Consider the following 144,179-nt stretch of genomic DNA (forward strand, 5'->3'; position numbering starts at 1 on the left):
CAATCAGCCACCCGTGCTCTAGGACTTTTGATTTCGAAATTTAAGGCTATTGGAGGAATGCATTATGACGTTTTTACAAAACTCTATGATACAACGGTCTGACCTATCAGCAGTTATGGCTCGGCAATATGGGGAACCAAGGAATTCTCGTCGATAAATGCTGTTCATAATCGTGCTTGCTCATTCTTTCTTGGTGTCGGAAAATACACGCCTAATGCTGCGGTTAATGGCGACATGGGCTGGACCCCTCCAATTGTTCGCCAATGGAAGAGTGTATTAAACCACTGGTTTCGATTGAATCAAATGGATGAAAAAAGACTGAATCACCGTGTATTTAAAGTAGCTGAAAAACTGAAATTTAGATATAAAAGCCATTACTATACTGTTTTTACAAAATTGATAAATCAAGTGATAAATATGGATGTATCAATTGTGTATGATAAAAGTACTCAAAAGCAAATTATCGAAAATGTTCAAGGAAAGGTTTTCTGTGACTACGTTACACATTGGAAAGAGACTATTACCTCAGTACATGGAACCAGGAGAACAAATGGAAACAAACTTAGAACATATAAAAAATTCAAGCATGACTATGATACTGAAACATACGTTCAATGTAAAAGTATAAACAGATCTTGTCGAAGCGCCTTAGCTAAATTTAGAAGCGGGGTAGCTCCACTTAAGATAGAAACAAGTCGTTATCAGGGACTAGCTCTTAATGAACGTGTATGTTTCAATTGTCGAGAGAATGTTGAAGATGAATTCCATGTTTTGATGAAGTGCCCTTTATATGATGACATAAGAAAACATTTATTTGAAAATGCTAAGCATATTGACAGTAAATTTAGTACGTATAATGATGATGTAAAATTTGTGTTTTTACTTTCGAATGCTGAATCTGTTAAACATTGTGCCAAAGATTGTCATGATATTTTAATTCATAGGCGAAATATTTTGTACAAATGATTTTAATATACTATTTTAGTGTAAATATACTTTGAGGTTATTAATTGAAATTTACTTGTATGTTTAATATGTCTTAATTTTGAATATCTTATAGTCTTAATGTTAACAGTTGTTTTAAAATGTTTTATACTTGTCTCTCATAACTCGAGACGTTAATAAAATATCTGTCTGTCTGTCTGTCTGTATGTGTAATAAATTGGCTCTACTCTTCCTTGAAATTCTCACAGTTACTTAATCTATTATATTGTTACTTATTTTTTACACTGCCAATGACTATTTGACTTACAAATTGAACTATTTGTGATCCCGTTGCGTTATGACAGCAAAAACTAAGACAATTAAAGCCCTGCTCCCCGGCTATTCAAATTCTTTTGTGTGTATGCAACACATGATTACAATAGGTAACAGTAAACGGCCACGCGCCTCACTTAAGCATGCAAAACCACGGGTGTTTCATATAGAATTTTGTGTAAGATAGACTCTAATTTGACAGGATTTTTATGCTTTTTGAGTGACAATTCAAGGTTAAAATGTAGAATGGGAGCAGGGCTTTAAGATAGGCCTCTTTTCCGGGAGCACAGAATCGCATGACCGATTAAAACACCACCTCTCGTGTTTTTCTGTATTTTATAACTTAAATTTCCATGTAAATTTCATTAAATTCGGTTCAGTAATAAAGAAATTGATATTTTCTTAACTTCGGCAATTTATGTTCTTATCCTAAAAAAACACAATAACGGGCCTTAAATTGTCCACTTATACATACGCGCCAAAAAAGCATGAGCTCACGGCTATGTCGTTATTCCCGTGAAGATCCTATATTTGGCGTGACATAAGCATACAAATTGACTGGACTAGATATGCCTTGTGCACAACGTTTTTACAGCCTGACGAAATTGTGTCACTCTTATAGGAGGGAATAAAATTTCGCTCGATCGAGGTAAAAAAAATTATTTGTTAAATTTTTGTACTTTTTTTTTTTTTTTTTTTTGACTTACGATTTTATTTAGTAAATGTTTGTTCATTCTACAGAATTTTGTAAAACGTTTACTTTTCGGCAAGAGATTAGCTCGTTTCGATAGGTCAGACTTATTTATCATTTTTTTCTGACTTCTTTAAATTATTTATTTCGAAAGAGGAATCTAAAATCATTAATCTGTATCAGTTGTATTTTTTTTTTTTTTTTTTTTTTGAAATCGTGTAACTTGATAATTAGCTAGTACTTTTCGTACTTTCCGTATCCGCCGTATAAAACGTAGCATAATTGTCACGCACGCTTAAATTCTTTTCCATATACATGGCTAGACCCACTTCAGAGAACAATTAGATCAGCTGACATTAAATGAAGGGAAAAGAAGGGGTCATGTACCTTCTAGGAGATTTTCTCTTGTCATATTTGCTTAACTATACAATTACATCAAAATCACACTGCTGTAGCCTGGTTGTACTATAACTGACTTTCGCTTCACCGAATACAACCGTTTCTTCAAGTTTTCAACGAAAATATCAACAATACATCTACAAAAAATTTAAACACATTAGATACCTAATAGAAATGTTTAAAAATGGCATTTGCTTGATATATCCTTAAAGCTGATATTGTTTCTCACTGTGTTGGAATTTTTAAACAACTTTTAACGTGTTTATTTTTTTTATTTTATTTATTTATTTATTTATTTATTTTGTGATGGCCATTGTCCAAATTGTTTGTAGAGAATTCATTATACCATTAAGGAGGTAGGTTGCCTTAAATTTTATGTTTGCGCATGTCAAACCGGAAGTCAACGTGACGATTTACAACGACATTTACGACAAACTAATTGTGTTTGTATATCTATTGTTCTGAAAAAAAATCAGAGACCTGTCTTTGATCTGATTCTTAATGGTTTAATAATGCAGAAACAATGAATAAATTGCCACAGAAATGCTTCGAAACATTGTTGCCTTAAAATGACGTCATTTACGTCATGGCGTTACGTGTCAGTTACCGTGCAAAATTAATAGCTTTTATTTTAAAAGTACGTAATTTTGCACATTTTCTTTATTTGAACTATTTTTAAACAGCTTTTATTTGTTGAAACTTTTTTATGAGTCTTTTGCTCTGAACAATTACAAATATTTTGCATCTTTTATGAACTTATATTGAAATCTTATGCGGAATGAATGAAAAAAGGTTGATGGTAACTGATGTTATCGGGAATATAGTTGGGTGAAAGGTTACTTATTACAGCCATTTTCAAAAATAATTAGCAGTGTGATTTGTTATACCTGTGTTTTAGTTTCCGTTGATAATTTTTACTTATATACTAAAACTCAGCTCTAGAATTGTCCAAATTTCAGTAAAAAAATCGCGGTTTCTTGACTTAAAGTGTTGTTACCATGGAAACGAAGCCTGTGACCTATAGATCTAAATGTAAAATTGAAAAGCGTTCATACCGGTCTGTTTAAAGAACACAGCTTCGGCTTTTTATTTGCATTTCACTAATATCCGTGAAAATAATAACAGCATGCAGAACGATTTTTTCCATAAAAATGTCAATTATGCTGCATTCTACGGATAACAATGAAACAAAAATACAATGAAAAGTGTTAAATACTAGTATCCGTATTACGAATTTCGTACAATAAGTTAATAATAAGTCTTAAAATAAGTAATTTCTTGCCAGAAAAAAGAAATAGAAGGAAAAGCAATATGGCCCAAGTTTGGCTTGAGCCTATTCACGGTGCACAATCACGTGACTTGTGACGTTTCAACTGGGGTATCACGCCAAGCAGAATTCTTAAACAAAACGGAGTTTTTAAAGGTAGACTTTTTAAAGATATATTTTTGTAAAATGGCACCTAGCTGGTGCAAGTCCTTATATCAATGCTTTCCCTCCGGTGATATAAATATGTCCGTACCTTCTTTATTTTGCTGATAACCTGGACAAACCGCCAATGCTTCCCACAGCGTATTTTCAATGGCTTGAAACCAACTCAAGCAAACTGTTCCTTGTAAACGACCAACTAGTTGTGATATTTTTTAGGATTTTCGCTCAGAAAATGGCGTATTTCTTGATAGATTACTAAACTAAAAAAATGTCCGTTCTAAAATCCAAAAGCTCTCACATAAAGCACTATTTTAAATCGCGATTTTCTCGTTCCTCTCGTCGAATGAAATGCCGCAATTAACGCAGATTACGTTATTTCCCTACATACGCAATACTTTGTTATGTTTTCTGCACATGGATAGTGATATTTTCAAGAAAATGTGGGTAAATCAAAAACATACTTTCATATCAAGCACAAATCTTTAGATAAAGTTTAACCATTTTCTACTGTTAAGTTTGCCAAGAAGATATAGTAAAATGATTCTTAAGGAATCTGCCACCGATTATTTACTGTATCTCGCACTTGTGTAAGATGTCAATAAAATCCGTTGAGACACACTGATTCTTCAATTTTCCCACCATGTATTCAGCTGGCGCGTGGCGTTTATAATGCCGTTATAAATTTTCGGTGTGCGAACCTAAATGAAGATAATCCTTGAAAAAAACAATAAAATACATATTAACTATAGATCCATCTCGTAGATGTAGTATAGAGTCCTCTGTGTTCCCATATCATTTTGTTTCTTACATTCAACATTCATCTTCTAGCATAGTAATTTCGAAAAACCGTTTTATGAAATGCCTCTTTTCATTTAAACTAGTCAAATTTTTTTCTTTGCAAATACAAATACAATGTAGTAAACATTTTGTACAGAATCCTCGTGATTCGCATTTTTTCAAAATCACAATACCAATTTTATCATTACGGTGGCGACGTAGTGCCTTTGTGTGATTAAAAACCCGAAGCAGTAACGTAATCATCATCGTCATCCATAGACATGAATTTCTAAATTTTTGTGAAAGCACCAGCCTTTCCGAAACGTTTTTATAAGAGAATAATTATATAAGTCGCTGGGAAAACCCGTATCATAATGACCCCCCGACAGTCCTCGTTTATAAAACAGCTAACTTTGTGACTGGAGTTTTTCCCACTCTTTTTTCTGTGAAAAGGGTGGCACGAAATTGCTAGCCCAGCATGTATTTAAGCTGTTTCCGCACGTGATTTGTCAGTCGAATTGTTTGCTTAGATTGCCAAAATCAATAAGGATTAATACGGATATGTATCAGTGCAATGTTAAACTCTAAAATTCGAAACCATTTTTTCTCTCATGATTGATTATTTGCAGAGTGAATTTACCTTCTGTTAGCTTCAAATCATACTATGTAGCCCTGCATGTTTTTGCTTAAACTATTATTGACAAAGTCAGCTGTTTTACTATGTAGTAAAAATTGGGACTTGCGAATTATTTGATATAGTTCCTGAAACATTATACGTCTTATTAATTTCTGTTATTCGTTATGTAGTACAATGATCACAATGTGTAAATTTCGCATCTTTGCCATTAAATGAAAACATATTTACTTAAACATGTACCTCGTGATATCATTATTCTAAACACTCGTGGCTAATTTTCGATAAATCATGTCCAATGAAATGACAAGCCTTGTCTACGTCGGGACATAATACATGTATGCTTTAAAATAATGCCGTTGACTCAACAGGACTTTTGCAAAACCATATTTTCTGTTGAAATTATGCTAAATCAATAAAGATCTTCTATATATTTTTGTCAACTAACCAGCAGATTTTATACTTAGTTGAACGTGGGCGTTAATTGTAAGGAGCCAGCCTAAATGAATGAATGAATAAATTTAAATATGCGTAAATATCGGAGAATCTTATACGACTAAAGGATTTCCAAGTGGAACGAAAAGCAGACTTTCTTCAATTATTTTGGCGGGAAAACAGCACGTGCCTTCTATGATGCTCCTGTGGTATTGACCGCGTGTTTACAGCAGATTTAGTATTTGCGTTATATCTTTTTATTATTTAAGTGTTGTCTCGATAAAAATAAATTCATATCAATCCAACTTGGTTTTAGGCTCTATGTCAAATCATAATCAGTTTGCTTTTTCTTGGCAAAATAAACAGTAGAAATGGGTTAAACTGTCAGCTAAAGATTTTTGCTTGATGTGAAAACATTGGTCTAAAGTAACTGGCTGTGAAAGTATGTTTTTAGGTTACCCACATTTTCTTGAAAGTATCACTATCCACGTGCATTAAACTTTAACAAGGTATTGCGTTGTTAGGGATAAAAAGTAATCTGCGTTAATTGCGGCATTTCATTCAAAGTGAGGAACAAGAAAATCGCGATTTAAAATAGAGCTTTCTGTGAGAGCTTTTGAACTTTAGAGTTCGGTGATCTATCAAGAAATGCACCATTTTTGGAGCAACAATCCTACTAAAATTATCTTAGATATCAGATAGAACGCAGCGGTGACAACTAGTTGGTCGTTTATCAAGAAACAGTCGCTTGGGTTTGGTTTTCAAGCCATTTGAAAATACGCTTGCTGTGGAAGCATTGCGGTTTGTCCAGATTGCCAGCAAAACTAAAGTAGACACGGACATATGTTATATCACCGGAAGTACGCATTGATATAAGGACTTGCACCAGCTAGGTGTCATTTTACAAAAATATATCTTTAAAGAATTTACCTTTAAAAACTTTCTTTTGTTTACGAATTCTGCTTGGCGTGATACCCTAGTTGAAACGTCACAAGTCACGTAATTGTGCACCGTGCTATTCCTCCCTTACAAGATTTAAGTCTAAAGTAGGCTTATGGTAGGAATTACATACTCTTCAAAATGAAGTACACTACTAGGTGTCTGATACCTTAATTTAAACCTCTGTGATTGTGCAAAGAGAAACACTCGTGCTCAAAAACTTGTCCGGCATTACGCAACCAGACGGTTTCCACGCTGGTTCCTTTTTTATGTTGTTGTGAATAAAAACTCTTTTCAATGAGATCATTTTACTGGTTAGTGGACAACTTTCTACCTCGGTGTGTTTTTATATGAATTCCTTATTAAATGTTTCAGGCGTCGTAAATTAATCCAGTTTAATTTAGCAAACTGTGTATACACAGTGAGAACACAACCATATATTCGAAAATATCGTGTTCGGAGGTACTACAGTTTTCAGGTTATGGCCCTTTTAATAAAAACTTTTTACTGTATTTGTGGGTATCCGTGCCTTATGGACACAATTCTAGTTATTTTCTTAATTTAGCAATTTTGTAAGATAGTCTAGAAATAAAACAAAATTTATGTTCTCATGTTCTAATGTTCATAATATTAACTTCAATTTTAAAGGAAGTCCAGATTAAGGTAAAATGTGGAGTCAAGTCCCTTTAAAATAAAGCAATACCATACATGGTCTACTCTTCTAGTGACACATACTGATGCCAGTACCTAAAAGTCTAAAATTGTAATTGTGAAATTACATTGCATTTACTTTATACTTGCAACAATATGTTTGTCGATAAAGAGAAAAAGAGAATACTATTTCTATCATATAAATGCATCCTATTACATTACTTAACCACGTTACATTTCCCCGGTTAAAATTTCCATTCCGCAACAGTAAATAAGTTTCAAATGTTTGACATGTAACATCAAGATAACAGTTTTTTTAATTTTAGCCATAGAACGTCATAACGTTAGATATTGCAATAAAATTGCTCTTTTCGTGTTGTTGGTTGTCTATTTTTCTGTGTAATAGAATATCACAGACGTTTGATCATATAAGAAGATACTGTGAAGCAATGAATGTCAACCTGGGAAATTTTAGTTAAAGTGATATCTATAAAATGTCGCCCGTCGCAAACAAATTAAATTGAATCGTTCAAGCAACCAGTATGTACATATACAACAAACAAAAGTCTATTTTAACAACGTTTCAGGTCTACTATTATACCTGAAAGGGAAGTTAAGAGAAAGAGAGAGAGAGAGAGGTGAGGTGGGGGGGGGGAGAGAGAGAGATTGTATTACTATTTATGTTAAAAATGCATGAATTTACACGAAATTTCTAATACCGATATTTTATAGATACCGCAAAATTATTGATTTTTTTGACAATCCCCGCAAAGTAACCTTTAGCGTTTTGGCCCATTTTCATATTTTGCACGTGCATGGCATGCACGGCTGTGGATTATACACAGATTTCAAAATCGGGGCCATTTAATGAATTATACTTTGGTTAAATTTTGAAAAAAACGCGATGGTAGATAACAACGTGAAGGTTTTGTAAACGAAAAAGGTTACAAATGGAAAAAACCCATCCAGTAAAGTTAAACCAAAAAAAGTAAAAAATCCATGTCGAATAACCAAGCAAATTACAGTCAACCCAAAAATATACGGATCAAATTTCCTATTGAAATTGGTAAAAAAAAGAAAACAATTTTTAAACCCCAAAATTTTTTGCGTAATAAAAATTTGCAGTGAAATTTTGGGAAACCTCGTATTCGTGTCAATTCACCATAAATTGTCCTGGTTGATTACTTTAGAATTCCTTGAAAGCCCCATTTTGACCGATTTCAAAATTTTTCCATTAAAAATAAGAAAATCTTCTTTTTATTACAAAAAAATTAATTAAATGGTATATTAAACTTGGATGTTTCGTTTAATATCGTTTTTTTTAAAAAATTTAAAAATTTTTTTTTTTTATTTTTTTTAAAAAAAAATTTTTTATTTTTTTTTTTTTTATGTAACGGGGGGGTTAAAATGGTCAAATTGGGGGGGTTTGGGGGGATCATGTAGGGACAGCTGTGAGGAGGTTTCGAATCGTTGCGAAAATGTTCAATCCAAGACCTTCTTTTTTGGGGAAATATTGTGATGGAAGTCCGGAACAGGTGAAACCGTGCAATAAACAAACGTGTCCAGGTATGATACACAACACATTTCAGGTTGATTGACAAAGGAATTCATTTTTAAATGCCTGTTTGAAAAACGGACTTAGTATGTGATAACGCGTGGGCCTGTCCGTCTGTCTGTCTGACCGTCAGTCATACTTCATGTCCGGAGCATAACTCAATAATTATTAAATGCATTAACTTTAAATGTGGCATATTGGTAGATAGCGATACTTAAGGCGGTGTGCAAAGCACATATACTAGGTCTGTTTGTAAAAGGTTTAGGTTACACACGGAACTCAAAGTTCATATTTGACACTCATATTTCGTATCTGGAGCATAACTTAATATCAATTCAAGGTATTGACTTCAATCTTGGCATACAGGTAGGTGGCAATGAGACGATATGCAGAATGCATGAAACAGGTCTAAGGTCAATGTCAGAGCAATGTCAAATCTGTCTGTCAGATTTTGTGACAAGAGAATAATACTTTGACTACCATTCAGGTATTGACTTCACCTGCAAACCCCCGCTATTTCACAACCCCACCCCCACTGCCAAAATACATTCCACATATCCCACACATGCCCTATATCTTTTTTCTTTAAATTTTTCTTCTCCCCGCCCCCCTCCCCCCCCCCCCCCCCCCCCCCCCCCCACGGCCGCTATTTCACAACCCCACTCCCCACTGCCAAAATACATTCCACATATCCCACACATGCCCTATATCTTTTTTCTTTTTCCTCTGATCTAGATTTTCGCGCTTTGCAGAGCTCTTGTTTTACATAAATCACTATTTATTTATAGGCTAAACAAATTAAAAATACAATTTAAAAGATGACCAGAAGTCTGTTTTACTAACGCTTGATTGTAAGTTCTGAAAGAACAAATACCTCAACATTTTAGTACATTCTTGAGTTAAAAGAATAGGTTTTTTTTTAGAAATCAGGTTCCAAGACTGATTGTAAACTGATATTATCTTGTGTAGAAATCGTGATTGTAATGACTTAATATTCGTCTGCAACTGCCACTTTAGGTAAATGAATTATCGTTTTGTGTACATAATGTACATTGAAGAGGTGTCTAGAAGATATTTTGAATTTATCTCGTTATATGTTATATTCCAAAAGCGATTACACGTTTTTGATGAAATTATTAAACCATTATTTTGTATATATTTAACATAAAGGTGAGGTCATTTTCTCTGGTAAGACTTCCTTATTATGGCAGATATTTTTGTCAGTGAAACAAACTTATCGTGTTATTCTGTTTTTACTTTTTCTATGCATAATTGTAAACACATCTGGTTATAACATGTGAATCTTAATGATGAAAAGGAACATTACTGATTTAATATAATAATTTCATACAATTTTAAGTGTATCATGTGTCTTTTTTGCAAATAACCTAGAGCAAATTCAGTATTATTTTTATGATGTAAATGTAAATCCTTTGTACATGAAGCGTTGATCTGTAGGTATTCTCTAGTTATGATTCATGTTTTACAGAACACAATGTGGCATTCACAGCGTACAATATATACAAAAATTCGTCAAGCTACGCTACCCTCCTGTTCCAGTACACCCACATCAACAATGGAAACGCATATGACAGAACCACAGGAAAATTTACATGTAAAGTTCCTGGTGTGTACCATTTTGTTGTGACGTTAACAAAGTATTATCAAGATATTAACTTTTTGGATGCATATTTGAGAATCAATGGTAGCAATAAGCTTTATCTGCGCTTTTACCCTAAAAACGATAACAGCAATGAAGTTGGTACCTACATGTTGACTGGTGCTGGTACCTTCCATCTGAACCGGAATGATGTCGTAAATGTCCATGGCGTTCCTAACTATTTCGTTGGTAGTGGATATTCTTACTTCACTGGGTTCTTGATAACCCCTGACCAATAACGTCAGTTTATTAATTATTGAATAAACTAAATCATACAAAAATCAGAAATATAATGTAAAAAAAAAGGACGATAGAATAAATCATTTTAATAATAGTCAAAGATGATAATGGGAAATACGCCCATTTTTTGGTGACAAATGTATTTTTAGTTGGAGAAGTATCATTTATTTCACAGAAAATTGGGGGAATTCATAATAATTGATGGCTATTCTGTCTCAAATGTAACAGGAAGAAAGGTTTTAAAAGCAAATGAAAGTCAGTATCCATTTTAATTTTTTTGTTAGTGTTTAATTAAGCAAGATTTCAAATGGTAAATCTATTCACATTTCAATTTTGGTGAGACCTCCTCGCGTACAGAAAAATTCTGAAATCCTGCACTGTTTTTTTTTTTTTTTTTGTTTTTTTTTTTCATGAAAACTTACACATTGCACATTCACTATTCTATCAAAAGGTTTTAATAAAAATTGCATGCAAGGTAATAAAAGTTGCGTAAAAACTTTCATTTTAAAAATCAGCTAAAAGGTGATATATGAAGCTGTCCAGAAGTGTGCATCCATGTGTAAATAATCCCACAAAACGTTTTTGTTTAACAAATAGACGAAAAGAAAAAGACAGTTTACTTAGGAAAGTGGAAAAACCGCTGGACAGTCAAGACCAAACGCTATGGTTAGCCCGTTGGACTTTAGGTCTGGTTCAAATTTCCCGTCCGGCTGACATCCCGACATGTCTGCGTGTGTTTACTTAAATTAAATCCCGTCTACAGCAGTATCGCCTAACTGGATGGCTGGGAGGTATTAATCCTGCCATGGGTCGGTTGAAATAAGTGTTCCATCTATTCACGGTGGGACCTTTGCCAACTCCCTTAAGCAAGAAACTTTACTGTTTTTTATAACTTTAGCAAAGGAATGCCATGTTTATTCTATGATTTTATACAGCTTTATAGGTACAAAAAAACAAACAAGCAGGTGAAAGTTTACCCCAATTTGGTTTCTATATATATATTTCTACTCTAGCGGACCTATCCGCAGCAAATGATTTCGTTCATTGTAGTGATAGTGTTTCACCTGAGTTCAAATGAAGAAAATATATTTTCCTATAAAATAAAATATGCATTTGTATCACTGTTCGAATATTTTTCATTTATGTGCAATGAAATTTTTTCATTATATAAAATAGATGAGACCCACACATCGTGAACTGTCTCTTGTCTGTTCTGTAAAGAAATGCGCATGGTGAATGCATAAGATAGCTTGCCTGGGAAGCGTTGATATATTGGCTTTTTAGAAGAAATCTCCTAAAACCTATGCATTCCGATCACTTAATTTGCCTAATGGTTAATGGCATTCATCGAGTTTTGATATTAAACTTGTCATTGCAGGATTATAAAAGTTAGAAAATTGTCAGACTGGATTCCGGCTAAAGATAGCTCTCAAGTGTTTGCATATCTATTCTAAATTATTATGTTTAATTTAAAAGTTTAGGTGCTTTTCTTTTCGTAAGATGTTTTCCTAGTGGTTATCGAGTATGTATAGTGCCATTGACACTGTGTGTTGTCATAAAGCTCATTTCTAACATTTGCATAGTTGCATACCAAAAGAAAAACTTGCATTATTTGTGTATATAAAAAAATTTTGAGTGAATTAGTCTGAAGCTTGACATTAGTTATAATGCTCTTGTTTTTCGTTCGTAAAATCTTGTCGTATATTCATTTAAACATTTAATAATGAGCTATTTCCTTTAACTATTTGTGCATGTTTAGTTAATTATTAATTACTTCATATATATGTTATCTGTATATGTTATATTTTGTATATTCTTGTAAATGTAATGAATTCGCTCATGTATATCTATATTATCCTTTGTAATATGTTTTGCTCTCGAGGAGGAAAAAAAGTATCTACTATCTTTCTGTTACCCTTGACCCATGTTAAAGACCTTAAGGACAGTAAGTTCTGAAATAAGGGTATTTTTCCTAATTCACGTCCCGATTTGGCAAATACATACATTGATAATCATTGCGCAGTGTTATGAATTAAATCATTTTTAAAAGTGATCTAATTCAAATTGTCCGTAGTCATGTGTTAATTTCAAAAACGGACCTTCCCAAAAAGGTCATTCCTGTTGTAAGGATTTCTATTACAAATCTTAGGGGTGCATGATTTTCCTTTATGTGATCTTAAACGGTTATTCTATAATCACATGCGTTTACCTATGATAAATTATATCAATCTAAAATATGTGAACACTTTGTCACAGGCATTAAATGTAACAAACACTGTTTTAAATTTATAGTAGACAAAAAAAAGTGAACGCTAGTTGCTTTTTTACAAAATATTCGATATAAGTGCGTAAAAACTGGGGATCGCCCATGTTTATTTGGTCTAAAAACAATTGTATTAAAAAAATAAATACTCATTGCGGAATGAATTCTACGAGTACTGTTTTTATGTCCTACCACCCCCGTCTAATTATCAAACCGATTGTATTTTGGTAGGGTTGCAGGATTAGAAGTAAGTAGGTGGCGATATGAGTTAGTGAGGTTAGGATGGAGATAGCGATAGAGAATATTATAGGGTGTATACGGTAGAAGATAGGTAGGGTATGTATGCCATCCTACTATGTTCTACCATCCTACTATCTACCATCTTGTCACTACCGCCTTATTCTTTTCTAACGCACATGCATAGTGTCGCATCCCTTTTCTTACTGTGCACCAGCAAAAGTGTGCCCGTCATGATTGCAAGACACGCAATTGGGCATACCCCTAAGTATATAACGTTGGAGAAAATGAAAATGACAGATGTGGTAATAGGATAGGAATGACATTTTACCATCGTATCCTTCCATCTAATATCATATCCTTTATCATGCCATCGCCACACCCTACCATCCTATATTACAATCTACCATCGCGCTTGAAGTAGGCATGGCGAGTTAAGGTTGTGAACACATTTTTTCCCCGAATTGTGCTTTCGTCTTTATATTTACATGTCCATTCTTTATCTACGATGTTGTTAGGGCATCGCGACTATTTGTACACATGTGAAAGTGGATTAAGAAACCAATATTTAAAGTTCTAAAGTACGAATGTGAAGTAAATAGTTCGCTTTTCCAATTAAGTCGTTGCTTCAACTTTTCAACATAGAAGGCCTAGTTTCTAGATTTTATCATCGTGTTTTCGATTTTTAACCATCGTAGTTTCGTTATTTCGATTTTTCAACATCGTTGTGTTTCGAACTCACAGTATCCGGCGAGGGTTTTAACGGGACACCGTAGTTATCACGTTATTTTACATTTATTTTACATTCTAAGTATGATTTCCAGATAATTTGTACTTTACAGTACTTTGGTTATGGTTAATGTAAATATTTGTCTTGTACTTTATATTATGTTGACACTAAATAATATGCTTTTACATTATGCAGATGCTATATTATGAATTAATGTGACGTTTTATTATGTAGAATGTATATGACTTGAACTTATTATACGGATTGATATGCTAGTGTGACTTGTACATACTTAATAATATACGTACGTGACTTGCACTTTAATTAATAATGATGTTCAGCTATTTTATGATGTTTCTAATTACAAATAAATGTAGTAACCAAAATATACGCCGTCTAATTCTTCTGATAAGTTCTATGAGTTAAAATGCTTCTTTGGCCTACTTTCGCTAGGAAGACATATTCAGTTTGATAGCTGTAGATATACACGAGTCGTCATCATTATATGGTTTCCATTTGAATTTTGGCAAAGGCGGTAGTTGACCGCTCAATTAGAATAATGGTGAGAGTGGTATATGAAAGATCAATTAGAATCCTGATGAGCGTAGTAAGTAAAGGATCAATTGGGATCCGGGTAAGAGAGAAATGTGAAAGATCAATTAGACTCCTGATAAGAGCGTATGTTTAAGGTTAATTAGAATTTCCTGATAAGAGCGGTAAATGCATTAATTAGATTAATAAGATTAATTAGAGTTCTGATGACAGCGGAATATGAAAGATCAGTTAGAATCCTAATAAGAGCAGTATGTGAAGACCAATCAAAATCTTAATGAGAGCAGTATGTGAAAGATTAATCAGAATCATTATGAGAACGGATTGTGAAAGATCAATCAGAATCCTTATGAGAACAGTACTGGAAAGATCTATTAGAATCAGATGTTTGTTTGTTTGTTTGTTTTGGGTTTAACGCCGTTTCTCAACAGTATTTCAGTCATTTAACGGCGGACAGTTAACCTAACCAGTGTTCCTGGATTCTGTACCAATACAAACCTGTTCTCTGCAAGTAACTGCCAACTTCCCCACATGAATCAGAGGTGGAGTACTAATGATATCAGACACAATGTCGTTCATCAAATAGTCACGGAGAACATACGCCCCGCCCGAGGATCGAACTCGCGACCCCGAGATCCGTAGACCAACGCTCTTACCTATTGAGCTAAGCGGGCGGGCTTAGAATCAGATGACAGGGTTTTATATGTAACAGACCAGTTAGAATGAGAACACTATGTGACAGATCAGTTTGAATTCTGGGTGGAAATTCGGGGTAACTAACTAGGCCACAGTTCATTCCAAAGTTACAGTAGCTGAAGCCTCCTGAGACGAACTTTGTAGTTAACCTTTACCATATTAATTAAATGCCTTGATCGTATAGAAATAAAGCTTTCAAAACTAGACTCGGTAAATCTACCGTTAGAGATAAACAGTGTTGACCGATACGACCTTTTAATCAAAAGTGCAGACGAACATTCTCATCCATCAAGGGTGTGTTATAGTCCCGAGACTTCTGGCATGCGAATATATATACTCTAATGGCCAGTTTTTCAACTCTAGCACTAAGAAAGGCTCAAACCAGTATTAGTTAAGCCATCGCTCAACCTTGTTTTCTAACGGATTTTTACTAATACTCGGCGGGTATATTTGCGATGTATTAGCTAAGCCTTGGTCACACACTGTAAACATATAGATACAGTCATCGGACCGTTTCGCTGTATTTTTCATATATAAAACGTGTTACTTTGGTGATTTACTACTTTCGAAAGAGAAATTCTCATAGAAATCATAGAAAAATAAAAAGACACAGAAGCACTAGCGCCCGTCTAATGAATGAAAAAAACATTTGCTCGGAAAAAAGGTGAATTTATTTCAATGTAAGACTACAAGCATTCCTATGTTTGCTCATTGTCTTATTGTTTTCATTATTCTTAAATATTCCACCTTTCATGTACAAAACACGTGCAATATGCACTTGTAATTAGGAATGAATTTGTAAATTTAAATTAATAGTATAGGTACTCAAATTGCACTTGCAAATGCATGAATTTCAAAATCCACACGTCATTGAAAGGAGACGTATATACACAGACGTGCGTATCCATATATAAATATGTTCACCTACTTATTTGTGCGTTACATGTACTTATAATTAAATACATGCACTTACTATGCCCCAACGATAACTTGATATTTACAAACATGACTATAAATAGATTATAATGGAACATAGGGAATTCAGCATTTTTCTAGCATGTTACAATCTATATATTTCTAGATTTTGTACCAGTTACAAATTTGCTCAGTGGTAAAGCATACTGTCCATGGTCAACAGATCTTTTGCCGTGTGGGTTCGAAACTCAGCATTGAGAATTAATTTTTATTTCACTTTTGTATAAAAATTAAGTTTCCTTCATGAGCTCTGTGACAATACGACAGAGACTGAGATACCTAAAGCCGATTTGGCAGATCAGAATAGTTTATTATATATCAAAGATGATATTGATTAAATACATGTACTTAAGCCATGCAAATAATGAACATACTGTTGTGTTATATAAAGACATATATACAAATTCAAACCATCAAAGAAAGAAACAAAAATAATGAAACAAAAATGAAAACGAATAGAAAAAATATCTGAAAAAAAAAAAAAGAAACATGAAGATTCGAACCCACAAAACGATTTGTTTATACCCAATTGTTGTCTGCAGTTTACCCAACTGAGCTATTTTTCCATGTACATAGCGGATATTTAAAATGAAAGAAATACTAATATTTAATTGTCAAGTAATGGGTAACCATTATGAATTATTATTTCATAAGTTATCACGAAATAAACTCGTCCTCGCGTTTCGGCGGGAATCACGTTATCATTGGGGATAAGTATATATTTATGCTTGCATGTATATTTTGAAACGTGTACAAATGTAGCGAATTTAGTAAAGTTAAAACTGAAGAGTTGAATCTGTTACATTTTCAGCTCGACTTTTCGAATAAAAATGAGCTTTTGCACTCGCCTCAGCGTCGGCGTCGCTGTTGGTTTAAGTTTTTTTTATAAAGCAAAACATCTGTAATACTAGCTTTACTGAGACGAAATCTATCCAAAGCCCGCCGTTACATGACTGAAATACTGTTGAAAAACGGCGTTAAACCCAAAACAAACAAAAAATCTATCCAAAAGTCCAAATCATCGTACATAACGAAAGGGTTTGCTCAGTCCCGTATCATTCCCTCCCTCCTCAACATTTCCGCTTTAACTTCATACTGGAAATTTAAATCCATGTCTAAATATTCCGCTTCCCTCTTTTCTTAAACCACCTATGCCCCAGGTTTAAAATAACAATAGAAAGATAAGCCATTGCTGACACCGCTCAAAGTTATTCACGTGCTGACTTAATCGTTGTAAATATATCCGACACGGCTTAAGTCAGAGCTTAAGTCTTTACTTAATAGTTGAAAAACTGGCAATAAGTATGGCTTGGGAGACAAAATAGACAAATAAACCGTTAGATTAATAAAACTAGTTCGGTTTAAGGACTTGTCCCACCTTTCTTTTGAAGAAAGACATAATCAAGTTAACACAAATTGTATCAAATAAGTGAGATGACCACAAACAAGCTGACAGTTTTTATGTTATATGGCCAGTTTTTCAACTCTAGCACTAACAAAGGCTTAAACTAGTATTAGTTAAGCCATTGCTCAACCTTGTTTTCTAACGGATTTTTACTAATACTCGGCGGGTATATTTGCGATGTATTAGCTAAGCCTTGGACACACACTTTGAACATGTAGATACAGTCATCGGACCGTTTCGCTGTATTTTTACATATATAAAACGTGTTACTTTGGTGATTTACTACTTTCGAAAAAGAAATTCTCATAGAAATAATAGAAAAATACAAAGACACATTAAAACACAAAAGCACTAGCGCCCGGATATTGAATGAAAAAAAAAATGTGCTGGGAAAAGGTGAATTCAATTCAAGGTAAGACTACAAGCATTCCTATGTTTGCTCATTGTCTTATTGTTTTCATTATTCCTAAATGTTCCACCTTTCATGTACAAAACACGTGCAATATGCACTTGTAATTAGGAATGCATTTGTAAATTTAAATTAATAGTATAGGTACTCAAACTGCACTTGCAAATGCATGAATTTCAAAATCCAAACGTCATTGAAAGGAGACGTATATATGTAGACGTGCTTATCCATATATATATACATGTATATGTTCAACTACATATTTTTGCGTTACATGTACGTTATAATTAATTACATGCACTTATATATTTATGCTTGCACGTATATTTTGAAACGTGTACAAACGTAGCGAATTTAGTAAAGTTAAAATTGAAGAGTTGAATCTGTTACATTTTAAGCTCGACTTTTCGAATAAAAAATAGAGCTTTTGCATTCGCCCCAACGTCAGCGTCGGCGTCGCCGTTGGTTTAAGTTCTTTTATAAAGTAAAACATCTCTAATACTAGCTTTACTGAGACGAAATCTACCCAAAAGTCCAAATCGTCATACATAACGAAAGGGTTTGCTCAGTCCCGTATCATTCCCTCTCTTCTCAACATTTCTGCTTTAACTTTATGCTGGAAATTTAAATCCATGTCTAAATATTCCGCCTCCATCTTTTCTTAAACCACCTATGCTCCAGGTTTAAAATAACAATAGAAAGATAAGTCATTGCTGACACCGCTCAAAGTAGAAAAATCCAATCGATGGTTTAACTTTTGTCGAGCCCCGTTATTCACGTGCTGACTTAAGCGTTGTAAATATATCCGACACGGCTTAAGTCGGAGCTTAAGTCTTTACTTAATAGTTGAAAAACTGGCCAATAGATGTACATTTTTATAATATAAACCCAACGATTGTGCTATTTTCCGACGGGAAATTCGGATCCCGATTCATCGTTACAGCAATAGAAGATGTCGTCATTCAATCCAGTATCGTCACCTTCTCCTTGTTGTGACAATCTTCGTATTTAGACGACAAATAGCGCTTCCTTTGTCACAGCTGTTGCTCCACTCACCCCAGTTTCCACAATAACCATGACCAGGCGGACTGTTCAGTTCTTTATCAGCATTGTTACCGTCGAAGTCACGACATAAAAATTTCACGTAGTTTGCGGAAGTGTCGTCAACTGCCCCTGTTGTAATCAAAGAATGTTCGTGCTAGTTTTCTATCACGTGTGACATTTGCTGGAATTGGTCCCCATTAAAAGCAAAAAAAAATGAAATTTCAAAACCGGTAAAAACAAGTTTACGCAATATTCAATCATATCTATAATTGTCCATAAATAACAAAATACATGCATTTAGAATCCTTAATTGTCCTTCAAACGATCCCTGAATTACCACTACGGTGTATTTTTGGCTGAAATAGCTCACAATAAAAACAATAAAAAGTCTTTAACATGTGAAGATTTTCGACCCTTCTGTGCCGGTATAAAATATAAAAAAAATCAATGAAAAATGACAAATTTAGGATCAAAAGCTTTTGTTGCTATTATTATGTTGACTATATTTTGCTATGATTTGCAAAACTGGCTACAGTTAGTTTTATACGGGAATATGGGGTAATCGGGGATAATTTCTCTTTTTGTCATTCAACGGGGACCAATTTTGGCCAAAGTCACACGGACTTTTTATCTATACTATAAATGATGAAATGTATTCAGTGATTTCCGGCTCAAGTTTATACTAATTTGTTTTAGCTCGATTGTGATGAAAGCTTCAAGCTTATTGGAACCACTCTCGAGTTTTACTTCCACTGTTCGGTTGAAATGGCTTGGTCAATGACAATTAAACAAAATATGTGAAATTTGATGATCATGTTTTCGTCAGAAAACCTCAACAGTTGAACAAGTCTTGGTTTCTTTTTCGTTTTCACACTATTGCAGCTGCTGCTCAGTACTGGCCTGTTTTCAAAATACTAACCCGACTCAGAGGTTGGTGGCAAATTACTGCATAATATCGTCACGAAACCATACGCCCTGCCCAGGGCTCGAACTCAAAGCTGCAGAGCTGGTTAACTTGTGTAGCGAGTACAGATAGATATATATAAAGCACGGGTTTTTCCGCGGTACAGGTTGCGTCTTATTGTAAATTATATTTTAGGCGATATCTTTTGTTTCCGGTGCTTCAACTTGCAGGTCGAAACCAACCAGGAACTTTGACGCATAAAATTGTTGATTGCACGTCTGTCTTTGACCAGCTGCCAAATGGACTCTCACCAGAAGTGATTTGGTAACCTAACTGCGCATGTCCAGAGTCATCACTACACGTTAGTCGAGTAGCATTAAAGGCTGTATCATCTTCAGTGAACTGGTTACTTTCAAGATGTTTCAAATTCAAAGAGGCTCACTAATTTATCTAATTAATGTCCCAGAGGGCAAAACTGGGGATTTGACCAATATCCGTTCCGTCCTGCATTTGTTACTTTCAATATTTTAGTTACGTTCCGGTTACTAGTTTCTAAAAGAAACCCACTGGCTACGCTAATAGACAAAATAAACAGTACAACACAATGTCGCATTGTTCTTGCTTGTTTCGGAACGAATATTGTAGTATACGTGTCCGCTCTAGAAAGACCTTTAGTGGGCTGATAAGATATCTTTTGTTACTACAATTTAGCCAGAGTTAATTTCGAAATGTCTCAACATTTCAAAATAAAGGAACCAACGCAGCATAATTGTAAATAAAATACACTTTTAAGTGTCACTTAAAATTTCAAAAGTGTTTCGAATACATACGAGTACAAAGGATAAACGATGCTACATAGAATAACCGTATTTGCATGAGGATGGCGACCTTCGCAGTGGTTTCCAACGCTTGTTGTTCCGCTAGAGACATGTTATATCTCTGGATGTTGGAATGTGTTTTTATTCATTTAATCTAGCTGACTGTCTGAAACACTGTCGGTTTCCATGCAGCCAGGTCACATTACAGAAGAAATATATACTAATACAGATTTAACTTAATGAAAAACGTACAGAATGTTCAACAAATCTTCTATGTGAATTGGGTACCATGACCTCTTTTATTTTCGGGTGAATGAGCAGGGATGCCTATTATAGTATACTTTGTAAATATAATGAATTATTTCACATACGTATCATAGTTTTGCCTGACGTCAGTGTTATACATGTAGCAATGAAGTGACATTGCCAATTTATACTAGATGCCCACGGGCAACATGTCGAGCCCGCCAGCTGTCAAAAGGACTGGGAGTTGCACGTGACACTCCTTGTCTCATTGAGGCAAACATTTATGCCAAATAAAAAAGAGATTGCAAAAATGTACAATATAAGTTATTTAAAGTAACAACAAAGGGACGTAAATCTTAAAAAAATTTCTAAGTTCACAAAAAAATCCTCACCAGTAGAGATAGGTCAAAAAACACCTGAAAATTGGATGTAACATGCATGTTGTACTACAGAAAAGTGGTCTAGATTTTTCCCTACGACCAGTAATAAAAAAGTTACGAATATAAGCTATTTATAGTAACAACAAAGGGAAGTAATTCTAGGATCTTGCGCATGACACTCCGTCTCATGATGATGAACAATTGTGCCATGTTACATCAAAATCCCTCTATGCCTCATAAAGAAATGCTCCAGACAAAGTCATTCTTGTATCTGACTTTTGACCTCAAAGTGTGACCTCGACCTTAGACCTAGGGACCTGGTTCTTGCGCACTTCGTCTCATGGTGGTGAACATTTGTGCCAAGTTACATCAAAACCCCTCCATGCATGAAGAAGAAATGCTCCGGACAAAGTTGTCATTATTGTATCATTTGACCTCTAAGTGTGACCTTGACCTTAGACCTAGAGACCTGGTTCTTGCGCATGACACTTCGTCTCATGATGGTGAACAATTGTGGCATGTTACATCAAAATCCCTCCATGCATGAAGAAGAAATGCTCCGGACAAAGTCATTTTTGATTTTGACATTTGACCTGTAAGTGTGACCTTGACCTTTGAGATAGGAACCTGCGGTTTGCGCATGACACTCCGTCTCACTGAGGTTAACATTCACGCCAAATATGAACAAGATTGCTCCATGCATGTCAAAGTTATGGTTCGGACAAACAAATCCGGACGGACGCACACACACACGGACGGACGCACGCACGCACATACACCGAACAGCCATTTGAACAACTATGTCTTCGCTTCGCTTCCGCAAGCGGGCTCGACAAAAATAGTTAGTAACAGTACATTTATGGTTTAACGCATTTTTAGCTTTGATGTATTTACGGCTGGTGTGCCGTGCTAATAGGCAAAAGCTGAATGTCGTTTCAAATTGCAAAATGCTAACTGCATAATGCTAAATCAAGTATCGACTGTCAAATGGATACTGTCAAATGATAAATGCTAAATGTTAATTACAAAATTCAGAACGATACATGCAAAAAGATTATTGTCAAATGTTTATTTATGCCTTTTTATAACGTAGGTTTATCTCTTTTATCTTTCTGATCTTTCTTTCTAATCATATAAGAGTTGACAATTTAAGTCCCACATTTGCTTTACCGCTAGAACCTGATGGTTTCTTTTAATCAGACTGGAGAAACATTATATGTTTTCAAATAATTGAAATGACATTCATCAGTTTATGAAGTACGATCCTTAACTCTTAATATAAATAATTCGACAATAAGCATTTATCAGTAGATACTCTACATTTAGTATTTGGCATTTAGCATTACGTTTAATGCTAATGCAATTTGACATTAAATATCTATCATTTGTCATTAAGCATTTAGCAGTTAGCATGGCGAACCGTCCTTCCATAAATTTATAAATTTTACAATATATATTTTCTTTTTTCTTTTTTTTTTTTTTTTGATAATGTGTAGATGTCGGCACAGTTCAGAATAAAAAAAAAGCAGTGTTACACCACAAAGTGGTACTTATGCACTTAGGTACTCAGTGCTCAGTACCAAAATGTGCCCGAAGTTTGGTCATATCAAAAAAAGTGCATATGATTTGTCAAGGAATATGCAATAAAGGGAAATCAATTAGCGCATTAAATGAATAACTTTGACCAGTTAACGAATAAATAAGACTATTTCTTTTCAGCCCATTTACATGACCCCTGGCACACCTAGGCACGTGATGTTTTCTTGCCGCTAGAGTTAGTGGCTGTCTTGTGTTTGTCTTACTTACTAGCTAGAACATATATGCTAAGGAACTGCAAGTCACTTTCCATCTTGGTCTTGGTCATATATGATAAGCTTTACCCCTCCGCCTAATATTAAAAGCCACGCTTTACCAAATGGCAAAAACTGATCATGACGACGACGGCGACGCTGATGATAATAATTATGGTGATGATGATATTATGTGTAGGGGAGTGACTTTGATGCTGTGTTTGTTGGTCTGCCGAACTGCTCATTTATCACATTATTGTGCTAACTGGGCGAAAACATACAATTACGCAATTATGTGGCAATTATGAGCCGCCAACACGTCAAATTTAAATCTGCGGATGCGGCAAGATATTCTGTCGCATTTTTTGCGCTCGAAATGTCTTGTTCTTCCATTTTAGCCCTGTCAAAACGCCAACAAAAGTCCTAGGACACATGCGCTGGACAAATGACATGATGAAGCAGTTTGATTGAATGTTCAAGGGAACAATTCCTGTGTTTAAAATGTGAACAAACATTTTGCACAAACAGATTTTTCCAGAGGATGCATTTAGAAGAAAAATGTAACATACGGTAAAACAGCCAGTGGTCGCAAAAGCTCATGGCAACCATTGCTTGATCAGATAATCTAGTAACAAACTGAGAATGTTTAAACACTTATGGTTTATTAAGCGTCTGGCAGAGCAACACATAAGCTTGGTATCTTGCGGGTGTGTTTTAAATGTTTTAAAATTCAGTAATCATTTAGACGGAAAAGTCGTCGGATAAGAAAAGTTATTTACAACTACCCCTTAACAGAAATTTCAGCTTGATATCATACCGCTCTCGCTTTCTACAATTTATTGACATTGATAGGTTTTACGGCGCACCAACACAGTATAGGTTATATGGCGCCAAACAGTACTACAAATTTTGGTTCCACATCTCATTTACATCGAAATAAAAACATGAGGTATGGAATCAAAATTTGCACACCTGCTGGAATCACAGAGTTACTGCAAAACTAAGTGTTAAAACACGAAAGTAAGATACAGGGCCCCTCTTGCAAGCCTACAGATCGCACAGACGTAAACAATTTAAAAGTAGAAATCGACGTAATCGTCAAGGCCATTTTTTGGCACAAACACAAAATGTGTCTTAACTGGTGTTAAATAAATGTGTTGATATAAGGATTTTAGTGCAAATAATTCAGTAAGTGAATAAGTGAAAGAGTGATCATATACACTATACCGTCGCATCAAAATGTAACGTGTCTTATCGTTCGTGTCATATCGTTACATGACGCAGAAGCCAGAGCACGTCGAAAATATCGCAAATTTAACAAATATGTTAGAACATACAAAGCGTATGATGGCTTTCTGTCCTGTTGTAAGCTAATATGGTTACAAAATCATTGAAAATTGTGATTACATCGACTGTTGTTCCTTACACGTTTTATAGCAGGCATTGTATTTGCATAGAAATGTACTGTAGCATAGCTATATATACCCTACGTATGCTTCCTTTACGTATTTTGAGAAACTCTCTGATTATTTGTCTGTTGTTTTAAAAAATATAATAAAAATTACGCACATTCATTAATGGTTAATAGTGACGGTAGGTTTTAAACACACACACACATCAATAATTTTACAAAAATAAGTTGGTGTGATTGGGCAGAAAAGTTAACTGCCAATATTCCAACCACTTGTTGTAATATTTATATGTACAAATGTGTCGTAGCTTTGGAGTATGTGTAAATAGCGTGCGTTTCTTCACGTATAGAAAAACGGCAGATTATCAAAAGATAAGACATACATGTATTTTAAAAGCAAACATTTATTTTCCATTGAACACACTATATCGCCATGCAAATTATATATATAATATGATATGAAAGAAAATCTATCTCATTGTACATAATTCAAGCATAATAGCTGACACTGAACAGTAAAAGCTGCCTTACACCTACATTCATACTAAATGTTAACTAACCAGAGTTTCCCTCAGGCCGATTTTAGGATCGCGAGGGTTGCCGCACATTTCCTCTCTTAAGCAAACTCAGTTAAACTGAGTCTACTTTCCAATGATATCATTACAGATTTTTTTTTCATTTGAAAATAAGATACTGTAGAAATATCTGTACGTTTATAATTATTAAGATTATATTAAAGACTTTCAGGTTCAGCCGGGGTCCGGGATTATTGAACAGTCTCAGAAAGCAACTTTACCATTGGTCAATTTTAAGAAAATATTTAGAACCAACCAATCAGACTGGCCTCCAAACATGGATTATTGAACAGTCTCAGAAAGCAACTTTACCATTGGTCAATTTTAAGAAAATATTTAGAACCAACCAATCAGACTGGCCTCCAAACATGGCATTATAACCTTGATTTTTTTAGAGAATAAACAATAGATGTTTTATAATAAAATTTATATGGAGATCCTATATATTGGAAACATTGAATACAACCAAGCAAAGTTATAGCAGACTCGGTTCATGAAAGGTATTGGAATATGCAACACCTCCTACGCCCCCTAGCACCGGCTTAAGTGGAACTCTATTACAGTGATACTGATCCCAAAGGACCAAAAAATATAACAACACAGATAATTAAAAAAAAAAAAGAGGATAATTTGAAATTCATCAATTTCTTTCATCATACCAACATAACCTCTTTAATGAAAAAATACTCATTCGGTTTCTTAAAGTCACTATAAAGGTCCGGAATAAGATCCACCCCTAACCAATACATGCCAATTGTTGTCAAACGAATGATACGATAGTTTTAATAATCATTGCGATAATGGTTTGAGAGTAAATATCTAGGGATCGACCAAGTTTTTATTGTTGATTTTTTTTCTTTCTTTCTTCTTTTTATTGTGGGGGGTGGGGGGGTGGGGGGAGTGGTCGTCTAAATTGACAGATATATACCTTATTTTTTAAATTACCTTAAAACACTTCAGTTGTGGCTTTAATTCATGAAGTGATAAAACAAGTGGACAAGTAAAAGCCACTGCTTAAAGTACTTTAAACAAGACAATTATTGTAAAGTCGGACAAAATGTCTGTTTGAATACAATATACGTCAAAATATAAGGTCCCTACTTGCATTAAAAGGAAACGGACAATGCTCACATAGGAAAATGAATCACGTTAAACATCGATAGCAACTGCAAAGGCTCCCCAAATAGAAAAGTTATGAAAAAGCGAACACCCGCTGACCCAATTAGTGAATTTTTAAAACAAAATATGTTAAACCATTTGTGTATATGAGATCTTAGCAAAGACAAGTTAATGTTAATTAAGATTTACGCCTACAAGATGGAAAGCAAAACGAATTACACATTTCTGTTATGCGACACGTTTAAGATTAATATTTTAAACATAGTATTGTTCTTTTTAACATATTGTCATCAAAAAGCAATAAACTATTTTACCACAAAATTACCACACTTACTTAATGCGCTACACTTAAAATTTAAAAATCAATTTTTACTAAAGAGCATACAAAACCTTTGTTGTTGGTATCTTTAAGTTATTTAAATATATTATGATGATACTTTATTGTAATTTATTCCTTTTGTATGGGTTAGTACGCATTTATTATATGATAGATCATTCTAATGGTATATCCTGTATTTAAGAATACCAAATATAGTACATAATATGGGCAGGACAAATGGGTTTAACTTATTTAGAAAACATTGAAAAAAACCAGAATATTGAAAGAAAATATGTTTGTTTCCTTCGTGAATGCTAGATCATACTTTTTTACCAATTCATGGCTATACAACTCATGAGAGTAGTGCCTCTGGTATTCACTTGGTGAAATATATTTCGACATTACGCTGAAACAGACAAATATTCTCCTTATGTTTTTAAGATATATGTGTTTATAATATTAACTTAGAAACGAAATACGTTTTGCAAGGGCAGATTTTTCACCAAGCCTCTAAATAGACTTTCTTTTAATAAGTGAAGAAACCTATTCTGTACAGCTTCCCTTGGAATTTCAACACAGACACAACCCTATCCACAACACATAATGCTAAAACATATTGCTAAACCTTCTTGTCATATAAGATGAAATTTAAATAATAACTCTTAATACAGACAATACAAGCCTGACATTGCATTATTTCGTTATTCTATGTCGGTGCAATAACATTTTTGAGCATCTAACACATATGTTATAAAACAGACATCACGAAATGTAATTGTTTTCGATGTGCTCCTTGTAAACATAAATTCCTGTTTTCACACAAAACCTTTGCAGCGCGTTTGAATTTGGAAGAAAATATTTTTTCTTTAATGTTTTATTTTTCAAGTGTACTTCTCTGAGTAAGACAAAAGCGAACATTTGAACTATACTAATTTTATGAATGAATTGCTAAAACATGGCGCTTTAGACAAGCTTTATAACTAAACGTCCTCTTACATATATGACATTTGAAACGCTTTTTGGAATGAACAATTCCCATATGTATTCTAAGTTGCATACTTCTTTTAAACGGAGTCCACAAAAATCCACAGTGATATTTTGACTTTACCACACTTCTATTATCTTCAAAGTACGACCTCTTGTTTTCATGGTTTTCTCGCTTATGACGTTCAAAATTCTCTTCCATTGTAAACGTTTTCCTGCACATGTTGCATTTGAAAAGTTCCCCATAATGAATCGTGTGAACATGAACTTTTAAGCTGTTTTTGGATGAGAATTTTTTCTCGCATAAATCGCATTCACATGATTCACCAATTCCGGTGTTGTAACTTCCACCTCCATCTTTCTCCGACTCATTTTTCATAGATGTGTGTCTTTCAATTGGCACTTGCTGGTTATCATTTTCAGCTCGTGAATCTGTTTCAGATTGTAACAAATATTTACATTTTTCACATACAGTGGCATACTTTTTAGATTTACTTTGGGACTTACTACCGTTAAGTCCTTTAGAATAGTCGCTATCGTTACGAATGGCGGGAAGACTATTATCAGTACGTAAAGTGGGATATTCGCCAATGTTATGTTCACAAGATGTGCTACAGTCGTTAAGTACGATGGAATTGTTACTATCGTGAAGTAAAGCGGGATGTCCACAATAACTGGGTAAAGCGGAAAGTTTTCCATTGTCGGGTATGTTGGTACGGATACTGCCCTTGATGCCAATATCCGTATTATTTTTTTCAACACTTGAACCACATACTTGGCATTTAGAGTAGATTTCTCTTACATGGTCGTATTTGATATGTTTCTCTAAACTTGACTTCAAAAGTATTTCCTCCCGCAGTATGTGCAAGTGAAACGTCTTGGTTTCTTTGAACGGAATATAGAGCGATTTTCCATTAAATATTTTCTCTGACTTTTCTTCTTCTTTGAAGTGTAATGCTCTGCATGGACTACTGGCCGAGCGGGCTTCTTTCTTCTACTTTTGCAAAGAGTTCTTCTCCTGCATGAACTCCCATATGTTTATTTTTCCCTGTATGAGTTCCCATGTATTCAGTCAATGTGGATTTAAATTGAAACATCATTCCACACGTGTCACATGTGTATTTCGAATTTACCACTGGAAATAAAACCATTTACATTAAACGTATTCCATAGTTGACAAGAAAATAACACACATCATTAGAAAATCAAGAAAATTTTCAAGATTCAACGGTTTTCATAACAGAAGTTTTGTTTTTCTTCCGGCGCGACTTTCTTTAAAAGTATTTTGTTACGTTCTATAAATGTAAATAAAATAAATGAGAACATAACAAATTATCTTTGTAATAAGCTGTATTGTGTTCATTAAAGCTTTTTGACTGTATCAATATTCACTTTCAAGTTTTGCGTTAAAGATATTAAAACCATTTACATAACGATTAAGCGAATTTATGAACAACCTTTTAAACGAAAATCAGTTATATTAAAAGCTTGTAGCTATGAATTGATACACTGACACTAGACGGCAAAAGCAAATTAAATATAATATTCTCGACACTCTGAAAACTAGTCAGTTATACAAAATGAAAATGTAGAAAATGAGAATTTACGAAACTTGACATAAGGTAAATTAATGAAACTTAGATCAAATGACTTTAATCTATTTTAAAAGACCCTATGGAGCAACGACAATCTAAAGCCGAAAGAACCGGACATCACATGTGCTTCCTTGAACAAATGTCAATTCCAATTGTTTCATATATAAACAGTCGACAACAAATTGCAATTTCGTTCCTTTTATTAGTTTGAATAAGAGGGCCCATTTCTGAACGTGCCTTTGTTTGTCAGATGGAATCTATTCACAACTGGTTTCTTAGTTTTAACTTTATACCCAAAAGGCGTTATGGTCCTCTATAACTAGGAAAGCTACGCCACAAAGAAGCGCTAACATTTGTAACATTTTACTGCAGGATGTTACCTTACCAGTATTGCATGCTACATAGACTACAGTCGACATTGTATTAAGAGACCGCGCAAGAGACTGCTAAAAAGTGGTAAAAGTATTTATTCAAATTATTTATTCAATATAAAACATTGTTGTTTTCAAAATCGGGCGTACATGTATCTGATGAAATATAAGATGGTATGTAAACTACTCACATTTCAAACAACGATCTGTTAGCATGGTTATTTTATAAGGAGTGGAAGTCTGAATGTGTAAGCAAAGAATGATTTTGGAAATTGACAATTTTATATTTCTCAAATTTATTATTGCGTCAAAACTGTTGAAATATTTAAATATATCAAACAGGTCTGTTACAAAACATCGGCAGACACTGCATTTCATCGACACGACGGAACATCGACCCTACACGTAAGCTACAGGACTGAACACCAACACGGCCAAACAGAAAAAACATCGACTTAATATCGACAAAAACACCGACAATGTAATTTTGTAAAAGATATCGAGAGTTCAAGGGAAGTAACTCTCATATACTCTTAATATAAGTTATATGTGTGATATTGATATTAAAAGTTAAACGCGACGGCCCTTAATGTGTCTTTCACGTTACTTGTAGTAGTAGTAATAGTAGTAGTGTAGTGGTGGAAGTGGTAGTAGTGGTAGTAGTAGTAGTAGTAGTATACCAGATTTATATAGCGCCCTTTTCATGATAAACACGTTCAAAGCTGCTTTACATAGCGCAAACGCAGCCACACAGTGCGCGAAACTCATGCTCTACTAGTACAGATACAGAGCGATCTGACCAGAGGGACAGAGTGAGATAAAGCCCCTCCTGAACAGATATAGAGAAATCTTTTTTTAGATACAGGCAATTCTGGCTAACTTAGCCTAGAGAATAGACGTCTTTATCTTTAATTTTAACGTTATCTCAACGTGCCCGGTGTATAGCACCGATACACCGAGGCCTTAGAATGGACCATTTAAAGTTACATTCTGTAGTATATGATACGTGCACTTACTCCTTTGCTGCTTTGCTAAGTGTATTCCTTTCTTTGATGCAACGTCATGGAAATGTAATTTCTTCAGTTCAGTTCAGATCTTAATCTCTTCAATTTAGCATAAACATTCGAGCCCATTACTAACAGGGTTCTGCTCTGTTTGGGGGGTAGGGTAGGGAGGGGACCTCCATCTATCTATCTATCTGTTAAATTTCTTTTCCATTTGTTTGCTTTAGCGTAAGAAAGATTAGATCTATCCGGCTCATCTACCTCGAATATTTCGATTTCACGAGCTTTAATACAATTTATATTCTGTATGGATGAGATTTCTGTCTATATACATTTTACCTTTATTTGTGCTAGCTGCGGAAGAGATTTCTATACCAGAATTGCAGCTTATCAACTTTGAAAAAGGCAATCTATCAATATCTTCCTGACCTGGACACTCCAAATGATTGAAAAATTAAATAACATGGTTGAACTTTTAAAATTTCGCAACGGGCTGGAAGCTTTAAAAATCCTTGCTCTTTGTTCCAACAGGTAGTTTTCTTTTTCCTGTTAATTCCATAATTATGTAATATAGTTTTTTTAATATCAAGAAAGTGAGTTTTGTTTTATGAGAATTTACGAAACTTGACATAAGGTAAATTAATGAAACTTAGATCAAATGACTTTAATCTATTTTAGAAGACCCTATGGAGCAACGACAATCTAAAGCTGAAAGAACCGGACATCACATGTGCTTCCTTGAACAAATGTCAGTTCCAATTGTTTCATATATAAACAGTCGACAACAAATTGCAATTTCGTTCTTTTTATTAGTTTGAATAATAGGGCCCATTTCTGAACGTGCCTTTGTTTGTCAGATGGAATCCATTCACAACTGGTTTCTTAGTTTTAACTTTATACCCAAAAGGTGTTATGGTCCTCTATAACTAGGAAAGCTACGCCACAAAGAAGAGCTAACATTTGTAACATTTTACTGCAGGATGTTACCTTACCAGTATTGCATGCTACATAGACTACAGTCGACATTGTATTAAGAGACCGCGCAAGAGACTGCTAAAAAGTGGTCTCTTAATGGAATGGTTTCTAAATGAATTTCTGTCAGATGAAGAGAAAAGTTATTTTTAACTATTAATGTAAATGTATTTATTATGAACATACATATATGTGTATATATTTCACAAACTGTCAAAATTATAGCTGAATTGATCGTCAGTTTGACTGTTTCCAAGGTTAATTGCATTCAGGCAGGTGCCAAACGTACACGCTAATTACACAAGTGAAGAAATGGCCGGCGGGAATTTGGTACCCTGTTGCTTAATAGATACTTTTGTCGAATATTTTAACTGTCTGACTACATTAATATGGTCATTAGTCGTTTAATAAAAAAAGCCGTTTCATGGTATGAATTTATGTATTGAAAACATTCGGGAGGGATTTTGACCGGTCGTTAAATACAAAAATCGCTTAATAGAGGTGGTCGCACTTTTGAACTGAAATATAATTCATAAATGATTGTTTTTTACCATGCAGACATCTTTGTAAGAGTCCAAGAAATGGTCTGGATGTAACGGGGAGATGTACATACTATTTTCTACCACTTATATGGAAAGCTTGCTGTTGAGACTTTGTAAAATTATATGTGAGACGCCGTCATGTATTTTTGTTATCGTTGCGAGATTATGACATTTGTGTAGAGATTATCAATTTATTTGTGAGTTCGTTCGATTTTTCGAATTGCTAATAATAGTTAATAAAGCTCTCAAACTTCCAACTCACATTTTTACTTACGAAAACGTAGCGTCAATGTTTTATTGCACATAATAATTGAATCAACAAGGTTCCATGGAGCTACACCGTAACAATTGTCGGTGAGATGCTGTCACATTTTATCGTTAAAACTTGACTTAAATTGGAACATACGTCTCCAGGAGTGGAACAATATTTTAACCTGTTAACTTATATATTAGAATCATCACAACTAGATATATTAACAATCAAAATGTGTGTAGCATGTATTTATTCAAATTATTTATTCAATATAAAACATTGTTGTTTTCAAAATCGGGCGTACATGTATCTGATGAAATATAAGATGGTATGTAAACTACTCACATTTAAAACAACGATCTGTTAGCATGGTTATTTTATAAGGAGTGGAAGTCTGAATGTGTAAGCAAAGAATGATTTTGGAAATTGACAATTTTATATTTCTCAAATTTATTATTGCGTCAAAACTGTTGAAATATTTAAATATATCAAACAGGTCTGTGACAAAACATCGGCAGACACTGCATTTCATCGACCCGACGTAACATCGACCCTACACGTAAGCTACAGGACTGAACACCAACACGACCAAACAGAAAAAACATCGACTTAATATCAACAAAAACACCGACAATGTAATTTTGTAAAAGATACCGAGAGTTCAAGGGAAGTAACTCTCATATACTCTTAATATAAGTTACATGTGTGATATTGATATTAAAAGTTAAACGCGACGGCCCTTAATGTGTCTTTCACGTTACTTGTAGTAGTAGTAATAGTAGTAGTGTAGTGGTGGAAGTGGTAGTAGTGGTAGAAGTAGTAGTAGTAGTATACCAGATTTATATAGCGCCCTTTTCATGATAAACAAGTTCAAAGCTGCTTTACATAGCGCAAACGCAGCCACACAGTGCGCGAAACTCATGCTCTACTAGTACAGATACAGAGCGATCTGACCAGAGGGACAGAGTGAGATAAAGCCCCTCCTGAACAGATATAGAGAAATCTTTTTTTAGATACAGGCAATTCTGGCTAACTTAGCCTAGAGAATAGACGTCTTTATCTTTAATTTTAACGTTATCTTCAACGTGCCCGGTGTATAGCACCGATACACGCGAGGCCGTCGTTTCTCAGTACATATCTCTTAGTTAGGTGGAAGATACTCAAGAGCATCTCAGAAATTTCCAGTAACAGGACCGGGATTCAAAGCCCGGTCCTCTGGATTGACAGTCAAGTGTGTTACCACTAAAACAACGGACCATAATTGCTCCTTTTTATTTTGATTTTCCCAAGTATCCCCACGAGGAAGAGATAGCGTTGGACTGTTCCCAAAGTAGAACTCTGATAAATCTATAGATATTTTGATGAGACTCCTCGACAACTACAGAAAATCTGCGATGCTAGCCTTCCAAAACAAATGTTGTTCTAGCGTCATCATTGATTACTCGGCTGTAAACGGACCATTTTGCTGGTGTGTACAATGGTCCCTTCCAAATTAACCGCATCTGTTGAGGAAAGAGAACACAAATTATGTTGACTGAAAGAAACGAGACATTTAATTGTAGCAATAAAATAAGAATTGATGAAAAATAATAATTATGTTTTATTCTTTATTTAGTTATTTAATGATGTGTTTTTAGCTGGTTACTTCAATCTTGGTATGCTTTTTATTCAAGTGACACTTGAAAATCATTTAGGTAATTATCACTTTAAAGGCACTGACTTCCAGATTTTGACTTTAAATGATCTGAAGTTAAAGTGCAAGGAATGTCTGTAAATAAGTTAATTTTATATGACAGCTATCCTCAAGCCTTTCGTAACGATGAAGGATTTTTAAAATCGCACCACTATTGAAAAAGATATGGCAGTCAAAGTCGAAATTACAGAAAACAGCTGATCATGGAGGCAGCCGTTTGAGTGTGTTTGTGACGTTATTTACCCACTGCTGAATTCTTCTTTTAGAAAATAACCTTAAGAATAGATTAGTTTCATCTGTTTCTTGAGTGTAAAATGTAAAACATGGTATTTCTCTCATTATTGCTGGAAAAGCAGAGAAAGTATTTACCAGGAATAAGTAAATACAGTTCAAATATGTATCTATTTAGAACTTTAATGTACCTGCCATTTTCTTTTACCATGGAAACAAAATAGCTGCCATTATGATAAAATATTTAAATACTCTTAACTTTCTCGTTTCAGGCCGATTTTGAAAATTCCTTCACTTCTTTAAATGATTAAACAACATTACCTTTCTATGTTATAAACATTAGAATATGAGTGTTTGTTTCTAAACTATTTTTAAAATGCCAAATCAAGAAAAACGCACGCCTAAGTCGGGAATCAAACCCGAGTCGCCGCGGCAATAAACATAATCATGCGGTCTTGACCTATACACCACGGAAGAAAATATCTAAAGTACTTAACAGTCGTTAAACATAAAGTTTCAATGAGTTTCAATGTCTGTTTAAGAAATATAGTAATGACTTTTTATATTAAATAAAATCCTTTCTTTTTGTAGTCCGATCTGGAGGTTAGTGCTAATTTTAATTATCTCATAAATATACCGTCGCTTATTATTATATTATGGTGGAAGGAGGAATAAATCTATTCGCATATAAATATAAAATACATATTGCCTTTCATAGGTTTTAATCACAAAAATTAAACATGGAAAAAGAAAGCTTGCTTTAAACCAGCAGTATTAAGAATGAATGATGATACTTATTTTATTGTGTAAAAAACTAGAACGTGATAAACCCTCACTCTTAACCCAGGCAGTTTATAAATGTGCTTTTAACTGTAAAAAAAATAGAAAAAGAAGGGTAACTGAAGTTCAGTTTGCGTTTTTATAAAATAAGAAAAAAGAGGTAGGCAGATAAGGTGTTTTAAACAAGCATTAAAAAGAAGAAATATAAACGTTTAGTTATATCAGTTATAGCATAAATATTGAAGTGGCTTCAGAAAGTCGTTCCAATAATAAAATTATTTTAAAGTAAAAATGTAAAAACGGAATTGATATGTTTTGGCATTGAATCAATTAAACACACAAATGCCCATCGCAAATTGATATTGAACATTGAAATGTTATATAAATATAGCTCTTTTGCCTAGATATTTACTAACGTTTTCCTTCCACAAGTAGCATTTCATTGTAAAAGCAAAATTGTCCATTGAGCCATTAATTGAATATAGCTGAAGGCAATTTAAATACAGATTTTATTGAAAACATGGTATATGGTGAGACTAAGCTAATGGAATCCGGTTGAGAAAAGTATGTCGCCGATTTATTTGAACCCTCTTGAAAACGGTATGTGACCGATCTATTTGAATCCTGTTGAGAACGGTATGTGACCACATAATTTGGATCCTGGTGAGAGCGGTATGTAACCGCTCCTCCTAATCCTGGCGAGAGCGGTGTGGGACCGATCCATTCGAATATTGGTGAGAGCGGTATGCGACTACACCATTCAAATCCTAATGACAGTGGTATGCAATCGTTCTTTCTAATCCTGATTATAGTGGCGTGTGACCAACTCATTCGAATCTTGGAGATAGTGGTATGTGACCGTTCTATTCGAATCATAATGAGAGCGGTATGTGACGACTCTATTCGAATCCTTTTGAGAGCTGTACATGACTGTTTCATTCAAGTCGAGGCGAGAGTTGAATGCACACCCTCTTTGTAATCCTGATGAGAGCGGTATGTGACCAGTGCGTTTGAATCTTGTTGAGCGTGGTGTGAATGTGAATCTTGTTCAGACCAGTGTGTGAGAGATCCATTCAAATCCTGGTGAGAGTGCATAGAAATGACATCAATTTTAATCTGATGAGAGCGCTATGTGACAGACACATTCTTATCCTGATGAGAGCGCTATGTGACAGACACATTCTTATCCTGATGAGAGCGCTATGTGACGGATCAATTCTTATCCTGATAATAGAGAGGTATGTGACAGATCAATTCTTATCTTGCTGAGAGCGCTATATGACAGATCCATTTGCAACATGATGAGAGCGCTATATGACAGATCCATTCTATGTTGATGAAATAGTTATGCGATAGATTCATTCGTATCCTCATGAGAACGCTGTATGACAGATTCATTTGTATCCTGATGAGACAGGTATGTGACAGATTCATTCTTATCCTGATGACACAGGTATGTGACAGATTCAATTTTATCCTGATGAGAGCGTTAAATGACAGATAAATTCGTAATCTGATGAGCGAGGTTTGTGACAGATCCATTTGTATCCTAATGAATTCGGTATATGACATATCCATTCTTATCCTGATAAGAGCACTATGTGACAGTTCCATTCTTATCTTAATGAGAGCGCTGAATGGCATATCAATTCATATCCTGATGAGAGCGCTATATGACATATTCATTCATATCCTGATGAGAGCGCTATATGACATATTCATTCGTATCCTGATGAGAGCGCTATATGACATATTCATTCATATCCTGATGAGAGCGCTATATGACATATTCATTCATATCCTGATGAGAGCGCTATATGACATATTGATTCGTATCCTGATGAGAGCGCTATATGACATATTCATTCGTATCCTGATGAGAGCGCTATATGACATATTCATTCGTATCCTGATGAGAGCGCTATATGACATATTTATTCGTATCCTGATGAGAGCGCTATATGACATATTCATTCGTATCCTGATGAGAGCGCTATATGACATATTCATTCGTATCCTGATCATTCGTATCCTGATGAGAGCGCTATATGACATATTCATTCGTATCCTGATGAGAGCGCTATATGACATATTCATTCATATCCTGATGAGAGCGCTATATGACATATTCATTCATATCCTGATGAGAGCGCTATATGACATATTCATTCATATCCTGATGAGAGCGCTATATGACATATTCATTCGTATCCTGATGAGAGAGGTATGTGACAGATCCATGTGTATTCTGATGAAAGCGCTACATCACAGATCCATTCATATGCTGATTAGAGTGCTAAGTGATGGATCCATTCGTGTCTTGGTGAGAGAGGTATGTGACAGATCCAATCATATTCTGATGACAGCAGTATGTGACAGACCCATTCGTATCCATTCATATTCTGTTCTCCAACATTGCACAAGGCGTTTAATTGTTTAGCTCTGTGAGAAAACCATCATCAAAAGTCGAGCTTCCAGCAGTAGTATTCTTACATTTTATCTTTTCCATTCTCAGAATGGACCGCAAAATATCCTTTAAACCTAATGTTTCAATTTTCTTTCAGTATCTATGCCTTTTTGATGATATAGTCAATTGTACTTAAAGTCAAGGTAACCCTTCTGTACAATAGACCATCCCGAATAAAAACTGCAAGTTTGTAGCCTACATTTTAAGGTCACCATTTTTCCTCAAACATTCTACCACTTGTAAGATATCACTTTTTAACAAAGACCAACTGATTGTGACATAACATTGCAACAACTGTAACACTGAACTGTTTAACTTGGTGAAACATGCAACAACGTAGAACTGGTGGAAAAAATATTACTTACTGTAATGATTTTATGCTCATCGTAATGAGTTTTTTCTCCATGAATGCTTAAACAAAAGGATATGTCTGAAAGTGACTTTTCAAATTTAAGATTTATTTCATAAAGGATACGTAATAACATGAAAATTAAAAGTATATATAAAAAGGTAATATAAGATTAAACGAATTTTGTCCGTGGTTACGTTAACTGCCCGCAGTTACATAACTGAAATACTGCTTGAAACAGTGCTAAATAAAAAAAAAAAATAAAAATAATAATAATAATAATAAACAGACAAAAAAAATAATTATATCGGTGTCGCCCTGACGCACCGCAGTTATAAATGTTTTAGCAGTTTAATGGAGCCATGATCCGCTCTGACTTGGGTACTACAAGACATTAGTTTTAATGAATAACTGAATGATCAATTTTGCCTATGTCGTACTGTATTTTGCCAGCTGAGATAGCATATGAGATATTTAGCTTTAAATCAGAGATGATCGCCTCAGATTCGCACTCGTTATCAATGATAATATGTTTTCAATAGAAAAAAATCTTAATCGTACGATTTATCGTGCAGCGACCTAACTATTATTTTTGGAAAAGGTTTAAAACTTATCAAAACATACTCTTAGCAATGTTTGCCCTACTATACAGAGGTTAGTTGTGTGCATTGCATGAAGAACCAGATATGTGCCCATAGGACTCTGTTGCCCTCACTTCCTGACACTGTAAATGGTTTCAAAGGACCATATCTCTATTCTGGCTGAGTGAACCCCAAATAGAACACTAGGTGTATAACTTCACATGCTATATAACAATCCTTTTCTGTTTGAGATACATGCAACACAAACTTTTATGCCGTTTTATAAAATGTTTTCTAAGCAAGGGCTATAACTTTGGTCTTGCTGTATGAAATCGCAAACAAAAAGCCGAGGTGCACAACTTCATGTGCTGTATAATATTCCTGTAATGTTTCATAATCAAAGTTCAATTATTTTTAGGTATATATGTGACACACACATAAGGTCCTTTCTGCATAATATTTTTACCAAGTCAAGTACAATAACAACAACTTCACATGCTGAATAACAATTATGTGAGGTTAGATGAGTCTATGTCAAATTGTTTTTGAGAAATGTACGGCAGACGGACAGACATTGTATAAACAATGGCGAATTTAAACACTCCCCCCCCCCCCCCCCCCCACCCCCTATCCCGCCCCAAAGAAAAAATGCACGAAAAAAGGATACGACGAATAGCAAGTGAAAATAAAAAATAATATTAGTTTCATTAGATAAAATTGCGATTTTTAATATGCACATATTCTGTGCTATAACTTTAATAAGATGTTTATATTTTTCTCCTTTTTCCGAGAATTCTCATTGACTCGAGCCTTTGAAAAAATAGTTCTCCCTCTTGTGTCACTTGAGTACAAATGTTAATGTCTTCATTTTTAAGTAAATCATTCATAAAAAAAGATGTAAATAAGTACGTGCAAACACAGGTGCTAAAAGATGATCAATCACATTTAAGCAACAATTTATAACATTTTTCTCTTTACATATATTCTGCCAAAGGTATATTATAGTCGATGAGCAAGACCCAGTAATTTTGGCCAGCGGTACCATCCGAGGGGATTAAAGCTCAATGCTATTTTTGGATAGGTAAACATCTGACAATTCAGAAACTATATGATAGCATTGCAGTGGTGGTAGCTTTTTGTGAGTTATTAGCCGTGCAGTAACCCCATCCCAAAATTTCATCAAACTTCTGTTATACATAAGAAGAGAAGACTTTCTATTTCAAACTAATTGTTCTCTCTTATTTTTGACTATATTAGCTTGGAATTTGGAAGACAAACAGCTCAGTTTATTTATTTTATGTATTTTATAGAACTGTTGTTGAACTATTGCCTCTTTAGCGTTTAGTGATTGCAATTACAGACACACATAGACCAGTGCTTAAACATAATGAAAGAACACAAATATTTTTTCATAATATGCAGTTAGAAAGGTATTTTGCTCATTCTTGAACTAATAAGACATGTTTAAATACATAAAGTATAGGGCAGTAGAATTCTACAGATCACAAAATCAAGTTCTGCCATTGCATGTTGGGGCGCTTGTAATTTACGGCCTATTAATGTGCGTTACCTACATGTTTGAAATTAATTAATACTTCTATAAATGATATGGAACAGAAAAAATTGAATGTCGTTATATCAAAGCAATTTTGGAACTAGTTTTGATATGTTAAATCTACAATTAGACAGTTATTCGCAGGCCATTAGTTTTTAGTATCAAAGTCACCTTATTGTTATTGTAATTTACGTGACAATACACGTGTAGACGCAAAATACAAACTATGTTGTTTAAACATGATGTTTTACTATCTGATCCGTCTAAAAGGTGCATACTCATGCCTTCTTCTGTATCAATGTTCTTATGCTTAAACAGTAAATATTTTTATGCTGAATAATACCAGATGGTAGTTTTATACAGTATAATACGTTACCATACAATCAAGATTTTCATAATATTTAATATAAACATGATAAAGTGGTTGTTATTTAGTACTATGTTTACAAAGAAAAACATTTTAACTAATCAATAAAATCATTCTACAATTAGATATCAAATGTCATGTTACTAGTAATTAATTGAATGGAAAAGTATAATTTATTTTACAATATGTTACCGTAATCGGTAATATGCTGCTGTTATTATTTTCAGTCATTGTCTTTGTATATTATGTCAAGGTTATTCTTTGTTTACAATAAACCACATTTTCTATGTATTCAACATACCAGAACATTCTTAGTTATGACTCTTCATCACTGTCTGAATCTTATAAGATACCTTCAATATTGGTTAGCTCATAATCTTCATCATTTTCACTGGTTTATGTCAGTGTTGCACAATATGTCAACAAGTTTATCAGGAACAATCTTTTTGTCACTCAAGTTGTACACTAAATGTTGTTCGTCATCAAAGTCCCAGCAAATTTTATCAACATCAGGAAGATAAAGGCTATTCTCCTGGGCATGTAACCAAATATAAACCTTAAAGAAAAGATCAAGGTCGTTTAATTTTATATGAATAAAGCTACAAAAGTATTATTTTAATGTAGAACAACATTAAGGGATTGTCTATTATAATAAGTTTTCCTATTTTTCTACAATAGCTACGCAAATATGTATATTAAAATTTTGTAGATTAATATAAATAAATGAATAAGTAACTGATAGCTGACTGGTCTGATATGGTGGCATCAGGGTCATGTCTATGCCGTCGGAACTATCAAGAACGCCGTCTTGGTTGCCGTTCTTCTTGACAAACATTTCGTACCTAACCTTGTTGATGTTCCGATATTTTGGATGACCATTATACTGCAAATACAAATGACTCTCCGTCCTTCAAAACGTCGTCGGAGCACACATGTCGACGTCCCACCTGTTAAGCTGTCTGAACATAATTCAGTTTTGTTGTCATCATTGCTCATGAAATATTTCCAATTCTGCGGATGTTTTGGTATTTTTGATCAGAAAACAGAAGTGTTGGTGCAGTTCCACGTCGTTTTCTTTCGGCAGACTAGATTGTTTTGGAAAAGTATGTATCTGCAACGAAATCTACTATGAAAGCATCGCCATCAATGATGTGAGATATATTTTCAATAGAATGGTATGATTGTTGCAGCTCGATACTTCCTTCGACGTAGAATAATAGTTTAGCTTTGTCTGTCTTTGTTTCCGTCTTTGTTTCCGTAGTTTGACGTAGTTTGCCAAGGACACAGGAAATTCTATGTCTACATCATGCGCGTTCAACAACTAATAGCACAAATAGTCCAGACACATTTCTTTCAGCTTTCAGCTTTGAATGGAAACATAAATATTTCTACAACTGTCATCACTTTTTTACATCCGCATAATCGGCTTTGATCTGCACAGGTTCCACTTCTTTGTATGTGGATTTGTCTTCTAAAGTCATGTCTGCTTTCGGTTGTGTAGCTTCAACATATTTAGCTCGCATGTGCTGTGTCAAACAACACCTGTAGAATGAAGAACATTTTCTGCTGAATCTTATGATGCTTTTCTTTTTCTTGGCATGAAGGTTGTTCTATAGTAAGTTTTACAGCATTCTGTGATGCTGGTATGGCTGATCTAGACACACTGAAGCCATGACCCCTCAAAAGCTTTTCTGCACAAGGGTGGGTTACTTCAAGATTCACTTTTGAAGTGTAGGTACTTTTGAAAGTACTCTTTGAACGCTGTTTGACTTTCAACAGATTTTCAAGGCTTAGATTGTCAGCAAGTTCCTTTACTTGTTTACATATACATCGGTTGAAGGTCAAATAATTATGGTTGAATATATGTGTCATCTGTAGTAAGTGTCAGAAGGTTTCTAACATTTAAACTAAGAATGATAGTGTCCCTAAGAAGCCCTGGTGTTCCAATGAGTATCTATTTTTTTTCTATTTGTTTAAAACCTAATTCTAAAACGTATTACAATATATATACATAATACATGTAAAATTATTTCTTGGTTCTTGAACATTTATACTTGATTTGTACTGATTTCGGTAACACATATTATTGTAACGTAAAATTCGCACAACTATTGAAATGAGATGGTGATTCACTGCATTCTAGTAAATATCTAGTTCAACAATACAAATTATGTATAGTTATTATAATATTTTTTTTGACCGATCTATATAGGGCATTTTCTTCACTTTAGAAATTTCAGTTTTGTAACATTTTGGTAACATACAAACTTATACGGAGATTACATTATGGAAAAGTTCCTTCCACCACAGAAAAAATAGTTATAAGAAACACTATTCAGTCTGTACTTTCAATTGTATTGAAGAATCATAACATCTTGGTTATTGGGTTATAAGTATGAGTAAAATATCTATAATGTTGGCAATAAAATCACTGTTACGTAAATTATACTAATTAAGATGTTAACGTGTACGTGAAAGAAATCTTGTTTTAAAGAACATTCAATTCATGGTTCAATAAGACTGTTAATAAACTAAAGAATGCACTTTTTCTTAATCATTGTGTAACACTATTTCATCGTCTTAAATGTTTTTAGGAAACATATTAAATGTCCCGTAAATTACAAAAGCCCTAACAATCAAACGGCATTTATGTAGGAATAAAAAGCATTCAGTATGTACTTTCCGAAAGCCATAATGTTGAATTCCTTAGGGAAGGCAGGGGGAAATGGTACCTAAAGGTCTAACATCTATATGAAGAAAATCTAATTATGAACTGTAATTATGCTTAATAGTTGTCCATGCTGTTAAGATCTTCTTTATAATCATTATTCTAATTAACATTTAAGCAAACCCAAAAATGTCGAAAATTAAGGAAATATTTTATTTATTTGCTCTTAAATACTTGTTACAAATACATCAATTATTCAAACTGAATAGTATATGTTCCATAATTCGTATGTCTACATTGGATATATTTTAGCTCACCTGAACTTGTATGTAAGAGTAGGCATATAACAGAATGATATCACACCAAAAGCTATCGTCGATACATTGCTATCATATATTATCTTACTCCAGGGTTGTATACCTTTCCAAAAATCACTATGAGAATTAATCCCCAGAGATGGTACCAATCAACCCTATGGCTCATGTACTATTACATAGTTTTACATCCCTTTGTTTACTCTTAACTGCACACAAATTACACATTTTTATCTTAAGAATATTCAGTCTTACCTCTGACACCTAGAAATTAGACTGTAAATCTATTAAAAGGGGATACACGAAAAACAGTAAAAATGTTATATTTGTTTAGTTTTTCTACAGCTTTTTTGCAAAATTGCACTGAAGTCGTAATATGACCAAACTAGCCCATCTGTAACCTCATCTCGACAAATTTCAATTTTTATCCCCACTCAACTTCTAGGTTATATAATACTCACAGTTTATTTCATGCAAAGACCTCATTTTCAGTAATTAAGAGCATTTCAATCATATAAAACCCAGAGGCAGCAAGTAAGTATCACATGTCTTTTGCCAAATATAAGACAATTAAGAGCTCCCTAAAGCGCGGCAACATACACAAAGTTCTAGATCCGAGGAAATAAAATTTAAAGAAAACATTTTTACGCATGTGTTTGAGGTGGAGGTGTAATGTGGTTGTGGATGGGAGTTTAGGGGTTAATGTGTGGCGGCGGTTACGGAATACTAAGGAACAAAAAACTAAAAGAGATTTGGTTGGTGTGTGTGGTAAAAATGATTGTTGCACAGTTCAAATTATTGTCTCAAACCACCAACCTATATTTCACGATAAAAGTCAATACCTTGAATAAGTATGAAGTTGTGTTCTGGGCACAAAATACAAAGGACAGATTTAACATTTCAACTCAATCTGTGAGTGACCTTGACCTTTGACCTACCGACCTAGTTCATGTGCTTTGCACATCTTCTCAGTGCCACTTACCTATATACCCAGATTGCAGTCAATACTTTGAATGCTTAGTAAGTTATGCTCCGGACATAATATATGAGTGACAAATTTGACACTTTTGCTCCATTTGTGACCTTGACCTTTGATCCATTTTATGCATTTTGCACATCATCCCATCGCAACCAACCTACGTCTGCCAAGTTTAAATTTAATATATTGAATGGTTATACGGACAGACAGACGAATGAATGGAATGACGGACTTACACACGCGCTATCACATAATACGTCCGTTTTACGAGAACGGGAGTATAGAAAGGAGATGTTTTGCTATGAATAAGAAGAATAATCTGTTTTGAAAAACACCACTCTCTAAAAATGTTCCCATGAGATCTGCTGCTGTTTGGGCAATTACGCTATATAAACATTTACTAGATAAATGAAACTAAAACCTAAAAATTCACACTGACAATGGTCTAGGTTTTTTTCTCAATTCAATCAGCAAAAAGCTAGACCAAACGATATACCTGCAACGTCTATATATGACTCATTATACCAGATGTCATCACAATTTGGATTACTTCACCTACACAGTTCACAAATAGCCAAAGATATCGGACATGTCAACAAAGGAAGGTAGTGCGACAGTGTTGACAGCAAAATGAGTAAACCCACTTAAACGACTTCTGTACATAGATATTAAAAAAGTGAATTAAGATGTTCAGAAGAAGCTGACAAACGTCGTAAGCGCCAGTTACTAATATGGAGATTGGACTTTGGACCTACGGCAGGTGGTGCAACAATCGGGGTGTTTATTAAATGAGGAACACTGCTTATGTGGCAAATATACAATATTGTGTATGTATATTATTTCTTTCAAAGTGTTTTTATTATTCTTTTTATTTGCGTGTTCCTTCAGTGTATATATGTATAAGTGACTTTACCATTCCTATTCACGAATTCAAAATATCTTTAAACCAAATATCTTATATCAAACAAATATCAGGTACTGGTGATGATTTCTGTTTCATGTCCCTAATTTGACTTCATTTCACGCGTTCCCTACACGTAGTTTTTGTATCATTTCTAATAAAATTAAGAGAATCTGTCTGATAAGATATTGAAAATGTTTATCTTTGTACGTAGATAGATGGGCCAAACCCGTGAGTACCCAGGACCCTCTTAATATCTACATAAAAAAATAACAACATTCAGACCTGACCCTACCTGTTCATATTTGTAAAATGAAGTTGACACAGAATTTTTGAAAACAATTTTGTTTTGAAAATGACTTTGGTAATGACGTTATGGTTATGAATTCATGTTATATACGAAAGAAGCTATATAATTATCTAATGCTGGTCTATTCTATTGATATTTCTTAGTTATATACAGACATTTCATATCAAACTGTATGATACAAAAATATCCAAATTTTCCGCTCAATTCTGAACGGGTGACTTTAAATCAAGGATTGCTTTGCCTATATAAATATGACTATTAACAGAAATATATCGAGCTGAGGTAGAAAAAAAATTGAAAAGTCAAATTTAGAACTGGGGTGAATTTTGTGCTCGGTCAAAGATCGAAATTCAAGATTTCAATAAGCCTAATTTTAAGGAGCGGGGATTGAATTTTGAGCCCGCTCGATGATCGTTACTGAGGCAATAAGTAGGGTTGGGGAGTGTCACGATATGTCGGAGTGACCTAACAGAGGCAGATAGGAGGGTCGAAAAGTGTTCTGAATTATCTGAATGGCCTCACCAGGGCAGCCAGAAGGGTAAAGATGTGTATTGATAAATTATAATGACATCACTGTATTGATATGTCGGAGTTACCTCACTGCTGCAGCTAGGGGTTTGAGAAGTGAATTGATATGTCGGGGAGACCTTACAGGTGACACTAGGACGGTTGGAAAGTGTACTGATATGTCATAATGACCTCACTGAGGCAGACATGTGAAGGTTTATAAACTTTGTAAGATCTTGGGTCATGGTAATTTTCCAAATGTATTTGGTAAAATTATAAAACGTTTTATTAAAAGAGGTTACGACCCAACTGTTTTGAGACATACCGCATGTTAAGTGTTCAACTTGTTTACAGTTGGACACTACGCTTCCCTCTTTGATTGTGTCTGACGGAATAGGGGGAGGACTCTATGATAAGCAGTTTTTAAATCCTACCAGGACTGATCTGTTTTGATATCTGTCTTCTGGCCCGTTTCGACGGGCCCTTAAGGGTGTTTCTCTTGTTGCTCTGTCTTGTGAAAAGGCATTGAGTACATACGTTTTTGGTTCTAAAGGTTTGCTTTTTATATATTTATACACGAGCATTTTTGTGTTTTACATGCCATGCCTTTTTGTTTCCATTACGTGTGTTAGAGATTCACCTGGAGGTGATTACTTTTATTTACACTGTCCCGTGTCTTTGGAACATGGTGGGGGTTAGAGTGAGGTTGGGTGCGCACCATAAACCGGTTTAAGCTCCCCAGTGGTGTTTTTGCCACTGACCGTTCCAAGGCGGTACCCCACTGTGTTCCTTTGTTTGTTCGTTTTGTCCTCATGTGTTGGCTTTGTGTGTGCGCGCGTGTATGTGTGTGTGTGTGTGTGGTTGTGGTGTGCACGTCTGCGCGCTGTAGGTTTCGTTTTAGGGAGGCTGCGATTTTGATACGTGGCGTTCCCTGTTTGAAATTTGTCTTTGTTTTTTAAAAGTGCATTGCTATGTCGAAGAGACCATACAGAGGCAGAGAGGAGGGTTGAAAAGTGTATTGATATGCTGAAATGAAAGGAAGTGTTTATTGATATTTCAGAATGACCTCACTGAGGCAGCCATGAGGATTGGGAAGTGTTCTGATATGTCGGCGTGATCTCACTAGTGCAGCTAGGAGGGTTAGAAGTGTATCGCGTTGTTAGTGCCGCTCGTCTTCATGTGGTAACCCCCATTTTCATTATATTCTGATTCTCATGGAGGCAGCCGCGCGGGTCATATTGACCTCAATAAGGCACTAGGGAGGCTATTTGTCATGACAAAATGACTTACATGAGACAGAAGGGAGGATACTAGGAACCAAATAATTGAGGTTTTATGTACTATTACACTTTTAACAACGACATCTTTCTTTAAATGAAAGCAATGCACAAAGAGATTCTTTGGTAGCAAAGAACGCAACCAAGCAAAACAATAGCATACGTGTTACACAGTCTGTCGTCAGAAGTAATGAAATCGGAAACTTCCCTCATGCTCATGCAGAAGCACTGTTGTCTAAAACAAATTGACTCCATGATTCCAAAGATCCAGAAAATATAACAAACCACGTTACTTTATTCCATTGCCTCTTTAACCCATAACATAATTTTGCAATAGGACTGTAATACTTTTAAGAACGCAGTCGTAACTTAATTAAGTATACTTTAATATCATGTAAACATTTTTATCCATTAATGTAAATGCTTCTGCTATCAAAATGCACTACGCACTCTCAAGTTTACTGTTTCACATACGCCGAATGTAGTTTATTTTGGGTCTGTGCTCTTTAATCTAGAAATGGGTTCCGATCCGGCGATTTACCCGTTACAGTCTCCCATTTGCTCCTTCTTTCCCTCCTCCAGTCTGTCGAACTTATATTATTCATTCAGTCGAATGTATGATATCGCTTCAAAATGTTTTCTAACATGTATTTTCTCTTCTTAACCTTGTATGTCAACGCCTCATCGCTAACATAATCATCTATCTTTTTCAAATCATTTGCGGTTTTCTGAATCGCCCTGTACACCGGATCCTAAGTAATGGCATTCATCCATTCAACCACGTACAGTTTTACTATGTTATTATCATGTCTGAGAACACTTTCCGGCGAGCAACGTGATGCCGCTCGTCTTCATCTGGTAACCCCCATTTTCATTATATTCCGATTGTCTCTGTTCCAAAACGGTCTGATCTACGTTTTCCCATGCATCTATAGAATTATCTTCGATGAATTCGTTGTCACTGGCGTCTACAGAATTGGAATTTTCTCCTCATTAACAACAGAACTTTTATCAGAGTCCCTGAAAGAACGTATGTCCATGGCCCTTTCCTCGGCGTGTATTGTTTTCTTATGTCTTAGCATGTTGTCTCTTCTGCTAAATGGCTTATCGTAAAGGACGCATGTAAACATATTGGAAACTCTGATAAAAATAGGAGTTAGTTAAGAGTGATTTCACCTCTTCGTTCATTTTCCCACCTAGAAATTCAAAATTTAGCAAACGTGCAGATGGGGCACACAAAACTTTATCATTCCTCATAATGATTCGAGCTTTTAATAGAATGAATACTGTTTCAAATTAAGTGGGAAAATACAAGATTAAATATAGATATCATAATCAGCTGGACCTGTGAGTGTCGAGATCCACCCAAAGTATCGCATCACCTTTGGCCTATCAACAGAAAAGACTAGCATTATTTCCATAGATAGAGCTAATTGCAGATTAGCCGTTAATATTTTAACTTAATACAGATACAAAGGGTCTCGTTAAGTTAGGTATGTGGACTGTTTTTATGATATAAAGCGATAAAGTAATAGAATAAAGATTTGTTGAATTACACACAAAAAAATAGCAATTAGTGTCACAATAGCTTCAATTAGTAATAAACACTAGATGACTGTTGCACGCAGAGCCTCCCATTTTATTATTTCATTCCCACTCGTTTTATAAATTCAATATGAAAAGACACTTAATGCAATACCCTGTAATTATTGCTCTGATGAAACATGTAATTATGCGTATTCTCTAGTTGCACAGCCGTTTTATTTGAAAATATATATGAAACTTTAACGAAAATGTTTTTGTATGTATCCTCTGTAAATTATATTTACATAAATAAATAGAAGTAGAACGTATTTCTTAAAGAGGCCTCTTATACATAATATAATAACATGATTTAATGAAAAAGTTGATATATATATTTGTAGAAAACAAATCAAACCCGATTTACTGAAATAAACGGACGTTTACATGTAAATAAGCTGAATAGCTGAATTTGTTCCAAGATTTTAGGAAAATATTGGTGAATTCTTTGTCTCATTTTACTTATTGTGTACAACAGTAATAAGGGGATTAGGGCAAAAAATACTCAAATTTGCTTCTTCTCAGGCATAATCCATGCACAATTTTGTGTCTTTAAACATTACATTTCATTGTTCTAAACTACTTGCTTGTGAAAATAGGGTGAAATATGATGAATATCGATTTTTATCAATACAATTATCTTTTATAATTCTCCCAAAAAATGATAAAGCAGTATGTCTCATTCGGAATAATGTTCAAAAGTTTTATTGCAGTTTAAACACTTTTAAACTGACTGACATATTTTGCGATTTGTGACTCTATAATTGGAACGTACGAACGAAAAACTTATTTTCACAGCCTGAAGTTCCAAAAGTATAAAGTTTATAACGTAAGTAAACGCAAGATGATGAAGTCTTCAAAGGCGTTGAAAGTATCGCAGGGAAAACTCGAAATTTATACTCGGTGAGTTTATCTTTTTTTATCTATTTATTTTAATTTTTTTGGATTCCTTCTTTTAGTAAATCATAAATAATTTTATTTTGTTTCAACCATTAAGAAGTACGATTTAAAATAAATTTATTTTCTTGTCAAAATTATTTTTAAAAAAAATGGTGTAAATCTAAACAAGAAAAACTTTGTGGAATAGTGAAGTTCCAATAATTTGATAGACAAAAATTCATTTGGTCTTGCTGTTGAAATTAGCGAATTTCATTGAAGGAAACTTGAAAATATAATTATGATAATTACATTTTGTATTATTCTGCAGTAATATTTTTATAGTAAAATGACTATTTGGATGATATAATTTATCAACTAACTCCTAATATCGGTGTCAGTATCCAGATAATTAGCTATTATGGCCTTAAAATTGACTGGTTAACATACAATACATTTATTACATTGATTTTTGCTCTGAAATCGCGTGATAACTTGAAACAAGAAAGACATTCGTGCATGTGTTCTCAATATTAATTCCTTTCTGATAATAAACCATATTTTAATGTTATGTGTATAGGAACATTGCGTCTTTTCAATTTCAGCCATATTTAGATTATTTAACTGTAAACAAATTTTGTCAGTCATTAGATAGATATTAAGGGTATCGACACATAGATTGAATATTGAATCTGGTAGATGAGCAAGGCCAGTTCGTGTACCAGTAAATAAAGGAAATGTAGTCTTTGTAATATTCTTGAAGAAGAGTATCACTTTATAATTGAATGTCCATTATATATTGATTTAAGGAAACGATTTATTAGTTCAAGATGCTGAAAACGGCCGAATATGATAAAGTTTATTTATCTTATAAAACCTGAAAATAAATCAGTAATAAGAAAATTAGGATCTTTTATACACAATCCGTTTTGCAATTAGATACGAATATTTGTTTAGATAAGAATTCAAGATACTGATCATCATCATTTACGTTTATCATTAATTCGTGTTGTTGTCTCTCAATGAAGTTAAACCAATATATTAAATATACACGCCTGGTAAACAACAGAGCTACCCCTTTCAAAGGTATACGGTAAATCGCTCTGTCGCAACTTCCGAGCTAGTACATGTCGCGATAAAAGAACGTCAACAAAAAGTGAGTGTCATCATACTTTTTGTATTTTCACAAGTATTGTATCGAATATAAAAAATCGGGGAATGGTAGGCGATGTATATTTTATTTAACTTTACAGAGAACTTAAAGTTCGCTAATTTATTCTCGATTTGTCGTCGTGGCGATGTTTACCAGCAAGCTGATTTAGCGGTGAACTGGGCCTTTTCGTCATGAAAACACTTTCATTGTCACATGTTTACATTTTAACTGATATCATGAAGCAAACGGAGTAGGCGTGAGATAGCTGCAAGGTATACAATGTATTAGGAAATAAGATTTATGATTTTTATTCTTGTGGGAAACTGAGCATTTACTTGCGGAGAACAGGTTAGTAAATTATCATTACATTTAAATTTAAAAATACATGTAAGAACTTAATGCACGTTAAAAAGCTTCATCAAATAGTTTGTCACAGTGATTCTTTAAAATCTCATCTCAAAAGGGTTTAATATATTTTTAGCATTTTATTTCTAACCTATACTAAAATATTTTGTGTTCAAAACATGTCCAGTTGTTTTTCTAAACATTAAAACATGTATAAATTAATTGGCATCACGAAAGAACTCCTACGTCAATACATGTATTTGTTTCATTGCAAGTTATTTTATTTTGTAAATGCAATTCCAGGTTGCTTTGAATAAGACATGGAAGAACAATTTCAGAAGAAATACGCCTAGTTTATCACTTACGCGAGAAATGTCGCCCTTTTGTAAGTATTTTGTCTTTCTTGTTCTTCCATAAGAATTTTACAAGCTTTTGATTGTAACAAAATATAAAAATGTAATTGCAATTAGAATGGTAACACTGTAATTGTACACAAATTGTAAATGAAATATAAAAAAAAATGTAATTGTTATTGAAATATAAAAACTGTGATTAAAAATAAGTTGATGCATTCCAAGAAGTACAGGTTTATGAAAAGCACTCGTTTATTTTTAAAACGCAATACACCAAAGATATAAATTAAGATAATTTGCATTGTGATTTGTTGTAATTTACTCGTAAGCAGTGTATTTTTCATTTAAGATACTTTATATATGTTTCTCCCTGAGTTTTAGATTTCAATACAGTGGTGATGTATATGAAATCATGGTCCTTGTAGCATGTTTACATGTACTGATTGCCTCTCTACAAAGAGTTAGACATTCGGCTTCTGAACTAAGAAACTTTTCCAAATACCTTTTTCAGTGATTTACTTAAATATAACATTACTTTATACTGTAACATTTACTCTTTTTGCAACAACGAGTTTAGAAAAATATAATAATTTTCGATACCGAACTACATTTTGATGTATTCGATTCACAACTGCAAAAGAAAAAGAAAACAAAAAACATGAAATAAGAAGAAAAATGAACACTGAACGACGTGTACCGTATAAAAAGCTATTTGCGACACAATATTATGTTCTCTCACTTGAATCTTGATTATTTTTGATCGGCACACTTATTCTGGTATATTCATATACTGTTCTTGTTGCAGATAACACCATAGCTTTTACGGTCGTTCTAGCCGTATTGGGGAGAGCAGGTATGCTGAATTTTACATTTAACATTCAATAATGCTATATATTAAACGAACGAACTGATTTGACAAGATTCAAAACTATTGAATTTCATACGCTTTATATAAGATCATGTTTATATTCATAGATTCTATTTGTAAATATTATGTAATTTTTGGGAATGTTAGTCAGATTTGATGTATAAACTTCAAAACTTAAGTTTTTGGTTTGCTTTCGTCTGGCCGATGTTACTTTTTATTTATTGCTGCTCATTCAATTGCATAAAAATGCAACACTATTCCGTATCATGTTGCTGTTGATTCTTCTTGCACAACAATCTATCTATCTCGTCTCCAGTTGCTTTTGTTTCCTCTTGCCTAACAGTCCTTCTGTTTCGTCCATCTTGCTGTTGATTTCTCTTGCATAATACCACCATCTTGTTTCTAGTTGTTCTTGATTCGTCTTGCAGCACAATCCCTTGATCTTGTCTCCATTTCTTTATTTTTGTCTTCAGTTGCTTTTAATTCCTCTTGCACAAAAACTCTCATAAAGGTTTGTAATTGTTGTAAATTCCTCTTACACACAAGACCCTCATTAGCGTCTGTAGTTGTTGAAAATTCCTCTAGCACAAAAGACCCTCATTAACGTCTGTGGTTGTCAAAAATTCCCGTAGCACAAAAGACCCTCATTAGCGTCTGTAGTTGTTGTTAATTCCTCTTGCAAGAAATCTCTCTATCCCATCTCCCATTCCTGCTGATTCCACTTGCATAAAACTTCTCTTTCTCGTCTCCAGTTGTTGCTGATTTGTCTATAAGACAATCTATCTGATCTTCAATTGCTTTTGATTACTCTCAATAAACTTTTTATATGTCAAAAATGATGTGATGTAGTATAGGAACATGGTTGGTGTTAAAGAGTGAGTTTTGTCGCCAGAAGACTAATTTTATGTGTTCAATTTGTGTGAACATGCATGCATTAACACGTGTCATATTTTGATGGGGGATTCTTGGTTGTGATTTTTCCTGTTGGCCTTGTTCTTGTACCAAAGCAGTGTTAGAAATGATGAGCACTGTCTTGTTCATTATTTCAAACAGCTGGCTCAATTGTACAAATATGAAATTTAACTGTGTTTATTCTTAGATTTTAACTTACATTGTATATTATAAGTCTTCAATGTAAAACAACTTTATTTTTGTTCATTTATTATTTGTCTATTTCAGCATCGCTTGAATGTTACAAGTGCTCTGATGTGATGAATATGAATGAATGTTACAACAAAGTTGCGTGTGAAGATAACCAGGTATAAGTATATAAATTCAAAGATCATTTAAGGTAAAGTCAAGAAAAAATATGCGAGCGATTCTTGGTGTTTTGCCAGAAGTCGCAATGTGGTCTATACCCGTTTAAACGCATAAAAACATTCAGTTCTTATAATTACATTTTTACAGTAGCTTACTACAGCAAATGTGAGGTATCTTTGCAAATATACAAGAAAGTTATGTTAAAATTCATAAAAACATAAGAAGAGAATAAAAACGAAAGCAATGCCACTAAGTACAATTAAGTGAGAAACAATCAAAAGAAATTGTGTAGAAAAAAATGAATATGTTTTTGTAAATGTAAATAAGAATGGTAACTTTTCATGGAACTTACCATGTTTGAGAACTCTTGAATGAGAATAATGAAATGTATGCACCAATAAATGATATTGTGGATGTAGGTGGTCAGAGAAATGGAATGCACAAAATCAAGAAACAAGGAAACGAACAGCCATAACAGCACCCTTCCCACTTAGGCTATCTTGTCATGGCACGCCATGACGGGCTGCATATAGAGGTTTAAAACCCCTTGTTAATCGTGCCATCACTTATAATTTAAAAAACTACACTTTACAATACCCATGGAGCATGTACAAGCAAATATGGGAAACATGTAAATTAGGCATCGAGAATTAGAGTGGATCAATAGAATAAGAGAGAGAAATCGCTTATACAGTTTCATTTTAAAGATACAGTTTAAGATGGGTTTTTTTGCTCACCTGAGCACGAAGAGCACATGGTGAGCTATTGTGATCACGCTGTGCCGTGTGTCCGCACGTCCGTCCGTCAAGTCGTCCGTCCATCGTCAACAATTGTGTTCAAACGAAAACTGTTTTGCTTGGTTGCACATAGGGGGCGCTACAGCTATAGATAGAAAACTCTTCAAACAACATCTCCTCCTAAAATGATGGTCCGATTTTGAAATAATTTCACACAAATAATTCTTATGTCACCCTCTTCCAAATCATTTTAATTCGACAAAAACATGGCCTTCAGAGGGCGTTGTCACTTTTCCCTATATGTATATAGTGGAAACTTTAAAGATCGTCTTGTGTGAAACTGTTAGCCCGATTTTAAAATAATTTTACACAAATGGTTCTTGTGTGACTCTCTTTCAAGATTGTTCAAATTATTCCGATTCGTCAAAAAACATGGCCGCCAGAGGGCGTTGTCACTTTTCCCTATATGTATATAGTGGAAACTTTAAAAATCTTCTTGTGTGAAACTACTAGCCTGATTTTAAAATAATTTTACACATATAGTCCTTGTGTGAGCCTCTACCAGAATTGTTCAAAATATTCCAATTCGTCAAAAAACATGGCCACCAGAGGGCGTGGTCTTCTTGTATAAAGCTGTCAGTCCGATTTTAAAATAATTTCACACAATTGGTCCTTGTGTGACTTTCTACAAATATTGTTCAAACTTTTCCGATCCGTCAAAAACGTGGCAGCCAGAGGGCATGGTCACTTTTCATCAGCACTTTCTTTAAACAACATCTCCAAAACCACCGAATTGATTTTGGTGAAACTTTACACAAATGATCTCTTGGTAGCCCTCTTTCAAAGTTGTTAAAATGGTTCTTGTTCATTGAACGTATGTGTCTTTTTGGTTAAAAATATTTTTTCAGCTATCAGATTTAAAATTTTCTGTAGAGCTTTGATATTTGGCATGTAATATAAGGGTTTGACTTCCTACCATACATCCCTACCATAATACCAAATTATTGCCCTAAGGTCAAAAATGGCCACGTCCCTGTATGTGGCATGTACTTTCTACAGGCTTATTTATTAGAAACTCTGAAGATCTTCTACTCTGAATCAATTATAGCTAGAGCCTTGATATTTGGCGTGTGACATCACAGTTCAGTGCATTGTTTACCGTAATTGTTCCAATTATTGCCCTAGGTTCAAACATGTGTGTAACATGTATATAATATAGGCTAACATAGAAGAAACCTAACTCTGTACCTGTACCATTACGTTAAACAAACACACTTGAAGCCTTGTACACAGGTGAGCGCTTTAGGGTCATTTGTTACTGACCTGAGGCTTCTATTGTTAGAGTTGAAATCATTTATGATCATTTATGAATGTATTGCGATGTCATATTATTATGTATTAAGTTAGTAGACATGTGTGATAGGTCACTCGTTTAGTGATTGACAGCCATCCTAATTTCCTGAACACGTCCGTTGAAGGTGTCAGAATGTCAGCTTTAAGGATTACCCTAGCAGTACGTTTTGAAGTTAAGACAATATGTCTATGTCGTAAGCAGATGTACCACCCCAAACTTTGAAGACACAGCAATAATCAAATAGGCGAAGAATGTACGAATTATAATATACAGTTAAAGATTCTTTTGGGACATATTTTGAGAGTAATTTTAGCAATATTATCTTACGTGAAACATTGATTTACAGTCAGAGTGAATGTGCACAAAGTGAACGTTTGTCACTCGTCGCGTGGATTCGAATCCCTCCGTTGCCGTTTAGTGTAAGCGTTTAGTATTAATGACTGTAGTGTACTCGTTTAATAAACTGTCTTCTGTTCTGGTGTTTCGCGATTATTTTTATCTTTCTTTTTCTTATATAACTTTGCCGTTTATACATACGACTACAGCATTGAATTATATGCTCAATGTAGTACATTTTATTGAAATAAAAGAAATAGGTAATGTTTAAATAATATTAGTATATTTAATTAAATACTACTAGATTATTAATTAAGTTCTGTACAATACGGCGATCTCTTTGGACGAGTATCTATTCGAAAAGAATATTTAAGATAAGACGATAAGTCAAATATGCTTTGCAAATGGTTAGTGTAAAAATATTACTTTTCGTACAGGACAGTGTTAGTCATGCTTATTTTTCTGAGCAATACAGACGGACACGATTTCAGCTAACAAACGTGTATGGAATCACCGTGACCAGCTTCTTTTACCTGTCAATGACTTTTACCATTACGTTAACATGGAGTTTCGAATGGCCCAGCATGGAAAATATTCTATACAGTACGGAAATGTGCTGGATGCCGTATTGGTAGAAGTGCGAATCGCTGATTGGAAGAGAAATAAAGTTACAAAATAAAAACATGCTTTTGTATTTTTCAGGTGTGTTATAAAAAGAGCAAAAATGAATACACTGAACACGTTTCTTATGATCTAGGATGCACTGACAACCAGGTAAGTTTGAACATTTCTAGAACTTAAATAAATGCATGAGGATACTTAGTGTTTTTTTTTCCTACTGTCTTTTTTTCTTTTGTACCATATCCACTCTCCCAGTTATTGATGAGTATGTCATTATGCTTGTGTTACCCAATAAATACATTAGGCAGTACATCACAGCTGATGCTACCAAGTCTCTTGTGAACTCTGGTTACATCGAAAGTAGATTACTGTAACTCGCTGCTGTATGGAATCTCAAAAGACACACTGCAAAAACCTCAATGTGTACAAAACACAGCGGCCTGCATCATAACCAAGACTCCACGATACGATCACATCACGCCGGTCTTGAAGGAGTTACATTGGCTTCCGGGCAACACCGAATTGAGTTCAAAATCTTGACACTTACATACAAAGCCATGCACTATGAATCTCCCAAGTACATTGTCGATATGCTGGACATGTACAAGCCTCGTAGAGACTTAAGGTCGGCAAATGGCCCGGTGTCTTTGGTTGTACCGAGAAGTCGAACAGTAAAGTATGGTGACAGAAGTTTCAAGCATGCAGCTCCAACGCTTTGGAAAGCCCTTCCAGCATGCATCAGAGATTCAAGCTCACTGTGCGCATATAAAAAATCTTTGAAAACGCATCTCTTTCACACATGTTATATAAAATAACAAAATCTGAAATACTGTCGAAAATGGCGTTAAACCCAAAACATGTTGAGAAAGGGATTGCTCGCGTAATGTAATTTAACGTTGAACATAATTTATGGATGATCTTGTTTTAATTACTGTTCCTTTTAATCTTTTACCAATATATTTAAATGTATATATATGTATGTATGTATGTGTTCTTTATGTTTTTGTAAAGCACTCTTGAACGCACATATTTTGTATGAAAAGAGTGCTATATAAGTGTGGAATAATGATAATAATGATAAATAGTAGCTGAATTTGTATAATTATCTTCTGATTCAATAAATGAATCGTTTACCCATTCTATTACAAAGAAAATCAAGTTATACTCATTTTCTTCTTGTCATGATTTATTATTATAGGACTCACTTGATCTAAAGTATCATAAAACGTCTTTATGTATATCTTAGAACTGTGGCGGCTTTGCAAATCTTTCTACTGAGTTATCAGCCGTGAAAATGGATGGAGGTCAAACACACGCTTGTTTTGAGTGTTGTTCCACTGAACGTTGCAACATCAACCTCTGTGAATATAAATATTGTAAGTTTTCATGTCTTGCTTATGATAGAGTTTTGCAACTTTGTCATGATATTGTCTATGTAAAGCGCCTTTGAACGTGAAATTGATCATGAAAAGGGCGCTATATAAATCTGGTATAATAATAATAATGTCCATTTTTTACTTATTTATGCACAAATGCACTGAATAAATAAACAAGACAGAATAGTTTAGATTTATTTTAAAGTAACGCAGTTAGAAAAATGTTCAATTAATACATAACTGTATTAGGTAGGGAACAAGACTGATATCCAGGGGGCTATGGATAGCTGAAAACTATGGGTTTGAAGTAGAGTGTACTCCGCTTCTAGTACATGTTGAGAAGTTACCAGTTCTTACGGAAAACAGGTTGATAAAGTATCTAGACATTGTCTTACCGAAAACTTGAGAATGCATTGGATTTCATCAGATTATTTGTGCTAAATTAAAGGCCTCTTTTGGTTTTAAAGTTAGTATGTCAAAGGTCAATGTAACAGTGACCTCGATACTGAAAACGGTTTCCGAAAATTGGCTGCAGAACAGTCTCCGGACAGTCCAACATCATAATTATGACAATTGACTGTGGTCAGTTAATGAATTGAATTGGTATTTGTCTTAAGGTTGTCAAACGTCACACCGACTGTTTGTGTAAGTAGATATTCCCCTACTTATTCAGGGTATCGGAAGGTAATAATGGCCACAGTGACATTGAGAGGGTTTCGGATCTATCACTTTCTATACTTTAGCCTAGGCCTAACAACGGACATAGGATGATTGCCTTTGGACCTTAGCTTACGCCTATCGCAGTAAGTGTAATGTAAAGGTCACAGCGATCGTCCACGATCAACAACTGGCTAACGCTTAGGCCTACAGTAGTCAAACGTCATAGGATGATTGCTTGTTGTCAATTAAGGGCACTGTCACTGTGAGTGGTCTCCGATCAATTACCAGAGAATGCTTTGGCTTATCATTGTCAAACTTCATCGGATGATTGCTTGTGGCCTGAACATGATCTTCCTGTTTCGGGGATCAGTACGTCAAAGGTCAAGATCGGAGAACTTCATTTTGCATATAGTTTCTTATCAATAACTTATTCACTAGTAATACAAAATTCAGCCATCTAACATCATAGCCGGATGACCTATACTCAGCAGATGAATAATGTTATTTGTGGGAATTAAGACGTCGTCAAATGTGAAGGTGACATAGACTTTGATATTAAAATGGTTCAGGACATATAGCTTGAGAATATGTGGAAGCTATAAAACTTGTAAAACTTGATGATTGGTGAGAAAATTGTTTTTAAGTCATAAATGTGAAAATTTCTGAACAGCACTAAGTCTTGTTTTCTTTCAGCTTCTGAGTGTGTCGATGACGTAAAGACAGACTGTGCGTATTTGAACTCCTTGTTCAGTATCTGCAAACTGATTAATAAAGCGAGAAAACTGTGTCCAAAATACTGCAAACTGTGCGAAGTGGGTAAGTTATATGATATTATATGTATATTCAGTTGTCATATGAATTCCTGCATCAAAGTAATCTGATTTTACATAATTGTTAAAGGTTTCATGCAGATTGCGGAAACCTATAAAATATACATTTGCTATATAAGAAATACAATAATTGTAAAAATAAGGTATTTGTGTAATAATTGAACCATAAATGACTAGAACGTCTCTGCAAATACTATTATTGATACAACAGAAAAATTATCCATTGGCCTTTCCATAGAATGATTTTTCTTTTATGGCTATCTGAGTTAATAATGTTAGAAAATGAATAGAATTATTCTTATATTATCAATTCCATTACCTGGTTTGAAACATCAAGTACAGTTTGTACAAGTTTTACATAAACATTCTGAAAAGATAATTTTAAAATATATTGAAAAGACTGTATACCTGTTTCCACAGACTGGAAAGAAGACATAATTTTGAAAACGTATTAAAACGAATAACATTATGACATTTGACAAACTCGTTTTGATAATCTAAAAGCCTTACTGAAAAGACTGGTCATATTTGTTATTGTCATTAATAACTGAGAACTTACAAAATTATTAAACATTTCAGTAGATGGGAGCTGGTCACCTTGGTCAAACTGGTCAGACTGTGACGTCACGTGTGGAAATGGAACACAAGTTCGTACTCGAGCCTGTACTGATCCTGCTCCACAATATGGCGGCCTTGATTGCCTGGGAAATGATACTGACACAAAGTCGTGTCAAAATAAACCTTGCCCGGGTAAGTGGACGGTTCTTTAGTAGCGTGTTATTTCATTGATGATGTTTATCATTACAGATCTGGTGCAGACGTTCTGCGCATGCCCGGAAGTGATTATAAACTGGAGCGCACGGCAAAAAACGCAAATGTTTGCATGTCGCATGCATTTAGTATATAATATGCAGACTAAAGGTTAGGGTTAGTATCACCATGGTTACAAAATATATATATTTAAGATACTTTTCGTTCAAACTTGAGCCTGTAATATATCACATGCGCGCGCGCAGCCTTCATTGATTGATTGCAATCGTTTTAAATGGTGAAGGGATATAACGGGGAGGCATTTAAACAAATTATCAGGTTCACTGGCACCAAACCAGACAGAAAAAAACACTCTACATGTTATACCTTACCCTATGGTCATGAAGAGAAACATATACAAACCCATTTCAATCGTGTATTTCTTATCTTAAACGCGCAGATTGATAATTGGGTCCTATGCATATTGAACATGTGGTAATGTATCTTCCATCGAACGGCAGTCACATCTTTTCAATATTTCTTAGCATCGCATGTTTAATGTTTTCGTCAGCATTACAGAAAAACTTGGATGAACTTCCCTATTGAACTTCCGGGCTAGACGAAACGACCGTGTACACATGTTAGGTGAAAAGTAAACAAACAGAAACAGAATATGCATTATTCACAGTTATACAACAAAACACGAAATGATGTATGAAAGTCGTCTAAGAAGTGGTTCTAAATGTGAAAACTAATAGTGCTACACATTTGTTTTGTTTATTTAGTCTAAAAATTTACATTGCACATTCATGTTGCTAAAAACGTTATTATAGCGTTCACGACGATTGACATACACATTTCCACATCAAGCCAATCAGAATAATATGTTGTTGTCTAGAACGGAAGTTCAATAAGGAGAACCGCGTCGGTAGCCTACTGGTAGAGCGCCCGAGTGCCGAGTGCGGGAGGTCGTGGGTTCGATCCCCGGTCATGTCATACCAAAGACGTAAAAAATGGTAGCTTCCTCTTTTGGCGCTTAGCATAAGAGGATAGTGCTAGGACTGGTCAACCCGGTTTCAGTATAATGTGACTGAGTAGGATATCATGTCAAATGTCTACGGCGTTATATTCCAGTGAGGCAGCACTATAAAGCTGGGTATTATGCTCACTGCTGCAAGTAGAAGCCGTCATTTACCTGCCTAAACAATTGTTGAAAAAAAGACGTTAAACCCGAACACACACATTCAATAAGGATCTTTTGTATTGTTCTCGAAACATGAAATACGCGTCGATGTAACTGGTGCAGGATGGAAGATAAATTACCACACGTTCAATATGCATAGTACGGTGCCCCTAGAGTGACATGTTACGCACTTTTTTTCCACTTAGGTAATGTGAGACTTTTTTTATTTTTTTATTTCGTTTAAACGAAATAACTATTTCGTTTAAACGAAAAAAACCCCTATTTCGTTTAAACGAAATAAAAAATTCGTTTAAACGAAAAAAAAAATTTTTTTAAAACAAAATTCATTTGTTTTAAACGAATTAGGTTTTTCGTTTAAACAAAAATATTTTTTTTTTAAACGAAATAACATTTCTTTTTAATGAAATCACAAAACTCGTTTAATCGAAATAAATTTCGTTTAAACGAAATAACATTTCGTAAAAAACAAAATTGATTTCTTTTAAAACGAATTATTTTTTTCTTTTTAAACGGAAATTTGTTTTTTCTTTAAAAACGAAATGTTTTTTGTTTAAACAAAAAAAGTTATGTCGTTTAAACGAAAGGGATTTCTTTTTTTTAACGAAATAAAAAATGTCTCACATTACCAAAGGGGAAAAAAAAGTGCGAAACTGTCACTTTAGGGGCCCCGCGTAGCATGTGCCCACTAGGGAAATTTGCGTTTTATGTAAAAAGAAAGGGGTTTATGATTTTTTCCCCTTTCCCCGCCAAAAGGTAGGGTAAAAATTTTGCAGTGATTTTTTCCGACTTTTTCTGGTGAAGTGGGCCAAAACAATTCAGAAATCGGGCCCTTAAAAATAAATTATTCCCAGTAATGTGAAAAATTAAAACATATTTTTTTTTTGCATTTTATTCAAAATGCTCGGAATATTGTGAAAATTTTACGTGCATAAACTACAGAAAACTTTAGTTCGATAATTATATAATACTCCCTTGATAAACATTCTGCAGTTCTTGTCAGTAAATATACAGGGAAAGAATATTAAAATGTTCACTCTCACTGTTTAAAAAAGAATTATTAAATGTGTTGTATTCGTAATAATTGATTTCTACAATATATTTCGAATATAATTTTCACTTTTTCAGTCACTTTTAAGACAAAAAATTTGCCAAAAACTAAAAAGTTTTCCCGGCCGGGAAATTGTTTTTGGTAGGGGAAGATGGGGTTTGTTCTACCCGGTCCCTGCCCGGGTTGAAATCATTCACGGATGGGCACCTGGGGTCTTCCTCTACCATTACAATCGGGGTTTTTTCGCTTTGGGGAACTATAATTGTGTAAGTGTACGTTAAAACCCAACAAAGAAATTGGCTTTGATTAATCCTTCCATTGAAAAAAAGGCAGGGCAAATTGTTTGTTTGGGGTTCTATAATTTGCGAAAACGAAAGCTATTTAATTTATTTTATATTGTAAAAGTCTTGAATAATTTAATTTATTCAATGAATGAAAATATACATACAGGTGAATGAATGGGGGAAAAAAAATAGGTAAGTTTTGGGGGGGAAGGCTAACTATTTTTTCTTTTATAGTTTTTTGTTAGAAAACTTGAAAAAGTTTTTTATACATGTATAAGATTAAGCTGGCAGTATACCTTGTCACCGGGATAAATTCAAATAAGTGGAACCGTGTACTCGTGTAATTTAATGTTTTAGCTGCTTCAATCTCAAGTCCGTTTATCTCTGCCCCTTCAAGTACCCCATCCATTATCTAATATTCCGCTTTACTTTTGAATACAACTACATAAAAGCCACAAAATATTGTTCTTTTTGAAGGGGAAAATTTATAAAAAAAATTTGGAAAATTTAATGGTTTTTAAAAAATATTTTAAAATAAAATTAATTGCCCAAAAAATTATTACTTTCAAGAAAAAACTATCCCAATTTGCGCAGTAAACTAACACGTAACGGTTTTTTGACGTCGTTTATTTTCATTTTAAGGAAACAATGTTTTAAAAGCGTTTCTGCGGTATTTTTTTCGAATGTTTTAAAACTTTAAAGGGCATCAGTAGAGACGGTTTAATGTTTTTTTTTTTGAAGTTTGGGAATATACAAACATAGTACGTTTGCCGTAAACTTTTTCATGAATGGGTTCAGTTATTTTCCCGGGTTTCCGGCATGCGCACATCCCAAATTTTAAAGGGTTTTACTATCCCTTAAGAAACCCGCCCGCTTAGTTTCAGAATTAGGTAAAAGCGTCGGTCTACGGATGCGGGGTCGCGAGTTCGACCCTTGGGGGGCCCCCGGGTTTTTTTCTCTGTAGCTTTTTGAAAAAAACGACATTGTGTCTAAATCATAAAGTCTTCCACTTCTGTTTTATGTGGGGAAGTTGCAGTGAACGGTTTTACGGGATACAAAAATCTGGGAAAAAATGGTTAGGTTAATTTCCCCGCCGTTACTGACTAAAATGGGGGGGTTAAAACCAAAAAAAAAAAGGCCCCTTTAAAGACGGGTTTTAAATTGGGGGGTAAAATTTTTTTTTTCTGGTTCATGGTGGGGGAGTACCTGGTCGTCGGGGAGTTCGTGCACGTGTCTTGCAAACCTGGGGATGCAACACCGTGATAGGTCTTGTACAAGCCCTTATCATAGTCTCTCTGGTGACCACTGTTTCGGGGAATCCAGAGAAGACCGAATATGTATGCCTGGTGAATGTGTGGTGAGTATAGGGTTTTGATTAAATTACATTTAAAAATCTTTTTTTTCCTTAATTTCGAGAAAAATTTTTTAAAACAGATTGACACCCAGCCCAAAACTGTAACAAAGAGAAAAGTTTTAAAAGATGTGAGGAAAAACTATTACTATATTTTTTTAAAAAGGGCTGTGAAACTTAGTTACTGAAAAATTTTCGTGTTATGGGAAAAACACACGGGGGAATTATTTTTATTTTACAAATTTTTTGTGCCACCCCCCCACCTAGGGAGGGGGGGGGGGGGATAAGTTTTGCACTTTTTCCGCCCGGTCCGAGAATGTTGTGTGCGCCAAGCCCCAAAAAGTTTTTGAGTAGAGTCCCCAAAACTTTACGGGGAAATTTGGGTTAAGCTTGTGTAGTTGTGAAACCTGGGTTTCGCGCCCGGTTTTCCTTTCCCGGTCGTGAAAAAATTTAAAGGCCCCTAAATTAAATTTTAAAAATTTTGGGGTTATTTAATGTTGTTTTCCCCACTTTAGCTCCAAAAGTATTTGACCTAGGTCACCAAATTTTTCGGGAAAGGGTTGGTCAGCTTGTGCAGTTATGCACCTGGGTTTCGCTTTCCGGGATTCATTCAGTCTTTGTAGGGGAAAAAGGGCCCCCTGACTTATTTAAAAAATTGGTTATTTTAATTTTTGTGTCGCGCGTAGCCCCAAAATTTATTTAAACCGGGGTTCCCCCAAAGTTTACGGAATGTTAGTCAGCATGTACATTTGTAAAACCGGTGTTTCGTGTCCGGATTCATTGTGTGTGGGAGTTAAGGCCCCTGACTTATTTAAAAAATTGGTTATTTTAATGTTGTGTCGGGGCCTTTGCTCCAAAAGTTTTTGGGACCTGGGAGTCACCAAAGTTTACGGAATGTTGGTCAGTTGTGCAGTTTGCCCCCGGGTTTTTTCGCGCCCGGTTTATTCAGTATTTTAGAAGTTGGGGCCCCCTGCTTATTTTAAGAATTGGTCGTTTTAATGTTTTGTCGGCGTAAGCCCCAAAAATTTTTTGGGCCCTAGAGTCCCCAAAGTTTACGGGGAAGGGTTGGTCGCATGTGCAGTTGTGCACCGGGGGTTTCGCGGGGGGAAATTCGTTAAAGTATTTTTAGGAGTTAGGGCCCCCCCCTGCCCTAGAAAAAATTTCATTTTAATGTTTTGTCGTGCGTAGCTCCGAAAATTTTTTTCCAAAAGTCATAAAAGGAAATTTTTCTTGTCCAGATTTACTCAAAAAAAAATTTTGGGAGAAACATGTATAAAAATTTTGTACTTAAACCTGGGAATCATTGGAGGTTTGGGTTTTTATACCCTATAAAGTGTTCTATTTAGGTTTTTACCCCAAGTGGGGCCGGGAGTTTTCCCAAAATTAGTGAAAAATACACATACGGTTCTTAAATTTTGGGGGTTGGCAAACTTTTAAAAAAAAATTTGGGTTTAACCGGGATTTTTAAAACCCATGAGGGGGGGGACACACATTTATTTCCCAATTTAAAAAATTAAAAACGCATTTTTCCCCCCCCCGGTGCCCCAAAGGAAACACTCCCTTAATTTTCAAGCTTTATAAAACGGCTTTAAAGGTATTTAAAGGCCCCATTTGATTTTTAAGAATGACCTTTATTTGTTTGGAGGGGGTTAAGATTAAAAAGATGTAAACCCAAAAGTTCAAATGAAAACTTTTCCCAAATTTGCTTCAACCAGCGCAGTTTAAAAAACCCAAAAAACGGGAAAGTCTGAAATAAACAAAATAGATATTTTACCTGTAATTTGTGAAATGTTCGTGAGCATTTATAAATCCTTTTCAATTAATAATTTATCAAATAAAAAAAATCCAATTTTGTACAATAAATCAATAATAAGTCTTGAAAAAAGAAAAAAATTATAAAAGGGAAATTTTAAGGAAAACTTTTTTACCCCGGGGGTTTTTAAACCTTTTTCCCCCCTTTTAAAAAAATTTAAAGGAAAATGTGGGTTTTTAGGGGAAAAAATTAAAATTTATCTTCAAAAGGAGGTTACTATTGGGTTTATCTGATCCCTTTTAATTTAGCCCTCTGTGCCCACCCAAAAAAGAAAAAACTGTGCAAAAAACCCTTTTCCAGCATTACGCGGACCTGAGGTTAAAAAAAAAAGGGGCCGAGCTGATCTTTTTAAATGTTTTTTTTGGTGTAAAAAACATTCCCAACTGAGTTCTTTAAACTGGGGGGTTAGGGTTTCATTTGTACAGGGGATTTCCTAATTAGATGTTTCAGGCGGCGTAAACTGACACAATTTGATTTATAAATGAGAATTTACGCAAAATGTGAGAACACAGTGAGAACACAACCATATAATTCGAAAATATCGTGATCGGAGGTACTACAGTTTTCTGGATATGAAGACTTTACTATTTAGAGGAATGCGCAGGATTTGGGGGGCATTCGTGTCATTTGTTCTTAAATTTACCCTTTTTTTGTAAGAGGTTTAAACAAAAAAACCTCCCCTCTTGTTCAAATTTCTTTTAATTTTTCCCAAAGTCCTTTTTAAAAGGGGAAACCCGATTAAGCCAAAATTGGGGGCCCGGGCCCCCGTGTTCCCCAAAAACATTTTCGTTCAGCTAAATTTGATAATGAAATTTTGTTTTCATTTAATCTAAATTTGCTTTTTTTAAAATTTAAAATTTTAAAGTCAATAACTATTTTAAGTGACTTTTCCCTTTAGGGTTGATCGTCTCGTTGGAATTTAAATTAAAGTTTTAGTAAAAAATGATTTAAAATTTTCCCAAAACGAAAAATCAGTTTGAGGCCAAAAAATTTTTTTGTAAACCCCCAGGGGCCGGGGCCCTTTTAAAATTCGGAAAAAACCAAAGATGGTTTTACTCTGCTATGCCAATACCTAAAACTCTAAAGTTACAATCGTGTGAGTACTCTGCATTTCCATTACATTTGCAACAATAGGTATGCCGATAAATGGAATACTATTTCTATAGTAAAAAGTGTACCCTATTACAATTTTTTTTTACTTCACTTGTATTTCCCTAGTTAAAATTCCCATTCCGCAGCGGTTAATAAGTTTTTTATGTTTGACACGTAACATCATGATGTTTCACCCCCAAAAAAAACACATAAAATTTATGGTGTTTTTTGGGGTTTTTCCAAAAAAAGTTGTTTAAAGTTTTTTCCCTTGTAACATCAAAACGTTTAAAGGGTTTTTCTTTAAATTTTCTTTTTTTTGTTTGATAGGGCATTTTTTGGGAAAATTTTTATATTTTTTAGCTTTATTTTCAAGCAAAAAGTAATTTCCAAACGTTTAACCCCATTATATTGTTAAAAAAATCAAGATATTTAAAAAAAAGCAACCCCCTCCTATTAAAATGTTTGATTTTTTTTTTTTATTATTATCTTTTTTTTATTTTTTTTCTTTTATTTTTTTTGGTTTAAAGGGTTTTTAAAAAGTTTGTATTTTTTTACTTGGATTTAGAAAAAATTTATTCTTTTTGTCTTTAGTTTAAAAGCCATTGGATGCATTTTGAATTTTTCTGACATTCTAGAGACAATATTGGCGTTTCTCATTCCAGGGAAAATTTCGGGGAGAAAAAGGACACAAACATCATATGGTTTAAAAATCAAAAAAATTGGGCTATTTTCACTGGAAAAAGCCATTTTAAAATACAAAGAATTAGGGAAATTTAAAGATTATTTGTTATGTGTTTGAAAAATCTTATTAAGGGTTTGGAAAAAGTTCCCCGTGAGTTGCTTTGCCTGTATTGATTTTCTACCTTTAAAAAGGGGGCTTATTTGCTCTTGTCCCCACCCAAAAAAACACTTCTTTCGGGGTTTTGATCTTCTAAATCTTATCGTTTGAGGGACACCCATTTTAAAAAAATCTCATTACATGCAAAAAGTTTTCTAAAAAGAATTTGTGCAAATGGGGGAAAAATTAGGACCTATTTACTTAAGGGCCCCCTTTTTAAGCCCCATTTTCGGGCCGAGGGTTTTTTTAAAATTTTTCCAAATTTCAAGTAAGATATCTTGCTTTTTATGTAACAGATGGTGAATGGTCAAATTGGGGAGGGTTTGGGGGTAAGTTGTGGGCAGCCCGGGAGGGGTGTTTGAAGGTTTGTTTGCGAAAATGTTCAAATCCAAAGGGCCCTTTTTTTTTTGGGGAAATATTGTGATGGAAGTTTCCCGGGAAAAGGTGAAACCCTTTTCAATTAAAAAAAACGTTTTCCAGGTATGATACACAAAAACCCTTTCAGGTTGATTGACAAAAGGGAAATTTATTTTTTAAAAGCCTGTTTGAAAAAAAGACTTAGTTTATAACGCGTGGGCCTGTCCGTCTGTCTGTCTGACCGTCAGTTATACTTCATGTCCGGAGCATAACTCAATAATTAAATTTAATGCATTAAAAAATTTAAAAAGTGGCCCTATTGGGGAGATAGCATACTTAAAAGGCAGTGTGCAAAGCACATAAACCCTTTGGACGGCCCCGCACTATTTATGCATCTCGCCAGGGATATGATGGGTTTTTACAACACAGAAAAAGACCCTTACTCGACCTTCAGCTTTTCCCGGAAAATAAAAAATGAAAGTAGAAATGCTAAACTTGAAAAAAGAAAAAACCCCCATTTTTATTCGTGTAGTCAGGGGTCCGCGTTTGGGGTCACCCCGTTTAAATGTATTTGGGGGTGGACAGTTTTAATCTATGGGGGAAAAAAAAAATTTTTGGGTCTGGATAAAAAAGAAAAACCCACAGGGGGGCCGTCACGGGCAAGGGTACATTGCTTAAAACCCGTCAAAAAAAAACACGCATTTTTGGCCCTAGATCACCCTTCCCCGCCCATTTTTTTCCAAGTCACCGCATTTTAAAAAAATTTTTGAGCAGTTTAATTTTTTTTTCCGTAGAAAAAAATTTTTGAATTTGGAAAATGCGAGACAGCGTTGACACGGTTTTTTTCATACCGTACAAAACAGCTTTTTTCATTCACCGGTGCAACGTTTTTCAATTTTACCGCATGCTTAAAAAGGCCAAAAAGTAACATGGAGGAAAAAACTATTCAAAAGCAGGTCGATTGTATGTTGTTCAAAAAATTTTTTTTTTTTTTGAGAGCGTCTCCGGCTTTTTGGGATCGGGCCCCCGAGGGAAAAAACCCTTCCCCTTTGAACCCCCATCCCCACTCGTGGCCCTTTTTAGAGCTTGACAGCATGACATTGATAAAATTTTTGGAAACCCCTTTTTAAAACGCTCAAAAAGTCATTTTTGATGTTGTCTGGGAGTGGGCAGTATAAAGCCTCAGAGGGAAGATATAACCGTATTTTAGGCTGCCCGGGCCTAGAAATTTCAGAAAAAATTTTCAAAAAAAAGGTTTTGTATAATTTTAAAGTTGTTTCTACGGAAACGTGAAAAGGGGAAACGACGCTAATACGTTTTAGTACGTTAAAGGGTGCGGAAAGGATTTACTAGGTTTTTGTCAAAGGTTTAGGTTAAAATGGAACTCAAAGTTCAAAATTTTTACACTATATTTTTGTATCTGGAGCCCTAACTTTAAATACAAATTTAAGGTATTTTACTTTTTAAACTTTGGCCCTACAGGTAGGTGGGAAAAGAGACGATATGCAGAAGCATGAAAAAAGGTCTAAGGTCAATGTCAGGCAATGTCAAAAACGGTCGGGCAGATTTTTGTGTCAAAAAAAAAAATACTTGAAATACCCTTCAGGTATTTACTTCAAACTTGGAATTTTAGGTAGGTAGCTCTGAGAAAAAATTTAAAATGTAGCATGAAAAATGGTCTGTAGGTCACCTTTTTTTCATTAAAAATTTCCCGACCTTTCAACCCCACGGCCCCCCCCCACCAAAAAACCCCCACCCCCACCTCTGCAAAAAGGAAAAACTCACTACAAATCGCCCTTTTTTGGGTTTGTAAAAACTGTCCTCCTTTTATTTTTTGGGCTACGCACAAAATTTCAATTTTTACTAGTATTGAATTTAAACATGGGGAAAAAAGATCGTTGGTGAAGAAAAGGTTTTCGGAGTCAAAATCCCCATTACTCAAAACCCCGAACCCCCCCCCCCCAACCCCCCCCCTCCCCCCTACTTTGTATTGACTTTAAACATGGAAAAAAGATCGTTGGGAGGGGAAAAAGGTTTTTGGAAATACAAAAATCCACATTTCTCAAATCCCCCCCCCCCTCCCCTCCCCTCCCCGCCTTTCTAGTTTTGACTTTTTAAAATTTGGGAATTAAAAAATCGGGTTTGGGGGGAAAAGGTTTTTTGGAGTTTCAAAAATCCACATTACTCATATCCCCCCCCCCCCCCCCCCCCCCCCCACATCCCCCCCCCTCCCCGCTACTAGTATTGACTTTAAACATGGAATAAAGATCTTTGGTGAGGAAGAGGTTTTCGGAGTACAATAATCCACATTACTCATATCCCCGCCCCCCCCCCTCCCCTCCCCTCCCCGCTACTAGTATTGACTTTAAACATGGAATAAAGATCGTTGGTGAGGAAGAGGTTTTCGGAGTACAATAATCCACATTACTCATATCCCCGCCCCCCCCCCTCCCCCCCCCCCCTCCCCTCCCCCGCTACTAGTATTGACTTTAAACATGGAATAAAGATCGTTGGTGAAGAAGAGGTTTTCGGAGTACAATAATCCACATTACTCATATCCCCCCCCCCCCCCCCCCCCCCCCCCCCCCCCCCCCCCCCCCCCCTCCCCGCTACTAGTATTGACTTTAAACATGGAATAAAGATCGTTGGTGAAGAAGAGGTTTTCGGAGTACAATAATCCACATTACTCATATCCCCGCCCCCCCCCCCCCCCCCCTCCCCTCCCCGCTACTAGTATTGACTTTAAACATGGAATAAAGATCGTTGGTGAGGAAGAGGTTTTCGGAGTAAAAATAATCCACATTACTCATATCCCCGCCCCCCCCCCCCCCCCCCTCCCCTCCCCGCTACTAGTATTGACTTTAAACATGGAATAAAGATCGTTGGTGAAGAAGAGGTTTTCGGAGTACAATAATCCACATTACTCATATCCCCGCCCCCCCCCCCCCCTCCCCGCTATTTCACAATCCTACCCCCCACCCCCCGCCATTTCACAATCCTACCCCCCCCCCCGCTATTTCACAATCCTACCCCCCCCCCCCCCCACTATTTCACAATCCTACCCCCCCCCCCCCCTCCCGCTATTTCACAATCCCACTCCCCACTGCCAAAATACATTCCACATATCCCACACATGCCCTATATCTTTTTTCTTTAAATTTTTCTTCTTCCTTTGATCAAGATTTTCGCGCTTTGCAGAGCTCTTGTTTTACATAAATCACTATTTATTAATAGGCTAAACAAATTAAAAATACAATTTAAAAGATGACCAGAAGTCTGTTTTACTAACGCTTGATTGTAAGTTCTGAAAGAACAAATACATCAACATTTTAATACATTCTTGTTCTAAGTAGCATATTGATTTAAAAGGATGGGTTTTTTTTAAGAAATCAGGTTCCAAGACTGATTGTAAATTGATGTTATCTTGTGTAGAAATCGTGATTGTAATGACTCAATATTCGTCTGCAATTGCGACTTTAGGTAAATGAATTATCGTTTTGTGTACATAATGTACATTGAAGAGAAGTGTCTAGAAGATATTTTGAATTTATCTCGTTATATGTTATATTCCAAAAGCGATTACACGTTTTTGGTGAAATTATTAAACCATTATTTTGTATATATTTAAAATAAAGGTGAGGTCATTTTCTCTGGTAAGACTTCCTTATTATGGCAGATATTTTTGTCAGTGAAACAAACTTATCGTGTTATTGTGTTTTTTACTTTTTCTACGCATAATTGTAAACACATCTGGTTATAACATGTGAATCTTAATGATGAAAAGGAACATTACTGATTTAATATAATAATTTCATACAATTTTAAGTGTATCATGTGTCTTTTTTGCAAATAACCTAGAGCAGACTCAGTATTATTTTTATGATGTAAATGTAAATCCTTTGTACATGAAGCGTTGATCTGTAGGTATTCTCTAGTTATGATTCATGTTTTACAGAACACAATGTGGCATTCACAGCGTACAATTTATACAGGAATTCGTCAAGCTATACTACCCTCCTGTTCCAGAACACCCACATCAACAATGGAAACGCATATAGCACCACCACTGGAAAATTTACATGTAATGTTCCTGGTGTGTACCATTTTGTTGTGCCTTTAACAAAGCGCTATCAAGATATTAACTCTGTATATGCATATATGAAAATCAATGGTAGCAATAAGCTTGCACTGTTCTTACGCCCTAAAGACAATAACTACAATGAAGCATACATGTTGACTGGTGCTGGTACCTTCCATCTGAACCGAAATGATGTCGTATATGTTTATGGAGTTCCTAACTATTTTTATAGTGGTTCTAATTCTTACTTCACTGGTTTCTTGATAACCCCTGACCAATAACGTCAGTTTATTAATTATTGAATAAACTAAATCATACAAACATCAGAAATATAATGTAGAAAAAATCTATTAAATAAATCATTTTGATAATAGTTAAAGATGATAATGAGAAGTAAGCCACATTTTATGGTGACAAATGTATTTTTAAGTTGAAGAAGTATCATTTATTACACAGAAATTTGGGGAATTCATAATAATTGATGGCTATTCTGTCTCAAAATGTAACAGGAAGAAAGGTTTTAAAAAGCAACATGAAAAGTCAGTAATACATTTTAATTCTTTCATTGCTTAGTGTTTGATTAAAGCAAGATTTCAAAATGGTAGTCTATGGGACAATTTCAATTTTGGTGAGACCTCCTCGCGTATAGAAAAATCCTGCAGTTTTTTTGTTTGTTTTTTTTCATGAAACCTTACACAGTTGCACATTCACCAGTATTCTATCAAAAGGTTAAATAAAGTTGCGTTAAAACTTTTCATTTTACATAAGCTAAAAGGTTGATATCATAGAAAGCTGTTCCAGATATGTTGTGCATCCATGTGTAAAATAATCCCACAACAACGTTTGTAAGTTTAACAAATAGACGAAAAGAACAAGACAGTTATACTTAGGAACACAGTGGAACACCGCTGGGACAGTCAGAGACCAGTGGCGCTATGGTTAGCAGGTTGGACTTTAACGTCAGCGGTCTGGGTTCAATTCCCGGTCGCGGCTGACATCCCGACTAGTGTTCAGTGCTGTGTGATTTACTTAAATTAGTACTGTCTCCAGCAGTATCGGCCTAGACTGGATGCTAGGGAGGTAAATATGAATCCTGCCGTGGGCTCGGTTGGAAATAAGGTGTTCCATCCATTCATGGTTGGACCTTTGCCGACTACCCACGTTAAGCAAGAAACTTTACTCTTTTTTTATAACTTTAGCAGAAATGAAGTGCCATGTTTATTCTATGAATTTACTACAGCTTTTAATAGGATTACAAAATCTAAAAAAGCAGTGTGAAAAGTTTACACACAATTTGGTTTCTAGATATATTATTTACTATCTCTAGCGGACCTATCCGCAAACAAATGCTTGAGTTCATTGTAGTGATAGTGTTTCACATGAGTTTCAAAATGAATGAAAAATATATTTTTTCCATATAAAATAAGAAATATGCCTTTTGTATCACTGTTCCGAAGTATTATTTATAGGTTATTAGCTTTGTATCGGGAAATATGCACGAGTTCTTCAGCGGAAATATTGCGCGACTTTAGGAGCGCAATATTCTTCCGCTGAAGAACAAGTGCATATTTCCCGATGCAAAGATAATAACCTTTTTATTACATACGCATCTACAGGTATAAATATTATATAAATATCATAAATATGTTCAATAGCCTGATTAGGATTGACAATACTGAACTAAATAGAAAAAATAGTGCAACAACACACACTGAATTACGTCACGCACCCGATATGAAATTCAGGCGTCAGTGTATGGAAAAATATTGACGTTTCCGGTACCAGAGTAACATAACGGGGAATAAAAACGAGTATGTAATAATGACAGTATATTACTTTTAAGCTATTTGTGCATGTTTAGTTAATTATTAATAACTTCATATAGTATTGTTATCTGTATATGTATATATTTTGTATATTCTTGTAAAATTGTAATGAATTCGCTCATTGTATATCTATATTATACATTTTGTAAATATGTTCTTCTCTCCCTCGAGGAAGAAATAAAAGTATCTATCTATCTTTCTGTTACCCGGTGAAAATGTTAAATAACTTAAAGCCACAGTAAAGTTCTGGAATAAGATATATATTCTCCCCAATTCACGTCAGATGTTGTCAAATACATACATTAATAATCATTGCGCGTAAGTGTAATGAATTAAATAATTTTAAATGTGGATGTACTAATGTCAAATTAGTCAGTAGTCATGTGTTAACTTTCAAAAATGGACCTTCCCCAAAAAGGTCATTTACCTGTTAGTAAGGATTATCTTAGGGGTGCATGATGTTCCTTTATGTGTATCATTAAAACGGTTATTTATATAATCACATGTGGTTTACCTATAGATAGATATATATCAGTCTCTAATAAATATGTGAACAACCTTTGTCACAGGTCATTAAAATGTAAACAAACACTGTTAAATTTACTAGTGGACAAAAACAAAAGTGAACGCTATGCTGCTTTATTGCAAAATATTCTAATAGTAAGTGCGTAAATAACTGGGGATCGACCATGTTTATTTGGTCTAAATTAACATATGTATTAAATAAAATAAGTACCTGATTGTCGCCGGAACTGAATTCTACAGAGTACTGTTTTTCATGTCCTACCAACACCCATCGTCTAATTATCAAACAGTTATTGTATTTTGGTAGGGTTGCAGGATAGAAGTATAGTAGGATGGCGATATAGTAGGTTAGGGACGGCAGGATGGTAGAACAGCGATGGTAGAATAGTACGATAGCGGTAGTATGACGGTAGGATAGATAAGGTAGGATAATATACTGCCATCCTACTATCGCATTCCTACCATCCTACTATCCTACCATCTTGTCATCCTACCATCGCCTTACGTTCTTTTCTAACCGCACATTAGTGCATACTGGGAGCTAGGGTGGCCATTTTCTTACTGTGCACCAGCAAAATGTGCGCCGTCATGATTAGCAGACGAACACGCAAAGTAATAGGGCAATAGCCACTAAGTAATATAACGTTGGAAGAAAAGGACAAAAGGCGATGGTAGGATAGTAGGATGGTAGAATAGCAATGGTAGTATAGTGATAGTAGGATAGTAGGACAGGAATATATTATTTTATCATCCGCTATCTTTCCATCCTAATATCACTATCCTATTATCATGCCATCGCACACCCTACCATCATACTATCCTACCATCCTACCATCGCGCTTTGATAAGTAGGCAATGGGCGATGTTAGGGTATGAACACATTTTTTTCCCGCATAATTGTGTTTTCATCTTTTATATTTTACATGTCCGTTTCTTTATCTACGATGTCCCTAACAGGACATCTATCTATCTATTTATACTGCAGAGAGGAGTGCTGCAGTATAAATAGATAGATAGTTGACCGCTCAATTAGAATAATGGTGAGAGTGGTATATGAAAGATCGATTAGAATCCTGATGAGCGTAGTAAGTAAAGGATCAATTGGGATCCGGGTAAGAGAGAAATGTGAAAGATCAATTAGACTCCTGATAAGAGCGTAATGTTTAAGGTTAATTAGAATTTCCTGATAAGAGCGGTAAATGCATTAATTAGATTAATAAGATTAATTAGAGTTCTGATGACAGCGGAATATGGAAGATCAGTTAGAATCCTAATAAGAGCAGTATGTGAAGACCAATCAAAATCTTAATGAGAGCAGTATGTGAAAGATTAATCAGAATCATTATGAGAACGGATTGTGAAAGATCAATCAGAATCCTTATGAGAACAGTACTTTTTCGACCCTTCTGTGCTGGTATAAAATATAAAAATAAATCAATGAAAAATAGCTACAGTTAGTCTTATACGGGAATATCCTTTCCGCAGCCTTAACGTACTAAAACGTATTAGCGTCTGATGGCCCTTTCACGCTTCCGTAGAAACAACATTTATTACACGAAACTTATTTTGAAAATATTTCTGAAATGTCTAGGTCTGCAGCTCTCAAATACGGTTATATCTTACATCTGAGGCATATACTGACACTCTCAGACAACATCAAAAATGACATTTTGAGCGATTTCATGATGTTCCAAAATTATCAATGTACCCTTGGTCCGTTACGGACCCCTGTGAGATTTCTGTTTATCCAGAGCTCAAATATTTTTTCATAGATTAAAAGCTGACATGCTGTACTAAAGCCCAGGTAATTTCAATTCGTAATAAAGTGCTGAAAATTGGCTCCCCAATAGAAAAAAAAAGAAGTCCACGCGCATACATTTAGACGGGGTGACCCCTGCGCGTGACCCCTGACTATCTACGAATCAAAATGCGGCTTTCGTTTTCAAGTTTAACATTTCTACTTTCATTTTATTTACTTCCGGAAATAGCTGAAGGTCGAGTGACGTCATTTTATGTGTTGTCAAAAACATACATATGCCTGGCGAGATTGCATAAATATGTGCTGGCCGTCCTAAGGATATGGGGTAATCGGGGATAGGTTCTCTTTTTGTCATTCAACGGGGACCAATTTTGGCCAAAATCACACGGACTTTTTATCTATAATATAAATGATGAAATGTATTCAGTGATTTCCGGCTCAAGTTTATGCTAATTTGTTTTAACTCGATTGTGATGAAAGCTTCAAGCTTATTGGAACCACTCTCGAGTTTTACTTCCACTGTTCGGTTGAAATGGTTTGGTCAATGACAATTAAACAAAATATGTGAAATTTGATGATCATGTTTTCGTCAGAAAACCTCAACAGTTGAACAAGTCTCGGTTTCTTTTTCGTTTTCACAGTATTGCAGCTGCTGCTCAGTACTGGCCTGTTTTCAAAATATTAACCCGACTCAGAGGTTGATGGAAAATTACTGCATAATATCGCACGAAACCATACGCGCTGCCCAGGGCTCGAACTCAAAGCTGCAGAGCTGGTTAACTTGTGTAGCGAGTACAGATAGATATATATAAAGCACGGGTTTTTCCGCGGTACAGGTTGCGTCTGATTGTAAATTATATTTTAGGTGATATCTTTTGTTTTTGGTACTTCGACTTGCAGGTCGAAACCAACCAGGAACTTTGACACATAAAATTGTTGATTGCACGTTTGTCTTTGACCAGCTGCCAAATGACCAGCTGCCAAATGGACTCTCACCAGAAGTGATTTGGTAACCTATCTGCGCATGTCCAGAGTCATCACTACACATTAGTCGAGTAGCATTAAAGGCTGTATCATCTTCAGTGAACTGGTTACTTTCAAGATGTTTCAAATTCAAAAAGGCTCACTAATTTATCTAATTAATGTCCCCGGAGGGCAAAACTGGGGATTTGACCGATATTCGTTCCGTCCTGCATTTGTTACTTTCAATATTTTAGTTACGTTCCTGTTACTAGTTTCTAAAAGAAACCCACTGGCTACACTAACAGACAAAATAAACAGTACAACACAATGTCGCATTGTTCTTGCTTGTTTCGGAACGAATATTGTAGTATACGTGTCCGCTCTAGAAAGACCTTTAGTGGGCTGATAAGATATCTTTTGTTACTACAATTTAGCCCGAGTTAATTTCGAAATGTCTCAACATTTCAAAATAAAGGAACCAACGCAGCATAATTGTAAATGAAATACACTTTTACGTGCCACTTAAAATTTCAAAAGGGTTTCGAATACATACGAGTACAAAGGATAAATGATGCTACATAGAATGACCGTATTTGCATGAGGATGGCGACCTTCGCAGTGGTTTCCAACGCTTGTTGTTCCGCTAGAGACATGTTATATCTCTGTGTAAAAATGAATCGTTGGATGTTGGAATGTGTTTTTATTCATTTAATCTAGCTGACTGTCTGAAACACTGTCGGTTTCCATGCATCCAGGTCACATTACAGAAGAAATATATACTAATACAGATTTAACTTAATGAAAAATGAGAATGTTCAACAAACCTTCTATGTGAATTGGGTACCATGACCTCTTTTATTTTCTGGTGAATGAGCAGGGATACCTATTATAGTATACTTTGTAAATATAATGAATTATTTCACATACGTATCATAGTTTTGCCTGACGTCAGTGTTATACATGTAGCAATGAAGTGACATTGCCAATTTATAAAATGATAAAGGCATAGTTACGCATAGTTAGTAACAGTACATTTATGGGTTAACGCATTTTTAGCTTTGATGTATTTACAGCTGGTGTGCCGTGCTAATAGGCAAAAGCTGAATGTCGTTTCAAATTGCAAAATGCTAACTGCATAATGCTAAATCAAGTATCGACTGTCAAATGGATACTGTCAAATGATAATTGCTAAATGTTAAATACATGCAAAAAGATTATTGTCAAATGTTTATTTAGGCCTTTTTATAACGTAGGTTTATCTCTTTTATCGTTCTGATCTTTCTTTCTAATCATATAGTTGACAATTTAAGTCCCACATTTGCTTTACCGCTAGAACCTGATGTTTTCTTTTAATCAGATTGGAGAAACATTATATGTTTTCAAATAATTGAAATGACATTCATCAGTTTATGAAGTACGATCCTTAACTCTTAATATAAATAATTCGACAATAAGCATTTATCAGTAGATACTCTATATTTAGTATTTGGCATTCAGCATTACGTTTAATGCTAATGCAATTTGACATTAAATATCTTTCATTTGTCATTAAGCATTTAGGGTGTGTTTTAAATGTTTAAAATTCAGTAATCATTTAGACGGAACAGTCGTCGGATAAAAAAAATGTTATTTACAATGAAGTCAACTACCCCTTAACAGAAATTTCAGCTTGATATCATACCGCTCTCGCTTTCTACAATTTATTGACATTGATGGGTTTTACGGCGCACCAACACAGTATAGGTTATATGGCGCCAAACAGGACTACAAATTTTGGTTCCACATCTCATTTACATCGAAATAAAAACATGAGGTATGGAATCAAAATTTGCACACCTGCTGGAATCACAGAGTTACTGCAAAACTAAGTGTTAAAAACACGAAAGTAAGATACAGGGCCCCTCTTGCAAGCCTACAGATCGCACAGACGTAAACAGTTTAAAAGTAGAAATCGACGTAATCGTCAAGGCCATTTTTTGGCACAAACACAAAATGTGTCTTAACTGGTGTTAAATAAATGTGTTGACATATGGATTTTAGTGCAAATAATTCAGTAAGTGAATAAATAAGAAAAAATGATCATATACACTATACCTTCGCATCAAAATGTAACGTGTCTTATCGTTCGCGTCATATCGTTACATGACGCAGAAGCCAGAGCACGTTGAAAATATCGCAAATTTAACAAACATGTTAGAACATACAAGGCGTATGATGGCTTTCTGTTCTGTTGTAAGCTAATACGGTTACAAAATCATTGAAAATTGTGATTACATCGACTGTTGTTCCTTACACTTTTTATAGCAGGCATTATATTTGCATAGAAATGTACTGTAGCATAGCTATATATACCCTACGGATGCTTCCATTACGTATTTTGAGAAACTCTCTGATTATTTGTCTGTTGTTTTAAAACATATAATAAAAATTACGCACATTCATTAATGGGTAATAGTGAAGGTAGGTTTTAAACACACACACATATCAATAATTTTACAAAAATAAGTTGGTGTGATTGGGCAGAAAAGTTAACTGCCAATATTACAACCACTTGTAATATTTATATGTACACATGTGTCGCAGCTTTGGAGTATGTGTAAATAGCGTGCGTTTCTTCACATATAGAAAAACAGCAGAGTATCAAATGATAAGACATACATGTATTTTAAAAGCAAACATTTATTTTCCATTGAACAAACTATATCACCATGCAAATTACATATATAATATGATATGAAAGAAAATCTATCTCATTGTACATAATTCAAGCATAATAGCTGACACTGAACAGTAAAAGCTGCCTTACACCTACATTCATTCTATTTGAAATATGGAAATACGTTCACTAAATGTTAACTAACCAGAGTTTCCCTCAGGCCGATTTTAGGATCGCGAGAGTTGCCGCACATTTCCTCTCATAAGCAAACTCAGTTAAACTGAGTCTACTTTCCAACGATATCATTACAGATTTTTTCATTTGAAAATAAGATGCTGTAGAAATATCTGTACGTTTATAATTATAAAGATTATATTAAAGACTTTCAGGTTCAGCCGGGGTTCGGGATTATTGAACAGTCTCAGAAAGCAACTTTACCATTGGTCAATTTTAAGAAAATATTTAGAACCAACCAATCAGACTGGCCTCCAAACATGGCATTACAACCTTGATTTTTTAGAGAATAAACAACAGATGTTTTATAATAAAATTTATTTGGAGATCCTTTGGAAACATTGAATACAACCAAGCAAAGTAATAGCAGACTCGGGTCATGAAAGGTATTGGAATATGCAACACCTCCTACGACCCCTAGCACCGGCTTAAATGGAACTCTATTACAGTGATATTGATCCCAAAGGACCAAAAAATATAACAACACAGATAATTCAAAAAAAAAAATAAGAGGATAATTTGAAATTCATCAATTTCTTTCATCAAAAAATACCAACATAACCTCTTTAATGATCAGCAAAAGTACTCACTCGGTTTCTTAAAGTTACTATAAAGGTCCGGAATAAGATTTATATTCTCCCCAAACCCACTTCCAGCCCTAACCAATACATGCCAATTGTTGTCAAACGAATGATCCGATAGTTTTAATAATCATTGCGATAATGGTTTGAGAGTAAATATCTAGGGATCGACCAAGTTTTTATTGTTGATTTTTTTCGTTTTCGTTTTCTTTCTTCTTTTTTTTGTGGGGTGGGGGGAGTGGTCGTCTAAATTGACAGATATGTACCTTATTTTTTAAATTACCTTCAAACACTTCAGTTGTGGCTTTAATTCATGAAGTGATAAAACAAGTGGACAAGTAAAAGCCACTGCTTAAAGTACTTTAAACAAGGCAATTGAAAAGTCGGACAAAATGTCTGTTTGAATCCAATATACGTCAAAAAATAAGGTTCCTACTTGCCTTGAAAGGAAACAGACAATGCTCACATAGGAAAATGAATCACGTTAAACATCGACAGCAACTGCAAAGGCTCCCCCAAATAGAAAAGTTATGAAAAAGCGAACACCCGCTGACCCAATTAGTGAATTTTTAAAACAAAATATGTTAAACCATTTGTGTATATGAGATCTTAGCAAAGACAAGCTAATGTTAATTAAGATTTACGCCTACAAGATGGAAAGCAAAACGAATTACACATTTCTGTTATGCGACACATTTAATATTAATATTTTAAACATAGTATTGTTCTTTTTAACATATTGTCATCAAAAAGCAATAAACTATTTTACCACAAAATCACCACCCTTACTTAATGCGCTACAACTGAAATTTAAAAATCAATTTTTACTAATAGTAAAGAGCATACAAAACCTTTGCTGTTGGTGTCTTTAAGTTATTTAAAATATATTATGATGATACTTTATTGTAATTTATTCCTTTTTTATGGGTTAGTACGCATTTATCACATGATAGATTATTCTAATGGTATATTCTGTATTTAAGAATACCAAATATAGTATATAATATGGGCAGGACAAATGGGTTTAACTTATTTAGAAACATTGAAAAGACCAGAATATTGAAAGAAAATATGTTTGTTTCCCTCGTGAATGCTAGATCATACTTTTTCACCAATTCATGGCTATACAACTCATGAGAGTAGTGCCTCTGGTATTCACTTGGTGAAATATATTTCGACATTACGCTGAAACAGACAAATATTCTCCTTATGTTTTTAAGATATATGTGTTTATAATATTAACATAGAAACGAAATAAGGATTTTTCACCAAGCCTCTAAATAGACTTTTTTTTCAATAAGTGAAGAAACCTATTCTGTACAGCTTCCCTTGGAATTTCAACACAGACACAACCCTATCCACAACACATAATGCTAAAACATAATGCTAAACCTTCTTGTCATATAAGATGCAATATAAATAATAACTCTTAATTCAGACAATACAAGCCTGACATTGCATTATTTCGTTATTCTATGTCGGTGCAATAACATTTTTGAGCATCTAAAACATATGTTATAAAACAGACATCACGAAATGTAATTGTTTTCGATGTGCTCCTTGTAAACATAAATTCATGTTTTCACACACAACCGTTGCAGCGCGTTTGAATTTGGAACAAAATATTTTTTCTTTCATGTTTTATTTTTCAAGTGTACTTCTCTGAGTAAGGCAAAAGCGAACATTTGAACTACAATGTATACTAGTTTTATGAATGAATTGCTAAAACATGGCGCTTTAGACAAGCTTTATAACTAAACGTCCTCTTACATTTGTGACATTTGAAACGCTTTTTGGAATGAACAATTCCCATATGTATTCTAAGTTGCATACTTCCTTTAAACGGGAGTCCACAAACTCCACAGTGGTATTTTGACTTTACCACACTTCTATTATCTTCAAAGTCCGACCTCTTGTTTTCATGGATTTCTCGCTTATGACGTTCAAAATTCTCTTCCATTGTAAACGTTTTCCTGCACATGTTGCATTTGAAAAGTTCCCCATAATGAATCGTGTGAACATGAACTTTTAAGCTGTTTTTGGATGAGAATTTTTTCTCGCATAAATCGCATTCACATTATTCACCAATTCCGATGTTGTTACTTCCACCTCCATGTTTCTCCGACTCATTTTTCATAGATGTGTGTCTTTCAATTGGCACTTGCTGGTTATCATTTTCAGCTCGTGAATCTTTTTCAGATTGTAACAAATATTTACATTTTTCACATACAATGGCATACTTTTTAGATTTACTTTGGGACTTACTGCCGTTAAGTCCTTTAGAATAGTCGCTATCGTTACGAATGGCGGGAAGACTATTATCAGTACGTAAAGTGGGATATTCACTAATGTTATGTCCACAAGATGTGCTACAGTCGTTAAGTACGAAGGAATTGTTACTATCGTGAAGTAAAGCGGGATGTCCACAATAACTGGGTAAAGCGGAAAGTTTTCCACTGTCGGATATGTTGGTACGGATACTGCCCTTGATGCTGATATCCGTATTATTTTTTTCAACACTTGAACCACATACTTGGCATTTAGAGTAGATTTCTCTTACATGGTCGTATTTGATATGTTTCTCTAAACTTGACATCAAACAGTATTTCCTCCCGCAGTATGTGAAAGTGAAACGTCTTGGTTTCTTTGAACGGAATATAGAGCGATTTTCCATTAAATATTTTCTCTGACTTTTCTTCTTCTTTGAAGTGTAATGCTCTGCATGTACTAGTGGTCGAGCGGGCTTCTTTCTTCTACTTTTGCAAAGTTCTTCTCCTGCATGAACTCCCATATGTTTATTTTTCCCTGTATGAGTTCCCATGTGTTCAGTCAATGTGGATTCAAATTGAAACATCATTCCACACGTGTCACATGTGTATTTCGAATTTACCACTGGAAATAAAACCATTTACATTAAACGTATTCCATAGTTGACAAGAAAATAACACACATCATTAGAAAATCAAGAAAATTTTCAAGCTTCAACGGTTTTCATAACAGAAGTTTTGTTTTTCTTCCGGCGCGACTTTCTTTAAAAGTATTTTGTTACGTTCTATAAATGTAAATAATAAATGAGAACATAACAAATTATCTTTGTAATAAGCTGTATTTTGTTCATTAAAGCTATTTGACTGTATCAATATTCACTTTCAAGTTTTGCGTTAAAGATATTGAAACCATTTACATAACGATTAAGCGAATTTATGAACAACCTTTAAAACGAAAATCAGTTATATTAAAAGCTTGTAGCTATGAATTGATACACTGACACTAGACGGCAAAAGCAAATTAAATATAATATTCTCGACACTCTGAAAACTAGTCAGCTATACAAAATGAAAATGTAATTATGAAAACGATAAACTGGCGCATAAAAATAGCAGCTAAGCAAATATAATACTCACTACACTTTATAAACGGAAGTCAGATATACAGAAAAATCCTGTAATGAAAACGATATACTTGCACGAGAAAACAACACCAAATCAAATATAAAACTCACTACACCCTGAAAACGAAAGTCAGTACGATACAAACAATCTTATAATTATAAAAACGATATAGTAGTACTAGAAAGCAACGGCTAACCTATCAAAATGCTCAATTCACTCTAAAACGAAAAGATCAGTTATACAAAATAACCTAGTTATTATGAAAATGATATTCTGGCACTAGAAGGCAATAGCAAATTAAAGATAATACTCACAACAATCTGAAAAAGATGGCTCTTTTTCTTGAGTTTTTACATCGACACCACTTATGTTATCTGACATACTCTCATCTGCTGGAACTTGAGATATTTCTGTTTCTGCGCTAAGATTTTCCTTAAGTGGTTCCAAGTCTTTGAAACGTAGAGCTTCAGATCCAGATGACACTTGAACAAATTCATATTTGTTTTGACCTTCTGCTATAAAGAGTATGTCTTTGTTGTTATTACCGCTGCTTCCATCAGTTTACAGCCGTTAACTGACCGATCCGAACTATTATAATGACCTATGTAAAATGAATTCAGTCGTGAATTGTTGTCTTTTCCTCCCCAGAATTAAGCTGATATGAACGCATTCAACATAGTTGACGACTCTTTTATAGGCCTCGCACATTGCTTATCCTCAAATAAAGCTCGAAATAAGTAACTGAGATTCCACATAAAGATTATTTTCGGAGCGTTTACTTTGAGTTCTCGACTTTGATGTTCAGAACAGACTATTTAAATGATATAACAAAATGCACTTGTATTAGCGTTGCAACTATTTTGAAAACCAGAGCCTTTGTCAAACTTTCATCGAAGTGATAATGCGCAAATTGTGTAAGAAGCTTGTAAGAAAGGATTGTTGTAGGGCAGAATACTGTTATCACCTGTTACTTAACTTATTGTAAATCATAGTGATGAAGGTAAACAGTTGATTTCAAAAGTACACACATATATATTACAAAAGACCAAGACTCCACGATAGCCTGTTAATTGTAATCGAACACCTGCTTTTGTTCTGCCTAAGAATTTAATCCTTGTTCTTATTTCGGACCCTGATTTTATTCTGACTCAGAAACATGCCTCTTGGTTTTACGTCGAGACAGAAATTTTTTTTCTTTTTGATCCAAACCCTAGTTTTGTATTGACTCCGAACCATGCTTTCGTTCTAGGCTGGAATCCCGTTTCTGAATTGGTCTTTTATGCATCCTGGTCCGTATAGTGTATCTGCTCTTGGTTAAGCATCTCAACATGTTCCTTTCTCTTTCTATGAGACTTTATTACTGGTGGCAATTAAGTTGATAGGTCCTCATTACTGTGGCTCAAGAACTTCATCTGAAAATCTAATGACAACTTTGTAACGATCTCTAAATGAATTTGTGTCAGGTGAAGAGAAAAGTTATTTTTAACTATTAATGTAAATGTATTTATTATGAACATACATATATGTATATATATTTCACAAACTGTAAAAATTATAGTTGAATTGATGGTCAGTTTGACTGTTTCGAAGGTTAATTGCATTCAGGCAGGTGCAAAACGTACACGCTAATTACACAAGTGAAGAAATGGCCGGCGGGAATTTGGTACCCGGTTGCTTAATAGATACTTTTGTCGAATATTTTAACTGTCGGACTACATTAATATGGTCGTTAGTCGTTTAATAAAAAAGCCGTTTCATGGTATGAATTTATGTATTGAAAACATTCGGGAGGGATTTTGACCGGTCATTAAATACAAAAATCGCTTAATAGAGGTGGTCGCAAGTACGATGTCACTTTTGAACTGAAACATAATTCATAAATGATTGGTTTTTTACCATGCAGACATCTTTGTAAGAGTCCAAGAAATGGTCTGGATGTAACGGGGAGATGTACATACTATTTTCTACCACTTATATGGAAATATTGCTGTTGAGACTTTGTAAAATTATATGTGAGACGCCGTCATGTATTTTTGTTATCGTTGCGAGATTATGACATTTGTGTAGAGATTATCAATTTATTTGTGAGTTCGTTCGATTTTTCGAATTGCTAATAATAGTTAATAAAGCTCTCAAACTTCCAACTCACATTTTTACTTACGAAAACGTAGCGTCAATGTTTTATTGCACATAATAATTGAATCAACAAGGTTCCATGGAGCTACACCGTAACAATTGTCGGTGAGATGCTGTCACATTTTATCGTTAAAACTTGACTTAAATTTGTTACGTATGTCTCCAGGAGTGGAACAATATTTTAACCTGTTAACTTATATATTAGAATCATCACAACTAGATATATTAACAATCAAAATGTGTGTAGCATGTATTATTCAAATTATTTATCCAATATAAAACATTGTTGTTTTCAATATGGGATATACATGTATCTGGTGAAATATAAGATGGTATGTAAACTACTCACATTTGAAACAACGATCTGTTAGCATGGTTATTTTATAAGGAGTGGAAGTCTGAATGTGTAAGCAAAGAATGATTTTGGAAATTGACAATTTTATATTTCTCAAATTTATTATTGCGTCAAAACTGTTGAACTATGAAACTTAAACTGAATTTGGATAGTGTTGTAATGCACACATGATTTCGTCAGGATTTCTTTAGTAATGTCAGAGATATTGCCCTTACATGGCTTAAAAATCAACCTGTTTGTACATAAAAAACTTACCAATTGGTAGATTTTAATTAAACGCTTTTCATTTTTTTCATGAACATTTATCATCAACATGTAAAGTTGTGTACCCACACCTGGTCACCCCAACCACCCCGATCAGGTGACGCACAACTCTAGATCTACCCCACCAAATGTTTTCTTTTCTTTTTGTATTTTCCACAATTATTTATTATCAACATGTGAAGTTCTGTACTCTCATGCGGACAGGGTCATCCTCACCCCCATTCCAAAAATCATTTTCATTCCTGTTTTAATTTTTTTCAAACCTTCCATGAATATTTATCAACCTGTGAAGATGTAATACCACCCCCTCCGTCGCTACCCATTTTCCAGATTTCTTACTTGATTGTGCTCTCCTAAAGACAAACATCCTAAACTTTTTGCCGGATATATTTCTTTGCTATTCCTCAGCACAAACCCATTCGGTGGGATACCAATAAATTGTCAGTCAAATAAATTATCTTTGTATTATGCAAATCTGGTATAATTATTACAATGAATATCTCACTTTTCGTATCATTCGTGTCAGCTAAACTGTTTTAGGAAAAACATTAATGAGGAAGACTCAAAAGGACAGCAGTGTTTACATTTACTCTTATACAATCTTCTTTTGTTTCAATTTATAGAATATATCGAGGGGTGAATGCGACACAGTGCTAAGTGACATTTTTTTTAAAAAATCACTTTTTTTCATATATCAAGTGTTTATGACCTTGCCTATGTCCTGTAAAAAATATCAAGATTATAGCAAGTCATTAAATGAATTTATAACAAAATGGTCAAAAAGTGCTAAGTGAAAATGATATACCATTTGAATGCGACACAGTGCTAAGTGCCTTAACGTCACTTGGCACTTTTTCGCACCGAATTATATCAAGTTTGCACTCAGAATATGTACCAAGTAACAAATATTTTTCAATAATTGTACCATTTCGTTGGTTTCTTTTTAAGTATGATATCATTATCAGTATCTGGTATAAAGGATTTTTATTTTATTTTTTTTTGACAAACAGTTGATTTTTATTCTTCTTTTTTTTCACTTGGTACTTTTCACAGTAAACATGTGGCTGTAAACCAAGTATTGTTTACTGTGAAAAAGTGCTAAGTCACAGATCTAATGCATTTAAAGTTCTTCAGATGAAATTGTCTGATTTTTTTTTAATTTCAAACATTTGTCTCAAGATTTTTTATCTAAATGAGGACAGGGAAAAGTATATATTAGTGAAATATAATTATTTGAACTCAAAAAGTATTTCTATATGTACAACTGCACTAGTTCTGACTAACGTGTTGTAAATCTTGCCTCTTGGGTCAGATGTACAAATGAAACACCCCCTGATCCAAGCAGTATACTCGGTTGCAACAGCTTAGGGAGAATCTGATCCCACGAATACAATGACCTTATTCTTATTTCAGCAACATGTCATGTGTTTTATGTGCTGCTACCACACAAAACAAAAAGTACTTAACTACATTGTAATATATGAATACTAAAAACAATCGTGTAATTTAGCACACAACTAATATGCGGAAACTGACAAATCATCATATTTTATTTTCCTTTTGTAAATTAATTATTTATATATATACAAATTAATGAGTTTTGCAATAAACCCTACAAAAGTACCATTTATTCATAAAATACAGGTGTATTTCGGTTATGATAATTTCCTGCACAGTTATCGTTTTGAGTGAACGTATTTTATTTTACTTTCATATGTTAATTATTTATGATATATATGATTGAATTATATCAAAAAACTTTCAAAAATACCTCTAATTAAAAAGATACAGGTGTATTCCAGTTATGGAAAGTGTATTCCAGTTTAATGTGTGACCGATCGGCAAGTTATGACTGTTTGTACAGTTGTACAGTTCTTGTTTAATGTGAATCACAGTATACAATTGTACTGTAGCATTTTAGATTACAAACAGTACAGTATAATACAACTTTTACATCAGTAGTGTTCAATGACATTTAACACAGTCATTACAGTAACTGCTATGATGAAACTGAAATGACTGCATGACCATGGCTTTCAGCAAATTATTAGGAACACATGTATCTTATCTTATTGTTGGTTAACTGCCTTGTATAATTATAGTGATATCTGGAGAATTTCATAGAACATGTAATGAAATCTTTGAAATCAAAGTTTAATGACCTTGAAAAGGTTCAGTGTCACCTAAGGTGACTGTTGATTAATGCCAGCATGCCACAGAGAATATGATTGACAATTCCACACTGAAAATAAAGCTATATCTCTGGAAACTGTTTCATATTTGTAACCAAATAAAATCTCAAAATCATTCTTGAAGAAACATCTAAACCTAATATTAAAGTGGAATCTATGTTATACAATGACAGTCTGATTTGTAGTGCATGTTATTAGTATGCATGACCTGCACTGCAAAGAAATGGCAATGTGGCGTAGATTGACATTAACTCCTTATGTGTAAGTCACACTACACCGTATAGCGTTAACGGACGCCAAATGTATATCAAAACTGTGACAGAAAGTTATCCTGTGACGAAAGGCATTCCCCACTGCTGCTCGATGCTCTCGCGATCGGTGTACTGGGCGCATAAAACACACAATGACCGCAAGATTTACGCATATATACAGGACGAACAACGTTCAATTAACGGATATCACTGTACTAGTAACAGACTTGTACCGTGTAAAACAAAAGCGCAACGCATGAGAAACTGACAAAACGTTCTTGTCAGTTATCGACCGTTGAACACACGTTACATCCGTTGCATAATCCGGCAGTGGTCTGGCCATGAATCAGGTCCACCGGACAAGAACGAATGCGAACCTGACAAGAACGGATGCGAACCAGTTAAGTTCAGAATAGGGAACGCACGAGTAACGAACAAAACGCATATCAGTGCATTGCTACCATACATCTAACGGACAACTTTGTCCGGTGGTGTACGTTCTAAATTTTGAACATGCTCAAAACCTTCCACTGGATAGGACGAATTTCGCAGAACAAGGAGTGCAGGTGCCGCATGAGAAACGGAAAAGAAACGCATGCGAATGGACACAAATGGATTGAAAATTTTGTTATACGTTAAACGTCCGTTAACGCTATACGGTGTAGTGTAACTGAGACTTAAACTCTTATAATAGATTATTTAGTCAGGTTAAGTTATTTAATTATACTGTTTTGAGAGGCTAGATCTCGAAACAAGCTTTCCAACTTATATGTATATTTCTCAATAATTAAAGTATTGAAGTTCATTGGGCAAAAAATAAATTGAAACACTGTTTTCTGTACTCAACATTAATCTAAGTACAGAATAGGAAAATGCATGATGATTTAAACATTATTTATTGTATAGGAAAAAACATTTTGCTAATGAAAGAGAACTGTTTTACTGAATCAAAGCATTATACTGAACAATACCAGCTGTCTAGAAATATTTAATTCTAGTGATACAGTAATTAAGAAATAATTTACACCAAAGCAGTGTTTTAACATTATTTATGCATGACAGGTGGTTATACATCAGGTGTAATAATTTCACGAGGGCGCAGCTCGAGTCAAATTATTTCAAACGATTATTACTTCCAGATTGTATAAATAATTTTGCTATAAAGAAAATTTCCTTTCTAATATGTCTTTGTTGTAAAATTTAGATCAATATTATGGAACTGTTTCCTCGTGTATGCATGGCGTGTCATCAAGCTCCTTTGTTTATACACACCAGACTGGAAATGGTAATACGTCTTGCAGAAGAGTTCAATTTGGGCGAAAATGATGGCAAATTATTCTGTAAAGCAAATATACCAGATTAGTATGTTCGTAAATTAATCTAGACAGTTGTGCAGTGTTACATTTCGTTTTAAAAATGCTATTAGGTAAAATACTGAATCAAATTTGAAAGCACTACATGGTGCTAAATATCATGTTGACATGATGTTAACATAATAACGTTGTGATGAATAATGCATTGCTAGTCATATTAGAATGCATGAATTTTTAACTCTGAGGAAAATATCATGTCTGAAATACAGTTTTTATAATTCTCTTAAAACTGATACACTAACTAAGCCAAAGAATATAATTTATAAAGATACATTGTGATTGGCTAGCCATTTTTGTTCAGTGTAATTGTGAGTCTGAGAAATTACTGAAGTTTAAAAGCTTTAAATAAACAAAATGGAAAACAATTATGTGTTGTTTCTTAGTGTGATAATTATTTTCATGTATTATTGAAAAGATAATCCGCAGTTAAAGCAGTTTCATTCGTTATGCTATGCTCTGTACAGTGAACACTACTTTTGATTATTGTGAAAGAAATTAAAGGGCCCACCTCTTGTGTCCAGCCATCAAACACCATGTTGTTTTACTAGATACATGAAAAATATTTCCTTCTAAAGACAAATAAGCTCAAAAGCAAAAACTTTGGATGACCTATACATTGTAAGGGCTTACTTATAATGTCACTTCTAAAGACTCTTTTCAAAGACACAAAGTTTTAGAATAGTAAACAAAAATGACTGCGAAAAAGTTTTAAGTGACATGGTTTTAGTAAGGTTCATTTTATTCAATGATTTCAAACACTACAAAAAACTGGGTACAAAAAGATGAATTTTATGTCCCTTTATTAATAAAATATAAAATCACTTAGAATTTTGTCGCGCTTACCTTTTTTGCAAATTTGTATCTATTTGGAGTGCGAAAAAGTTCTAAGTGACATTTTGATTAAAATTTCTTTTCTGTCAGACATTTCTTTAAAAATTCCACTAGATTTAAAAAAATAAAGTTGATTTTAATCAGATTTAAAAATATTACAACAGCTGTCAGAATAAAAAAGCAACAGGAATGTTTTTTCCTTCTCCTGTAAAATTTCATGAAATGCACTTAGCACTTTGTCGCATTCACCCCTCGATATATAAAAACCTATCTAATATAAGGTTTAAAATATAAGATTCCTTGAAGTTTTTCCGACCTAGGATACAATGAGTACTACAGTTAAGAGCACAATTTCCCTTAAACCTATCATAGGCGACTTACTAGTTTAACACAGCAAGAGGACGCCGTCTAGCTCAGGTAACATATATTTTACCTCGCTGATGTATTACATACTTTTTATTTATTTGTCTACACATGACTATTATATGCACATGCGCGATATTTTCCCACTCTTTGTATAATTGTAGGCTTTCAAAAACTCCATTGAAAATATTTGCCATTTATATGACTTTGTAGTCCATACACAGCTAATAGTGAAACATAGGTTTGCGAAAATATATGGACCAATTTTCCAAAACAATACCATATTTGGCCTGGTGGCAAAATGTTAGGGGAATAGCAGGAGTCCAGTAATGCACAGTGCCCTGCTCATAAACCTATCCTGCACCTGTTCTGCATAACAAAACTATATGTCAACTGATTAGTGCTCCTTACTGAATTAGGCCCTTGTTGGTTTGAAATTTGCACATACAGCCAGTAATCAACATCCGCAGTTTCGCATCTGACTAACTTTAGGACACTTATTCCGAAAACAGTGCCTTCAGGTCTAACACTTTTCTTTTTTTCAAGATTTTGACCTTGACCATTTCGCATCTAAGGCTGGAAAACTACCAACTGCTACCTTAGAACAAACAGAGCGTGTTTTTATTGTCTGTTGTACTTCGTGCTCAGTGGCGAGTACGATTCTGTACATCTCAGTCAGAGACATACGAAAATACAACAAACGCTACAGATGTCCGACGCACATATTCTCGGATTACTCATGTCACATCTCAAAAAACTTCAATTTTATACTCCTATTTTTGTCTCGAAAGCGATTTAAAGTTATTCTAGTAAAACGAATAATTTATAAAATTCGATTAAATTATATATTACAGAAGTGGCTTTTTACTAAGAAAATTGACAAATCATTTACTCTTCATGCTTATGTTAGATTATCTTCTACAAATATTATATATTAACACCACATATGTACATACAGCCATGTACTGACTACTACCGGTCATAGACCAATTCTAGACTTGATATTATTAATATTTATGTGAACAGTAACTGTTTTAGTTAGAGGTTGTCGTATATATTGACTTACATATGTAGGCTTTACGCTACATTTAATGTATGACTGCTTATTAGACCTTTCTAACGTAAACGTAATTACGAAACGGAATACTGAATTCGTAAAATTTTAGGCTAATTTGTGGTCTAGAGTAGACAATTTCATCCAATATTAATGCGATAGTATCTCCCTTAGACCATTATTTGCAAATAACATTTACGAATTCAGTATTCCGTTTCCGATTTACGTTTACGTTAGAAAGGTCTCTTATAAAACAAACCTCACCTACTTACCTATCATAAGACAATAAGGCAATGGCTCTCAACGAAATTTCTAACAAAACAATACTATATGAAATTTATCTGCGTGTTATAGATACATATATGACAGGACATATTGCGTTTCAGTCACAGTAACTACATGCGACAGGCAAACACTACGAAAGCCTGGCACTAACCAAACATGGCATACAGACACTCAGACTTTCTGACAATAACAGTGTAGGACAGATAAGAGATCAGAATATCTGGCAATGACCATCGACGGAACACACGCGATATGAATGCCTGACAGTAACTGCGGATGACAGATATAATATCGGAATTACAGATCAGGCATGACGAAAAATGACCACAAGATCAGAATTTCTAGCAATGACAGTACATGACACGTGTAAGATTACATGTCTAACAAATCTCACATGACAGAGATACATTAAGAATGTCTGACATTGATCGTGCCAAACAGACAGAATGTCACGTAAGATTTAATATCTGACAGAAATCTTACATGACAGGCAGACATTAAGAATGTCTTACCACCATGAGTACATACAGCCATGTACTGACTACTACCGCTCATACACCAATTCTAGAATTGATAGCTTAATATTCAAGTGAACAGTAACCGTTCTAGTCAGGGTTTGTCGTATATATTGTCTTACTTATGTAGGCTTTATGCTACATTTACTGTATGACTGCTAAAAATAAAACAAACGTCACCTACTTACCTCTCAGAAGACAATAAGGCAATGGCACAGATACATATATGACAGTACATACGTTTCAGCCACCCATAGTAACTACATTCGACAGACAAACACTACGAAAGCCTGGCACTAACCAAACATGGCATACAGACACTCAGAATGTCTGACAATAACAGTGCAGGACAGATAAGAGATCATAATATCTGGCAATAACCATCGACGGAACACACGCGATATGAATGCCTGGCAGTAACTGCGGATGCCAAATATAATATCGGAATATCACACCACGCATGACAAAAATGACCACAAGATCAAAATTTCTAGCAATGATGTAAGATTAAATGTCTGACCGAAATCTAACATGACAGGCAGACATCAAGAATGTCTAACATTAATCGTCCGTAACAGACAGAGTGTCAGGTTGTCCCCTGTAAACATCTAGAATTTAAAGACTAGAGACGTAGCTACTTGTACTCAAATTACGTAGCTGCGTACACATGGTCCTAAACACTGTGTTTGGTTGACTGTCTCTATTCCACAGAGAGCATTAAACTTGACTGGAATATGAGATAGTCGTACATTGAATCTCTTAGCATTCGTTTCTTCAATGTTTATAGTCCTATTTTAAAAGTGTACCCTTCTTTTGAAAACGTATTTCCATTTGTATACATACAGACAGAAAAATCTCTAACTTACCGTAATGCAAAGAGGTTGCTCGGATACGCTCGGAATGTTCGTTTCGTGCTATTTCAGAAGGAATGCTTGCTCCCCTGTCGTCTCTACAACTTTGAACAATTCGCATTCCTCCTTACAATTGGTTTTCTAACATTGTAAAGTTTTCAAACGATGACCGCTCTAAACAGCAGAGGTTTGGCAGTGACTAACAAAATTTAATCATCTTCCTTCGTCAGTGCTGAAGGGTAATGTATAGAAAAATCTATTTTCATTCAGGCAATAATGCCAATGAGTTTTGTTTCATTCTAAAAACATTAACCGAAAGAAGTACATAAAGCAATATTTTATTTTCAAGACATTAGCCGTATTTATTTTGTTTTGTCAATTAGGATTTCCTGAAGTAAGCGAAATCGTGAAATGGAAGTGGAATAATACGAAATCATTTTTAATATAAAGTCGAAAACGGAAACACAAGATTGAATTTAAAGCATGTTTCCATTATTTTGTTATTACACAACTTGCTTCAAATTCCCCAAAGATAGGCATCTTGAACTCATTTTATTTATATCTAATAATTTGCTGAGTGCTGTAAACGCTATTCTTAAAGTTCTTAACTACATAATATGAAATTGAAGTTCTTAAATTTAAGTACTTAATGCATGAAAAAATCAACATAAGAATTAAACACTGCTGTCAAAAAGCTCTCAAAGGCAATTTACTAGTATTCATCTACATTTTATGTATTAGGAAGGGTTTGTTATATCTAGAAATCATTTTTCTCTCAAATTAGCATTTTAGAAATAAATTTTCTAAAATTGCGGGTATCTGACGATATAGAATTATATTTTCCCAGTGAAGCATGCCCTATACCCCTCCAGATGACGTGCGTGTCATTATCCGAGCCCTAGCTTTGCCCGTGCACACAATACGGATGTGCAACTGTAACTGAAAATGGCAGTCATAAGGTAAAATGTAACTTTATACCGCAGTTATTAAACTATATATATCTGACAGGAAATAATATAGAACAGACAAACGATAAGAATTACTCGCAATAACTGTAAACGACAAAAGACAAAAATATCTGACGACAGTGACCATACAAGATGGACATGTGACAAAAATGAATTATTTTAATTGTAAATGATACTCAAACGAAAAGAATATCTGGCAGTATTCTTACATGGTAGACATGCTAGACAGTAACCAAACGTAACTGACAATCAGCAACGAATTACATGCCATTTTTAACTTAACTCGAACTTAAAGTGAACACTTGAAACGAGTTCATTATGTTTGGCGGTGGGGGACAGTTCCAGGGAGATTTACCTCGCTGGTGATAAGATCAAATCTGAAAGTAATATGCGGTATATGGGCGATTTTCAAGATGAAACCCTAAATATCAAAGAGCACGTTAAACCGAAATGTCGTAAAGTTTTGTTAAATTACCAAAGGATTAAGAGTATTCATAAATATCTCACTATTTTTGCTAAAGAAATACTCGTTTTACCACTAATTGTTTCGCATTTGGACTATTATATTAATGTAGTACTGCACGGTAGCAGAGAATGAACTAAGCAAAATGTAACATATTCAAACTACGTGTGCCGCTCAACAGTATTAACCAACATAACATAATCATGGAACCACGAATTGTATTGCTAAAGTAAATAAGACTTCGGTTGTACAGAATACCTTGATTAAAGAAATATAAATTATTAATTATATCTCATCTGATGTTCGGCCTTTTTCGTAGTTCCGATCCGTTCGCAAGCATTATCATGTCTAGATTCACTCACAAAACAAACATGAAACTTGTTTCTTACATTTGAATATGTCGTATTTCCTTTCATTTTATCTGTTAAAAGAGATTTTTTCTTCAAATAGCTGTAGTACATCCTTTGTCTCCGACTTTAATGATATTTATTATAAGAAAAAATATGACGAACGTGGTTCTTACGTAATTATTATGCAACGGACATGATAAAACATAGGTCAAAAATAAACTTGTTTGTGATTTCGAGGATGTCACCTAATTAGACTCGGTCATAAAGGTTACTGAAGCATATACATCAGTATATTAATTTTATGTGACTTACTGACTTTTGCACTTCATTCATAAATCCCATAATTAAAACGCACTTGGACGAATATATCGCGAGAGTGAAAATTTGCATTTTTTTTCTTTTCGAGATGAACTATGTTCTATTTTCACGAAAGACAAATATTTTCTCTTTTCTTTTTATGTATACACACTATGCAATAATTTTTAATATCAGTGCAGGAAACAGACGGGCATAAACGAACATGACGTTTTGTGACCTAACAAAGACGCATAAGACATTATGTTCCATTTCATTTTATACTGAGCAACATAAACGTCATGAAATTTACATTAAATAAGACTTAGTTAAGTTATTCAAATCGGAATACAAAGCGCAACTACAATTTTCATCCTGCTGTACGCGACAGACAAACAAAAAGAAACAAATGTACTATGTACAAGTAGGGTGAAATGTGAACATATTTCAATATAACTAAATCTGCCTCAAAAATATTGGGATTAATGCGATTGTTAAAATTCAAATTAAACAGGAAAACTTTAAATCAAATTTACATTTCGTACATGCGGCCTATATTAGAGTATGCCAGTGTAATTTGGGATAGTTGTACCGTATACGAAAAGGAAAATATTGAAAAATTACAGTACGAAGCTGCAAGGTTAGTTACTGGTTTAACTAAGTCCGTTTCGATCAAAAGGTTACTACAAGAAATAGGATGGGTATCATTATCAGACCGTCGATTGATTCAAAAATTAACTATAATGTATAAAGCAAAACACGGCGATTTACCAGACTATCTTAATACTCTCTTTCCACATGAAGTTTCAGAAACTACTCCATATAACTTAAGAAATGATAATAATTATGTTACATTGCAAGAAGAACAGAACTATTTTCCAAATCATTTATACCATCTGCTATTTCTGCTTGGAACAATCTAGAAATTAATATTCGAGAATCGTCCACTTTAAACGCTTTTAAGACAAGTCTCAAAGAAAAATTTAAACCTCCACAAGTTCATTTGTTTTACTTATTTGGTGTAAGGACATTGTCTGTTTATCACGCCAGAATTAGAAATAGATGTAGTAGTTTAAATGGTGATCTCTTTAAAAATAACTTAAGAGATTCAGCTCAGTGTGAATGTGGCTATGACATTGAAGATGGTGAGCATTTCTTTTTTAAATGCAATCGTTTCCGAGATCAAAGACACCAATTATTAACATCCACACGCCCCTATCATCCCCTAAGTACTAACGCATTATTGGTAAAGAAGATTTAACAATGGAGGAAAATTCACTGATATTCAACTAAGTGCAAAAGTTTATAAAACATACAGAAAGGTTGAAATAATACATAGTATTAACAACAGATCAAACAACATCTTACTAATATCTGACTAAATTTATCCACTATTGTTCAAAATTATATAAACGTTTAACATCTCGTGACAGTCGCAGACAGACAGAGAGATTCATGCCATCACATCGAAAGTTTTTTGTGTGTGTTTTTCTTTTTTTTCATTGTGAAAAAGTGTTTTTATCTTCATTACTTTATTTTCTCTTATAAACACTTTTATATCCGCCATCTGTAGTTTATTATTGCTCAAGTTTATATGTTGTTTTTTTTTGTGTTCGTTTTTTCTATCTACAGCTTAAGGGAAGGACAGTCTCTAATGTTGTCAGAACTTGTTGTCCGACCCTTTTGCCCTTTGATTATGTATGTTTGAATTGTAATTGTAATAACTTCATATCAAAGAGCAATAAAATATGATTAAATCAGGCTGAAATGTAACAAAGTGAGTTGGATTTTACGGCGGATCGACACATGAAGGTCATACATCGCCGAGATATGTAATACAACCTCACTGATTATATAAGGTTGACTGATTACGTTCAAATATGGGTTATTACTACTGTGTTCAACAGAATTTAAAAAAAAATAACTCTTTTTTCATACTATGGCTAAAAGATGAAATGACGAAAAAACAAATATCCACACATTTTAATTGACGATTAGAAACATTTACAAGTAGCATAGTATAAATGTTTTATAGAAAGATAGATATATCTGGTATCAAATCTTGAGCACAGCATGGCAATAACGAAAAGCATATCAGCAATAATAAAAAGCAATAATATACATTACTGTTAATGCCATGCCCTGCACACCAATACCAGGGACAACAATGAAGATAAAAAAAACACTGTTTTTTCCATTGTGGAGCATAACCATGGGGAAGTCGCACCATATGAGATCACTATGGAAGCCGTGGAGAGCCACTTTTGAGTTTTGACTTATGGGTGTTTTTGACTTTAGAGTTATGATTTTCGACTTTTGACTTATGACTTATTACTTTTGACTTGTGAGTCGCGTATTTGTTCCACGTGCATGCCTCATGGTGGCGGACAAGGAATATTCAGACGAAGTAAGTTCATTTTATCTTAGTTTTTTTTCCTGTATTATTAGCGAAATAATTGAAAACAGAACATGTAAACACACGTCCGCGAACAGTCTGTTATTAATTTTGCAATTAATTCAGAAAGAGAAGCTTTGTTTGTTTGCATGACACTGTTCAAGCAAAACAACGGCACAAATGGTGTTTTGTTTTCATTCCTAATGTGTCGAGATCAGTGAACCAGAAAGGAACACTGAGATCCTTTTTCCACATTGTTTTTCCGCATTGCTATTTTTGGCAGAATTCAGAGTTCACTGATTACTTTGATTTGTATGCACTCTCATTCCCTATATAGAGCTCCCCTCAAATAGAGCTCCCCGGGGAGCTCTGTTCTGTGAATTACTCCGAATAGAGCTGCTTTTTTTTCGAATACAGCTCCTCTGCGACGAGATGCAAAATGTAGGCCTTTCTGTAACATATTCATTTCAGGAACAGGGAATCATTGCTACATCATGTGTAAAATCAAATTGACATATCTATAAATGAAAAGCCTAAATATGGGTTCGAGTTTTAAACCCATTTATATCAGCATTGTTTGTTGCCGTTTGCAGTTTCAAGTTTGCAAGTTAAACTTTCGCATTTCATCCGTGGTTCATCCGTCCATCCGTCCGTCATTCAGTCCGTTCGTTAAGGTGCCGCCACAATCACAATTCAATAGCAGTTAATATTTTCTGGCCGAGTATTTTTCTCTTGAAAATTGCACAAAAGTCTTACTTTAACAGTTGGTCAAATTATCATCAACATAGAAGCACATGATGATTTATAGTACATACGCCGCTTGGGAAATGTTTGAGTCTCGTTTAGACCAAAAGCTTACCCTTAAATATTGAAATCTTACGGGCATTCAAACTCCATTAAAACACATATTTACAAAAGACAAATTTTATTTCTTTTTGAAGTACGATATGTATACTGCAAAATCTAATGGAATGTTTGTCCTGGTTGTTGCATTTGACACAAAAATAAAACTCCATGTAAATTTAATTTAAAAAGTTGTATGTACATGCATTACTGACCACAGCTAGCTAGGTTAACCAGTACACATCAATTGTTGCAGGTGGATGTGGCATACAGCCTGGCACTCCAGTATTCAAAGCATCAGAAGTGTTTTTGTCAAACGTGTGAGCCTCAACAGCTACAGATGTATGGAGTTTATCTGCTACTTTGGTGGAGCTTCTTTCCGATGAAGTGATCTGGGAGGAATCAAATGACGCAGAAAAGGACGAAAGTAGTAGAAAAATACATCTACGAGTCGATGCAAACTGAGAAACAGCCAGACGCACTTAAAAGTCTTGAAAGTAAAGATCTACCTGTAGGAATGAAGGAAGTGTTGTCGAATGGTTTGAACTACAAACCATTTGCAAGACCATCTGCAACAAATATCTGTTGAATTTTTAGAGAAAGTTTAGAAGACTAGGAAGTTTCTTTGCAGAACTGCTTTTTCAAAGCTAAAGAATGTTTGTTAAATGTTAACCGAGCGAATATGTCCAAACTGTAGTGATTTTGATCTTTTCCATTCTTATTATTGACAAAGTAATGTTTGGACATTTTTGGATAGGGAGTAACCCTTTACACACCTGTTCAGGCTTCATGGTTGATCACTCAATGATGCATATATGTGAACAACTGTGTTATGAAACTTATTTTTCTAAGTTTCTTGATAATTTTAAGTTACATATTTTAGTTAACCAAAATGAAGCTCAAGTGCAGCTTTTTATATGCTTGTCAATTGCATTGGTGTCTGTTATAAAACGCAGCATATATATTAACACTGATTTAAACGAATGTAGCTTTTATGTTATGTTTATTTGTGTGCCTGGTCGATTTCATTACGAATACCAGTCAGCCGCCAGCCATTTAATATGGCATTCACACTCTGATGGGCAGTAATAAGCCAGTTTGCGTGAATAGGTTTCATTCTTGAAAGTTTTAAGTCAACTGTGACGTCTTTCACATCAATCCCGTTTTGAATTTGTCCCTCAACTTCGTTTTCATACCAGCACTGAAAACTTTTTTGACAGACCGTTTGAATTCGTCGTTACCCGCAACATCTAGTGGTTATTTATATATTGCATTTTATTAAAAAATGACTTAATGTGTATGCAAACGTTTTTAAGTAATATATTTTTAAAGACGAAACGTGTATATATAGTCCCGAGCAGAACTGCTTGATACACCGGTCATGTTCGGTCATGTTCGGGCCATTCCGTATTCCATCGGAAATTTGTTTCAGATACCGCCAATTGGCTATTTTAGCGCTGCTGATATTGCGCTAATACAAGTACGCGCTAATAAGTCGAAATTATTTAATTTAATGCGTTTGCGCTAAAATCTAACCGCTCTAATATAAGTACACTTACAGTATGTCTATCGATTGGAGTCTGTTATAAAACGCACCAGTTCGATATTTCTTAATAAAAGTTACATATTTTGATTAACCAAAATGACGCTCAATTGCAGCTTTTAAGGAAGAATATACTGACCCCATTTTATTTAGTAATGATCTGTTAAATTAATAAGAATTACATAATAAATAAATGTTTGCGAAAACGTATGTTATGATATATATTATGCAATTTTCAGACTTGCAGTGCATTTCAAAATTATAATTGTGTACTTTTTGCAAACTTATTTTAGCTTATATTCTTGAATTTTAATAAAAATTGTTCATAATTAGTAAATAAATCGACTTACAAATACTTCCCAAATGTAAATATGTTTTACAATGTAAGTTTAAATTTACGGTTTACGAGATTTATAATATATCTTGGCTTAGTTGATTGCAAAATATTTTACTGAATGTAAATACCTTTGTTTTAAAAGTGATTACAAGCTACATGTACTTCGTACGAGGGTTGTTCAACTAATACCCGGATGATAGCTAGTTGTAAAGAAATTTTGTATAAAAAAACTTATATACGAGCAATTATTGGCAAGGGTGATTCATTTGTTCTCAAAAGGATCCGATTCTATGGTAACTAAAGTAACCAAACGAATGCATACCCGACCTAACTAATGTCAGTTGAAGCGACATTGATACTGTAAAGGATTGTTATTTTTTAAAATTGAAATTCGTTGAACATCGACATCAAGCCATACAAATTTTGACGTCATTTAAGCTTTGATATTGCGTGTGGAAAACGTTCTATATGAAAGTGTGCATTTGTCCTTTTACTGCAATTTATTCAGAAACTATTGAGAAACACGGAGGTATTATTCATTTTATGAAAGTATTGGACATACCGGTATACAATTGCAAAGAAAAAACAACTTTTAATGATGTCCTTTAGGGAAAGTTCAGACAAAGCGGATAACTGTCAATACAAAACATACACGTTTCAGTGTTGGTAAGGAATCAACGCACGATGATCAAAGATCTGCTGATCCATAGGTCAGAGACTGGAAAGTGGATGGTAAGTTTTTATCACAGAGTTACTACGACAAAACATCTGATGCTTGTGATATCAGTGTTTATTGTCATCCAAGACCGACATCCGTTACTTGGTTATATTTATAATGTTCAATTGTTATTTTATTTGTGAACTCTTGGACGTGTATGTTTTCATTTTTTCAATGAATATCTTTTAACATAATTGTGATCGTCCGGATATTAGTTGATCAACCCTCGTATTACACAATGTTTGTTCAGTACCATAATTCTCCAGACATCACTTTATATAATGAATAACTTATATGAAAGACGGAATATTGACATTATCTTGTGTAAACTTTATTTATCTAAGTAATTGCAGATCTATTAGCAAATATCGTTTTTCTTAACTATACATATATCTTTGATACTTTAGTTATTTACTAGACTAAATATTGAAAGTAAATTTTGTAACCATTTATCTATCTATGCAGTGTGTACATATATCATTAATGATAAATTTTGATAGTATAACTCATATCCTTAATACTTAGTACACTTTTACAATTACACTGTTCCCATAATTTTCTCTAAGAAATTGCAGGACATAAAATATAATTATTCTAGCAGATAGATTGTTTTACAGTTAAAGATATGGTACACGTATTTCATTTGTTTCGAGGTTAAAATACATTTATCCTGTAAATATAAGTAGTGACCATCGATGTGAAAGAATGTTGATGAAACAAATAATTTGTTCAAAATAACTTCTTATATCTTAGAAGTGCACTCGAAAATTAGAAATATCCATTCATATTTTATAAGTAGGTTTGTTGCTTAGCTTTCTTACATAATATAGAGAGGTCAGTATACTCTTCTATAGCTTTTTATATGTCTGTCGATTGTTGTCTGTTATAAAACGCAACATATTTGGTATTTCTTGATACAAGTTACTTTTAGTTAACCAACATTAAGCTCAATTGCAGCTTTTTATATATCTGTCGAATGTTGTCTGTTATAAAACACAACATATTTGATTTTTTCTTGATAAAAGTTACGTATTTTAGTTAACCAAAATGAAGCGCAATTGCAGCTTTTTTATATGTCTGTCGATTGTTGTGTGTTATAAAACTCAACACATTTGATGTTTCGTGATAAAAGTTCCATATTTTAGTTAACCAAAATGAAGCTCAATTGCAACTTTTTAATATGTCTGTCAATTGTTATAAAACGCAACTTATTCGATGTTATAAACGCAACTTATTCGATGTTTCTTGATAAAAGTTACACATTTTGATTAACCAAAATGGAGCTCAATTGCAGCTTTTTATATGCCTGTCGATTGGTGTCTGTTATAAAACTTATTTGATGTTTCTTGATAAAAGTTACATATTTTAGTTAACCAAAATGAAGCTCAATTGCAGCTTTTTATATGTCTGTCGATTGGTGTCTGTTATAAAACGCAATTTATTTGATGTTTCTTGATAAAAGTTACATGTGAGCCAACTCAAGGAAAAGGGATCTTAGGGTATTTTCTGGAATTTCAAAAAATGTGTGTCTTTTTTAGATCGACATCTTGTGAATATATCCTGAACATTTTATGAAGTTATCTCAAATATTTTTAAAATTACCAGTTATTAAAGTTAACAAGGACAAGTCAATTTTTGGCGTGACGTTATGAACGTCATCGTAACGTCATTTAATGTCATTTATTTCTTTTTATAGTGGGTTATTCATACAATCAATGTCATAATTAAGTTCTTCGGGTATCACTTTGTTCCTCAAGCATTCTATTTCAATTATTTCATATTCCCATATCGAATTTTGGTTCACCTGAAAAGTGGTATTCATTCTAGGAGAATCATCATCATTTTTGGTTGCGGGTTTATCCCGCCACCAAAGTTAAGTGTATTTCTGACAATCACATAGCATATTTATTTGATTCCAAATTACATGCAAAGGATGTTCATGTGCTTCGCAAAGTAGTCCCATTCATGAACAATGCAGATGAATTATCAATGATCACGCAGTTCTTATTCAACCTCTATCCATTCACACTGACCATTTAGATTATACAAGATCTATCAATGATAAGGTATTCCAGCCCATTGTTACATCACTGACTTCCAGCTGTCAATTTAGATAAGTTCATGTAAGGTCAGGCAGAGTTAATCTTAGACATTAGGCACATTTGTATTTGATTCTTATACATGTATATTTATAGATTGGCATTTAAACAGAAAATAAATCTAGCAAAACCCGCAACCATCAGACATCTCAAGGCTTTGACTTTAATTTCTGAAGGATTTCATTAACTGGTTACCATGACAATAAGAAATATTTTTACAGATTTTATCATTATAATGCAGTTTAATTATACACCTATATGAATATGTACAGGTACACTGTTTACAATTATATGTTTACAATACCAATTTTCTGCCATTTTATTTTCCTTATTGCCAATAAAGCCCAAGTAACGCTAATTTCCTTTATGCTTGAGGCGGCTCATATCTTAGTTTACCAAAATAAAGCACAATTGCAGCTTTTTAAATGTCTGTCTTTTGTTGTCTGTTTTAAAAAGCAACTTTTTGGATGTTTCTTGATAGAAGTTACATATTTTCTGCAGGAATCTGCGTAACCATGTCTTAAAAAGAACCTGAAAGTGAAATGCAGATTATTTCTAATTCTCCCAGCGTAAATAACAATTCACAAGTGAAAAGTCATAAGTGATAAGTCATAAGTCAAAAGATATAAGTGAAAAGTCATTAGGCACAAGTCATAAGGCAAAATTCATAAGTAAAAAGTTATAAGCGAAAAGTCATAAGACACTAGTCATAAGGCAAAAGTCGTAAATTAAAAGTCATAAGTGCAAAGTCAGAAAGGTAATAGAAGGTTGGTTTCCAAGAAAGGAAACATGTCTCCTCCACTGACCTAGCAACGGAATAGAATCTCCGAAGTTGGCAGAATTCCAACCTTTTAAAAAACTGCATATATATAAGAAACAGCCGAAATACATTGAACTAGAGGATCAGAAGGTCCTGAATCGCTCGCCCGCACCTTATGGATCATGGTACACTGAGCAAAAGTTGGTCACCTAGGTTTTCAGGATGTTTTCGAGAAACTGAAAGTTGTCATGGAAAATCGCTAATGCATCAGATAGAAACGTCTCTTGATTGGCTTCTCACAAAATTTGGGCTTAATTGACTTTACCAAAATTCATTATCATGCAATAATGATTTGAGCTTCTTTTTAATGCTAAACTTCTTGTACTGTTGTTTCATATTCAGTGTCAGTATGTACGTAGACCATGTCTATCCAAGTTTAGGTGGGTTTTAATATGAATAAGGGAATATGTCTCACAAGGATGCTTGGGAAGTGCATCCATGTTAAAATTGAGTTTTCACATTTACTGGTAAAAGTTATGCTTGATGTTTGGAAATGTCTCTCCCAGAAACATACACAGCAATTAAATGACATGCTATTATCGAAATCAGAAAAGTAAATAGCGACATGACATAAGTCATCTTACTCCGAACCTTTTACAACGTCATTTTTATAAGTGTATGCATTATTTTGCAACATTTTGTGATTTTACATCGAAATCTATGCAAATGGTGATTTGCGAATTTCAGATGGGAGGGTAGCTCTGTTAAAACTCATGTCAGATTAGAAAGGTGCATAGTATCTTGTCACCGTGATGGAAACGGATTACCAAAATGTTGTTCTTCACAATAAAATGTATTTTCTATTACACCCCCGAGATTGCAGGGATATCATCAGAAATATAAGTGACCAATTAGAACTTTTAAGTTTATTAGTCATGGTATGAAAGATTCATTGTGCGAGAATGAGGATCCTTTGTGTCCGGTTGTTTGCAGAAGAAATTAAAACATTTAAACCAAGAAGATTTGACCTCAAATGTTCTAAATTATGAATTCTTGAGTGTTCACAAGCTTTTTCAATGATTTGATTTAGTGGTCTACCTTTAGATGTCACATGATCCAGTTTCTAATTTGGTCTAGATATCATTGAGTTAATTATTCTGACCAAGTTTGATGAAGATCGAACCACAATTACAACCGCTAGAGTGTTCATAAGCTTTTTCACAAAACTGACCTAGTGATCTAGTTTTTTAGTTCGCGTGACCAAGTTTCGAACTTGACCTAGTTATCATCAAGATAAACATATTGACCAAGTCTGATGAAGACAAGACCAAAATTTACGACCTCTAAAGTGGTAACAAGGTTTTCTATGTTTTGACCTCCTGACCTAGTTTTTGACCTCACAAGATTCAGTTTCCATATTGACATATATATTTTTAAGATAAACATTGTGACCAAGTTTGAAGAAGATCCAACCAAAATTGTGACATCTTGAGTAGAAACATGTTTTTTTCCCATGATTTGACCTCTTGACCTAGTTTTTAACCCAATTTCGAAGATGAAATAGATATAATCAAGATAAACATTGTGACCAAGTTTGATGAAGATACGACCAAATATATTACATTTAGAATGGTAACAAGGTTTTATCATGAATTGACCTCGTGAACTAGGTTTGACCCAACTTGACCCAGTTTCGAACTTGTCCTAGATATCATCAAAATATTTATTGTGATGAAGATCTGACCAAACATGTTACTACTAGAGTGGTAACAAGCAAATATTGACGCACACACGAACAGACGGACGCACAAACGGACAACGGATAAAACGTGATCACAAAAGCTGACCTTGTCACTCTGTTACAGGTGAACTTAAAAGGTCGTCTGAACATGAACCCCTACGGCCGGTCATCATACGCGCGGAAGATAATGAAGCGAAAGTAAGGAGATGACTTCAGTGAGACTGGGTATTTGCGTTCACCTACGTGGCTGTAAGCTAAGAAGCACATCACTTATCTCGGCAATAAAACTTCAGCGTTCAAGCGACCTAAGTCTGAGAGCCATCGGTGCTTTTAATTGTGTATTGACAAAACTCGTTAAGTTGCGTAAGACACTTTCCGGTAAGTTTTCATTCCTTGTACAAGGATCGGAATTAACACTTGAATAACCACAAAGAATTATAAAATCGACTATCCTCGAGGGATTCTCTGTAAGCATTTTAGAAAACCAAACTTAATAAAACTATCATATATGGACGTACAGTTTGACTTCAAACTCATATGTCATATTATTTTTTGTGTAGGTTGGAAACGTTGTAATTTCAGCTATGATCTACTCATGGTTTTGGCTGTTAAATAGTTATGACTTCTCTGACTTTGTTCGATTTCATACCAAACAAAAATGCCTTCTGATATCCTGAAGGTAGCTATCGATAACTTTGTTTTACCAGCGGCGAAAACTTACAAAAATGCTTACATCTTTAAAACTACTTGCAATAAGTGTATATAAGTATACATTTTCTGCAAGGTCTTGGAAAGCCCTTTTACTTGGTGTTATTGAAGAGAATATACTTAAATTACTGAACGAAAAAAGTTGGTCAACCAGTTATTTTTGAACGAGCCTTGAAATTTCATCATACCCCCTATAATGTAAATTCTTTTTGCTATTTGTAGCAATTAAATAGCTTGAGGGAATCTTTTAACATTTTTTATATCTGCAATGTAACAAAATTTACAGGCTATTGAGTACAGAAATCTTGAAAAGTACTCTACCCTGGTACAAAAATGTGTTTATAATTGAATTCATCATTTTATCAAATAACTGTGTCATGATTCCCTAAATCTATCTTTATGCTATATTTTGTAAAAGAAATTTTTGTAATATGGAATAAGATGAACTTGCAAGCTCTGTTAAAGAAAGACCCGTCAACTGATATTTTGCAAATAGTTATTGCTCAATATTAATTTACCACTGCCTCAAAATAACGTTATAAGCATGTCAAATGATAGAACTTTCAAAGACCTTTCCAAAAATTTATACTTTGTATACTTGTTTAAAATACTTTCAAAGATTAGAACAATTTTCTGATTTTCAATTGCCACTTTTCGAAACTTATCTATAGTACCCTTTAAGTAGTTTTATTACCAACGTACGCACATGTAGTATTCATTAGTACAAAGACAGTTTTTGGTGTATTTATGTTTAATCAATTCTCGAAATTAAATTGTTCAACTCAGTATACAGCAGTATTATAAAGCAGACACAGAACACCATCCAAGTTTTCATCTTCATATCTTTCAGTCTAGACGTTGTGTCTTAAATACATGTTTATCTATGATATTAATCTCTACATGGTACAAAATAGGTACAACTATTAAGTCCAGAGTATTCCAGATGGCCTTCAGAAAGGAAGTACTCATTAAGGGTCCAATACCTATACATGTACGTGTTTAATACTGGTTCTGTGTTTGCTTGGTAAAGATGCATTGTATTTCTTACCTACCTATACATGTTTAATACTGGCTCTGTGTTTGCTTGATAAAGTTGCAGATTATTTCTTAACTACCTATACATGTTTAATATTGGCTCTGTATTTGCTTGGTAAAGATGCAGTCCATTTCTTACCTACCTATACATGTTTAATACTGGCAGCTTGGTAAAAATGCAGTCTTTTTCTTACCTACCTTAACATGTTTAATACTGGCGGCTTGGTAAAGATGCAGTCATTTTCTTTTTCTATTTCTTAACTACCTATACATGTTTAATACTGTCTCTCTGTTTGCTTGATAAAGATGCAGTCTATTTCTTACCTACCTTAACATGTTTAATACTGGTTCTGTATTTCCTTGGTGAAGATGCAGTCTTTTTCATACCGACCTATACATGTTTAATACTAGTTCTGTGTTTGCTGGATAAAGTTGTAGTCTATTTCCTACCTACATATACATGTTTAATACCGGTTCTGTGGATGTCTTAAAAGTAATATATTTTGTCAGGCCAGAGTTTGTGATGAGAAAGATAGAACATGTATAAGCACTAATAACATGAAAACATTTACAACATAGTCAACAAATTGTTGAACTCATTTTCTATGGATATAAAGTATTTATAAAAGCGATAAAAAAATTGAAAAGTTATGACACACAAAACATACTGGCACTTTTGGTGGATTAAATTCTCTGTGATATATACGACCACTAGGAGCATGTGTCTACCTTCCCTTTATTCTGTCTATGATAATGTAGTCTGGAATGTTCAGGTTGAGGCCAATCCACTGGAATGTAAGGCTTTAGCTTTGGACAATGATCATGGAAAACCTGAAATATATGTACACACTTCATACATGTTTGAAGATTTTTGGTCCTTATTCTATGGCAAGTTAACATTGTCATTCAAGTCAAATTATATGGACACAAATTACTCCCCACATCCTCTCCTCCGTCACAACCCACATAAAATATGCACGATATTGAGTAATTGAGCAAGAATAATGGAAATCATTTTAATTCACAGCGTATGTGCTTGAAAAAAAGTTTAAAATATGGATTACATACCTGAAATCAACGTAGTTGCTTTCAGCTTCTAGAACACGTGTATAATGCTTGGCCTAAGCAAAAAGTCATAAGTCGAAAGTCATAACTCAAAAGTTAAAAACACCCGTAAGTCAAAACTCAAAAGTGGCCCTCCACGGCTTCCATAGATCACAGATAGATTATGAAATCAAGTACATTGTAATTTAGTTACAAATGTACTGATATGACCTTAAACGCAGATAAATAGAATAAATATTGAGCAAAAGTATATGTGAAATTGCACAGCAATGTTTTTACTATTAATACAAACACAAATGATACATTAATAAAAATAAAGATGTAGTACTAAAAGATAAAAAAAATCATTCAATTCTAACAAAAATGACTAGACTGACTGATATAATGGACTAAGTATTTTTAAAAACTGGCATGTACTTAAAATTAGCAAATGTTACTTCACAGTATAAGACTTTACTGACTAAAAGTTGCTTTAACTGGAATGCTAATATTAAAAATTACAGTATTATAAGGACAACAAATGCGCTTTTACAGCAGGCTTAAATTGATGAAGTCTGGGTAGATCTCTCAAGGACTGTGGTAAACTGTTCCATCCCTGTACCCCTTTACATGCAAATGACTTCTCCCAAAAACTGCGTACTTTAGGCTTAGCAGAACGACCCGTGTCACTAAGAGTACTAGTAAAACTAACATCTGCAATAGGCTGTTGCACATGTCCTGGTATTGCGATTATGCACTGCGTTTAATGGGATAAAATGTTCTCTAAGATACTCCAAGATACTGGTTATGCCACTTATATTAACTAAGAAATTGAATGCTTACATTTTTTTGTTTTATTCAGAAAAAAGAAACTTATCGCATTTTTTCGAATTTTAGTGCTGTCTGTAGATAAAGCTATATACAAAGGAAATAATTCCGAAAACTTATGTATGATCCTGCATAATAAATCCACATTTTACGAAAACCTTAAAAAAAGTTTGTTACGGGCTTGGTAGAAGGAAGAGTAGAGGTAGCTGAACTTAAAAAAGAATGGTTTGATTTCAAATAATAATACAGTTAATGCTTTTATAACAAATTTTGTAAAGTCTATTTGCTTTAAAGCTGTTTAAACTTTATACGGATATATGTTACTCTAATTAGACATTTTACCAGTTAGGTATCAAAAAGATATTGATTTTAAATATACATCTCTAAATGGGAGAGAATGAAAAATAGACATGGAAGTACTTATCCAGTCTGAGGGTTGAATTCTGATTATTAAACGGCAGAGTGAGCAAATCGAATGGAAGTTAAGAAATTTGATATCTGAGCGCAATTTTAATGTAATATTATTTGATATTACTTCGTAGTTATTTATCCGCCACGGAATGGAGTTCGATGACATAAATAGGAATCCAAGACGCCGTGAGACCAGTTTCTATGAGAATACAAGCATAACCTCCGCTACAACTTCAAACCATGGCAAAATGGAAAACGACGAAGAACGATATGAGAGTTTAAAGAGAGAAAGAAATGTAAAGAAAATTGAGCCTAATTTTCGAGAAGATACACTCAAAAGGATTAAAGTTTTTGGTTCTATCTTTTTTGCGTTACTTATCGTGTTGTATATCGCTGTGATTGCCTTGGTAGTTGTCATTACTCTATCGAAAGAACAAGGTAAGTTTTCTTAATATGTATATATATTACCGCTGTTCTCAAACTTTAATAAGCTGTTTAAGTCTCATTTTAGTTACTTATAATTGCTTTTGATCTTGTGGTTTAGCTGAAAACTTTGCTTTATTTCGAAATTTCAATATGAACCATATTTCTTCAAAAAAAGTGTATTGTACATGTATAATGTGTAGAAAAAGTCCATGCGTTTATCATGGAAGCAAAATGCAGTTATGAGTTAAAGTCAATGTCATCTGAAACATGTTTAATCATTTCACATTCATAAAACACGTTTTTAAATGTATCGATGTTTATATACATGTTTCAAAGTCTATAGGAACGCCATTTAAAACCCCTTGTTTTCCGCCATAAAACCTCATAGGTAAAAACTTGTAAGGATTGAACAAGTCCTTCAAAGTAATAAAACGTTCCCATGAAAAAAACTATTTCGAACTATATATCATTTCCATGTTCTTATGGCGCCCATTTATGTTTGATATGACCCTATACTATAGATGATAAGCAATCATGTCAGTTTTGGTGCTAAAACAATTAAAATGTTTCGAAATAGAGCTGAAACATTGGGCTTGTAGTAGCAGTATTTTGTGTTGTAATAAACTAACTTGCATATTCATGAATATTGATGAGAACGTTAAAAAGTGATAAAATTTTGTTCAAAAATAACATTACAAGGTTTTAAATCAATTTGAATATGCCAAACAGTTTTAATCCGGTCTTATAGTCTCTCAGTGCTCACTAAAATAACATTTTGTTACTTTGAAATGTAATATGTTTTAATTCAAACTAAGCATGCTTGCCTTATTTGAATAAACTCAGCAATAGGTAGCTATATTGCTTGGGATATAGCGTAAATACTTAGTTGAAGGAGGAAACAGTACGTAACATACTCTGCAAATGTTACGTTGCTATTTCAATAACCTCAATTATTTAGAAAAAAGCCTTGAGGCATAATTGATATCAAGTATTTTGTACAATAAGAGTACAGTGTGCTTCCTTACTAGTCACACGGTAAGATTTTCCAATAATACTCTTTAAAAACGTTACACTTTCCTTTACCTCTCATTTTCAGACTAAATCAAACTTTAAAGCCAGATAAAACTGTCTGGCATATATTTTAAGAATAAATGATGCACTAAAAATAAGATTATTAAAATGGTGACATATCGTGTGTAAAGTATGTTGCATACTGATTCCTCCTATGTAGTATCTCTAAACAAAAATGCTTAAAATCATTAATGTATTGATAAAAATGAACTGTATCATTTTATTCAGCTTTAGTGATATCTTGTTCCTGATACGTTGCTTGTGGCACTGGTTCATTTTTTCCAAATAAGCGGAGCATACCTAGTTTCGAGAAAAACATTTTACCATCAGGGTGGGAAAATGCCATTTTGAAAACACTTAGAGACTTTAAGAAGGAATCAAAACAGTTTAGTTCATTTAAAGTAATTTAAAACTGAGGAATGTTATTTTTGAACCAAGGTTTGTCATATTTTACAGTCTCATTAATTTCCATGAAGGAACGCTATGTTACACCTCAAAATGGTAGCAACACGTTTTGGTAGTCACTACCAAAATTCGGCCGTGTTTTGGTAGCGACAAAATACGTTGCAATGGTACATATGATTTGCTAAGGATCATGGAATGGAACGTAATTTGGCAGTTTCTTTTCTACACCGGGGGCTGAGCTCATTTTTTGCATTTCGCATAAAAGAGAGAGATAAAAGTCGTGAATGTCTCATAAAAATGGTCGGAGAGGGTGTTCGGAGTTCCTCTCCCGATATATAGTTTTCGTATGAAACAACCAAAATGTAGATTCCTGAGAGTGTGAAAGGGGCCTCAAAAGATGTTTCCTTTGCAATAAAATTGTATTGTTTTGTTGTTTTAATGTGTGAAACGGTGTATATATGTGAAGAAGGCACGTGGGTCTTCCACCAAAATATTTTTTAAAACATCCCACATAAACATAAATGGTGAATTCTGTGCGTGTTAAGGGGTCTTAGAAAAATATTTCCGGCAAAAAAAGGTTTTTTCTCTTTAAAGGTGAGGGAGTAAATCACAGATATCTTTGAAGCACAGCGTAAAAAATGATAAAGTGTGGGCCTGGCCTTACTTGACTGATTTTCCAAAAATTGAATTCTCCGTCGTTACATTTTGATTTTTTGGGTCGGGGCTTTGCTCCGACTCAATGGAATAATAGACGGTAAATGAAAACCTCAACACTTTTTAGTGCAAAACGGCAAATAACAAAAATTAGTGCAGCTATAACAAAGCGCATGAATATCATCAGGACTATTTACGGCTATTTTTATATTAACGGCTATTAGAATGCAGTCGCCAGTGGTGTCATCGATATATGTCATGTATACCGCTTGATTAAGTTGATACACACAACAAACACGGTTGCTTCTGAGAAACTATTCCAAATAAAAACTTAACGGAAACCGTATTCCAAGGGCGAAGTTTCGCTCAAATGATATAAATGAGCATTCGGTATTTGAGCTGAAACTCTTGCTTGAATGTGGATTACCTAACCGTTGAGATAAACCGAAAGTTATAGTAGAAAAGGTTCGTAAAGTATAACGTTCGCCGTTCAGCAACACTTGTCGTGACTTGATTACACCTGAATCCGTAACTTATAATTGCAGATTTGAATGCTCGCTTTCGTTTTTTAAACCTAGCTTATTTTGTTGCATGTACATCTTAAAGAGTTTTAAGACAGGAAAGTGCACAGACTGGAAATTATACTGTTTTTTAAAGAGCCTACTGACTATACTGTATTTGATATTTATTGAATGGCTGCATAATGTCTCTAAAGTAACTACGGAAATCTTCCTTTTTCTTGTAGATTAACAAGTCATATTGAATTTAAAATTAATCAAATATATGTAGCAGAAAAAAAGTTTTGCATATGTGTTTTGTGTCAAAAGCTAGAACGTGAATTTAACACCTTATAAATCTTTATCATTACATTTTATGGTCAAACGAACAATCGATTTGTCATTCATTCACATATGTATAAGTTCTATTATCGGGTGTCCTAAGTAGCTCAGTTGGTAGAGCGTTGGCGCATTAAGTCGTAAGTCCGAGGTTCGGGTCTAGGCTGCACAACTTTTCCTTAGACTGTTACATTTGGATGTTCTACTGAGATGTTCACCCTTGGAGCCCATGCGGAACAAAGCAGTCTGACTCGGTTAATAGTCTGCGTCAGACATTAGCAAAGAGAGCCAATTTTCTTGCAATAAGTGGAAAGGTGTGTAGCGGTTCTCGTACTGGTCGGCCATTGTAGCTCAATTTGAAGAGCGTAGGCATGGTAAGCCGAAGGTTCCAGTCCCGGTCTAGGCTGCACATTTTTTCTGAGACCGTTTCATGATGATAAACATGACTTTCATCTGTTATCAAAACTGACTAAGACAGTGGTGGTTGTATGTGTCCGTATATCATGTATAATTTGTTTTTATACTGCAAACCACGTACTTGGTTTGCAAAATATGTTTAAATCAACCACGTACTTTGTTTGTAAACTATGTTTTTATCTTATGAAAATAGAATTTATGTGCAGCCAGCATGTAAACTTACTTGTGAATTAGTTTCATTACATGCAGGCTAGGGGTCTGGTAATGACAAACGGACCCCTGGAGCCTCCATGGCCGAGTGGTTAAGGTCGCTGACTTCAAATCACTTGCCCTCATCGATGTGGGTTCAAGCCTCACTCAGGGCGTTGAATTCTTCATGTGAGGAAGCCATCCAGCTGGCTTACAGAAGGTCGGTGGTTCTACCCCAGGTGCCCGCTCTTGATGAAATAATGCCCGGGGGCACCTTAGGTCTTCCTCCACCATCAAAGCTGGAAAGTCGCCATATGACCTATAATTGTGTCGATGCAACGTTAACCCCTTCCCCCCCCCCCCCCCCCCAGAAAAAAAAGAAAATATAAATAAATAAAACAAACAAACAAACAAACGGACCCCATGCGGTGCTGTAATCAAATTATGTACTTGCAGTTGTACTGCTATGTACCATGTTAACAATGTATATGATATTTCCTGAGGAAAAGCTATGATTTATTGTCATAAACATAGTTTTTGTTAAATATTTTATGTAAACAGCTCTCACTTGGTGACATTAGTAACTGTTAAAATCTACTCTGTTAAAACTTAGTAGAATGAATTAAGCAATGCAACAATACCAAGTCTAAAATATTAAAAGTAAATGTTTAACTTTATTATTCTAATCGCAATAACAAATGCAAAATAAATGTTGTTACCGCTTTTGTTACCGGTACATATACTTTTATTTGAAACCAAAATTGAACCATTTGACCGAACATGTTATTGATGAAAAAATGGAGCTCAGTATCTCAGTTAAAATGTACATATTTATACAAGATTCCAGAAACGTAAGTTTCAAATATTGTGACTGATTTCCTATAAGATGAAATGTGTAACTTAATCAACTACTTGTCAAGTTTATCATTTCGGGTGTTTAAAGTGTTTTAAGTTTAAGTTTTAAGACAGACTTTGTTATTTCTGTGGACAAGGGTCAACACAAAACAACACATAAGTGGGTACGAGCAGAAAGTAAGAGACATTTAACAGACTGCGAGAAAGGAGTTGAACGACCATTCCAGTTCTTCCAATAACAGTCTGGATGATACAAGCGCTTTTGTTATTGACTGATATATGGAAATATTATTGAATCTGCAAAAGTGACTGTTTCTGTTAAGCTCTGACAGACTCAGTAGACATGATGAGAACCTAAACAAGGATTTCCATAAACGTTGTTTTTTTTTTGTTTATTTTAAAATACGAAAAAAATGTAGTACATGTATGAATTTAATGTACTATGTAAAATAACTGCATTTAACAGCATTTTGTTTGTTTTTATTGGCCAAGATAAAATGTTAATTATTTTAGAAATATAAAACAAGTACTAATACAGATGCTAAGACTAAGAAAAAAAGATGTAATTAATTTGCTGGAAGCCACCATATTGGAATGAAGCTTTATCTAAGTGTTGTATTGTCATACTACCGGGCATAATTTGCAGTGCGGCGCTGTCGCATGTTTGGCAAAAAAAAATTTAAAAGATGAATTTCATTTACAAGCAGGTTCTTTGTTTTCTTCACAGAAGTGCTTATTTATTTAGCAAAGTTGGTCTAACATTTTCTATTTTCTTATGATTGCACGAGAGATCCGTAACAGCACTTTGATAAAGGATATTGTAAAGGATATTACATAAGTGTCTTTTCTTTTCATATTGAATTTTTTAAACAAGTTGAATAATATAAAGAAATGCGAGGCTCTGCCAAGCATTAATTACGGTACATGTTAGCGTTTCCTATTGAAACAACAAAAATCTACTTTCTTTCACTATAGAAACAAGTCAATTTGACCAATTCTCATATATATTTTAAACAATATCGACATCAAAACTTTAATACTCTAGTGTATTATCATTTTTATTCATTGGCTTTACTACACTCCCACGAAGTCAAACATGGGATCAATTAACATCTCTGAATCTGAAATGTTTTAGCTGTTATCAAAGGAATCCGAGAAAAAAAATAAAATAAAAAAAAGAAAAAAAGGAAACAAAATTATCACTAGTTAAATTATCATATTTTTCGTATGAGAACGAATTTGTTTGGGTGCAAATGAAAAGTATTCAAAAGCATGTACTCTGATGACTTATATTGCTGTTGCATGAAATATGATACTGGCATTACAGGAAAAGAGTGATTGAATTCAAATTTTTTAACTCTGAAATGTTTTTGGGAAGTTCATGAAGTTGAATATTGGGGGAAATACTTGCATGAACCCTTTGAAATTTACTATTTATGCTGCTGTAACATGTTAGGGGAGTTAGATGCACGCTGTCACTATGGTCATATTCCACATTGTTGTCCTGTTTACCCTTACCCTGCTCAATTTAAATAATCAATATTTCCATCTTTGAATCTGGAAATACTACCATTATTGTAAAAATAGATGCTAACAAAAAGATACTAACTGAATGGCAAACAGTACAGATCATGATCAGACTGTTCAGATGTACATACTGATTATGATCAGACTGCACAGGTGTGCATGCTGATTGTGATCTACACTGATTGCAAAGGCAGAATCGAGCATGATATTCAGCATCAATTGGTTTCTGAAACATATTTTATTTTCACTTATAAATTTGAGAAGCTTACACTTTATTTTTACCTCTCTTAATATTTAATACTTAATATTTTTGACACAGATTCAAGCTATTGTGCAATATCTTCATCTACCATTGGAGTCATTAAACACTCCAGTGACAGCTCCAGTTTTCTCAGATGTGTCTAGTTTCTCTATCCTGCATCGACATAGTCGGGGTGCTTTCTCCAGTGACAGCTCTTGTTAGCTTTCGTAATGTTCACTGCAAGTGAATAGTCTTAATCTGGGACTGGGTTTTCCCAAATCAGTGTAGGTACACATATCGCAAATTTGTTTAAATTAAATATGTGAGTTTAACCTTTAATATACAAAAATTCTTTGAATTGACAATCCAAACTGATACTATTTACTAAAGACAGATATGTTAAAGTCATTATGTATAATAGGATTCATACAATAATATTGAATTTGTGTTCGTTTGTGTGTTTAATATTTTGACATATTTCAAAGCTACAAAGTACAATCTGTTTATAAACTGGTTTGTTTTTTTATTTGTACCTACAGCGCGTGCATGAATCTTGGAAATGCCGGACATAAACCGATTTCTGGCGTAAATCTTAGGGTTCGCACAGGCCTTGGAAAGTGCTTGAAAACGAGCTTCATCTTGAAAAGTGCTTGAAATGTCGATCGAATGGTAGAAAAGTAAATTTACTGATTCCTGTTATGATTTACTGACACTTGATTTCAAAATTGCCAGTGCCGTTTCAAACTGAGTTGGTTAAAGGATTAAAGATGGTACAGGAAGGAAAAAGACGTCCACAAAGCGCATTGCCGAGTTTATAATAAAAAAATTGAAAAAGTGCCATGGGCGAAAGTTATGAATAATATGTATGGTTTAAATAGTTTGATAAATGTGTTTCAAAGTAACAACACCAAAGAAAAACTGTAACAGTCTCAAAAATTGGAGCGCGGTACAGGTCCTTGAAAATGCCAATTTGTCCTTGGAAAGTCATTGAATTCAGTTCCCAGATTTCTGTATGAACCCTGGAAATTATTCTGCTATGTTATAAATACAGCTGAATTGCCTCGACCCATCAGTACTCTCAGTGCTTTGATATTTTGGTGTATACATGCGAGTGGTATTTTGGGGTCCTCCTCGGGCAACACATGGAAATGGTGGGTTTTGTGGGTTTAGATGGGTAAGAAATATATAATTTACTCAGAAATGAAGCTTGCTCCGGAATGAGGTATACAATGTCGTGTATCTTATTATTTATGTACATATATGCGAATGATTTTATCTTAAAATTTATAGCAGATTTTGGCTTTCATCTTCATTTGTATACGACGCATTATGAGAACTCCTGCGGTGGGCGGGCGGCTCCAGAAGTTGTTCACTATCTAATTTGAGCATTTTTATCCAATGTTCTATAGACTTGGTCAGAATGTTAACATCAGGGACAAGTCCGATAATCAGCCGGATCGTCCCAGTAGTTCTAGAGTTTCGCCCTTTCAATTGCTCAAAATTACAAGTATTGCCAGCGTCCACTCTTAAACTTAATCAATCTTATCCAATATCCACCAAACTTGGTCAGTATGCTGATTTGCATTATATCTTAGTCAAGATCTATAACCACTCAGATCATCTCAGTAGCTCTGGAGGTATGTCCCTCAAATAACTCAGAATTGTGAATGTTGACAGTTTCCGCTCTCTTACATGAGCAGTTTTTGTCCGATCTTCACCAAACTTTTTTTTATTGTTCACCAAACTTGGTCAGAATATTTATTGGCATGATATCTCACGCAAGTTTGATAACCAGCAGCAAAAACTAAATGCTTTCCTTCAGCTTTGCATAGATCTACCCTATAATTGTTTAACTGTTTTGTAATCAAAATAACGTATATTTTGCATGTGTTGTATGATTAATTTACATAGAATTAAACATATTAATCACATGATCAGCATTTTCCTATTTCTTACAATTCTTGATTGTGTTTTACATACATTTTAATTCCTAAACTTGGCAGTGCATACCCTACAATTATCTAAATATTTTGTAATCAAAGTAACGTATATTATGCTTGTGTTGTGAAATTGTTAAATTTTCATAAAATTAAATCAATGGTTATGACGACCTATATGATGCTGATAATGGTAGTGATGATAATGATGATACTGAAACTGACAGTAATGAAAAATGATGATTGTGGTGATGATATTGAGGATAAAAATAGTGATGACGACAGTTTATCTTACTGCGAAGTAAGCTTCGTATAAGATCCCTAAAAACTACATGAAAAGATATATATAATATATATCGTATTTCTGATTTTCGTTTAGATATGTTTAAGACCCCTTATGCACGCTCAGAATTCAACAGTTTTGGATTGTTATTTCCCCTCTTATCTCTCCCATTCGTGTGTATCATTAAAATGAGCCCAGCCCCTGATGTAGACGAAACTACTAAAATGCGTTCCATTACCGCGCCTCAAAATGGCAGCAACGCATTTTGGTAGAAACTACCAAAATTCGACCGAGTTTTGGTTGTCACTACCAAATTTCGACCGAGTTTTGGTAGTCACTACCAAATTGCGTTAGACTGAACAAAGACTAGTGTATTTGACCATCTTGGTTCCTTTATCACATTTTCTATTTCTAAAATTAACCGCTGTTTCTTCCACAGTTTAAAAGAATCCTCTAAAGGCTGACTCTTTGCGGGACTTCCTCTACTATGCCTTCGAAAAGGTAAATGCTGGGTCTGAGAATTCCCGTAACTTAATTATTTCTCAAAAATGCTCTACTTTATTTAAAACAAATCGTATTTGATGGATTCTCCTTCAGACAAATTTTCACTATTTGAATTCGTACGTGCAATGGTAGCATATCAAAGCGAAATATAGAAGGAGTACTCAATTTTTTATTCCTATGACGCAGTCTCTCAACTAATCGTAGCAAAGTTAAAGTATCCGGCTGAGAATCTGTATTCTCTGACTGATGATCGGTCCACTTTATCTGAGGATCAAGAGAATCTGTATTCTCTGGCGAAGGATCTGTTTTCTCTGGCATTGAATCAGTATTCTCTGGCGAAGGATCTGCACTCTCTGGTACTAAACATTTAGTATTCTCTGGCGAAGGATCTGCAATCTCTGGAGTTAAACTTTCAGTATTCTTTGGCAAAGGATCTGCACTCTCTGGTGCTAAACTTTCAGTGTTTTCTGGCGAAGGATCTGTTCTCTGGCACTGAATCAGTATTCTCTGGCGAAGGCTCTGTACTCTCTAGTGCTAAACTTTCAGTATTCTCTGGCGAAGGATCTGCACTCTCTGGTGCTAAACTTTCAGTATTCTCTAGCGAAGGATCTGTTCTCTCGGGCACTGAATCAGTATTCTCTGGCAAAGGATCTTCATTCTCTAGCTCTAAATTTTCAGTATTCTCTGGCGAAGGATCTGCACTCTCTAGTGCTAAACTTTCAGTATTCTCTGGCGAAGGATCTAATTACATGTAAATTTATAAGCGGACGCCAACTTGGACGCACCCGCCCGCTTAGCTCAGTAGGTATGTAGGTAGAGCGTCGGTCTACGGATCGCAACTAATCGTAGCAAAGTTAAAGTATCCGGCTGAGAATCTGTATTCTCTGACTGATGATCGGTCCACTTTATCTGAGGATCAAGAGAATCTGTATTCTCTGGCGAAGGATCTGTTTTCTCTGGCATTGAATCAGTATTCTCTGGCGAAGGATCTGCACTCTCTGGTACTAAACTTTTAGTATTCTCTGGCGAAGGATCTGCAATCTCTGGAGTTAAACTTTCAGTATTCTTTGGCAAAGGATCTGCACTCTCTGGTGCTAAACTTTCAGTGTTTTCTGGCGAAGGATCTGTTCTCTGGCACTGAATCAGTATTCTCTGGCGAAGGCTCTGTACTCTCTAGTGCTAAACTTTCAGTATTCTCTGGCGAAGGATCTGCACTCTCTGGTGCTAAACTTTCAGTATTCTCTAGCGAAGGATCTGTTCTCTCGGGCACTGAATCAGTATTCTCTGGCAAAGGATCTTCATTCTCTAGCTCTAAATTTTCAGTATTCTCTGGCGAAGGATCTGCACTCTCTAGTGCTAAACTTTCAGTATTCTCTGGCGAAGGATCTAATTACATGTAAATTTATAAGCGGACGCCAACTTGGACGCACCCGCCCGCTTAGCTCAGTAGGTATGTAGGTAGAGCGTCGGTCTACGGATCGCGGAGTCGTGAGTTCGATCCTCGGGCTGGGCGTATGTTCTCCGTGACTATTTGATAAACGACATTGTGTCTGAAGTCATTAGTCTTCCACCTCTGATCCATGTGGGGAAGTTGGCAGTTACTTGCGGAGAACAGTACTGGTACAGAATCCAGGAACACTTGTTAGGTTAACTGCCCGCCGTTACATGACTGAAATACTGTTGAAAAACGGCATTAAACCCAAAACAAACAAACAAAACAAACCAACTTGGACGCTGGTACCGACGCCACCTCTGTGGAGGTCCTAATGTGATATAAGGTTCTCGTTACAAGTCGCATAAAGTATTTATCCTGAATATTCAGTTATTATAATAAGGCTCATGTTTCCAAGATACCAACATTTAGTCGAGTAATGGACAGACGCTTAGCTAATGTGCAGCTGAAACTCAACAAATGTAATAATTCAGGAGTGTACCTTTGTGCATTCAGTCCAACGGCAGTCCTACTCCCCGGGGTGTACGAAAAGTTTTTTTCTAGCACCAGGTGAACATACGAGAAAGTTATGCCCGGTATACAAAAATACAAGTGCTTGATATTTACTCGGTCAACCTCGATAACTCTCGGTGAATAAATTAATCGGTAACCCTCGGAATTGAATTCACTACGGGATTGCATTATTTAATTGCATTTCACTTCACTATATTAAACAACATTGAAAACTTCTAAAGAAATTTGGTGGATAAATGTTGCATGTCTGCCTTGCATATACTTTTAAAGGTATTATACAGATCATCTAATGTGACCATTTCTCGTGAATCGCTAGAATTTTTACCTCAAACAGTCTATACTTACTTATGAGCGTTTGTGAAACCTGTCCCAGGGTCGGGTCATGCGTCCGACGCATCAAATAATTGTGGTAAACATTTGTGCCAAGTTCCTTCAATACCTCTCGATATATGTCAAAGTTAGACTCACGTGTGTTCCAATGGTCCTGATTGACTGAATATATTTTCAAGATTAAAAGGTCAAGGTCGGATGTGCGATTAAGTTCCATCATGACACTCTTTGAAATAATATTCTCCATTTGTCACAAAATATCTTTTTTTCTTTTTTTGCATATCATGAGATTTTTATTAGTACCGATTTTCGTCGGATGTGTACATATCCGACGCATTTTGGTACTACAATTCTGTAAACTACCAAATTTTGTTGAGTCTAACGCGTTTTGGTAGTGACTACCAAAACTCGGCCGAATTTTGGTAGTGACTACCAAAACGCGTTGCTACCAATTTAAGGTGCAACAACGCTATATTTTAAAGAGCTTTTACTCACTATAAGTCAAAATTATATTATCAGTAACCCTGCTTTGGTATCTATAATAAAGAAAACTATTGACATAATACTCCTTTATGCTAGGAATATTAATTGGCTCGATTTATTGAAATGGGGTGTATAATCATTTGTACGCACGTTGTCCATAGCCTAAACTTGCAAAATATTATAGTTTCCATTTTAACTACTTTTAAATGTATTAACATAAGGTGGATTTTAGTGCAAATAATTCAGTAAGTGAATAAATAAGAAAAAAAAATGACCAAACACACTGTACCTTCGCATCAAAATTGAACGTGTCCTTTACTTCGTGTCATATCGTTACGTGAAACAGAAGCCAGAGCACGTCGAAAATGTCGTAGCTTAAACAAACATGTTAGAACAAACAAACAGTATAAGGGCATTCTGTTGTAAACTTATAGTGTTACACATTTATTGAAAATTGTGATTACTCCGACTGCTCTTCTTTGAACTTTTTAAAGCAGGCATTGTATTTGCAGGGAAATGTACTGTAACATAGCTATATGTTTCCTTTAAGCAGTTTAGGAAACTCTTTACTGTATTAGTCCACAGGCCGTTGTCAGCAATCCGCGTCGAAGTAAGGCGAAAATTCTGATTTGTTTTTCTCGTAGCTTTGGCGTATGTGCAAATAGTGTACGTTTCTTCACATATAGAAAAACGGCAGAGTATCAAAATATAAGACATGCATGTATTTCAAAAGCAAACACTTATTTTCCATCGAACAAGCTTTATTAGAAAAACCGTGTTTTTTTTTTTCTAAAATGAGTGTTTTTAGGTCGTCCGTGATGCGTCGTGTGTCAACAATTTGTAAAAAAATCTTCTTCTTCAAAACCACTGGGCATATTTACACAAAACGTCACAGGAATGATCCTTGGGTGGCCCTCTTTCAAAATTGTCCAAAGAATTTAATTCCATTCAGAACTCTGGTTGCCATGACAATCGAAAGGATAAACTTTGAAAATCTTGTCAGAAAATGTTAGCCGGATTTCAAAAATATTTTGTAAAAATAATCTCTAGGTGACTCTCTACTAAAATTGCCTAAGCAATTTTGTTTCGGTAAAAACATGGCCGCCAGGGGGCGGTGCTTATTTTCCCGAAATGGTTATATTGTAAATTGCAAAAACCTTCTTCTTCAAAACCACTAAGCAGATTTATTCTAAACTTCTCAGAAATTATCCTTGTGGGGCCCTTATCAAAATTCCCAAAAGAATTGAAATCCATGCAGAACCCTGGTTGCCATGGCAACCGAAAGGACAAAACTTTAATAATCTTGTTTTCCAAAACCACAATGTGTAGGATTTGATATTTGGTATTTGGCATCATCTAATGGTGCTCTACCAAGATCAAATTATCTCTTAGGGTCAAATATGGCCCCGCCTGGGGGGTCATATGGTTTACATAGACTTATATAGAAAACACTTTGAAAATCAACTTGTCCAAAACCACAGGGCTTAGGGCTATGATATTTTGTATGTAACATCACCTGGTGGTCCTCTACTGAGATTGCTCAAATTATTCCCCTAGGGTTAAATATGGCCCGCCCCCGGGGGTCACATGGTTTATGTAGACTAATATAGGGAAAATTTTGAAAATCTTCTTGTCCAAAACCACAAGGCCTAGGGCGTTGATATTTGGTATGTAGCATCATCACATAGTCCTCCACCAAATTTTTTCAAATTATTACCATCGGGTCAAATATGGCCCCGCCCTAAGGTCATATGGGTAATATAGAGTTATATAGGGTAAAGCTTTGAAAATCTTCTTTTCCAAAACTGCAGGGCTTAAGGCTTTGATATTTGGTGTAAAGCATCATCTATTGGTCCTTTACCAAGTTTGTTCAGATTAACCCCCTACGGTCAAATATTGCCCCGCCAGGCACGGGTCGCATGGTTTATATAGACTTGTATAGGAAAAAAACATTTAAAATCTTCTTGTCGGAAACCACAAGACCTAGGCCTTTGGTATTTTGTATGTAGCATTGCCTTATGGTCTTAATTTCTCCTATTGCGCAGTTTAGTTGCGACAGGAGGCGTTTGTTTCATGTTGAGATAATTCTACAAATATAACTACGTAAATTCTTTCTGGAAGTATGTTTAAAAATGTTTCATTTCCGTAAATATGGTTCTCCCTGATATCGTGACGTTGAAGTTAGGTTTTGAAGCTATGTTTTTTACGCATTTACTGCATGAGTGTTACCTTGTTAGACCACTATAAATGGACCACATGTTATAATAGTTTAACTTTTCTTAAAAAGACTACCCCAGTCAAAATAAGAAAAGTCGTATTTGGAAAGTTATTATTTTGTAGTGGTAACAGGAAGGGATTTGTATATTGGGTTTAAAGCTATAATTTCATCCACCCTTTTTACACACATATCTATTTCAGCTTAATTTTTACTTTAAAAATACGCATATTTCCACTATATCTTTTTTATAATGATGTTTGTATTTTGCCAGATGGCGGTTGGTCACCGTGGGGAAACTGGGGATCATGCACTGAGAGCTGTGGTGGCGGAGTACGTACACGGTCAAGGTCCTGCACCAATCCAAGTCCTTCTCTGACTGGTCGATCATGTGCAGGGAATAATACTGATGTAAGCACATGTAACAGAACTACGTGTCCTGGTTAGTATATTATGTGTAGTAATTATGAAATTACAGTTTAATTTAAACAGAAGAGGAAATACTATCAAACCATAGACGAAACCTTATCGTTTAACTTATATTATTACTATGAAGATGGTAGTTTTGTTAAATAAATCATAACTAGAGACAGATAAAACAAACAAATACAAATAGCAAGGATAAGGATCTATTATGAATAGTCATGTTTCCAGAACGCAGGCTCCCAAAACAAAACCCCACAGCCATGTATGTATGTTTAACAAATAGACAACAACAACAAGTCAATGACATTGACAACGACAGGGGGACGCGGAGTGGGAGCGGCGGGCACCGCCTTTGAAGAATCAGTGGCATATCACCACTAGGGAGATTAAACACAGTCAATACGCAAATATCCTCATACAAGGCATTCACCTAAAAAGTAACAAATTCTTAAATCTCTCTGAAATAAAACGTTTAAATTTAATTTTATCTATTTACCATTTTGCTCAACAGAACACAATGTGGCATTCACAGCATACAATATATACAAGAATTCGTCAAGCTACACAACCCTTCTGTTCCAGAACACCCACATCAACAATGGAAACGCATACGACACCACCACAGGAAAATTTACATGTAATGCTCCTGGTGTGTACCATTTTGTTGTGACTTTAACAAAGTATAATCAAGATATTAACTATGTACATGCAACTTTAAGAATCAATGGTAGCGATATGCTTCGTCTGTACAGCAATGAAGTTCGAGTATACATGTTGACAGGTGCTGGTACCTTCCATCTGAACCGAAATGATGTCGTAGATGTTTCTGGTGTTCCTAACTATTTTTTTAATGATTATTATTCTTACTTCACTGGGTTCTTGATAACCCCAGATCAATAAAGTCAGTTTATTATTATTAAATAAACGAAATCATACAAAATCAGAAATATAATGTAGAAAAAAAAAACGATTAAATAAATAATTTTAATAATCGTTAAAGATGATAATGAGAAGTAAGCCATATTTTTATGGTGACAAATGTATTTTTAAGTTGGAGAAGTATCATTTATTACACAGAAATTTGGGGAATTCATAATAATTGATGGCTATTCTGTCTCAAAATGTAACAGGAAGAAAGGTTTTAAAAAGCAACATGAAAAGTCAGTAATACATTTTAATTATTTTATTGCTTAGTGTTTGGTTAAAGCAAGATTTCAAAATTGTAGTCTATGGGACAATTTCAATTTTGGTGAGACCTCCTCGCGTATAGAAAAATCCTGCACTGTTTTTATTTTTCATGAAACCTTACACAGTTGCACATTCACCAGTATTCTATCAAAAGGTTAAATAAAATTTGCGTGCAAGGTGAATAAAAGTTGCGTTAAAACTTTTCATTTTACATAAGCTAAAAGGTTGATATCATAGAAAGCTGTTCCAGATATGTTGTGCATCCATGTGTAAAATAATCCCACAACAACGTTTGTATGTTTAACAAATAGACGAAAAGAACAAGACAGTTATACTTAGGAACACAGTGGAACACCGCTGGGACAGTCAGAGACCAGTGGTGCTATGGTTTGCAGGTTGAACTTTAACGTCAGCGGTCTTGGTTCAATTCCCCGTCGCGGCTGACATCCCGACTAGTGTTCAGTGCTGGGTGATTTACTTAAATTAGTACTGTCTCCAGCAGTATCGGCCTAGACTGGATACTGGGGAGGTAAATATGAATCCTGCCGTGGGCTCGGTTGGAAATAAGGTGTTCCATCTATTCACGGTGGGACCTTTGAAGACTACCCACGTTAAGCAAGAATCTAATTACTTTATTTATTTTTTATAACTTTAGCATAAATGAAGTGCCATGTTTATTCTATGAATTTACTACAGCTTTTAATAGGATTACAAAATCTAAACAAGCAGTGTGAAAAGTTTACACACAATTTGGTTTCTATATATATTATATACTATCTCTAGCGGACCTATCCGCAAGCAAATGCTTGCGTTCATTGTAGTGATAGTGTTTCACATGAGTTTCAAAATGAATGAAAAATATATTTTTCCATATAAAATAAGAAATATGCCATTTGTATCACTGTTCCGAAGTATTATTCAATTTATGTGCAATGAAGTTTTTTTCATTATATAAAATAAGGTGAGACGCAACACATCTGTGAACTTGTCTCTTGTCTGTTCTGTATAAAAGGAAATGCGCATGGTGAATATCATAAGATAGATCCCAAGTGTTTGCATTATCTGTTCGTATAATATTTCTGTTTAATGAAAATGTTCAGATGCTTTTCTGTTCGGTAAGATGATATTTCCATAGTGGTTATCGAGTATGTAGTTAGTGCCACTTGACACTGTCGTGTTGCCAGTATGCTCATTGCTACATTTGCATAGTTGCATACCATAAAGATAACACTTGCATTATCTGTGTATATAAAAGTATTTTGAGTGAATATTATGTACCGCTTGACATTAGTTATAATTTGCTCTTGTTTTTCGTTTCTGTAAGATCTTGTTCGTATTATCTCCATAGCGGTTATTTAAACATTTAATAATGACAGTATATTACTTTTAAGCTATTTGTGCATGTTTAGTTAATTATTAATAACTTCATATAGTATTGTTATCTGTATATGTATATATTTTGTATATTGTTGTAAAATTGTAATGAATTCGCTTATTGTATATCTATAGTATACATTTTGTAAATATGTTCTGCTCTCCCTCGAGGAGGAAATAAAAGTATCTATCTATCTTTCTGTTACCCGGTGAAAATGTTAAATGACTTAAAGCCACAGTAAAGTTCTGGAATAAGATTTATATTCTCCCTAATTCACGTCAGATGTTGTCAAATACATACATTGATAATCATTGCGCGTAAGTGTAATGAATTAAATCATTTTAAATGTGGATATACTAATGTCAAATTAGTCAGTAGTCATGTGTTAACTTTCAAAAACGGACCTTCCCCAAAAAGGTCATTTACCTGTTAGTAAGGATTTTCTATTAACAAATCTTAGGGGTGCATGATGTTCCTTTATGTGTATCATTAAAACGGTTATTTCTATAATCACATGCGGTTTACCTATAGATAAATATATATCAATCTCAAATAAATATGTGAACAACCTTTGTCACAGGTCATTAAAATGTAAACAAACACTGTTAAATTTACTAGTCGACAAAAACAAAAGTGAACGCTATGTTGCTTTATTACAAAATATTCTGATAATAGTAAGTGCGTAAATAACTGGGGATCGACCATGTTTATTTGGTCTAAATTAACATATGTATTAAATAAAATAAGTACCTGATTGTCGCCGGAACTGAATTCTACGGAGTACTGTTTTTCATGTCCTACCAACACCCATCGTCTAATTATCAAACAGCGATTGTATTTTGGTAGGGTTGCAGGATAGAAGTATAGTAGGATGGCGATATAGTAGGTTAGGGACGGTAGGATGGTAGAATAGCGATGGTAGAATAGTATGATAGCGGTAGTATGACGGTAGGACAGATAAGGTAGGATAATATACTGACATCCTACTATCGCATTCCTACCATCCTACTATCCTACCATCTTGTCATCCTACCATCGCCTTACGTTCTTTTCTAACCGCACAGTGCATAGTGTGCGCTAGGGTGGCCATTTTCTTACTGTGCACCAGCAAAGTGTGCGCCGTCACGATTAGCAGACGAACACGCAAAGTAATAGGGCAATAGCCACTAAGTAATATAACGTTGGAAGAAAAGGACAAAAGGCGAAGGTAGGATAGTAGGATGGTAGAATAGCGATGACAGGATAGTGGTAGTAGGATAGTAGGACAGGAATATATTATTTTACCATCCGCTATCCTTCCATCCTAATATCACTATCCTATTATCATGCCATCGCACACCCTACCATCCTACTATCCTACCATCCTACCATCGCGCTTTGATAAGTAGGCAATGGGCGATGTTAGGGTGTGAACACATTTTTTCCCGCATAATTGTGTTTTCGTCTTTTATATTTTACATGTCCATTTCTTTATCTACGATGTCCTGTTAGGGCTATCGCGACATATTTTGATACTACGATGTTGAAAAGTCGGAATAAAGAATCCACGATATTAAAAGTTCTAAAGTACGATGATGAAGTATGAAATAAGTTTGACTTTTCACAATTATAGTTTCGTTGTTTCAACTTTTCAACATAGTAGTTTCTAGATTTTATCATCGTGTTTTCGATTTTTAACCATCGTAGTTTCGTTATTTCGATTTTTCAACATCGTTGTGTTTCGAACTCACAGTATCCGGCGAGGGTTTTAACGGGACACCGTAGTTATCCACGTTATTTTACATTTCTTTTACATTCTAAGTATGATTTACAGATAATTTGTACTTTACAGTATTTTGGTTATGGTTAATGTAAATATTTGACTTGTACTTTATATTATGTTGACACTAAATAATATGCTTTTACATTATGCAGATGCTATATTATGAATTAATGTGACGTTTTATTGTTTAGGATGTATATGACTTGAACTTATTATACGGATTGATATGCTAGTGTGACTTGTACATACTTAATAATATACGTACGTGACTTGCACTTTATTCAATAATGATGTTTAGCTATTTTGTGATGTTTCTTATTACAAATAAATATAGTAACCAAAATATACGCCGTCTAATTCTTCTGATAAGTTCTATGAGTTAAAATGCTTCTTTGGCCTACTTTCGCTAGGAAGACATATTCAGTTTGATAGCTGTAGATATACACGAGTCGTCATCATCATATGGTTTCCATTCGAATTTTGGCAAAGGCGGTACTTGACTGCTCAATTAGAATAATGGTGAGAGTGGTATATGAAAGATCAATTAGAATCCTGATGAGCGTAGTAAGTAATGGATCAATTGGGATCCGGGTAAGAGAGAAATGTGAAAGATCAATTAGACTCCTGATAAGAGCGTAATGTTTAAGGTTAATTAGAATTTCCTGATAAGAGCGGTAAATGCATTAATTAGATTAATAAGATTAATTAGAGTTCTGATGACAGCGGAATATGAAAGATCAGTTAGAATCCTAATAAGAGCAGTATGTGAAGACCAGTCAAAATCTTAATGAGAGCAGTATGTGAAAGATTAATCAGAATCATTATGGGAACGGATTGTAAAAGATCAATCAGAATCCTTATGAGAACAGTACTGGAAAGATCTATTAGAATCAGATGAAAGGGTTCTATATGTAAAAGACCAGTTAGAATGAGAGCGCTATGTGACAGATCAGTTTGAATTCTGGGCGGAAATTCGGGGTAACTAACTAGGCCACAGTTCATTCCAAAGTTACAGTAGCTGAAGCCTCCTGAGACAAACTTTGTAGTTAACCTTTACCATGTTAATTAAATGCCTTGATCGTATAGAAACAAAGCTTTCAAAACTAGACTCGGTAAATCTACTGTTAGAGATAAACAGTGTTGACTGATACGACCTTTTAATCAATACAGCAGACGAACATTCTCATCTATCAGGGGTGTATTATTGTCCCGAGACTTCTGGCATGCGAATATATATACACTAAGTATGACATGGCAGGCAAGATAGACAAATAAACCGTTAAATTAATAAAATTAGTTCGGTTAAAGGACTTGTCCAACCTTTCTTTTGAAGAAAGACATAATCAAGTTAGCACAAATTGTATCAAACAAGTGAGATGACCACAAACAAGCTGACAGTTTTTATGTTATAGATGTACATTTTTATAATATAAACCCAACGATTGTGCTATTTTCCGACGGGAAATTCGGATCCCGATTCATCGTTACAGCAATAGAAGATGTCGTCATTCAATCCAGTATCGTCACCTTCTCCTTGTTGTGACAATCTTCGTATTTAGACGACAAATAGCGCTTCCTTTGTCACAGCTGTTGCTCCACTCACCCCAGTTTCCCCAATAACCATGACCAGGCGGACTGTTCAGTTCTTTGTCAGCATTGTTCCCGTCGAAGTCACGACATAAAAATTTCACGTAGTTTGCGGAAGTGTCGTCAACTGCCCCTTGCTGTAATCAAAGAATGTTCGTGCTAGTTTTCTATCACGTGTGACATTTGCTGGAATTGGTCCCCATTAAAAGCAAAAAAAAATGAAATTTCAAAGCCGGTAAAAACAAGTTTACGCAATATTCAATCATATCTATAATTGTCCATAAATAACAAAATACATGCATTTAGAATCCTTAATTGTCCTTCAAACGATCCCTGAATTACCACTACGGTGTATTTTTGGCTGAAATAGCTCACAATAAAAACAATAAAAAGTCTTTAACATGTGAAGATTTTCGACCCTTCTGTGCCGGTATAAAATATAAAAAAATCAATGAAAAATGACAAATTTAGGATCAAAAGCTTTTGTTGCTATTATTATGTTGACTATATTTTGCTACGATTTGCCAAACTGGCTACAGTTAGTCTTATACGGGAATATGGGGTAATCGGGGATAAGTTCTCTTTTTGTCATTCAACGGGGACCAATTTTGGCCAAAGTCACACGGATTTTTTATCTATAATATAAATGATGAAATGTATTCAGTGATTTCCGACTCAAGTTTATACTAATTTGTTTTAGCTCGATTGTGATGAAAGCTTCAAGCTTATGGGAACCACTCTCGAGTTTTACTTCCACTGTTCGGTTGAAATGGTTTGGTCAATGACAATTAAACAAAATATGTGAAATTTGATGATCATGTTTTCGTCAGAAAACCTCAACAGTTGAACAAGTCTCGGTTTCTTTTTCGTTTTCACAGTATTGCAGCTGCTGCTCAGTACTGGCCTGTTTTCAAAATACTAACCCGACTCAGAGGTTGATGGCAAATTACTGCATAATATCGTCACGAAACCATACGCCCTGCCCAGGGCTCGAACTCAAAGCTGCAGAGCTGGTTAACTTGTGTAGCGAGTACAGATAGATATATATAAAGCACGGTTTTTTCCGCGGTACAGGTTGCGTCTGATTGTCTGATTGTAAATTATATTTTAGGCGATATCTTTTGTTTACGGTGCTTCAACTTGCAGGTCGAAACCAACCAGGAACTTTGACGCATAAAATTGTTGATTGCACGTCTGTCTTTGACCAGCTGCCAAATGGACTCTCACCAGAAGTGATTTGGTAACCTAACTGCGCATGTCCAGAGTCATCACTACACGTTAGTCGAGTAGCATTAAAGGCTGTATCATCTTCAGTGAACTGGTTACTTTCAAGATGTTTCAAATTCAAAAAGGCTCATTAATTTATCTAATAATGTCCCCGGAGGGCAAAACTGGGGATTTGACCGATATCCGTTCCGTCCTGCATTTGTTACTTTCAATATTTTAGTTACGTTCCGGTTACTAGTTTCTAAAAGAAACCCAGTGGGCTGATAAGATATCTTTTGTTACTACAATTTAGCCCGAGTTAGTTTCGAAATGTCTCAACATTTCAAAATGAAGGAACCAACGCAGCATAATTGTAAATAAAATACACTTTTAACTGTCACTTAAAATTTCAAAAGGGTTTCGAATACATACGAGTACAAAGGATAAATGATGCTACATAGAATGACCGTATTTGCATGAGGATGGCGACCTTCGCAGTGGTTTCCAACGCTTGTTGTTCCGCTAGAGACATGTTATATCTCCGTGTAAAAATGAATCGTTGGATGTTGGAATGTGTTTTTATTCATTTAATCTAGCTGACTGTCTGAAAAACTGTCGGTTTCCATGCATCCAGGTCACATTACAGAAGAAATATATACTAATACAGATTTAACTTAATGAAAAACGTACAGAATGTTCAACAAACCTTCTATGTGAATTGGGTACCATGACCTCTTTTATTTTCTGGTGCATGAGCAGGGATGCCTATTATAGTATACTTTGTAAATATAATGAATTATTTCACATACGTATCATAGTTTTGCCTGATGTCAGTGTTATACATGTAGCAATGAAGTGACATCGCCAATTTAAAAAATGATAAAGGCATAGTTACGCATAGTTAGTAACAGTACATTTATGGGTTAACGCATTTTTAGCTTTGATGTATTTACAGCTGGTGTGCCGTGCTAATAGGCAAAAGCTGAATGTCGTTTTAAATTGCAAAATGCTAACTGCATAATGCTAAATCAAGTATCGACTGTCAAATGGATACTGTAAATGATAAATGTTAAATGTTTATTACAAAATGCAAAAAGATTATTGTCAAATGTTTATTTAGGCCTTTTTATAACGTAGGTTTATCTCTTTTATCTTTCTGATCTTTGTTTCTAATCATATAAGAGTTGACAATTGAAGTCCCACATTTGCTTAACCGCTAGAACCTGATGTTTTCTTTTAATCAGATTGGAGAAACATTATATGTTTTCAAATAACTGAAATGACATTCATCAGTTTATGAAGTACGATCCTTGTCGTATAATGACTTTATGAATTCATTATACTTATTTAGATAAGCATATTTTATCATCTTGTTTTTCGGTCAGCTATAAGTCATCGGTCAGTAAATAGTCACACACAAAGACTTTCGGAATGCTACTTTAAATAACTTCAGCGTTTGTTTACATCTGGAAAATGACAGGTTAAGATATCTCGTCCAGGTTAATTACCCTCTGGCCACGTTATTGGCTGCGTCATGATTGTTGTTTTGTTTCTAACTAATTGTTATGACAGATGACTAAATGAAATAATGACATGTTTTATTATTATGGTCAAAATGCGTGCCCTTTTGGAGAAAAACAATTTAGTCATCCCTACGAAGTTTTCCTTAAATACCGCTAAATTCTAGATAGAACTTCAGTATCAATTTGCCCGTGCTCATGTTAGTAACGTATGCCGATACTCCATACGAGTTAAGATAGTTTAGAGCCGGGGCAATTAACAATGAATTATTATTGTTAGAGTTTAGACATTAATGAAATAATAGAGATTATGTTAGGGAATTGTGAAGAAAGACATTTTTGTATATATTAACTCAGAACATAGTACTATATTAAACAGTAGTTATTATAGAGAACAGAGTTGTTGTTGTTGTAGTTAGAATAGTGAACTTTAGACCCTGTTACACAACACGGGACTGATTTTACTCCATACGATTTAAGATAGTTTAGAGCCGGGGCAATTAACAATGAATTATTATTGTTAGAGTTTAGACATTAATGAAATAATAGAGATTATGTTAGGGAATTGTGAAGAAAGACATTGTTGTATATATTAACTCAGAACATAGTACTATATTAAACAGTAGTTATTATAGAGAACAGAGTTGTTGTTGTTGTTGTTAGAATAGTGAACTTTAGACCCTGTTACACCACACGGGACTGATTTGGTGCCGTGACCAGGATGTCGAATTTCAAGATGGGTTGTTGCGACATTGCCAAACGAAGTACTCCGACGACGACGACACGCTGCCAAGACGAAAGAAGAGAAACTGTGAGTTACCATCTTACCTATCTTCTTGTATTATTTTGCAAGCTAGTCTTTTCTTTTATTAAATTTTTGTTTCTATTTTTGAAAAAATTTCGAGATAAATTCATCTTTAGATTAATTGTTAGACACGAAAAGGAATTTAAATTTATAAAATGATAAAACCTAACTCATAATATACAGAATTCTTAAAAAAAAAAGAGTAAAATAATAGAAAAAAAATGTAAAAAATAAGAAACAATGCATTGAGGAAAATACTCAAGAGACTGAATTAAGAAATACAAATGTGAAAATATTTGTTTTTCGAAAATTTTACTTGTCATATTATGTTATTTTACTTGTTCCGTATGATATTTGTTTCCCTTATGGCCACATTTAAACAGTTTTGAGCATTCTCGCATTAACAAATTGTTTAAATGAAGGAAGATGGATTGTCCTATGAAACTTGTGTATAGTCATAAATATGCGCAAAATGAGTTGTAAATAGTTTCTGTTGAGGTTATGGGTAATATTTCATCACGAATATATGTGAAAATACAAGGAACGGCTGAAAACTAGTTAAATACGTGAAATACGTGTTTAAGATGTTTTATGCATGAGAATGCATTGTTGGGTTAAATTGTCATTGCTGAATAAATGTGTACATGGTTATCTTTCTAACCATATGGTTACTTCAGGTCTCAGTAAATTATAAGGTTGGTCTGTTGTGCTGGAAATATTTTGAAGCCTGATATGGCAAAGAAGAATATGTTTATTACGTAAAAATGACTTGATATTGTCGCTGGAACATGTGGATTCCAGTAAGGTCGAATTTATATGTATTGTGAGATACTTAATGTTGTCTTTGTGAGACTGGAAGTTGTGATCCCAGTTGTTTTGTAAGATGTATACTATTATACAGACACAGATACTGTCTTCCGAAATTTTTAGTCGGAGTCTTACTATCATGGCGTGAAATCGATGCATATGTTGCATTATGAGGTACGGGTGTGTACCAGATATTTTAAGCGCAACAGCTTTTTGTTTTATGAGACCTGATGTAGTATTTTTGTCAAAGAGTTACAAACTCAGTCCCGTGTGGTGTAACAGGGTCTAAAGTTCACTATTCTAACTACAACAACAACAACTCTGTTCTCTATAATAACTACTGTTTAATATAGTACTATGTTCTGAGTTAATATATACAACAATGTCTTTCTTCACAATTCCCTAACATAATCTCTATTATTTCATTAATGTCTAAACTCTAACAATAATAATTCATTGTTAATTGCCCCGGCTCTAAACTATCTTAAATCGTATGGAGTATCGGCATACGTTACTAACATTAGCACGGGCAAATTGATACTGAAGTTCTATCTAGAATTTAGCGGTATTTAAGGAAAACTTCGTAGGGATGACTAAATTGTTTTTCTCCAAAAGGGCACGCATTTTGACCATAATAATAAAACATGTCATTATTTCATTTAGACATCTGTCATAACAATTAGTTAGAAACAAAACAATCATGACGCAGCCAATAACGTGGCCAGAGGGTAATTAGGGAGGAAAAAGCGCACAAGTGCATTCTAGCTCTAGAAATTTGTAAAGAATTGTGAAAAATATTGTGAAAATTGTGTTTCGCTAGTAATGCAGTGTTTTATTTAAATTAAATGGGGTTTTTGACTTCAAAACGCAAGAAAAACAATCTAGGACTGGAGCAAAAACAAATTGAATATTCTAGGACTGAATCAAAAATCTGTGAAATTGTGAAAAAATATATCTACGAATACCATGTATTTTATCTTATTCATTGATTGCGTATATTATATCATGCATTGATCTTATATATTCTTGATTTTGTGTATTCAATTGTGTTCTATTCTACTTAAGGGCATTAATCTTCAGTATTACGGCTAAAACTTTAAAAATAAAATTACGTATTAATAATCAGCCGGTTTTATGTATTGCCTCATGTTTAATTTGTTGATTGCCTCATGTAAATTTTTGTTTTTGTTTTTATTTTTATTTTCTTAAAGATAATTAAAAGAAAAACTCACAAGAAAGGGGCGAGTGTGATATAATGGTTTAAAGAATCCATTATATCAAATACTTCTTAGACATTCTTTTCAGATAGCTTTTCGGTCAATAATAAGTCATGTACTTTAAGAATATATTTCGCATTCCTTTTCACACTTAGCTTTACGGTCTAGAAATTAGTCATGTGCATTAAATGACAGGTTACATTATATCGCCCAGTTAATGCATTGTCCAGCAATGCATGTTTCAAAATTACTAATTGTTTTGACAACTGATTAACTGGATAAATGACAGGGTAATTATAAACACCCGGTCTTTTGATCACGCCGCATGACTCAAGTCACGAATCATTTCTTTCATAAGCAGACGTTTTGAGACAAAACTTCAGTATCATTCTGGTACTCAGTAGGGTTAGATGCGTATGTTCGATACGCGAAAATTGAATAAGTTTAGAACTGAGGCAATTAACGTTGAAGTAATTATGTCGAAGAATAGTTCTTTTAATACCTGTGAATGTTAGAAAACTATGTTAGAGAATTATGAAGAAAGACATTGATGTTTATATATTATCGTAGCATATAGTAGAACATTAAATAGTAGTTATATAACAGTTGTTGTTGTTGCTGATATTTAATAGTGAACTTTAGACCCTGTTACACCACATCCTTAACTCTTAATATAAATAATTCGGCAAAAAGCATTTATCAGTAGATACTCTATATTTAGTATTTGGAATTTAGCATTACGTTTAATGCTAATGCAATTTGACATTAAATATCTTTCATTTGTCATTAAGCACTTAGGGTGTGTTTTAAGTGTTTAAAATTCAGTAATCATTTAGACGGAACAGTCGTCGGATAAAAAAAAATGTTATTTACAATGAAGTCAGCTACCCCTTAACAGAAATTTCAGCTTGATATCATACCGCTCTCGCTTTCTACAATTTATTGACATTGATGGGTTTTACGGCGCACCAACACAGTATAGGTTATATGGCGTCAAACAGGACTACACATTTTGGTTCCACATCTCATTTACATCGAATAAAACATGAGGTATGGAATCAAAATTTGCACACCTGCTGGAATCACAGAGTTACTGCAAAACTAAGTGTTAAAACACGAAAGTAAGATACAGGGCCTCTCTTGCAAGCCTACAGATCGCACAGACGTAAACATTTTAAAAGCAGAAATCGACGTAATCCTCAAGGCCATTTTTTGGCAAAAACACAAAGTGTGTCTTAACTGGTGTTAAATTAATGTGTTGACATAAGGATTTTAGTTCAAATAATTCAGTAAGTGAATAAATAAGAAAAAATGATCATATACACTATAACGTTGCATCAAAATGTAACGTGTCTTATCGTTCACGTCATCGTTACATGACGCAGAAGCCAGAGCACGTTGAAAATATCGCAAATTTTACAAACATGTTAGAACATACAAGGCGTATGACGGCTTTCTGTTCTGTTGTAAGCTAATACGGTTACAAAATCATTGAAAATTGTGATTACATCGACTGTTGTTCCTTACACTTTTTATAGCAGGCATTGTATTTGCATAGAAATGTACTGTAGCATAGCTATATATACCCTACGTATATTTTGAGAAACTCTCTGATTATTTGTCTGTTGTTTTAAAAAATATAATAAAAATTACGCACATTCATTAATGGTTAATAGTGACAGTAGGTTTTAAAACACACACACACACATCAATAATTTTACAAAAATAAGTTGGTGTGATTTGGCAGAAAAGTTAATTGCCAATATCCCAACCACTTGTTGTAATATTTATATGTACACATGTGTCGTAGCTTTGGAGTATGTGTAAATAGCGTGCGTTTCTTCACATATAGAAAAACGGCAGAGTATCAAAAGATAAGACATACATGTATTTTAAAAGCAAACATTTATTTTCCATTGAACAAACTATATCACCATGCAAATTACATATATAATATGATATAAAAGAAAATCTATCTCATTGTTCATAATTCAAGCATAATAGCTGACAATGAAGAGTAAAAGCTGCCTTACACCTACATTCATTCTGTTTGAAGTATAGAAATACGTTCACTAAATGTTAATTAACCAGAGTTTTCCTCAGGCCGATTTTAGGATCGCGAGAGTTGCCGCACATTTCCTCTCATAAGCAAACTCAGTTAAACTGAGTCTACTTTCCAACGATATCATTACAGATTTTTTCATTTGAAAATAAGATGCTGTAGAATTATCTGTACGTTTATAATTATAAAGATTATATTAAAAACTTTCAGGTTCAGCCGGGGTCCGGGATTATTGAACAGTCTCAGAAAGCAACTTTACCATTGGTCAATGTTAGGAAAATATTTAGAACCAACCAATCAGACTGGCCTCCAAACATGGATTATTGAACAGTCTCAGAAAGCAACCTTACCATTGGTCAATTTTAGGAAAATATTTAGAACCAACCAATCAGACTGGCCTCCAAACATGGCATTATAACCTTGATTTTTTTAGAGAATAAACAACAGATGTTTTATAATAAAATTTATATGGAGATCCTTTGGAAACATTGAATACAACCAAGCAAAATAATAGCAGACTCGGTTCATGAAAGGTATTGGAATATGCAACACCTCCTACGCCCCCTAGCACCGGCTTAAGTGGAACTCTATTACAGTGATATTGATCCCAAACGACCAAAAAATATAACAACACAGATAATTAAAAAAAAAAAAGAGGATAATTTGAAATTCATCAATTTCTTTCATCATACCAACATAACCTCTTTAATGATCAGAAAAAATACACATTCGGTTTCTTAAAGTCACTATAAAGGTCCGGAATAAGATTTATATTCTCCAACCCCCCCCCCCCCCCCCCCCCCCCCCCCCCCACACACACATCCACCCCTAACCAATACATGCCAATTGTTGTCAAACGAATGATCCGATAGTTTTAATAATCATTGCGATAATGGTTGTGTTGTTCGTTTTGTCCTGATGTGTAAGATTTGAGTGTGTGTGTGTGTGTGTGTGTGTGTGGTGCACGCATTTGCGTGCTTTGGGGTTCGTTTTGAGGAGGCTGCGCTTTTGGTGCATGGCATTCCCTGTTTGATATTTTTCTTTGTTTTTTTTTTTGAGAGTAAGTATCTAGGGATCGACCAACTTTTTATTGTTGATATTTTTCGTTTTCTTTTCTTTCTTCTTTTTATTGTGGGGGGTGGGGGGAGTGGTGTCTAAATTGACAGAGATGTACCTTATTTTTTAATTACTTAAACACTTCAGTTGTGGCTTTTTAATTCTGAAGTGATAAAACAAGATGGAAAGGTTAAAAGCCACTGCTTAAAGTTACTTTAATCAAGGCAATTGTAAAGTCGGACAAAATGTCTGTTTGAATAAATATAGTCAAAATAAGGTTCCTACTTGAATTGAAAGGAAACGGACATGCTCACAGGTAAATGTATCCGTAACATCGATAGCAACTGCAAAGGCTCCCAAATGAAAAGTTATGAAAAAGCGAACACCCGCTGACCCAAATTAGTGAATTTTTAAAAACAAAATATGTTAATCCATTTGTGTATATGAGATCTAACAAAGTCAAGTTATTGGTTAATTAAGTTTTCGCCTACAAGTTGGAAGCAAAACCGATTATACATTTCTGTTTTGCGACAAGTTTAAGATTAATATTTTTTAACCATAGTTATTGTTCTTTTTACATATTGTCATCAAAAAGCAATAAACTTTTTTACCCATAAATTTACTACCCTTACTTAACGCGCTTCACTTGATATTTAAAAATCAATTTTTACTAATAGTAATGTAGCATACAAAACCTTTGGTGTGGGTTTCTTTAAGGTTATTTAAATTATATTATGATGTTTCTTTATTGTAAGTTATTCTTTTGTATGGGTTTGTACGCATTTATTATTTGATAGACATTCTTCTAGACATTTCTACGTAAAGTTATCGGAAACGGATTACTGAATACGTAAATGTTCTTTGAAATTTAATGGTCTATGGGAGATACTATTGCATTTACTATATGAGATGAATGGTCTACCAGAGACACATATTGCCTAAAATTTCGTGAATGATCATTACTTTTTCACCAAAATATGGCTATAAATAGAGAGTACTGCCTTCTGGTAATTCACTTGGTGGTAATATATTTCGACATACGTGAAACAGGACAAATATTTCCTTATGTTTATAAGTTATATGTGTGTTTAATTTTACTTAGAAACGTAATAGTTTTGCTAGGGCTGGAATTCTTCACCAAGCTAGAGTTTTTTTTCAATAAGTGAAAAACCAATTCTGTTAGTTCCCTTGGATTTTCATACACAGACACAACCCTATCCATAAAATAATGCTATAACATTATGCTAAACCTTCTTGTCATATAAGATGTAATATAAAATGATAACTCTTAATACAGACAATTGCAAGCCTGTATTGAATATTTCTGTTATTCTATGGTCGGTTGCTATAACATTTTTGAGCAATCTAAAAATGTTATAAAACAGACAGCACGAAAATGTTATTGTTTTCGTCAGTGCTCCTTGTAAACATAAAATTCATGTTTTCACACACACAGTTGCAGGCGTTTGAATTTGGAAAAAAATATTTTTTCTTTAATGTTTTATTTTCAGTGTACTTCTCTGAGCTAAGGCAAAAGCGAACATTTGAACATACTAGTTTTATGAAATGAATTGCTAAAACATGGCGCTTTAGAAAAGCTTTTTATAACTAAAAGTCCTCTTACATTTGTGACATGTGAAACGCTTTTTGGCCATAATGAACCAATTTCCTTATGTCTTTTAAGTTGCATACTTCTTTAACGGGATATTTTGACTTAACCACATTTATTATCTTCAAAAGTCCGCCTCTTGTTTTCATGGAGCTTTCTCGCGTATGACGTTCAAAATATTTCTCTTCCATTGTAAACGTTTTCCTGCCACATGTTGCATTTGAAAAGTTCCCATAACATGAACTTTTAAGTGTTTTTGGATGAGATTTTTTCTCGCATAAATCGCATTCACAGATTCACTAATTTCGATGTTGTCACTTATTTCTCGACTATTTTTCATATATGTTTGTCTTTCAATTGGCCCTTGTGGGTTTATCATTTCAGCTCGTGAATCTGTTTAGATTTTATACAAATTATTTACATTTTTCACATACAGTGGCCCATATTTTTAGATTTTACTTTGGGACTTACTTCGTTAAGTCTTTAGAATAGTCACTATCGTTTCGATGTAGGGAAGACTATTATCTGTACGTAATGTGAGGATATTCACTAATGTTTATCCACAAGATATGTGCTACAGTCGTTAAGTACGATGGGAATTGTTACTATCGTGAAGTAAAGCTGGTTGTCCACAATAACTGGGTAAAGCGGAAAGTTTTCCAATGTCGGATATGTTGGTACGGATACTGCCTTGAATGCTGATATCCGGATTATTTTTTTTTCATCACTTGAACGCATAATTGGCATTAAGGTTGATTTATCTTACTGGTCGCATTTGATATGTTTCCTCTAAACTTGGGACTACAAACAGTATTTCCTCCGCAGTATGTGTTGGGAAAGTCTTGGTTTCTTTGGAAACGGAATATAGAGACCGATTTCATTATATATTTTCTCTGACTTTTCTCTTTTTCTTTGAAGTGCAGTGTTCTGCTTGTTTCATCTGGTCGAGCGGGCTTCTTTCTTCTATTGTGCAAAGTTCTTCTCCTGCATGAATCCATATGTTTATTTTTCCTGTATGAGTTCCCATGTGTTCAGTCAATGTGGATTTAAATTGAAAATTCATTCACAGTATCACATGTGTATTTCGAATTAACACTGGAAATAAAACCATTTAATTTAAACGTAATTCCATAGTTTTACACGAAAATAATAATATCATTAGAAAGTCAAGAAAATTTTCAAGCTTCAACGGTTTTCATTACAGAAGTTTCGTTTTTCTTCCGGCGCAACTTTCTTTAAAAGTATTTTGTTACGTTCTATAAATGCAAATAATTGAGAACATACAAATTATCTTTGTAATACGTTGTATTTTGTTCATTTACTTTATTTGACTGTATCAATATTCACTTTCAAATCATACTGTTTGAGATAGTAAAACCATTTACATACATGCATAATGATTAAGCGAATTGATGAAATACCTTTTAAACGAAAATCAGCTATATTGAAAGCTTGTACACTGGCACTAAAAGGTAAAAGCAAATTAAATATAATACTCTCGACACTCTGAAAACGACTCAGCTATAGCTATACAGAATGAAAAATGGTAATTATGAAAACGATAAACTAACACACAAAATAGCAGCGAAGCAATTATAATACTCACTACACCCAGAAAACGGAAGTCAGTTAGTCAGTTTTATACGAATAATCCTTCCTGTAATATATTAAAAACGATATTTTTTGCACTAGTAGCCTACACCAAATCAAAATTTAAAACTCACTACAACCTTGAAAACGAAAGATCGGAAAGATACAAACATTCTTATAATTATGAAAACGATATATTGGCGCTAGAAAGTAACAGCTAAGCAATTAAAATGCTCAGTACACTCTAAAAACGAAAAGATTAGTTATACAAAATAATATTGT

General features: G+C 34.4%; 2 protein-coding genes across 5 annotated transcripts; both read left to right on the forward strand.

Annotated features, from left to right (window-relative positions):
* The first annotated feature begins 8,688 nt into the window (after positions 1-8,688).
* On the forward strand, positions 8,689-74,672 carry LOC128549761 (complement C1q-like protein 3). The gene is made up of 2 exons (XM_053527272.1): positions 8,689-8,778; positions 72,283-74,672. Exons 1-2 carry the CDS (start codon positions 8,691-8,693, stop codon positions 72,684-72,686), a joined length of 492 nt encoding a protein of 163 aa, XP_053383247.1. The 5' UTR covers positions 8,689-8,690; the 3' UTR covers positions 72,687-74,672.
* LOC123540942 (thrombospondin-1-like) lies at positions 49,341-60,405 on the forward strand. 4 transcript variants are annotated; one of them, XM_053527271.1, is made up of 8 exons: positions 49,341-49,724; positions 51,499-51,580; positions 52,354-52,401; positions 53,596-53,675; positions 56,806-56,877; positions 57,971-58,100; positions 59,454-59,576; positions 60,173-60,405. In XM_053527271.1, the coding sequence occupies exons 2-8, from the start codon at positions 51,568-51,570 to the stop codon at positions 60,358-60,360; spliced, it is 654 nt and encodes a 217-aa protein (XP_053383246.1). In that variant the 5' UTR covers positions 49,341-49,724; positions 51,499-51,567; the 3' UTR covers positions 60,361-60,405. The 4 variants fall into 4 exon arrangements, with proteins under 4 accessions (XP_053383246.1, XP_053383242.1, XP_053383245.1 ...); XM_053527267.1 differs by having other exon boundaries at positions 49,353-49,724; positions 60,170-60,375; XM_053527270.1 differs by lacking the exon at positions 49,341-49,724 and adding an exon at positions 49,745-50,853 and having other exon boundaries at positions 60,170-60,375.
* Positions 74,673-144,179: the final 69,507 nt, after the last annotated feature.

The sequence above is a fragment of the Mercenaria mercenaria genome, chromosome 16 (assembly GCF_021730395.1).
Source record: "Mercenaria mercenaria strain notata chromosome 16, MADL_Memer_1, whole genome shotgun sequence".
NCBI lineage: Eukaryota > Metazoa > Mollusca > Bivalvia > Venerida > Veneridae > Mercenaria > Mercenaria mercenaria.

Excerpts from the sequence above, each read along its gene's own strand:
- LOC128549761 (XM_053527272.1), top strand. The coding sequence starts at position 8,691 with ATGTTCAATCCAAGACCTTCTTTTTTGGGGAAATATTGTGATGGAAGT. Across the intron at positions 8,779-72,282 it reads CAATAAACAAACGTGTCCAG|AACACAATGTGGCATTCACA; the intron begins GTATGATACACA and ends CATGTTTTACAG.
- LOC123540942 (XM_053527267.1), top strand. Across the intron at positions 53,676-56,805 it reads TTGCGTGTGAAGATAACCAG|GTGTGTTATAAAAAGAGCAA; the intron begins GTATAAGTATAT and ends TGTATTTTTCAG. Across the intron at positions 56,878-57,970 it reads TAGGATGCACTGACAACCAG|AACTGTGGCGGCTTTGCAAA; the intron begins GTAAGTTTGAAC and ends TGTATATCTTAG.